Source organism: Gymnoscopelus microlampas, assembly GCF_963454915.1.
Source record: "Gymnoscopelus microlampas genome assembly, chromosome: 6".
Classification (NCBI taxonomy): domain Eukaryota; kingdom Metazoa; phylum Chordata; class Actinopteri; order Myctophiformes; family Myctophidae; genus Gymnoscopelus; species Gymnoscopelus microlampas.
This window is the reverse complement of record NC_139943.1, coordinates 35893982-36038160: the sequence shown is the minus strand read 5'-3', so window position 1 is coordinate 36038160 and position 144179 is coordinate 35893982.

The window sequence follows — 144179 nt, the reverse complement described above, 5'->3', positions numbered from 1 at the left end:
TTTCTAAAATAAGTATAACAAAAATTGTTCATAGATTTCCACACTGCTGCCCATGTTCCTTGAACACTTGTGCCCTCTTCAAACATTTAAAAAATAGGGACACCAGGGTGAGAGTGACCTGTGATCAGTATGGGTCCTCTGTACTACATTATGTACTCAGTACACACACAGTCCATTTCCCCATACTCCCGGCTCCAAATTGTGTTCACAATTGACTGAACTATTCATTCACCTGGCATGGTTAGGATATAACAGTAACCTGAAAGTCAGTCTTCCCAAATGAACTGCCACCAAAGGTTATTATACTCGTCCGTTTTCAACGCGCCTCAAGAAACAAGATAGAAATGTATCTACAAATGATCTTTTTTATGTCCAGAGCCATGCTGGTCTGTCTGCTTGTGCTACATTTTAAGTTTTGACAATATAGAAGACAACAGAATTGCTTGAAAATATTTGCTGAAGCAGGAGGCAAAAGATGTTTGACTATTCCACCCACACAGAACCGCCCACACTGAGTTCTGTTATTTGGTTCTACATAGAGTGGAAGACACTGATGAAGAATGGTGAAATACAATGTTGTGTTTCAGTGACAGCCTTTTCATCTTTTCTTTTAATTTATCATTTTAATATTCATTATTTAGATGTTATTATTTTTATTTGTGGTTCCTAATGTAACTCTAATACTGGGGACTGCAGAGCACTGCTGCTTTTCAATTTGGCCCTAGCTCACAGTCAGGGACTAATTATAGACCTGAGATACCAAGTGAATACATGAACTCTAAAACAAAACACTATACAGTTATTTAACTGTCAGTTAATCAGTGTTCATACTGTGTTTAGTTTTGAGACTAGTATATTTGTTATACTAATACTAGTATAAAGCACACAGTCTTTCTACCATCCACAATGCATGCATTTAAAAACAAAGACATGAAAACCGTCATGAGTTTTAAGTCCACATAATAATCTGTAACATTATAATGTGTAACAATACAATGTTACTGGGCGTCCAATAGCGCATTTAAGAACATCTCATTTTGATAATGTATGTTTTGCTTACTACTGTAACTGAAATACTGTTCATGTAGCAATCAATGTCAGTCATAATGTTGACTGTTGACAGTACTAGAGAGTGTGCTATAGCATGTTGTAGAACACATTTGTGTGTCTGCTGTCTTTGTCATGTAGCCCACACTAAGATTTTGAGCATGAGACACATACTGTAGTACCATACCCCATGTATTCCAAAATTGAGTTTTTAGAATGCTTCTCTATTTCTAAACTGGCCATATATAATATTACAGCATGTGGTAATTTAGGTTTGTCAAAATTCTTCTTGGGAAACCCTAAAATGTTGTAGAAATGTTCCTGATGTGCTTTATTGTCTTCAATCTGATGATTAAGATCACTGTTACTGCATAGATCAACACACTGTTGTTTGGAGTGGCACCAAGGTGGAAAGTTGTCCTTAGAGAACGTGGTGCAACTGAAGCACAAAACACGGAACAGATGGGGACATTGTGGTTCATTACTACTGCTTTGAATCAAAGCAACACACATGGAAATGGAGAAAAGAAATGGTTGTGCAAACATTATTTTTTCAGCTGCAAAGTGCACAGTGATGAGGAAAATTAAGTCTCTTAACATTTGCTCCAATTCCGCATTATGTTCAGTGAGATCTTTGTTCATCAAACACTTACTGTGTTTCATTATTGCCATCCTGCATCTCATTTGGAGTGCCACATGTCATTTATTTTTTGCTTCCATCTTGCAGTATGATTCTTTCAGTCTAATGATCTATTGAAGGCTTTTTCACAGACTGAAGACTTACAGTATGTATGTTCATGAAAGGAATTAGATGAATGGAACCAATCCTCTCAGGGGTACAAATGGATACATTATACCAGTGTTTGTTGGACAGAACTTACATGACGATGGTTAAGTAGGTAACCACGGTTATGTGAGCGATTGGATCACTCCAATATGATACATCCCTCCGCAGCAGTGGAGGGAATGATATATTATCGAGGTACTTACCATATTAACTCTTTGACTGCCAGAAATAAAACATAATTTTGCCACGCCTCTGCCAGCGATTTTCTAGTGTTTTCACTCACCTTTGAAAAATCATAGGATATTTATCTCTAGTAGGATCAATCCCCCGATCGCTTTAAATGACTTAGTTTTTTTTACAACCAAGGTTTAGGTTTTAGATTGTAATTAAAGTAAATAAAAGATGAGTGTTAAAATATTTAAATTTGCTGCTTTCTGTTGTTTTAGCAATTTTCACGATATTTTTTACAGTGGGCGGGGGCATTCTGTCCGGTGGCTAAATATGTATTTTTTTTACACAATAACCCGGCGATTTCTTTATTATTATTGACAGTAGCTTTTCTAGCCCCCAATAACTCACATCTGGCCATCAAAGACCACCGTACCTTTTTTATTGTGTAAAAAATACATATTTAGCCACCGGACAGAATGCAGTAAATGAAAAAAAATAGCGCTCATCTTTTATTTACTTTCATTAAAAGCTAAAATATAAACATTGGTTGTAAAAAAACAAAGTTGTCCTTTAAGAGACGTATCCGAGTCTCGGAAAAATGGGGGGTGGGGAGGGGGGGGGAGCGATTATTCGTTCCATAGTTGTGGCCAGTTCAATGTAGGCTGTTTTCGACAAAAAGCTACACAAACAGCGGAAAAGCCATTCTTCCAGATCAAATTACAAGGGAGAGAACGGGCTGTTTGTTTTGCGATCACGTGACCCCGCTGCTCCTCTCCTTGTCTGGGAGCTAAAGGGTGACCCATAGGCGAGCGAACAGCATCATCTTGTGGAAAACCACTGAAAACACAATATCTCGTCGTACTCGTCTCGTGTGGGCCATAGCAAAATATGACGAGAAATCAGCCAAAGAATTAATCTGTGCAAGGGGGTGTGCCATGGCTAGAGGCGTCGCCCTCTGCGATGCCTCAAATTCCTATGCGGCACCACCCTCTTCCTCGTGTCCCTCTCGAGGTTCCCAGAACACTGCTTGAGTGATCCAATCGCTCACATAACGCACAACGACGCACACATATCAGACAGGGGAACACCCCGGAGTTGTGCCCAAGAGGCAGCCATGCCCCTGGTGTAGTTTGTTCGGATTGTGCCACCACAGAGGATGGCAAAGATCTTACGGCCAACCGATCTTACGGCCAGCGTTAGTGATGACATCAACAAGCCAGTGTGAAAGTTTCCAAATGGAGCTGCCATTCCCACCCCCCCACGCCAAACCCAAGCGCCAAATGTCCTTCAGAAACATTAAAAATATCAACCAAGACTCAATAACACTGGACCTTCAACATCTCTCCGCTGCAAACTTCCCTTCAGCAAGTGAAGCAGTGGACTCTTATAAGCTTATATCAGTTTCTCAAACCGCAATCCTCCACTCACTCAGCATTCACAGAGGAACAATGCAATAACTTCATCTCCTTCTTCACTACTAAAGTGAACACCATCCGCTCCCAGCTCTCCGGACACTCCACATCTCCAGTTTCCCCTGCCCCCCCGCATGGGATCTCTCACCCTCTTCGCTGTTTCTCCACCACCACGCAGCAAGAGGTCGTGGACATCATCAAAAGGATGAAACCCTCCACCTGTGCCCTGGACCCCTTCCCCACAGCCCTAGTAAAGCTCAACATATGTGCCATAAGTCCCCTAATAACTAAAACAATAAACCTCTCACTCCAGTCTGGCCTTGTTCCCTCTGCATTGAAGACTGCCATCATCACACCCCTGCTTAAAAAACCCTCATTAGATCCTGACAACCTAGCCAATTACAGACCCATTTCCAACCTCCCCTTTCTCTCCAAAATTTTGGAGAAAGTGGTGGCAGCACAACTACAGGACCACCTCAACATAAATGGCATTGCTGAAAAATTTCAATCTGGTTTCCGTGCAGCCCACAGCACGGAAACAGCTCTCGTCAGAGTCACAAACGACTTACTGATGGCAGCGGATGCAGGCTCCCCATCACTCCTCATCCTGCTTGATTTGACTGCAGCATTTGACACTGTTCACCACGACATCCTCCTCAACCGCCTTCACTCCATTGGTCTCTCTGACTCTGCTTTAACCTGGTTTCACTCCTACCTCTCCGACAGAACCGAGTGCGTATCCCTGGGAGAAAAAAAATCCCGGACACACCGTCACCTGCGGTGTCCCCCAGGGATCCGTACTCGGCCCCACACTCTTCACTCTCTACATGCTCCCCCTCGGCCACATCATCAGTCAGCATGGCATCTCGTTCCACTGGTATGCAGACGACACTCAACTGTACCTCAAGATTGACCCACCCCTCCGCAAACCAGCCACCACCATCTCCGTCACCCCCCCTGCAGACCTGCCGGCACCATCTCCTTCATCCACACTGACCACCTGCCTGGAGGAGATAAAGGCGTGGATGAACCGCAATTTCCTTCAGTTAAACAGCTCCAAGACTGAAGCCATCTTAATCGGCACCCCCCACCAGATCAAATCATGCCCCATAACCAGCATCTCATTCTCCGGTCAAAATCTCCCCCTCTCATCCACAGTCACCAACCTGGGTGTGAAAATGGACCCGCACCTCAACTTCGAGGCACACATTAAACACCTCTGTAAAACGTCCTTTTTTCACCTCAGGAACATCTCCACACTCCGCTCCACACTCACCCTGCCAGATGCTGAGAAACTCGTCCACGCCTTTATCTCCTCCAGGCTGGATTACTGCAATGCACTACTCATCGGGATCCCTAGCAAGAGCCTCCAAAGGCTCCAATACATCCAAAACAGCGCTGCTAGGGTCCTGATGAGAGTGCGAAAATATGACCATATCACACCCATCCTCCGCTCACTTCACTGGCTCCCCATCTCCTTCAGGACCCAATACAAGATTTCCCTTCTCACCCATCAGTGCATTTACGGCAACGCCCCCCCCCCACCTCAAAGAACTCCTCACCCCAAAACCTGCCACCCGAAGCCTCCGCTCCAACAACACCAACCTTCTTGTTGTGCCTGACACCAACCTCTGCACCATGGGCGACCGGGCCTTCTGCCACACAGCCCCTTGTCTGTGGAATGCCCTCCCAGACCACCTGAGAGCGCCACAGTCCACTGATGCTTTTAAAAATGGACTGAAAACCTACCTTTTAAAAAAAGCATTTTTCTAACTTTTCACTGACTTTGATTGTTTTTCGTATGAGTTTTAAATTCTAAATGTTGGCCCTCTTAGTTTAGCCTGGTTGGGTCTTTTAAAATTGTTTTGTTGCCTATGCTGCTTTTATGCTCTGCTTTTAATCTGTAGCACTCTGAGATTCGTGAGAATGTAAAGTGCGTTATAAATAAAATGTATTATTATTATTATTATTATTTCTGTCTAGAAAACTTTCTCACCATAACAAACAAAAAAAGCTGATCAGTCTGTCTGATCGCTCGAGTCCGCGTGACATAAGGCCCAGTCTCCTTGCAGCACCGCAGGTAAGAAGGAAGGTCGCCTCCAGCCGGAGGACCTGACCTTCGGGACACAGTAGCCTGAATGCCCTAGTAAGGCGGCGGCTGACGTCAGAATTGAAGTGTCATCCTGTCAGGACCCATCCAGAAACACACCGCACTCACCAAGAGTGCATGGAGCTCACTGACCCTCTTAGTGGAGGTGACCACCAGGAACGCCACCTTTCACAAGAGGTGCCTATGGGAAATAGTGTCCAGGGGCTCAAAGGGCGGCTGAGCAAGCACAGACAGCACCAAGCCGAGGTCCCAAGTGTCGTGGGAACCAGGGGAGCTCGCACCACGGGCCTGACGCCCCTCATGTAGCAGGACAGCAATGGGTGCCTACCCATCCGTCCCTCCGGCCCGCCAGCATGACAGTATTAAGTCATCCATAGCAGGATAACCGTCGAGTCCCATGGTCTCTCACCCCGCCATAAGCGCTCATGGTCTGACTCTGACGTCCTTGGAAGGACGGAAACGCCCTCGCACCTTAGGCCAGCACTCGCGGAACACCGGAGTGAACTGAGGACAGGCGGGGACAAGCAGGTCATCAGTGGCCTGCCCCCCCCCGCTCGAGGCTCAGGGACATCGCCACCTTCTCTAAGAGGGACGTGTCAGCAGCTGGCATCGGGCCCTCCGATCCAACACTGCCAGCGTGGGAGTGGGCAAACGACCCAGACGTAGATGGTGCCGCCTGGAACACAGAGGCACTGTCGCCAAACTCCAGCTCCTCACCGCGCTGACCGCCTCACGCAGGGCAGCCGCCTGTTGTTCGAGGCGGCACAGCATTTTGGAGGGGGGGCACCCAGAGCAGCCTCGGGGCTGCACGAAGGCTGCAGGTTCCTCAAATGCCAAGCATGCATGTTCCAAACAAAGGCAACGCATACAGTGGTCATGTGGGTCTTACTGTATGTGGACATGTGGACACCTCAAGACAAGCAGGCAAAAGCCATTGTGATATAATACACACTGATTTATCAACATGGATGGCCTGCAAAGCGTGGAAAAAACAACAGTCCCGCAGCATATATAGTCACTCGCCTGCAGTTGTAGCCTGTGGCCTCAAATAAGGAAGAACACAGTGTGCTTACAACCCAAAGTGTACGCCGCTCGCTAGGTCGAGAAGGCTCAGACCCGTTCGCGTGAAACGCACAAGGTTAACACAAAGCACACTCTTGGTCGGATCACTCACCTGGAGCGCGCGAGTTTGCAATGTAACAATACGGGACAGGAGGAGAAAACATGCGAGAACGCATAACACGCAAGCACGCGTGCATGTTTCAACTCTGGGAAAAACCACCTAGGCTAACTCTACACTGCTTCCCACAAACTTGTTACAGGTTAGGCGCAGTCTCCAATCCGAGACAACCGGGAGGGTTTCAGCAAACAGGTGAAAGGAAAAGAAATCCCCCAGTGTCGAAAAATCTGTAACAAAAGCGACAAACGCCTAAACGAGATGGTAACAAGCCAAACTGAGCGGAGCGAAGCAGAAGCACTCAAAGGAGGAGCATAGCTTGGCGAGAGAAGGAAAGAGGAAGATGGTGGTGCCGCGTAGGAATTTGAGGCATCGCAGAGGGCGACGCCCCTAACCGTGGCATACCCCCGTACACAGATTAATCTGGTAAGTCTACCTCTGTGCCTCTGCTGCCGCAGAGGGATATATCGGAGTTATCCAATATAGCGCTGGTGCAAGGCACGTTATCAGATTTGTGGAATTTATTGATAGATATACAATAGCAATCCTCACTTAAACCTTATACTTAGTTGACAGAAGTCCCCCAGGAGTCTAGGCCCCCTCCAGTTTTTGCTCTATACGAAACATCTTCTCTGAATTAGCTGATCTACAAGCTCACAACGTGTCGCCTCACAGCAATCTGCTGTAAATGTACTATTTTCACTGAATGTTTGCCCCAGAATATGGATGCAAGGGTTCATTAATGATACTCTATTCAAAACTCATGTGAGAATGTGAGAGGTAATGATGGGACATTATAACGAGGACATGTATTATTCTGATTAGACTACTTTTTTTTTATTTTTTATCTCAGATGACCTGAGGGACGGGTCTACCGGTAGACATGTAATGATAAAGCAATTAAGTCTGATACAAATGAAATTGCACTTATTAAAGACTATTATTTGTGCTTTACCTCTATAGATACTATTTAATTTGACACCAGAATTATAATGGAAAATATAGCTGCAAGCAGCAATAATACGGGGCCAGTGAATGCATAAAGAAAAAAGAAAGAAGCAATGATAAGTAATGTGCACAATAAGCCATAGAAACATAGAAGACTGAACTTGAGAGAAAGAAAACCATGCAATTAACAAATGAGCACTTAAAAAAATGTAAACCCTCACTAACCTTAACTTCAGTAAAACTATGCCTACCCCTAACCTCAAGAAATACTATGCGTAAGCCTAAGAATGCCAAATCACAATCACCTCAACACATTGTCAGGGACAGGGATCGAACCAGTGACCTCTCTCATTGAGCTAGATATACAGTATGGCCCCCCTGACAGTGTCTGTTGACATCTATAAGTCTTTCTGTCCCTGATGGACCAAGCCTCTGTTTTGCTAACTATTCTATATCACTGGTTCACAAACCATTTACCAATAGAGAAATTGTATGTCTCCTCGGAACCGAAACTTCCGAAAGTAGCCGATCTACAAGCTCACAAAACGTTGCTATCTGAAAAGTTGTGAGATTGTAGATCGTCTATTTTCACAATGAAGTATGTCATACATTGAAAAAACATACTCTCAAATAAGCATTTCATGTTATCTTTATCAATTGCACATGAATTCATCGATACAGTCATATTGTTTGCATTGCACTTTTATTTCAAGGCTCCATGAAGTGAGCCTTGAACCGGCGACCTTGCGGTTGTCAGGCAGACGCTTAAGCGAGAAACCATTGGACCGACAGACCTGAACTGGTGAAAAAGCAGCTCATACAGATGATACAGTTTCACGCAATTAGCTGAAAAATCCTGGGTTTAAGTGTTTTTCAAACTGCTCAAAATTGCGGACAATCTAAGGGCGGAGCTTACTGGTCAAAGCGATAGATGTGTTCCTCATGAGTCAAGGCACAAGTGTAAGCAAGTTTCACGACTTTCGGCCAAACGAGGCATGACTTTTGCCTGTTTAAAGTTTGCATTTTCAAAAAATTGCTATAGCGCCACCCTTTGGCCAATTGGAGTGAGATTGGTTTCAGTGATATTTGGAATGACCCTCTACATTACTGCAACGTTTCAAAGAAATGTGAGTCTGCATGTGTGTGTTGGGGCAGATGAATAATTTTCATAAAACTCCAATAGTTAAAATCTATCTCCTCTTGGGATTTTTGAGTAATCTGCACACAACTCTTTACACATGAACTTTGGACCTCTGCCGACAAAACGTTTGTAGCGGATTTTCCATAAGTGAAAGAATGCAGAAGTTAAGAGCCAATGTATGTTTTTCATATCATTCAAAATGGTGGGAGATCTAAAGGTCAGAGGTCAAAAGTCAGAGTGTGAAAGTTGTTCGGCATGAGGAGACGCATATGTGTATTGAAGTTTCATGGCTGTAGGTCAAACAGGGCATGAGTTGTACCTGTTCAAAGTTTGCATTTTCAATTGAGCGCTATAGCGCCACCTTTTGACGAAAGATTGTGAGAATATTTCTTGATCGTTTTTCATGACCATCTACCATATGGCCGAGTTTCGTAAAAAGCGACAGCACGGTTCACCAGAACTGCGAAAAGTGGCAGAAGAAGCGGAATAATGCAAATCTTAAAACAGGGCATGCTGCCATGCTGGCAGCCTGGCCCCGTAAAAAATAATGCCAATCTTAAAACGGAGCCCAGCTCAGTGCCTGAGCTCTGGCCCCGTAAAGATGACAAAAGTGAAACGTTAATAATTAACATGAAAGTAGAAAGATTATCTGCTGTTGTCCACACAATTCAGTGTCACCCCAACTGTAGGGTCACAGACATCTGTGCCTATTTTAGTGCCCTGCGGGTTGTCATCCAAAATTGAAACTCTTACCTACAGTATACCCTCACTCCATAAAACTGCTCATTAAAATGTTCCCTCGCTGAGAGTGTGTGATTAGTAAGTGATTAGTAAGTAATTGCGAAGACGATCTCATCAAGGGGTACATTTTATTAGCCTGATGGATTAAGCTTATGTCACAGTTGCTTCAGTTCATAGTAAACTATGATTGAGGGATAACTGTAAAAAGCCTGTCTGACATTTGTGAGATTGAGTACGATTACATTAAGCACTTTAAACCCTATAGTCCCTATTTTGGGCATGTCATTATAGGCGAACATTTACAAATAGATGTATAGATAGATTTGCAGATCTACACAGACCTTCACGCTTGTAGATCGGTTATGCTAATGTGGTACGACAAAAGACTTGTATAGCTTGAAAGTGGTTATGTATCCCAGTTAGATACACAAGAACCTCTCTCTACCTGCACTTTTGCTGACAATTACTAGGGGAATACAGATTATAATGTCAATGGCACACAATGTGGCATAGATATACTAAGACGGATATCTGTTTTGAGACTTATTGGAGATCGCCACGTCTAGAAGGACAAAATGGAAGAGCTTGTGGAGAATTTGATTACGGATTGTTTGGTTGCGATCTTCGTCTGGAGGTCCACTAAAGTGGGCGGTAATGCAGTAAAAGCAATAAAGAACAAAATAACTAGGAGACATAGCTTGCGAGTATGACTCAAGCCCAGACCAGGGCTGTACCCTAGCGAGAAGCAGTCGTCGGACTTTGACAAAATGAAATACACAGAGAAAGCCCAGAAAAGGCCTACTTTATCATTTTTATATTGTTCCCGTGACAAGAAAGACCTTCAGCAACTCTAAAGCCATCCATAGAAGCATCATCCCTGGCTATCGTTCCCCCAGGGAGGACTTAAGCCATTAGAGGAGAGGGAATAGGAGAGAGTGACACAGAGAGTGAAGATAGAGCGAGAGGTTATGAAGTCAGAGCGGCAGACACATCTGATGAATATTTCCAATGGGAAGGTTAAGGTGGAGGTACAGACATACACCTATTACCAAAAAAAAAAAACTCTGAGGGGACGGGGAGAAAAGATAACACTGTATTCATGCATTTCTTATATTTTTACCACATGCTTGTTTATTTTTTCTTTTTAGCGGTGCCAGTTGGTCTGTCCGTCCGTCCGTCCGTTCATCCGAACATAAACAGCTGCAGCTGATTGCAACACAAAGATGCAAACAATTACACTAATTAAACACAAACAAAAAAAGAGTAAAACTACTTTAAAAGTGTTTAAAAGTAAAATAAATAGTGAAAAAGAACGTTAATGTAAATAATGAGTAAACATACATAAAAGTTATTATAAAGAGTACAAGTACAAATACCAAAAGTCAGAAAAAAATTACTGATTTAAGTATCAGTTCTTAAAAGTCACTAAGCTGAGTACAAATACTTAAAAGTAACAAAATTGAGTGTAAAGACTTTTAATTAACTATAAGGTCAGTAAAAATATAAGTAAGTAAAAAGTAACAAATGTATGTTCATAAAATCATTAAGAATTCTTCAAAGTAACTAAATAAACCCAAAATGCACACTGTATGCGGCACTACAGCAGTTTCTAACATTTCAAATGGCCATAACTCAGTGACCATCGCTCTAATCAGCGCAAATCAAGTAGTACCGCCTTAATACCAGCACCCACACATCAAATAGAGTAGTACTGCCTGAATGCCACCGCCCACACATCAAATAGATTAGTACCGCCTGAATGACAGCACACACTCATCAAACAGAGTAGGCACACTGGGTGTGCCTACTCTTGACTGACTTGCTCGCCGTTGTTGTGCTCCAAAAATAAAACAGATTTTAGGAGGTTTAGTCAGAAGTGCTTTTTTAATACTTTTCATTGGTTTAATATTTGTAAAACCCACACACAGACGTAAAGGGTGTTCAATAGCACTGATCGTCGCTGTCGGGCAGAAACCAGCCATCTCCATTTTTCAACTTGTTTTTTTTTATTTTTTACATTTTATGAAAATAAAAATAAAAAGTTGGAGATGGCTGGTTTCTGCCCGACAGCGACGATATAGGCTTCTATTTTCTCTGGTGAGGCTATACTGCCCTACAAAGCCTATATAGTGCAATAATTACGTTTTTGGTTGAAATGCAGTTACGGTATTTATTTAGATCAAATCAGCCGTCATGATTTTGAGTTGTATTCATGAAGTACTTGTTTATTGTTTAAACCATGAAGGCTAATTTGAACTTTGACCCAAATAAATTACTTGATTTCTACCAAAAATATAGTTATTGCACTTAGGCGTTATAGGACAGTATAGCCTCACCAGCTCAAATATAAACACATTATGTCATTGATGTGTATCAGTTAGTCACAATCCTTATTACAATAACCATGCCAACACACACTCTGGCAACATGTCACGTTGTTTGTGCAGCACAGTTAGCAGGGGTTCTCAAAACACAGTTTTACGTGGTTGTAGATTCACGTCGACACATTTTCCATCTTACTCTGCACTCTGCATGAAACATTTTGGACCGAGAAGTGCATCTGACATGACTTCTTCAATCCATCCGGTACTGCACGTCCTCTGAATGTATTTTTATTGTTCACGGTCATGGTTTTTATTGATTTTTTTTGGCATGGCTCTGCAGGAGGCTAGCCATCTATAAGAGTGTTGGTGTGTGTGTGTGTGTGTGTGTGTGTGTGTGTGTGTGTGTGTGTGTGTGTGTGTGTGTGTGTGTGTGTGTGTGTGTGTGTGTGTGTGTGTGTGTGTGTGTGTGTGTGTGTGTGTGTGTGTGTGTGTGTGTGTGTGTGTTTGTCAGAAGCTAATCTCACAAACCGCTGGACCGATCATTATCGTGCCCATGCCAAAAGAAGTACCCCCACTATATTATCTACTTTTTGAAATATTTAACTTTTATCTTAAAGTCCTGTGGCATACTGTAGATACATATCTTGAGATCCACATACTCCCACTTGTTAACAATAAATTAAAAAACAAAATAAACCACAAAACAGATCCGGTCAGAGTGCCCGTTGAGATTGTCTGGTGGAATTGTACAGTACTTCCTACACTGAATGATCACAAACGTTATATAAGCATATAAGCATCAAATTGCAGTGCTTATTATCTGCCTATTTTTCGCAGATGACTGCACTGATATATACTCTTTTTCTTAGTACTTATGGACCCTGGACGCTGCCAAGGCTGTTCTTTGTGTTTATCATATCTATACCATTCCCCCAACTGCACTGGACCTCCTCCAAGCTATGGGGAGCTATGGGGAAGTGGGCTACCGTTCATCAGGCCTGCCTTTGACCCTGCTGTGCACTCTCAGCAGTATCTAGCTAGTCCAAATTGCTTCTATTTGTTTCGTCATTTTCCGCCCACATCTGTAGAAAATAAACAATGCAGCATTGTAATGAGAAATGGCAAGCAGGGAGAAAGGCAAGCGATGGGACCTCAGAGACTGTACCTCCTTCATCCCTCTCTCTCTCTCTCTCTCTCTCTCTCTCTCTCTCTCTCTCTCTCTCTCTCTCTCTTTGTTGAAAGCAAGAGCAAGTGGACTGCCAAAGGGAGAGTAGTACCAAAAATTGCTTCTGTTCAATGCACTTCTACGCCTTTATTGCTTCCTGTAATTGCTTCTCTGTGAGGAAGCTGGCGTTCTGTTGTCCATTTTTTTCCTCCCTGTTGAAGGATTGTAACCTGCAAGCATTCCGTGAGTCACACCTGAGCCATGAATCCCATTTTGGGAGACAAGCAGTTGTTTTTTCTATATGCATGTAGTTGACACGTGTTGACACAGTAAAATCCCCGGTGTTCATTTATTTATTTGTAACCCTGAAAGTGTACGAATGTAACCAAATATAGCCGTACGGGTCTGATTGGTTAGATTTGTACAATATAAAGGTTATTTCAGACGGGACGCGGCCGACGCGCCTATGTAATTCATTTTCAATGAGAGGCGGGTGATTATTTGAGACGTGCGGAGAAGTAGAGGGGCGGTGAGGCCAGCGGGAGCGGTCCCGTGAAATTTTCACTCTCGTGTTCGTTTGTGCACACGCGCGTGGGCAGCAAGAGCTGGATGTGGTCAGCTTTTGTTTTCCCCGCACCGCACAGGAGAACAAAACAACAATGATCACGGCGTGATCACCGCTGATCCGAGCGGTAACGCTCGCGTGGACTGCTTCCCGTCTGTCACGTCCCTAAGAGATAAATTAACATTCTGAATTTGACTGCGTAGCCACTATTGGGAGCTTGCATTTTGTGTTGGAATCACATACGTCCAAGGCACTCATCTTCCCAGTCAGAGCTTGATTGTTACTTAACCACACCCATTTAGACCCTATTCTGATCATGTCAAAATAACATTCAGTGAAAATAGTCAAAAGTTAAAATGTGTTGCTGCAATTCGTTGCACTATTTGAGGTATAACAAAGTGTATCGTTTAAGTGGTTCATTTATAATATTAATAAATATGAGTATGCTTCACAATCGCTCACTGTTTTCATAATAATACATATCTGCACCCTCGGCTCCCCTGGTAGAACGTCTTTCATAGAGCTTTAGCATCTAGCAAAGGACAATGTGTTCAAGGATATACTGTATCAGTGTGCAGCTTTGCGGTTGGAGGACATACAGTAGGCTATAGGGGCAGATTAGCAAACACATGAGGGACCTGGGGCTCCATAAGACCCACAGAGGTCATGCAAAGATAAAAGTGAAACAAAAGAAAAAAAGATCCAAGGCACTCTTCGGGCAGAAAGCTGAGAAAGCCTTTATTAAGAAAATGTATAATACATGCGCATGTTAAATCAGAACTAGTTTACTACCCACACTTAGTGACTTTCTTCAGGGCATGAAGAAACATAAGAGCGAGTGGGAATCGGAAGGTCACCGGTTCGACCCTTGGCTCGCCCAGTTGAAGTGTCAAAGTGACACTTACCCATAACAGCTCCCTTCCCACACCACTGTGCGCTCGTCTGAGCCATCTGAGCAATCATCTGCTGGGTGAATGCAGAAGAATAATTTCCCCTCATCCACCAGTAAATACTCCCCTAATAAGTGATGCTTTGGCATTGAATACTTCCACCTAGCTGACTTTGTCTTCTGTCCACGTGCACCTCTGAACTCTGAACATGCATTTGATGATGAGTTTGTGTTTTGAAGTTATACACAGGAGTTATACACAGAGGTTACTACTGAGCAACGTTTCCTCTATGCAGACGTTGGTGTTCACAAGAAGGGGATTTTATTGAAGCAATAAAGTCTGAGAGGATGATCTTTATTGAGATTGTTATGGGTACAGTGGAGATGGAATAGTTGACAGCAGCAAAAGGACACTGTGCATGGTACTGTAAAGAATGTCTTCAAGGACATCAAAGTCATGTGCACGAGTTGACTGGTTACAACAAGAGTGACCACTAGAGTATGTGACTGATCAAGCTACGGTAGATGCATCATGACAATCACAAGCAGAGTTACAGACCCGGAAGGGTCCATTTGGACCCCCTGGTGGTCCCCGGACCCGACCTTGAGAACCTGTGATTTACACAGCCATCCTACTGTAGGGGAGGGGCCAGTTCCCACAACTCCCATAACCCAGTGGTTATTTATGCTGAAGCCTTCAAATTTTAATGCAAAGTACTCCCATTTGTGTACTACAACTCACTACATCATTCAGCCTTTTCAATATGATGTCAATTACAAAGACATCCATTGTTACAAACCACCCCACTAATGGGATAAGATAAAACATTAGCTTGGTTAAAATGTAAGGACAGGAATACATTTTATGCTGTACCTTCAGTTCTGATGTCTTATTTTGAGCAGCTCGATTGCCACAGTGCACAGTGTTTCTCTGAAAGGTTGTTTTGGATGTTTTGCATAATCTGTATCAAGTGAAAAGTATGTCATCGACCGTGGAAACATCATTTGATTATCCCTCTTATTCAAATTCAGCTTCATTTGCAGCTCCTGTCCATGTATTCCACTGTTGAGATTTTTTTTGGTGCATTCACAGACAGTATAGTGTCTTTACCCAAAGCACTTTAAATGCGCATTACATTCACACACACACACACACACACACACACACACACACACACACACACACACACACACACACACACACACACACACACACACACACACACGCACCAACTTGCACATTCAGAGCAGTTAGGGGTTTACTGTCTTGCTCAAGGACATCCACCAGGAACCTTCCATTTCCCAAGTGGCCGGTGGCCGTTCTAACTCCTGAGCCACTGCCTCCCTCATGTTTTCAATCAATCAATCGATTGATCAATCAATCAATCAATCAATCAATCTTTCATGTACTGTATAAATACATGAACCCATGAACTAAATTGAGGTTGAACACCCATCTATATACACACACAGCATCAGTCTCAGTCGACAAATACTGGACAAATATATGTTTTGCATTGAAGCTTCACATATGGTATATTAACTTTCTTGTCGTCATTGACACATAAAGTTCCCCCCAAACAAAAACGAGAAAAAAAGAAAAAGAGACTGGTGAACTGTAATTTTAAACAACACACCACATCTCAGAGATGTTACTAAATGTATACTGTATGCAGATCAAACAAATATGTAGCCAGTTGTGTGTGAGACCTAGGCGAGACAGTGATCATTGTGTAAGATGTAAATTACTTCACATAGCTGTGAAAATACATTTTGGAACAGAAACCTATCTGACACCCTTTTAATTCAGTAGTCACTCACAACTGAATTACAACTGTTGATAAAATAGCAATGTTTGCTGAGTAGTGGATCATGCACCTTTTAAGAACATGTTAGTACACAGATCATGTCCATGATCTACCACTGAATTATACATACTGAATCAAGAAATAAATCCTGGGCCCTAGCCAGACTGGCTTGCTTTTCATCAGCTTAAGAAATGCACTGCTGCTGTGAGAAAAGAAAAATCTGAATATCAATGGCACTTGTTACAAAATATCTTAAAGCGATTAATTTCATGCTGAAAGTCAATGGCGGTCAGATTGAAACAAGTGTGTGTGTGTGTGTGTGTGTGTGTGTGTGTGTGTGTGTGTGCGTGTGCGTGCGTAAATCCAGGTCAATATTGGAAGGTAGATAATTAACTGAAAAATGACAACAGCTGGTCCTTCCCTTCCAATTAGTTATGGACGTTGCTAATCATGAGATCATGAAGATTTGCTCATCTATTTAAAAATATATCCACTGATATTGTTAACCCCACAGAAAGACCCTCCTGCATAGTGTTGCACTCTGCACTTGGAGCTTAGCTGTGTCACTTCAGCTCTGATACAGTTCTTGATACAAGGCTTCCTTACTATTGACAGTAACAATAATCAACTGGTCACGTAACTTAGATCCCTATTTCCCTAAGCTATCAGTCATGTTGATTTCATATCTATATAGCTGGGGTAGAGATCCCTGATGAGATCGAGTAAAATAGCGTGGAGGAGATCTACCAAAGCCCCATTAACTCTAGTCTCTCACTGTCTCTCTCAATTAAAAGTTATCTATCGAATATCACATATAACCAGACCAACTTCTAATAGTACTTGAGGTTTCAGAGCAATCGGTCCGGCTATGTAGGGCTCAGCAGCAATTCCTTTAAAAAAAGCGAATTTTAATGGAAAGAAGTACCAACAACAAAGCTGTGGCTCAGTGATCTCACAAACACGTTGAGGGGATTCAATTACTATTAAGTGACAGAGGGCCCTATTTCTATTTGGTACCTTGAGAAGCCAGAAAGTTATACAAAATAAAATAAACACGGTTACCCTTAACTTAGTTCACCCTCCGCACCAGCCTCTACAGAATCTTGGGTTCTTTGTTCTGTTATTTATTTTTATTTTTTGTTAGTTACATATTACTGTACATGTTTTTCTATGTATAATGAAAAAAAAACTTTGACACATAGACTGGGGCCGGGAGGCAAACCGGTGACCTTCTGATTACCTCTCTACTCATTCAGCTACAGCTGCCCCCCTTAAAACCATAATTACAATATATACTATAATTCACGCACGCACGCACGCACGCACGCACGCGCACACACACACCCTCACAACTCTGCGTGCTGAGGTCTTTTCAATCTTTTCAGACATGAACTCTTCCACCATTTTAATGATATTGTGTCTGCACTGGATAACAGAAAGCACACAGTGCTGCACTTAGTGTAGATCTTTCTAAAGCCTTTGGTACAGAGGGATCACTCTTTGCTTTTAAATAGATTGCCCCAGTATTGGCTTGGATTATGTCATTTGTGGTTCCAAAATTACCTCTCTGATACACATCAAAGTGTAGTTGTATTGTGCCTGGTATCACTCTAAAAAGCTGGGTTTGGAATGGATCACTGGGACCTATCCAGCCCGATCGCCAGAGGAAACGCTGTCATAGTACATTTTGCAGAAACGTACGGACCTACAGTATCACATATACTGTAATAATCCCAGAACTGGATATCTGGCACCTACTGTATCACACATACCATAGTCCAGTGGTTCTCACACTTTTTCATGTCAAGGACTCCCATATTGATAGGTATTTGGCCGCAGACCCCCATCTGAAAGTATTTTGTGCCAGGGACCCACAGGAACCACCCCGCCTCAAGGACCCCTGGGGGTCCCCGGATCACACTTTGAGAACCACTGCCATAGTCCCCACGACTGGAACAGTGGCAACTAGCACATATGCCCCATTTCCACTGGCATGGCACCACACCACACCACACAACACGACACCACCTACTTTGCTCCAGGGTAGTTCTGAGCTATAGGCTAAACGGGGCCAAAGCAGTGACGTATGTATAACGCTGCTGCTACTGATTTGTCAGAGAATCCTCACAGTTGTGTCTGTCAACACAACAACTTGAGACAGATTTTAGTTTGCGAGTCTTAGGCTGCCATGCCTGTTTGTTTTTATATTTGTATTTTTGTATCTGTGAGGATGTGTTTAGTTGCTGATGTTAGAAATGCGGGTCGATTAGGCAGAATTTCGTTTGCCAGCCCTGCAGTTGAGATTCCACTAAAGCACCAAGAACATAATTTATAACCAACTAACACCAACAAACAAATTGATCGTCGCGAGTCCCCATAAACTACGGCCACCTGTTATTGTTTTATCCAGGTATTTTGGATCTTCTCAGTGAGATGTCTCCTGTGTGTAACTGCTGGTGTAGAATGGGTGAAAGACTCACTCCACCGTGTTTGTGTTTGCTCTGGCAGTGTGCAGATATACAGAACGAATGGACCCAGCAGTTCCTTAAAAACACACATAAATAATATAGCACAGTGCAGTAGGGGGTGAAACTCAAGTTTTGTAGGACTCAGGTTAGTGACTTTTATTGCGTTCTTTGCTCAGTAACAGGACAGCTAGGCTACATGCTTGCTCAACTAGCCTACATGCTAGCTTGCTTCCTCAGAGATAGTTTGGCTATTAGGCCTAAGTTATTATTTGGCCATGTTACCCTGACGCTAATCATCGCTATTGTTGTAAAGACCTGATGAATACCCGTGTGGCGTCTAAAAACGTCGTCCACCACTTCTATAATAAAAAATAATTAGCGTTAGCGTCTGCCGTAGTATTTACAGAGAGAGACCCAGTGTTGAAGAAATGGGGTGTCGGTTCCCCCACTGTGAGGGGATACTTTATTGTAATGGAAAGGGCAGATATTTTGATGCGGTGTGATGTGGTGTAGTGTCGTGTCATGTGGTGTGGTGCTAAAGCTGCAGTCGAAATCCAGCAACAGTCCCTGGACTGGAACAACGGCAAACTGGCTTGTTCAGTTCATGAAATCAACTCTGTTCTAGGTCAGACAGAACCAGGATTAGGATGTTTGTAGCAGGATAACAAACAACTTTGAGAACTGACCCACTGAACTCATTGAGACAATTACAGACGTTTATTTGTAATAATGGTGTAGTATTTAACTGCAACAGACATTGCAACAAAACAAACATTGTTCTTCTTGTTTTGTTATAACTCCCCAGTATCAATACGAAAGGCTCTCCTTCAGTGTGATCCCGAGTAGAGATCTGAGTAGAGATGCCCAGATCGATGGGACAAGCAATTGGGGTCGAAAGTGACATTGTTACAGGATAGACTGCTAGAATAATAAATTATCATCAGTACTACATCTCAAATACAGTATACTAACCTTTGTAACCAGGAAAGACGCCGCCATATTTAAATCTTTCAGAAAATTCTGTGACATGCATAGCCTCACCCAAATGATAAAAAATATCACGAGGGTAGGCCCCACTTCTCAGACCATCATTGACCTCATTTTGACATCAGACCAGTCGAGGATTCCTTTAAGTGGGGTCATCGAGTGCAGTCTAAGCGACCATAACATCATTTTCTGCACGCGTAAGATTCACAGATCTGTAGTTGACAGTCATAGCACGGTCAGCTGCAGGGCTATGAAAACTTACTCTTCAGAAGCTCTCACAACAGCTCTTGAGAAAATGGATTGGTCAAATGTACTCGATGGCTCCTCGGCTGAGGAGTCTTGGTCTGGTTTCAAAACTGCCTTTGTGTCTGTTATTGATAGCCTAGCGCCCAAGAAGGTGGTGAGAGTCAGAGCCCGTACACAACCCTGGATGAAGGAAGACATCCTAAATGCCATCAAACTCAGAAACAAATTGTACTCTGAGTTTAGGAAATGCAAAAATTTGCAACTACTTGAAAGATGCAGAAATCAACGAAATGTAGTAAACAAAATGGTCAAAACTGCCAAAAAGAATTTCTTAAATGAAAGCATTGAGGCAAACAAAAGCCACCCACAAAAGCTGTGGGAAGCGCTACAGAAATTGGGCTGCAACAACAAAATTCAAACCAAAACTACAAACATCTGCATTATTTCAAGTGGCGTGCTCATTACCGACAAGCAAGCGGTTGCGAACTGTTTTAACAGCTTTTTTACCACCATTGCAACCCAGTTGGTAAGCAAACTTCCTCAGCATTCAGGTTTGTACGGCTCTGACCACATCCATGCTTACTATGACAAACTAGAGGCTAAAAAAGACTCTTTCTCATTCAAACCAGTAAATGCTGATGATGTGCAGAGAAAACTTTTAGCCCTCCAGCCGAACAAGGCCACCGGCCTTGACAATATCCCCACCAGATTCCTCAGAGACGCAGCTACTGCTATTGCCCCCATAGTAGCCCAAATCACAAACCTATCCATCAGCCAGTGTCACGTCCCACAGGATTTCAAATTGGCAAGAGTAATCCCTCTACATAAAAAAGGAAGCAAATTAGAACCTGGCAACTATAGGCCTGTTTCCATCCTTTGTTCCATCTCAAAGGTTGTAGAGCGATTAATTCAAGAACAAATCAACAGCTACCTCAGCGAGCATAAACTGTTGTTTGAATTCCAATCGGGCTTCAGAACCTCCCATTCCACTGACACATGCCTGATGTATTTGACCGACTACATCAAACGTGAGGTAGACGCGGGCAAATACTGCGGCATGGTCATGTTGGACCTCCAAAAAGCGTTCGACACTGTAAACCATTCAATTTTACTTGATAAGCTGAGGGCGATTGGTTTTGACTGCACATCATTAAACTGGATGAGATCCTACTTGGAGGGTAGAGAGCAAGTGGTTGACATCAACGGAACCATGTCCTCTTCCCTCCCGGTGAGCTGTGGGGTTCCTCAGGGCAGCATTCTTGGGCCGTTACTGTTCCTTTTATACATTAACGACATGAATGCTGCCTGTAACTGCAAATTGTTCCTGTTCGCTGATGACTCGGCACTCCTGATCTCGGGAGAGGACAAGTTGCAAGTTGAGGAGGCGCTCAGCTCTGAACTCTCAAAAATCCGTACTTGGCTTACCGATAACAAACTGTCACTACACCTTGGGAAAACTGAATCCATTCTCTTTGGGACCAAACATTCCCTCAGACAGATGGAGGTAAATGATTTCAAGGTCAAAGTCGATGACACAATTATCGCTAGCAAAGAAGAGATTACCTATTTGGGTTGTATTCTCGACAAATACCTGTCGGGTGAAAGCATGGGGACAAAGGTGGTCAAAATAGTAAACCAGAGAACCAAATTTATGGGCAGAGTTTCCTCTTTTGTCAACCCACAGGCCCTCAGGACCCTCTCAGGGGCCCTGATTCAACCACATTTTGACTATGCTAGCACCTCCTGGTACTCCAACACCTCAGTGTCACTGAAGACTAAGCTTCAAACCTCCCAAAACAAACTGATTCGGCTACTCCTCGGATTGGGGCCCATGACCCACCTTTCTCCCGCCCATTTTGCCAGCCTAGGCTGGCTCAGGGTGGAAGACAGGGTTAAACAACTAAAAATGGGACTGGCCTTCAAAATTGTAAACGAAAATTTGCCCGATATGCCCCCTATTCCCGCATATCTGAGTAAATACCTCCAAAAGGTTAGTGACACCCACAGTCACAATACCAGAGGGAGCGTTAACAACAATTTGGTACCACCCACCCATAAAACAAACATGGGCAAATTCTCCTTCTACAGCACTGCCACCCAGGATTGGAATGGGCTAACCCCATCCCTCAAAAAATGCAGTTCGCTGGGCTCATTTAAAAGAGCCTTAAAAAATCACCTTTCAGGAGGCCAAAAGAGGAGGTAGTACCATTTTCCTATTAGATAGCCGACCCCCCCCCCCTGTTCTTGTACATATCTCCCCCCCCCCCTTTTTTATTTTTTTATTTTCTTTTGTTGTACATAGTATTATATGTATGTATATATGTATGTATATATATATATATATATATATATATATATATATATATGTGTATAGATATATATATAGATATATAGATATATATATATTCTTGCTGTTTTTTTTTATTTTCTTTGTGTAATGATATTCGAACTGTGATGCCACTATATATGTCTATGAATTGAATACCAAGGCCCTCATTGGAAACAAGTCCGCAAGGACTTTTATGAACGGACCTGTTAGACAAAGTATTTTAAATGTAAATGTGTTGTTTTACATTTTTTGCCTAATAAAATATTCAATCAATCAATCAACCAAACTTTGTTGGTAAACTAAAATCCACATGACAGAGAGAGTTGCTTGGAATAGATTAGAGTAGTGATCTTTAGATGAATATGTTTTCAACTCAAATGCACATATTATCCCTGAAGGCAATGCAACATTAGTAGGTTAAATATAGAAGTTAAGAGCCTGTCTGCACATTTTACCACACTCGATTTGTGCGGCCTAATCCAGTCCTATATCGTGCTGATCAGAGCATGCTCACCAAGTTATGGCCATTTGAAGTATTAAACACTTCTGTAGTGCCTCATTTCAATGTAGTTTTTTGATCTGACTATTCTCATGGCCAACCCCTGAACAGTGTTTGTGCCAAGTTTGGTGCGGATTGCAGCAATAGTGAGACTATGGCTCCTGGGGGCCCCCATGGCCCCTGGTGTGACTATTGTCATGGCAGACCCCTGAACAGTGTTTGTGCCAAGTTTTATGCAAATTGTAGCAACAGCATGCCTGTGGCCCCTAGAGAGAGAGAGAGAGAGAGAGAGAGAGAGAGAGAGAGAGAGAGAGAGAGAGAGAGAGAGAGAGAGAGAGAGAGAGAGAGAGAGAGAGAGAGAGAGAGAGAGAGAGAGAGAGAGAGAGAGAGAGAGAGAGAGAGAGAGAGAGAGAGAGAGAGAGAGAGAGAGAGAGAGAGAGAGAGAGAGAGAGAGAGAGAGAGAGAGAGAGAGAGAGAGGTGTCACGTCATGTCACTTCCGTTCACTTCTTCGGGCCAGTCCAATTGCGCCTCGGGGAGACTTGGGAGGACCCGAATAGTGACAGAGCGCTGAACCGGAGGTTCACTTCAGTGCTTTCAGTCACATCAGCCCAGCTTTAATGTTCTTAAATCACTTTATTTTAGATATTTCTTTAGTAATAGTATAAAGTAAACGACACAGAGACTTTAGTTGTCACTGTGCAATACTTTAAAACAGTTGTCATATTGTATAAATACCTAACATTGCCGATAGGCCTATTTGTGACGCTCTCATTGACTATAATGCATTTAAATCTTCCGCTTGTCACTCTCGAGAGATGCAAGGGTCACGTGACCGGCGCTGTTTCTGCCCCCTCAGTGGCAAAACTCTCTAATATACGGCTCTGGCCCAGAGATGTGTGCGGCTGCTGTCCATGGTTCTGAAGTAAGAAGTGTGTGTTGCTAGTGGGGATGGGGATAGGTTACTGTGTGTGTGTGTGTGTGTGTGTGTGTGTGTGTGTGTGTGTGTGTGTGTGTGTGTGTGTGTGTGTTCCACTCATGCTGAAACTGAAGTGACTTCTAAGTTTCTCTTTTCCCCAAAACCAAAAGGACAACTGCATTTTTCATCCCAAACCGCAGGCCTAATATATTATTGCATTTTGGATCAGTGATTGGTATCGGCTGGCCCTGCTTCGGTAATAGACCGCAAAAACCCTGATCGGGGGAACTCTAATCCTGAGTTGTAAATAAAGGTTGAATGTATAAATAAAGACTAGTCTGTTGTCTCACCGTGCAGTATGGCAAATCTAACTACTGTAGCAAAAAAGCTCCACTCAATTTTGCCTAACAAATAAAGTGAATAAAGTAACAATTGTGTTGAGGCATATACTGTACATATTAAAGGTGCTGTAAGTGAAATATGTTGGTTAAAACAAAACGTTTTTTGTTTAAAGGTAAAAGCTCTATATTCTGATAGTTAAAATTGATATAAAGGGTTTGTTCAGTAACAGCGGTATCATGTTGTGTCTCAACTTAGTTTATACCCTTCTAGTGGTTGTTTCAGGTATGTTCTCCGCCAGGCCGAAAGGCATGGCTGAGACTATGTTTTGTACCCTGTCTGTCTGTCCGTCCGTCCGTCCGTCCGTCCGTCCGTCCGTCGCCCCTTCCGTCTGCTAAACTCCGGCACCGTTGGCTTGATCGCAGCGAAACTGTGCACACACACTCCCTGAATGCCAATTCAGAACCTCTGCCCCACATTTTTCACATGGGCATGTTATAGCGCCACCAGGAGGCCGCTTTTTGCAAAACAATTTTGTTGACACTACTCCTACAGATTGTATCCAAACATCATACAAATCTGTACACAGTATCCACTACCAATTGAACATTTTCAAATCAGCCTCATGGTAGCGCTATAACAGGCCGATTCGTGTCTTTACCTATAACTGCACCGATCTGTGTAAAACTTTGTATGTGCACTCCCTAGAGGCCAAGGAAAAACCTTTGCCCTGCTTTTTTCAAATCTGCCTTTTATAGCGCCACCAGTAGGCCGACTTATGTAAAACACATTTTTTAATATTACTCCTTCAAGACGGATCTGTTAGATTTTTCATATTCCATCCTGATCGGGTAAGATTGACTTCTAAAGTTTGCAGGAGTGACTCGTTTGGAACAAAATGTTGCAAATCATGAATGCAGTGTCCGATTGCAGGGAACTTTGCACACACATTCGCACTACCTTGAGGAACAAATGCCACCCTTCTAACATTGCGCTATTATAGTGCCACCAGGAGGACGATTTTTCCAACACTTTTCTGTTTAGTGTGGTTGCCCTAACAGGGCAAGTATAGTACTCTAGCTACTTTCTTCTTCTTTATTCTAGATAAACTTTATTTTGCCATGCTACTCCTCCCACAGTTTTTTTTCCCAATTTCGTGCCATATGTCAAATTGACCGGCTTCATCGGGAATCCCAGGCTTGTACTTTGCTAAGAGATACGTTGTACAGTTTAATTGATATTGATTTATTAGTGCATTAAATTTCCCCATCCACTTTAATGGGAAAATGAAAAAACTCAAATTCAAGTATTTTTTTCTCAGAAACCGTAAGGGCTAGAGTTACAAGACTTGGAGGGGAGGTTCATAATTTAGTGCGAAATTATTAAAAAATAACTATATCATTTGGCTACACGGTGCGCTATAAAAGCCCACTTTACGTTTTGGCCTATAACGCTTGAACCGTAGAAAATAAAAATCCTTTTCCCCCTAGATTCCTTGGGTCATGATGGAACTCCCTATGTAGGCCACGCCCATTTGCGTCTGGATAGATTTTCCGCCATTTTGAATTTTCTTCAAAACAGACTTTTAGCTCCTTTTCCCACATATTTTGTCCAAATCTCACAAAAATCGGTAATTGGCTTCCAAATTTGGGGAAGGGCCTGGGAGGGGCCTGTTTTACAAAAAACGCCAAAAATCACGAACATCCCAAATTTGAATCACATGTCGAGGGTGGTTCACTCAACGAATCCCCATAAGCATTTCCACTTTGATCCGCAAAATGCGCAAAATGTAACCGCTTGATGCAAAAACATGATTTTTGGGGGGATCAATCCTCTCAAAATGAAATACAAGTGATCTCAGGAGTGACATGACGATGTCATTGGCCCGCTACATTTGTGGGAGGGGCCTGTTTCTTCAGTGGGAGGGGCCTATTTCCTCAAATCGAAACGGCACGTGTCATGAACGCGGGATCTGATCGGCACCGAATTCGAATTGCATGTCGCGCGGCCTCCGATGGTATTCCTCCAGGCGTATTCCTCGAGTCCCGGCGGCCGTGGCCGCGACCTGCGACCGGCGTCGCCGCAACCACACTTTGCAATTTCCCAGAATTGCGACGCGTCTAGTTTTATATTACTCCTACAAATTTTGTCCAAACATCATGCAAATCGGTACACATTATCTCTATAGTCAAGATGGATGGTATAGCCATCCTGATTGGCAAATTCCCAACATTCCCAACACCTGTGCTCCGAGAAGCACTTTTTCTAGTTGCAGTTATTTCCTACATATTGCCAAGCATTCATTCTTTTGGCTGCTAGTCACATGACATCTTGTCAATTCCACAGCCTTGTCAAGTAAGCCTATCTCTTGGCCATGGGGTCAGTGAAATGTTTGTTCAGCTCAACTCAGTCTTGACTTTCCCTGCTTTTATCACTTGTACATTCATTTTGTCTCATATTGTGCCGTTAATTTGGTTATAAATACAATGTTGTCAATTCATAATGTTTGTAAGACTGTTAAAAAGCTAATTTGTCCTAGTTTACTTACCTGTATTGTTTGGTAATGCTAATTCACAAATGTCTGAGTCAATTTGCATAGACGCATACATGTTTCATATTAACAGATGTACATACTTTATTCAGTACTGACCGTATTTTATTTTGAGTTATTAAGAATCGTGTTATGCTGTGTTATGCTTTGTGTGATTTCTTTTTTCTGATGTTTGTGTTTCAGTTTTACAAAAAATTATGTCTGGGGAGAAAAAACAGACAACAGTAAACAATCAACTTTACTCAAGCTTTTGCGTTTTCTGCAAGTCCTGTTCGCTGCATGTTAATTAGCACTTATCCTGCTCTCACACAATAAGTGCCAGATAAGTGGTCTCTCAATCTCTCCAGCTCTTTATAATGACAAAAAAAATGCATTTTCATGTATTCATCCAATCTGGAGAGAGAGCCCAGTCTGTTACAGTTAACATTTTGTTTGCTCATTTTATTTGATTCAGATCGCGATCTTAAAATGTATTTTCTCCTTACTAAAGAGCTGGCAAGATGAAAGACCCCTGTTATTAAACAAACACTATAGCAATTATTACTAATTATTACTATGGGAATATACAAGCTATTTAACACAATATTTAAGCTATTTTTGAGAACCAATGAAAAATCTAATCGAATCTCTCCTATATAACATGAACTTACTGGTGCACTTAAGACACTGTTAGGTTGTAAGTGCAATATGTATTAATTATTGGAAGCCCACACACTTATAACCAAGCAACCAAGACTCTGTCAAATAATTTGATGCACTGAGCACCATACTGAGTGAACTTGCACTGCTGCTAAATTTATGAAAGCAAAAAATATCCTGTTGAGCAAATAGCTTAGCTGTTGCAAGACACAGCTAGCAGTTTTGTGTTTAGTGGTGCAGTATTTCCTCAGTTTGGATTAAGAGCTACTGTAGGAGACATGCCAGCGTCAGCCAGTACCAAAAAAGCACAGCTGGCTGCCAATCAAGATGCTAGTTCCATATTGTGCTGAAAAGGAGCAGTGCGCAAAGCACAAACCATATTTTACCCTAGAAATTATGTATTAACAGCTCTGTATTTTATCTTGTCAAGTAGCCATGTTATAAGCTGGATAAAACTCTCCAAGGTATGCGCTTAAAGATAACAGACTCTGTAGAACCGTTTCTGCCTTCACATCACATTAGGGGCTTGAGCCCTTCATGTAAAGTAATGCATTATTTTTGAACAACTTTCTACTTTCGAGTAACTTGTAAACCATAAGGAATGCATAGTTCACAGTAATTCTGAAGGGTTAGACAGAACAGTATAGCCAAACCAGCCTCGCGCGGGAATCAAACCGTGAATGGTGTGATTATGTGTTGGAGTTAGAGTGGCAGCTTGTGAATCGGAAGGTTCCCAGTTCGTTTCCTGTCTACCCCTGGGTTTGTGACGAAGTGTCCTTGAGCAAGACACAAACTGCTCCCGATGAGCAGGTTAGGGCCTTGTTTCCTCAGCTGTCGGTGTGTGAATTTGTGTGTGGATCCAAACCCAGGCGCCTGGAGCAAGGCGCGTCCTCCGATTGCTTCACCAATCTATGTCCCCGCCTCCCCTCCCCCCCCCCCCCCCCCCCGGTCTGCGCACGGAGCAGGCTGACGTCACCAAATTTAGAGCGACGCCCCTCTGCACTCTGGTTGGTTAGGAGTTAACAAGGTCCTAAGACCATCGTTCCTGCACCGTTCGCCCAGACGTTTTTCTTTTGAAACAAAAAAAAAGGCTGGGATTCCGAGGCTAGTAGGTCACAGATGCCAGCAAGTCAATGGCCCCTTTACTGTGCAGATGAGATATGTTTTAGCACTAACAAGCTCAGGAGAAGGCATCAAATGTATTATAGTTTTCCTTTAGCCAATTATGAGCTGACCGTCAGAGAAGAGCAAGTCAGTCTATCTGTGTGACTTGCTGGAACAACATGTCTGATGTTAGAATGTTACAGCACTGTAAATAAATATTTCGGTTATCATATAATATTGTATCTGAGTCAAGGTTTTGCTGATCTTTTGAGAGTTTTAATTCCACTACACTTTTAGACTGGAATCCATAAATTAAGCAAGGATTTCCATGTCACTCCTCAGCAGTAAATATTTCACATTCATTTTATATTGGAAGTCAATGGGGCTCTGATCGGGCTGAAACCTTGCCCAAATTTGGAGTCATACATCGTAGTATGGCATAGATGTAACATTGGAGCCATGCCATTCCCTTGTGGATCCCAAGATTTTTTTATATTTATAAATAATATTTCTGTCCAATTTTCTTTTTTGTAAAACACCTGCATGACGCGTAATGTATGTATGGTGAGACTATACTTTATGTACCTGTAGGTTAAAGAGATCCTTTAGTGTATGATGAACACAGTAATTTCTGTGACATTGGTGTCACCTTGCTCTCCCTACAGATACCAACAGAAGCAGAACATTAAATGCACCTTCCTATAGCTTTGTCAGTTGTCAATCAACACACACGTCTGATGAAAATAGGGCAACCATCTGAACAGAAATGTAGCTTGAGAGGCACATGCTATCCATAATTCTGTTTGTTGACACCTGAAACAGTTCCCTGCTATTCAGGTGACCTACTTTTTGCCTTTAAATAGGAGAATGCAATCACATACGGTATGGCGTTTTTGTTGTTTGTTTTGTCCTTGGTTGTTTTTACCTACATCTAAAATGATAAGAGGGTGCTGCAGTTGCACACTACTATGGTATGAAATAGTGATTGAAAAGACCGCTCCCCTTCCTTGCTAGTGGGGATGGGGATAGGTTACGTGGTGTGTGTGTGTGTGTGTGTGTGTGTGTGTGTGTGTGTGTGTGTGTGTGTGTGTGTGTGTGTGTGTGTGTGTGTGTGTGTGTGTGTGTGTGTGTGTGTGTGTGTGTGTGTGTGTGTGTGTGTGTGTGTGTGTGTGTGTGTGTGTGTGTGTGTCTGTGTGAGAGAGAGTTTGTGAGAGAGTCTGAGAGTTTGTGACAGAGAACTTTGTGAGAGTATATTTGTCTGTCAGAATTCCCAGATTAAATCACAGCACTCAAACTGTTTTCAGCAGCGTGGATTTGGAGAATGAGAAGATTTTTGTCATGTCATGACTACACCCACACCCCCTTTACAGAGATCACACGTACAGGGTACGCCAGTGGTTCTCAAACTGGGGTCCGGGGACCCACAGGGGTCCTTGAGGAGTTACGAGTATACTCTGAGAGTGTAAAAATGGAACCAAATTGACACTTTTTTTTTTATAGTGTAGATTGGAGTCCCAAAAATTGAAAGTTGTATTAAATGGAGGTATTTGTCGAAATACTGTATACTGTATTTTTTCAATGTATTTTCGAATCGGCCAATGAGACCCAGCCACTCCACATTCCTCTCACATGTGCCTCATTAGCTCTCCTTGTAACCATCAAATCACATCTTTTTTTTAATTTTTACTTTTAACAAATTTTGATCCAACAATTTTGTAAACTATTTTTTTCATCCAGTGCCAATTGTCTAAGTAATCCTGGGCGCTACACTCCCTCTGCCAGCCTAGGGAGAGCCTAGAGCCTAGAGCCGAGCTCATTCCTCCTTCAATGCATGAGAGCTAGCAAGCCGCTTCTTATCACCTGACAGGGGGGAGTTTCCCCATCAAATCACTTTTAATCTTCACTCTCATAACCACCTCTCATTAAGCGTATATAGGCCTACTTTGTCATGAAATTAGAAAAAATAGCCAATCGACAAGCTCACAGTGTGTTGCGTTTGGACGCATTGTGAGCTAATTTGGGAAATGTGTTCATTTAAGACAATTAATTTGTTTTTGTTTTTAAGTTTTCACCTATGCCCAACATGCCACAACTGCAAGCTCCCATCCTTCCCTTGCACAGAATGGAAGTGAACAGATGTGACCATACTCTTTCTGTATACAGTATTTCCCTTTCAGTTCACCTCAGGCAGTGTTGTTTTCACTTACTTAGTGTGAGTATATTTCTGCTGCCGAACTCCAACGTTTTTGCTTGAAGACTTTGTACCTAAAAAATAAACACTGTGTGCCTGCACTTGTATCCTGCCTATGGAGTATGTTGTTACACAGCAACAACCTTATCCCTCTCTCATTGTACAGTAGCTGTCACTGTTGTCTGTTGACACTTGCCTGCCACTCACAGTGTTTTTAAAGCCTGTTTTGTTTTTGCTATCCAGGCATATAGCCACATTGGATTTAGCAGGAAGTGGAGCAGAAGATACAGTGTGCCCATGAATAGACCAGAACTTTATCATCATTATCATTATCATTATTATTATTACATTTATTATTATTATTATTATTATTATTATTATTATTATTATTATTTATTAACATTTTGGCGCAAACTTCAGTAGGCCTATTACAAAGGCCTATAAACATCTTGCCTTGCATATTAAAAACACTGCACAGTACAGTAATTTCCCTCCTTCTTTCTTTCTTTCTCTCTCTCATTCAGTATTCAAGGACTACATACACATTTATGTTTGCGACAAGGAGTCACTTCGCTGTCAGTAGCACAGCACTTACAGAACAGTACTGACATGTTTGTGTTTAATATTTTGTATATGATGACACAAAAAATAACCGTTCAGAACATTTAGAATTGTGATCATTAGAATGAAACAAATGTATATAAGCAGTGTTACATCCATTCGTGCATTTCTCTCTTGGGAAATGTATGCTTTGAAATCCTATAACATATAGGTTATAGCAATGGTGGCCATTTTGTGGTTCCACCGATCCAGAGCCCATTCATTTTTCCCATAGAGATTTCCCAAAAATATTTATATCAATTATTTTAAGCCTAGAATCAAGCCATCCAGGCTCCTGGTGAATCATGACCATAAAACATTTGATTCTGTGAAAAAAAATGTTTTGAATATTGAATTATATTCTATACTATATTTAATAAATACCCTTTGTTTTGCGGTTGCATTTTTCTTTCTTCTTCACATAATCAAATATCTTATGGTTATGATTCACCAGGAGCCTGGATGGCTTGATTCTAGGCTTAAAATTATTGACAATTGATAATTGATTTTTGGAAATCTCTAAGGGAAAAATGAATTGGCTCTGGATCGGTGGAATCCCAAAATGGCCGCCACTGCTATGCCCTATAGGCTATGAGTATTTTGTTTTCAATCATGAAGTGAAAAGTAAGCCACTGATATTTTGTGGTTTATTTAGCTTGTGTGACTAACACACCTAATAGAGTAGCCAGACTGCACATGCAGGGTTTGATTTGCTGGGGGACCCATGCCTCTGCTTTTGATATCCAAATTATACAAAATAGCAGAACTACAAGCTCTCAAGTAAATGAACTTGATCGTCTATTTTCACTGTCGTACAAAGAATTATATAGGGTTTAAAGGAGCACTTCACCCATTTTCAAACGTATCTTCATATAATTGGTCCTCACTAAGATGGCACCATTTCCATCTACTCACTCTGTGTCTCATTGGCAGACTGTGGAAGTTCAGAAACATCTCCCATGAATCATCGATGGGGATACCAAGCTAATAGAAACTACAGGCTTTCTCTTCCTGGAAGGTTACCATGCTGAAATAGAAGCCATTGTTCTTGCATTAATAGTTTGAAATCGTGTTGGTCTGCCTACCGATGATGTCACTGGTAGGTAGGTTTCTAAACTGTCCACAGCCCTCCTCTGAGACACGGAGTGAGTAGACGTGGTGCCATCTTATAATGAGCATTAGTGAGGACCAATTATATGAAGATGGTTTGAAAATGTGTGGTCCTTCTGACAGTCTCAGTCTTCTGACATCAACCACTTCAGGATGTTTCTTACAATAGGTTTCTTTGTTTCACAATTATCAATCACAGTCAATGTATTTGCCTGCGTGTCCCATTTTGCCTGCGTGTCCCATTTTGCTTTGTGTATAAAGGATTTTTTTTTTTTTAGAGGAACATAGAGGATAGAAAACCTGTTTATGCATCGTTTGTGGTGTTGGCAAGCTGGCGTGTGATGTGAATGAAAGGCAACATGTCTGCAAGGAGGGTGGTTGCACGTGTGTAGTATTGTCCTAAACGATAATGTGAATACAAATGTTGCCTTTAACCTGTTCATCCGCAACATTTTAGATCTTATTTAAAACAAGTATGAGAAGAGGACATTCATCATTTAAGGTAATTGTAGGATAACGTATCAGTCTTTTTAGCTGAAAACAGTGGTATCATCTCAATTTTCAACTGCCATCGAAGGGAAGGAAAGCTTTGAGCAACAATTACTGCTCAGTACTTATGCTGAAAATGTGCAAATATCACTCGCCCATGAGATGCCATGCTCCTTTCTGTATAGCAGAATGTCAAGTGCTCTACTTTCATGTTTCTTCGCTTTCAATAGTGGAGGTTATTCTTAACATAGCGGAATGCCTATCCGTGATAATGAAATATGGATGAGCTGGCTTGACTTAGTTCAATTTCTCCTTATTTCTAGTCTCTACCCTGCCCTTATCCCCTTTCTGTTGGAATGCATCAAACCCGAGCTACAATGATTCACCTTGTTTAGTCTCAATATATACTGTACACTCTGTGTCCTGCTGGATAATGTAATGTAAATGATACAGCTACATTACATTTTAGGTTAATGCCTCCATTGCAGAGTGGTTAACCGCTTAAACCTTTTCCATACTTTGTTGACTGGGGTCCCCTAGGGTTCAATACTTGGCCCTCCCCCTTCGACACCAAATCTATTCACCTACAGTATTTTCTCAGAATGTTCGCCTATTATGGCATGCCCAGAATAAGGATGCTAGGTTAAGTTAATGCATTACATATTTCAGGGACTTGATAGATTGTAATGCATTTTATTTTATGTACACTGTTCATCCCCCAGACAATTGTTGCTAACATTGCCATGTGCCTAATATTAACATTGTCTGATGCTAAAGCTTTGTAAGAATCCCCAAACATTTATATTTCCAGCTCATTACCAACCATTTTACCACCACACCACCAGTTCAACAACAAAACGTTCTCCCTAAACGCACGCACGCACGCACGCACGCACGCACGCACGCACATACATACATACATACAGGGCTATCATACACGTTAGTCCTCTCAGCTATGTGTACTGATGTGCACTAAAACATATTTGACTATGGTGTTTGATGTATGTAGTGACTGGCAGACTTGTCTGTCTCCAAGAGCTTAGAGTGGCCTAGAGACCACAGTGTCAGGTCTCCATGGTACATCTCTGCTTACAGATTGGAGACACATCACCACTAATGATTGAAGGCTTGACTTTGAACAAGCAGCAAATCTGCTCAAAAGAATAAATATCCTCCAAGCATGGTCAGATGCTTGCTAATTGGCAGAGGATAAAAGTATTTCTCTCCTGGATTCTGAGCCCTGTTTGGAGTCATTGTAATTGGTAGCCTGTCCCTTAGTCTCTGATTTATTATGTATACATTTAACTCCTTTAGGGCCCTCTGTGTGGCTTGGAGAGCTGCAATAATCCTTCAGGTGGCTTAAGAGTGGGCCCAAACATTGCACACTGTGTACAAATGAAAGGAACCAAATCTGGCTTGTGTGAAGTCAACAGTGTCATATATAACTAAGCCTCCCTGAGTTTCCTCAAGGAAAGCTCAAGTTCCTTCAATGGAGAAGCTTTGACAGTCGATGTGGGTTTAAATTGCTATTACAGAGGATTTTTTTGCATTAATAGCCCAATAAAACCGGAAAACAGGAAGGAAGTCAGAGCAGACAGAAGTGGTGACAGACTTCACCAGCCAAAAACCAGGATGTCCTGGATGAACTCGACCAGTCAAAACAAACTATAGCAAATTCATCTAAATACAAAATATTAAATTACTATACTAAGCTAAAGTACTAGAGGCGCTTGGGTGGCACAGAGGTACCTGTTCACCACTGCATTGTCGAGGGGTTCAAATCCACCGCGGTTCATCCTGCTTGACAAGTGTTAATACTAACACAAATTGGCCGTGCCCGGGGTGGGGGGGGTGGCTGTGCAGGGAGGGTTATCTTTGTCATTGCACGAGTAACTCCTATGGCTTGGAGTGGCACTTGTCAGCAGGGGGATGTTGAATGGGAGGGGTCGGACTGAGACGCTATATCCTCCCGGTGGGGGCTCCTCACTGGCAGGTGAATCAGTGGGGTACAATATTGGCAACACAGAAATGTGGGGAGGGGTGGCATAATTGGCTATAAAAACAAAATATAAAATAAAGGGAAAATACAATAAAATGTATTTGAGAGACTTTAGAATAATTTGTGGACCTCCAAAGCAGGTCATGAGTGTAGCATACAGTAATATAGCCTTATAGTGAACCAACAGAAAAAGGTAAGTACTGTATATGCTGCAACTTAACTAGGACAACAAATAGACCACACACTGACCACAAGTTTTCGATGTCTTACAATACAGACAGACATGTTAACAATGCATGGTCTCTCAGCACCAACTGCATCCTCAAGAAAGCACACCAGACAGTTTCATTCTGTGGTGTAACAAGAGATTTGGTATGAGTAGCTCTTGTGAACCTTTATCGTTGTTCTGACAGGCGGTGTTACGGTGTGGTTTGGCAACCTCACTGCTATAAAGGACTCTATAGCAGCAAAGATCACTGGCACGTAACCACAAGTTCATAACATTTATAGCCTTACACAGTGGTGTATAGTACATTTACAGGTCTACAGTACGACGCGTTATGAGCTTGTAGCTTGTACATCTGCCCCTTTTCATCCCAATTCAGTCATTATGCCAATTAATTCCACCCCACACAAATGTCTTTGTTGTCACTGCTGTTGTATCCTACTGACTCACTTGCCAGTGAGGAGCCCCCACCAGGAGGACGTAAGGCCTTCGTCCTACTCCTCCCACCAACACTCCCTGCTGACAGGTGCCGCCCCAGCCTGTAATACATGCAGTGGCAAATATCACCCTCCCCGCTCGGCTTCCCTCCCCTAGACATGCACGGGCCAATTGCGTTCGCATAGACGCCCGACAAAGCCGGACGCACCACGATGGATTATAACCCACAACCTCTGTGGTGGTGGGCAGGGACTTTACCACTGTGCCACCCGAGTGCCGAAGTTTCCTCTTCTTAAGAAGTTGCAGAACTGTCATTGCAGTTGAATATCTACTTTAGATTGTCTGGAGATGTTCACGTGTGTAAAATTAGCAGCTCATCGGTAACCTTGGCAACTGCCAGCAGATAGAAGTAGCAGCAGGCTTGAAATATCCAGTTTACGATCACTTCGATCTTTCAGCTTCTGCAATTTTCGTTTCCTAAACTCCGACATATGGCTTTTAATGTCACCCTATACCCACAACAAGGTCCCAACAACCCATCATTACCCATTTTGGCATTAGAAAACCATTCAGCAGCCAACAAATCCTGGATAAGGTCAATGTGTTTTCAAGCAAATCTACACAGTTTTCCGGTTGAGGCTATCCAGCAGGTTTTCTTTTTTTAATTGAATATTTTTATTGACATTTTTAAAAGTACACAGTGCAACAATTCTAAAACACTAAAATGAAAAACAAAAAAGAAAACCTCAAAAAAGCCAGAGGCTTGTTTCCATTGTGGTTAATTGAAAACATTCAACACTCAAACAACTAGACAAACAACAGTGCAATACACTTGATACAAAAAAAAGTATACTAGAATATACAGTTTAAAACAAATTCTGAAACATAAAAAGAAAGTTGGTGACCATGGATACAAATACGTGGAGGATGCCACTCACAAGAGACATAACAAAGCTCACCGAGGGAGTGAGCCATTTGTAACTATAGGGGCAGGCCAGCCGGGGAACAAATTTAGCTAAGACCCTTTAGGATTGAAGTGAAGCCAGGATTTTAGGTCAGCTTTAAAGATTTCAGGGCTGCTGGCAGAGCATTCCACTTTGTAGAGGGTAGAGAGGCTGTGTAATAGAATGCATTCTTAACCTTAAGCAATTTGAATGTAGGGGGGACAAAGTCAGAGGAACTCCCGTGGAGTATCTATGAGCATCCCTTACTCTGGAGAAGTAGTTTGACAGGTAGTAACTATTCCATAGAGTGTCTTGAAAACCAAACACAATGAAAGATGGGGAACTCTTTCTTCCACCTTGACCCATCCTCAACTAGAGTGAGTTGGGCTTAGGTGAGTCCAAGGGTGCAAGTTTACTAGCAATCTCACAAGTTTAAACCACTTTTTTAAAATCACTTTCAACCTGATATCCCTATTTTGAGAATGTCGTTATAAGCTAACATTTTCAAACGCATTCAAACAAATAAAATAAAAAATGGCAAAGAATGGCAAAAAAAGGCTGATCTACAAGCTCACAACATGTCATAATGTGACATGTTGTGAGCTTGTAGATCGGCTATTTTCTCGATTCGTTGTACGACATAAGTATAAATGCTCTGTTAAAAGCTAACTTTTTCACACAGGGCCCTAGATTTTTTTTTGCTTTTTACCCGTTTTCTCCTCAACTTAGTCGTTAGGCCAATTAATTCCTCCCCATACACATTTGTGTGTTGTTACAGCTGTTGTATCCCACTGACTCACCTGCCAGGCGGGAGCCCCCACCGGAAAGATGTAGAGCCTTCGTCCTACTCCTCCCGCCCAACACTCCCTGCTGACAGGTGCCACCCACCCCAGCCGGTAGGAATACATGCAGTGACAAATATTACGCCCAGCTTCCCTCCCCCGAACGCTGGCCAATCGTGTTCCTATAGATGCTTGACAAAGCTGGATGCACCACGGTGGATTCGAACCCACAACCGCTGTGGTGGTGGGCAGGTACTTCACCACTGCGCCACCCGAGTGGAACAGGGCACTTGATTTAAATGTGTTTTCAAGTTTCAAGTTTTAAGTAAACATTTATTTCTGAAGAGGAAAATTCTGGTCCCCTATGAGTGGAGGCCACCGGAGTTAATCACTGGCAAGCCCGTATATTAATCCGCTTAATGAAATGTAGTGCAATAGAAGGTAGACTTACCTGCGGATAATGAAGAGGAGAAAGAAGAGAGGAGTGACTAGAAGTGGAAAAAGGTCATCAGAAAGATTTTGTGCCATTTATTTCCGGCTGCTCTGAGATGTGGTTGCTCAGTTCGCAGACTTTCAGACCACCAAGGAGCTGGTGGAGATACTGTAGACATGCTGGCCTGGAGGAGAGAGGGCAGAGATGCTCAAAGACAGTTGCAATTGTGAAGAGAGAAGGGGAGGTTGTGGGGTTAGCTGACACAGAGAGTAAGAGAGCTGAAGGTGTAAGATGAGAGAGAGGAGGGGTTAAGAGGCCTCTAGTTCCGTTGGATGGTAACAGGATGAGGTTGGATGAGTTCAGATGAGAGAGAGTTGGAGAAGGTTTCAAAGTGGTAGTCAGAGACATGAAAGAGAGAGACATGATTACAAGGATGTTGCCATCATTACGAAAGAAAAGCCAGTAGCTGGCTAGATATATTTTGTGATACAGTTAAACAACCCTGCAATTTACAAGGATGGAATAACAGATCTGTTAAAAGATATGATATAATTTAAACCAACACCTCAGGGAGCATTTGCACTTCTACATTCCCTAAAGCCAATTTGCTTAATTGCTTAATTGAATATTAGCAAAATGGAGCAAATGCAGTACAGCATCTGCATAAAGGTTGGCTTAAAGTGGGAATTTAAGTATTTAAAAAAGTATTTTCCAGCTGCAATGATAAATGACCTGTTCTGGCTGCTGGTGGTGCTGTTGAATGATTTTTCATTGAAGGCACTTTTTTGTTTTAGTTTCATCATTAAACATAAACAAACTGATTCACAGTGCTGGTTACACCAATGCTGGTGTCCAGCAATGCTGGTATAACTAAGAGATTTAAACAAAAATATATACACAGATACAAATAAAAACGTACCCAGGGTGAAGTCTTTGACACAAATTGGAAGTAACAATTGCCAATACTTCCGGTTTGCATTTAACATAAGCAAACTGCTTCAGTGGTGCTGGTTACACCAATGCTAGTGTAAAGAGATTTGCTTAGAAATCTATACTTTCATTCAGTGGCATAGCCAGAACGCTAGCGTAGGTTGGGCCTAGGCAGGAGCGGGTGGGCACACATGCAGCGCGCATGCAGCGCGCATGCATGTGCGCCCAGACCGTACAATTTGTCATGGCGGTGTCAGTTTAAAATTCAATTGTTGCTGTTGCCTTTTATGGTATTAAATGGGGCGTGGAACAATGCAAATGTCTCCACGGAAGCGAGCTTGTGATATTACGATCAGCTGGGAGCCGTCCGGATTCATCATAACATACACCTGTGATCCGCACATATCAAGGCTCTACACCCCCTTTCGTGACTCACACTTCAGATTGTGCTTAAAGCTATACACACCCCTTTACACACTTTATTGTCTCCACCAGGCCGAAAGGCATGGCGAGAGTATGTTTTGCACCCTGTCCGTCCGTCCGTCCGTCCGTGTGTGTGTCTGTCTGTGAACAACTAATCTCCGGCACCTTTGTCCCGGCTGCTGCGAAACTGTGCACACACACTCCCTAGATGCCAAAGCCGAACCTCTGCCCCGAATCTTTCAGATTGGCCTGTTATAGCACCACCAGGAGGCCGATTTATGCAAAACCCATTTTTGTATATCACTCCTACAGATTTTGTCCAAACCTCACGCAAATCGGTACACAGTATCTCTATAGTCATGTGATCAACACAGATCTGTCCGATTTTCCATATTCCATCCTGATTGGCTAAGATTGGCTTACAAAGTTTGCAGGATTGGTTTGTTTTGAACAAAATGCCTCAAATCATCAACACAGCAAGCGATGTTCGTGAAATTTTGCGTGCACATTTCCATTAGGCCGAGGAAGAAATGCCACTTGAAAATATTCAAATCAGCCTCATGGTGGCGCCATAACAGGCTGTTTTGAATTTTTACCTATACTGCACCGATTTGCGTGAAACTTTGCACTCACACTCCCTAGAAGCCAAGGAAAAACCTTTGCCCTGCATTTTTCGCATACTGTATGCCTTTTAGAGCACCACCAGGAGGCCGATTGGTGCAAAAACTTTTGATATTACTCCTACAGATTCTGTACAAAAATCAAGCAAATCGGTACACAGTATATCTATGGTCATGTGATCAACACAGTTATAGCGCCACCAGCAGGTCTAATTTAGCTAAACACATTACAAATGTAAAAAAAAAAAAAAATGCCTCAAATCATGAATGCAGTGTCCGATTGAAAGGCCTAAGAAGGAATGCACCCTTTTCACATTGGCCGTTTATAGCACCACCAGGAGGCCACAATAACCTACCTGACTTTTTCTAGTTTACACACAATTTACAAACAGCTTAGTGAATGAGGCCCTATACTGTAACTGCGATAATAATGGATGCACATGGTCTAATATAATTGAATGAAGCATAATTAAATGATTCAGCAAACATTGGCTCCCAATATTGGTATTATCTTTGCACACATTTCTCACTACAAAAATCTTATCTTCTGTAGATCAGCTAAGTACTATTCACTTGCCATTAACTGGGGCCCTCTTTGTGTAAACAAGCTCCCTAGCACTATGCTAAACTAATTATACATCATTAAAGCATGTACTATCTAAATCATCAATCAACACAATCACTTGGAACATAAAGGATGATTTACAATTTGCTCGCACCGGCGTCGCATGCCACAAATAAACAATCTACAAGCTCACAATGTGTTGTGGGCATTATGAGTCTGTACCAAGGAAGAACTGCCACCCTATATTTGGAGGATCAGAGATACAAAAACAGATATCACATATAAATTAACCCAATAGTTTTGGAAATACACCGGATACTGTAGAAGTATGGATTTCTCACTTACATCAAGTACATCTTTGAAAATACAGTTACATTTAGTTAATATCTGACCCGATCAGCTGTCATGACCTAACAACAGTTTAAAATGATAACCCCTGTAAAATAATAGTAGACTAAACTAACTTGACTTGATTTATTTCTTCTTTTCGTATTTACATGAAGAGTTATAAGCTCTGACTTTTAGGTGAATGATAGACTATTTGAATAGTCTGAATCTGTTCACACAATTTTGACCAAAATCTAATTCCACACAGTTTAATATTCTTCTGTAAAGTGCACAGCTGCAGAATGGCCGCTATGTTTGGTGACATTTATCTGCACGCTCCACGTCCAGAGGTCAGGGGGAAGTTTGGCAGTTATGTGTGGCTGAGGTCAGGGGTCATATGCGCACACAGCATAACACTCACACTCACTTCCTCTACCAGTACATGCAGTTACATTATAAAACGTAATTGAATTTGCTCTCCTACAAAAATGTAGTGAGAGAAGAAATATTTTCTTCTTTTCCCTTTCTGTCCTCTCTCTCTCTCTCTCTCTCTCTCTCTCTCTCTCTCTCTCCCCCTTTTTGACTGGAGAGCCGCAAAGTCCTACAAACCGTTCTGAAAATATGTGAAGAATGTAGGCGTTCACTCGTTCATATATATAGGGTCAAGGCAAGGTATATGGAAGGAAGGTAAGGTCATCTACGTTTTTGCAAACCTGTGTTGCCATGTCCACTTATTATAAGCAACTTTGGGGTTATTTATCTGTGAAGTTGCTTGTAAATATTGGCGGTTGCGGGTCGCGTTTTTTTAGGCTTTTTTTGAAAGTGTAGTTGATTATTTGGAATTTTAAAATGATTTTAACTAGTGGCTCTCTATAATGTGTATGTCATGGACCCCCAAATGAATACGTTTTGGTCCCTAACCCCCATCTGAAAATGTTTTGTGTCTGGGAGCCCCGTACAGATTTGTGTTGTTAGCAGAGATGGGAAGTAACGAAGTACAAGTACTCGTTACTGTAACAAAGTTTTTTTTTGAGTATCTGTACTTTATCAGTATTAATTTTTCGGACTACTTTTTACTTGTATCCGTTACATTTTAACACAAGTACTAGTATTTTCTACTCAGTACATTTTCAAAACAGGCTCGTTACTTTTGTTTTAATGTTGCGCGCAGATCAAACGAAAAGAAGCGCAAGAGTTATTATTTATAGCTCTGTGTGTCACGTTACTACAAATGGGTATATACTTCCTGTAAGTAGACACCATAATAAAACTAAGTTAATCAATCATTACCAGTGGCTCTTATTTTCTTAGGGGAAGTTCGTTTCTGTTGATCACAAGCTGTTATGACTCGTTGGTCTGATCGCGTCTGAGACCTGTGTGTCTGTGTGTGTCACGCGATTAATCACATGATTTCTGTAGTTAATTGTGCGAGTAATCGTATAATAATCACATTTTGTTCAAACTTGAATGAACTGAAAAGCTGTGCATTGTATTGTAAACAGAGCAGGATGCATCCAAAAATGTTTATTATTTATTAGTATTACCATACTTTTATTATGTATCCAATACATTATAAAACCAACATTATTTATTTAATTATCTTAAATTAGAGTATAAATTATGTCCTCTGGTGAACATACATTATTATTTCCAGTGGTGTAAAGTAACTAAGTACATTTACTCAAGCACTGTACTTTGGTACAATTTTGAGTTATTTTTTTTACTGTCCTGGAGTATTTACAATTTTCACTACTTTTACTTCTACTCCACTACATCTCAGAGGCAAATATTGTACTTTTACTCCACTACAATTATTTGAAAACTTTATTATTGTCTCCGCCAGGCCGAAAGGCATGGCGCGAGAGTATGTTTTGCACCATGTCCATCCGTCCGTCAGTCCGTCATTCTGTCTGTGTACAGCTAATCTCCGGCACCGTTGGTTGATCGCAGCAAAACTGTGCACACACACTCCCTGGATGCCAATTCAGAACCTCTGCCCCAAATTTTTCACATGGGGCTGTTTTAGCACCACCAGGAGGCCGCTTTTTGCAAAACACATTTTTTCACAGTACTCCTACAGATTTCATCCGAACATCACGCAAATCGGTACACAGTCTCTCTATAGTCATTAAACCAAACGGGTCTTTCAGATTTTTCATATTCCATTCTGATTAGCTAAAAAGGCCCTTCCAAAGTTTGCAGGATTAGTCCGTTTAGAACACAATGCCTCAAATCATGCACACAGTCTGCAATTTACATGACATTTTGCACTCACATTCCCACTCGAGGAAGGCCGAGGAAGAAATGTCACTTGACAATGTTCAAATCAGCCTCATGGTGGCACTATAACAGGCCGCTTCATGTTTTCACCTATAACTGCAACGCTCTGTGTAAAACTTTGTATGTGCACTCCTTAGAGACCAAGGACAAACCTTTGCCCTGCATTTTTCACATCTGCCTTTTATAGTGCCACCAGGAGGCGGACTTATGTAAAACACATTTTTGGATATTACTCCTATCAAAAGTTCACGCAAATCAGTACACATGATCTCTATAGTCATTTGTCAAATCATGAACGCAGCGTCTCATTGCGGTGAAACTTTGCACACACATTCGCACTACGTTGAGGAACAAATGCCATCCTTTCACAATGCCCTATTACAACGCCATCAGGAGGCCGATTTTTGCAAAACATGTTTCTTTAAATTACTCCTACAAATGTTGTCCAAAGATCATGCAAATCGGTACATATTATCTCTTTAGTCAAGTGATTGAGACGGATCCATCCGATCCATCCAATTTTTCACATTCCAGTCTGATTGACGAATTCCCAACATTGCTGGCCCACAATAACATACAGTACCTGACCTGGCGGAGACCTGTGCTCCGAGGAGCACTTTTTCTAGTTTTTTACATTATTATTATTATTTATTAGTACAAATTAAACATACATTAATCACTTCAGCCCTATTTAAGCTTTGCCTATTTGAAAATAGACGATCTACAAGCTCACAACGCGTCACGGTGCGACACATTGTTAGCTTGTAGATCTGCTATTTTCAAAAGATTTTCATTCTTTTTAAGAACTTGAAATGGGACATTATAATGAGTACTTTCTACTTTTAAGTACATGTTGATACCAATACTTGTGTACTTTTACTCAAGTTAATTTTGAATTCCAGACTTTTACTTGTAACAGAGTATTTCTACATTGTAGTATTGATACTTTTACTTAAGTAAAATTTTTTGTACTTTCCCACCACTGATTATTTATCTCTCTCTCGCACTCTCTCGCGCGCGCACACACACACACACACACACACACACACACACACACACACACACACACACACACACACACACACACACACACACACACACACACACACACACACACACACACACACACAAAGGTGTTCTTTTTAGCTGGGGGGCTGGGGGCTTGTCAAAGTATGACACTGTAGTGTTAACATCAAAAGCCAGGTGCAGAAGTTCACTTTTAATGCCAAAATATAGTCAGTTTGGCTCTGTCCAGACTACATGACGTTCATTCCGAGGTTCCGGGGTGCCGTCCTAAAGTTGGCTGCATGGTGCCACCGAGATGTTGTTGTGACATTCCAAACTCATTCCAACGTTCCGCGGTGTTTCCTTATTCATTCAGCCCAGCTTCAAGTTCATGTTGTCAACAGTGAAGCTAAGGAAACACCTGTACTTTGGAGACAGAAGCCAACTTCTAAATGCTTGTGGCCGGGAAATGAGCTTCGCAGAGCGGATAGAGTGTCAGCTGTCTCTCGCTCCCTCTGGCTTCTGTGTGGACGGGCTGGGGAGTGGTAACAGTGAGCCAGCGAGGGGGCTGTGAACGTTCAAAACTCGATGTGATTGGTTGAAATTTCCGTATATCCCGACCCCCAATTGCTGTGATTGGTTTAGATGCACAGGGGGAGTGTTCATATCAGGAAGCCCATATGAATCTGAGACCAGATGCTTTAATGGTAAAAAAAGTGTTTTTTTTTAATGGACGATTAATGCGAGAAAAATATTAACGCGGTTAATTCGGTCATGCGTTAACGTGTCAATAACGCGCTAACTTTGACAGCACTACTTCTGTGTCTTTCCTCCAGGATCCTTCTCAGTTCATGAACAGAAGCCACATCCTAGCTCTCCAGTCACAATGACATCTATGTAATTTGTCCTTGTTTTAAGGTTTCAGCTACAAGCGGGTGAAAAATGAATGACTCATTTAATTGCAGGCACCCCCATGGATGGCTCTATAGGAATCAGCAGATGTTTGAGAGAGCAGGGAATACAGTATGGAGTGGTGGACAGGGACTGCAATAACAGCCCCAGGTAGAAAAATAGCAACCAGATCAGCTTGCAAACAGCTGTTACGAGTTCATGGGGGCATGAGGAGAAGGATTTTTGCCTTCAATGCTTATGGTCCTGCATTCTATTAACTCCTAATTCATTTATGAGTAGCAGATAGCATATACACTTTTGACTGGACCACAACAAGCTCTACAAATGCAAATGTATGTGACTGAGTGAGTGAGTGAGTGAGTGAGTGAGTGATGAAGTTACATCATTGGCCTAACCATCACAACCAATCACAGACCAATCTTGTCTCTAAACAATTTCTATTTCTCCTATGCAGTACAACAAAAACAGTTTGATTAAAATGTATGTGGAAATAGGCCACGCAGTTGCTCAATCTTTAATAAATTAATTTCTACAATGGCTAGTTTAAAAGTTTATTAACAATATTCAAAAGGTTTCCATTGAGGAAATGGTTGCTACGTGGTTGCCATCCTGTCACATTCAACAATCTGATTGGCTGCCAGTCTGTCGCCCATACTGAGTGGCTGTGTGTTGCTGCTTCCTGAATTCATCATTTCAAATCAAAACCCCATCAGCATCACTACTCCTGAATAGTCTAGGTTTTCTCTCAGCATAGAATAACAATACTAGCTCACATCGACAGTCAGGTGTCACTGTCACATTTAGCCTCGTGCTTGTGGGTGTTGCTAATCTAGTTTTGTGGAAGTGAACTGCTAAAACAACAATGGTGGCCAATTTATCATGAGCCAATCAATCCCAAATTGGAATTGCATATTGAGGGCCCTCTGCAGAGCACACCTGCAAAAGTGCTTTCTCTTCTGACTATAACGTTCAGATGTGAAAATGTGAACTTTTATGTCGTAGAGACGCTATTTCCACACACAGCTTATTCGTGCAACCCACAACTTACACAGCCCTGGCTATAGGGCCCTCGTTGCACTGACAGCACCTTTCTACTTACACTGTGTCACCACTCTATAATGCCACACATGATGTTACATTTAAGATGTGAAGATAAGCTAAAGGTGTCATAGCCTTGATATGTATTTACAATCTATGTACTTTAAGTTGGACAGCAGCTATTAATTCACTGGAATTGCAAAATGCAAGACCCTCCTTGGGTGTGGAAAAGAGGATTTCACTACTAAAGGTCACATTGCATTATGCAGCAGACCTGTTCCTACAGCACCGTGGTGAAAACAGAAATGTACTGCATCTCTGTGATGCTGAACTTGATTACTAGAAGAATCCTTGCTTTCTAGCCCTATAGGCGCATCACGGTGATGTTTTAGTAGCATATACTGTGAGATAAATGTCATAATGTATTATTATGAGGCTCAAAGTATGTCTTAAAATCAAACAAGACAACCAGAACAATAAGCATGAGTATGTCCGTAAGATCCTTTTACTTTTACTCTGCGTGTGTGTGTGTGTGTGTGTGTGTGTGTGTGCGTGTGCGTGGGTGTGCGTGTGTGTGTCTGGCTGGCTGTCTGGCTTTCTTACTCTCTCTGTCTATTAGTATCTATATTCCCGTCCCTCTCTCAGGGGAATGCAGAAATGCTTATGTGTTCATGATTAATGTCGCTTGCATGCGTTTGCCTTCCCCTTCCCCATTCAGGACTGTCAGCTGAGGTCCTTTATAATTATATTAATGGAGACTGACGCGGGTGTAACATAGCCGCGCTCGGAGATGACCCATTACTCATTGGTTTCAAATGGACTCTCTCCTCTTGCACCTCATTTTAATCCATGCCAGAGTTTAGAACTTGGTTCAGTGTATTCCTAATAAGGGGTACAACAGTTAATAGAAAATAATCAATTAATAATCAATCGTTTTTTTCCCAAAAATATTGAAAAAGTCCTTCTCGATTATTCAATGAATCAAAATAGTAACCAATAGAATAATCCCTAAGAAAATAATTGAGAGTTGCAGCCCTCTTCCTACAGTATTACAATAGTATTTATGTAGCCTAGATATCACTCACTATTCCTGTTCCATAATACTCTTCCATAGCTTGAACAAGGGCAGCCTAGAGGTGTGCATACTGCAGATGAGCTGCTTGGCTCCTGGTTGTTTGAAGATCAAATGAAAATGCCAAATTGTGATTTGGCATTATTTCATTATTTTTCATTTTACATAATCTGGTATTCATAATGCAGGTAGAAAGCGTTATGGCTTGAGACAAGCTTTCAAATTCAATCAGTCTCAACCTTTGTAGTTCAGAAGTTATACACAACAATGTTTTAATTAATAATTGATCTTCTTGACCTTGACCTTTGACCAAATTACATTATGTCAGAGTTTGTATTGAGTTAGAGATCTAACGTATTAAGTGTGGCCTTTTGTTATGATTTGATGACGATAAACATTGTATTGCGCCTGCAAACAGAGTAGGGGTGGGCTATATGGACAGGACAAGATCAAATAACGATATTGTGACTGTTTCAGAGAATATAATATCTGACATGGAATCACCTGAATCTGGCATTACTTCGGCATGACGCCATCGCTAGACATCATGATTGAATATGTATATGACTTGTAAACCACTGCATAAGATGCCAGAGACAAACGTTGACACATCTTCAAGAAAAAATATTATTTCATTCATCGCAGACACAAAACTCGATTTAGCTCATATAACTGAGTGAAATGAATACACACATACATACACTACATACTCATTGCAATAGATTCACAATGCTTCATGGCTCAGCTGATAAGTGACCTCTTCCAACTTTAGCTTATTTACCCTCCCTCCTCTGCCCGATACCACTTTACCTGATACTCACTATTTTATGCAGGTACAGGCCTGAACACTGCTACGTACGGACACGCTTCAAATCCCCTACAATCTGTTGTGGGAGGAACCCGCAGCCTTATAGTGTTGAACAGGATTAGACAGGATTGAGTAAATATATTGAGCCAAATACGTTTTCTTTAGGCCACCTAGCTCTTGTCCTCAATCAATTACACTACAATTTCTGTACAACTTTTTAGTTTTTAATGTTTTCTTTTTAAATAAGTGTTAAATAGAGAGTTTACTTTGTACAGTAACAGGGTTCTGTTTCCCAGTCTCTCCGGCTCTTTAGAAAACAGAAAAAAAAATGTTTAGGTCGGAATACCAATTTTACCCAATCCAGTGAGAGAATTCCACTAAGATAATTTGCAGAATAAGCTTCAATTTCATAGTGTTCCAGTTCCAATTGGCTGGTCTTTTGTGTTGCTTGTGTTTTTCATCACTCCCAATTTCACTTAAACAAAAAAAAATCCTGTATTACTAAAGAGGCAAAATATCACTTACACCACCTTTAATTAAAATGCTTAATTACAGAAACTAAGAAAAGTGTTTAAGGGAGTTTGCTTCCTAAATGCTTGACTAAGCAAGCTTTGGTTTCAGACTGGCTGAGATAAAACTGGCATGTCAAAACATGACACTGAGCCTTGTGAATACTAATATACTATATTCTGTGCCCCCCTGTCATCTCATAGCAAAGTGTAACCTATGTTTTTTTTTAAAGTAATGGCGTTTAAATGAGGAAAATCATTGCCACAGGCAAAGCCTAATTTAAGCTTTGCAGAGAGTGTCACTCGACTAAAGTGTCATGCCACATGAGACTTTTTTCGCCAAAGCATAAATTAGCCTAAGAGTGACATGCAAGACATCTCATGCTGAGCACGTCCTTCACAGATCAGGTTGTATTTCAAGAGCAGCCAGCTTGCACCTTGCTCTTACACTGAGCCTCGGGAGATTCACCTGAGGCAGACTGCACACAATTCCTCACCCAGAGAACAAGCACAGAGCACAGAGCCCCATGCAATAGCTTTCATTTCATCACTGTCAGGTGGAAACCTTGTATGTCCAACACCGCTACATTTCAGGAAAGAAAATAAACTCTGTTCCAATGTTGTTATTGTTTAGTCACAAGCTCTTGTTAATTATTTTCATTGGTTAAATATTTATAAAACCCAAAGACAGACTTAACCACTTAACCTGTTTTCTCGATTTTGAGCATTATAGGGGAGCATTTTCAAAACCTTTAAAAATCATCCAAAAATAGTGAAAATAGGTTATTATCAGCTATTTTTGCTACTTTTGCGTGACACTGAAAATATTTAGCCAATCAGGAAAGAGTACCCATTTATCAGCTTAATAGTGTTCCAGTTTAAATTTCACTTGTTGAATCTGTATTCTGTGCAAGTTCTCTCCTGATTGGTTAAAATACGTATCCCGACCTGAAAATGCATTTTCTGTTTATTAAAGAACAGGAGAGATGGGGAGACTCTATAGAAATTCCTAATCAGAATATAGAGCAATCTAACATTTATTTTAACAAAATAATATCACTGACCCCACATTTAATTCATGGGGGAGGGGGGGGGGAAACTAAACAAACAAACAAACATAAAAATATGAAATATGGAGATACAAGGTTTCTGCCTGACAGGTACGATTTGCATCGACATACGGCTGGGCCTTTGTTTGCCAACCTCACTCTGTGAATTGCGATAAGCTCACAGGGCTAAAAACAGCAGGATTAGATGTGCCTCTCCTCCATGCTGAGACAAGGCCTCTCACCTGCTTTCTGCTTGCTTATTTATGCCACTTTTACTGGGAGAATTTTTAAAACAAACAACAAAAGGCATAGGAAAACCCATTTTCCATTAAAATATTTCCGGAGCTATCAAAAAGCTTATGGGCCTGAGGGTAATACTATTTTTCCTTGAGAAGCACTGCATAGAACATCATCTATATATGTTTTAAGAGCAGGCAAGTTGTGTGAATTTGATCATAGGAATCCTCCCATGTGGGGAAGTTTTACCCCCAACAACTAGTGTAATTGACAGGCTACGGTATTAGTGATTAATAACAAACCTGCTTGAATCTGGATTACAGGATTAACATGCACACATAGTATGTACCAACCACACACTTCTTGGTTAAAAATATGCAGGTACAAAATATCAGCTGAAGTATACTGTATACTGTATATTGGTAGAGAGCACAGATATATTATTTGTACTATTAATCTGAAAAAAAGAAAATGTATGTATGTATTTGCTATAAAGATTACAACTTCATGCTTGTGCTTCTGTAACATTAGCCCCTCCCAGTCTCAGAATTCAAACTGGAGTGAGTTCAGCTGAGATCTTGCATACAAGACTAGACTAGCCCCTGCCTGACCCAAATCCTCTCACTAACAAACATCCTCTGATGCGGTAACATTATTTGATCATTGGCCGAGTGAATGTTCATACAAGCTTGCATGGTACCCTAGTATGCAATCCCCCCTTTTATCACATTTTGGGGAGAGGCCATCTTGGCACCCCACCCCCTTGGGGTGCCACCCTAGGTGGCTGGCTATATTGCCTACAGGAAGATCCAGCCCTGTGCCTGTTCAGTAGTGAGGGGAAATGGGTAATATTATGTTCTCCTGGTGAGACTCCTCACTGTCAGGTGAAAAGAAACGGCTGGTGACTCCATGTGTATCAGTGGAGGCACCTGTTTGGGATTTTGGAGAAACTCATAATGAAAGAAAAGTCAGACACTTTACTAGTTAGGGTTGACATGCAGTATTCCAAATAAAATGAAAGAAAAACGCAATCAAAATATAAGAATGTTTTTGGAACGGTTGATTTATATAGTGGAGTTGACAGACATCAACTGCTCTCTTTAAGAAGACAAATGTGTACAAAAATGGAGAATTGTAGCTATAGTAGGAACAGTACTGTGTGTGTGGGTGTTCTGGTTGGGTGTGAGAGAGAGAGAGAGAGAGAGAGAGAGAGAGAGAGAGAGAGAGAGAGAGAGAGAGAGAGAGAGAGAGAGAGAGAGAGAGAGAGAGAGAGAGAGAGAGAGAGAGAGAGAGAGAGAGAGAGAGAGAGAGAGAGAGAGAGAGAGAGAGAGAGAGAGAGAGAGAGAGAGAGACTTTTCCATCTTGTACAACTGTGTTTGCAATACTTTTTTAGCGGTGCCAACCGCTCTAAGCTTGACTTTGTCCGTATGTCCGTCCGTCCGTCCGTATCAGCACGGGATGATGAGCACGGGATTTTACACAGCTATAACTCCAGATTGCAGCATGCCACCAAGTCCAAATATGGTATGTGGACTTAGACCACCAATAGGGACGAGCATGACTTGCTGAAGTTAGCAAAGAGGGGTCCAGGGACCCCCCGCGTATGTTATGTCCGTCCGCCCGTTTAGGGCACGGGATTTTAAACAGCTATAACTCCAGTTTGAAGCCTGCCACCAAGTCCAAATTTGGTATGTGGACTTACACCACCAATAGGGACGAGCATGAATTGCTGAAGTTATCAAAGCGGGGTCCAGGGACCCCCCGCGTATGCTATGTCAGTCCGCCCGTTTAGGGCACGGGATTTTAAACAGCTATAACTCCAGTTTGAAGCCTGCCACCAAGTCCAAATTTGGTATGTGGACTTACACCACCAATAGGGACGAGCATGAATTGCTGAAGTTATCAAAGCGGGGTCCAGGGACCCCCCGCGTATGCTATGTCAGTCCGCCCGTTTAGGGCACGGGATTTTAAACAGCTATAACTCCAGTTTGAAGCCTGCCACCAAGTCCAAATTTGGTATGTGGACTTACACCACCAATAGGGACGAGCATGAATTGCTGAAGTTATCAAAGCGGGGTCCAGGGACCCCCCGCGTATGCTATGTCCGTCCGCCCGTTTAGGGCACGGGATTTTAAACAGCTATAACTCCAGTTTGAAGCCTGCCACCAAGTCCAAATTTGGTATGTGGACTTACACCACCAATAGCGAGGCGCATGACTTGCTGACGTTATCAAAGAGGGGTCCAGGGACCCCCAGCGCCCGTATGAGCACGGGATGAGCACAGGATTTTAAACAGCTATAACTCCAGTTTGCAGCATGCCACCAAGTCCACATTTGGTATGTGGACTTAGACCACCAATAGGGACCAGCATGAATTGCTGAAGCCCCGCCCCCTCTGTCTTCCCATTGGCTGGCCTTCAAACAGCCATAACTCAAGTTCGCAGCATGCTACGGAGTACAAATTTTGTACATGGACTAAAACCAGCAATAGGGACGAACTGTAATTACTTAAGCCCCGCCCCCTCTGTCTGCCCATTGGCTGGGCTTTAAACAGCCATCATTCCAGTTTGCAGCATGCTACCAAGTACAAATTTGGTAAGTCGACTCAGACCACCAATAGGGACGAACTGAAATGAGTTAAGCCCCGCCCCAAAGGCACCGCTTCCTTCACACAGGGTGTGATTTTTTTATAATATACAACTCTTACTATACTTGCATTCACAGTCACACGCTTTCTTATTTTCCAAACATTAATCTTCTCAAAATATAACATTTCAGTCACTCCTCCTAATGGATTAGGGCCACTCTCAAGTTCCACTGAGATCAAGCTGAAATATTGGCTTTTCACTGTATTTTTAGCCTCACTAGCAGCAGGGCTGTAAGGATGGCTCTGTCTGTCTGTCTGTCTGTCTGTCTGATTGAATTGCCATGGAATTTGCTGTGTACCTCATGCCGCCAGATAATGAACCCTATAATGATTTTGGTATTAGGCCAAATGTTTGACTTGCACACAAAATATCTCAGAATCCAATGGGCAGGTTGCCATGGAACTTGCAAAACATACTTTCTGTGTGCCGTGGATGAACGCTAACCATTTGAGTGACCCCATGTCATCTATCTCAGAATAATCTAATGGTCAGCCTGCTGGATGGATCCTACTCATTTTGGTGACACTTGCTGTGTACATTCATACTGCCCGGATGGTGAACCCTACTGATGTTAATGTTGATGACCCCATGGGTACTTTCTTCTAGCGCCACACATTTCTGAAAACGGAATGGTTAGATTGCCATGAAACTTGCTAACTGCACTTACTGTGTGCGGCTGATGAACGCTAACCATATGCAGGTTGGACCGTGCACACACTAGTGAGGTCGTGGGGCTCTAAGGATGGCAGGCGGTTCAAACCAATGTGGTTTGGTTGGTTGTAAGGAGCTCTACACTCTCTAGGGGCCTGTAGGGGGCTTTTACATTATTGGGTTCACCGAAGACCTGCAAAAGAAGCACTGGTGGTGTTTTATCCTTAATTTCTGATGGAAATGTAGAGCTTTCAGCGCCCATGACACAAAACAGGGACCTGAATTATTTTTGAAAGTCTCAGAGTTTGTCAGTGTCATTTCAGAGTTTTTCCAGCCAATAGGATTGATGCAGAGGCCAGAGAGGACCAGAGAGGGGTATCAATAGTTTATTCATTCAGCAAACATATGGAGCACCTTAATGCTTGAAACTACGTGTCATGCTAATGTCCAGTTTGGTGCTGAAAAAGAGTTGACATCGTTTTGTATAGGTTTCTGTTGAACACACAGCTATAGTCTTATTTATTCTGCAGCTCACTTAGAACTGATAGACAGCTTTGACCAATGTTGTATTTCAAGATGTTTGATGCCTTAATTCCAACAAGCTTTTCACCAACTTGTCTATAGCTTTGTGAAAAATACTCACTCACGTGAATATATCATTAACATGCAGTGGGGCCTCTGTCTGGGTAGACACTCAGACAGCAAATTCAAAATGCCAGCTCATATTTGTATTACATAATGATAATCAATAGACATAATTGCACTACACATCCCTCCTGCAATATAAGGCTCTGTCAAGCCAAATAAACATTCAACAAAGTGTACAAGGGTGGACATATAGTACCCAACGTGTAGTGAATGATTGGGCAAAAAAATAGAACACAGCGGGGAAAAAAGGATATCACAAATGTTTATCAAGTCAGACAGGAAAGAATGAAAGAGAGCTAGATTTACAGTAAAAGGTAGAGCTGTCAAGGTGTCAACACATCCTCAGCATTTGTTTTTCTTTAAATTGTTTATTAAAACCATGCAATATGCTCAGCAAAAAAAATACATCCATTAAATCTTGTACAGACAGACATACCAGCTAAAATACAGCATTCATGTGACTACAGATAGGCCTAAATTAAAACAGTAATTCATCATACAGGTATTCATCATAATATTGTCCATCCCATTATCAGAATATATATGAACTTACAGTATACTAAGTTAGTTTCATTGATCCTCCTTTTGGAACAAAATGCCTCAAATCATGAATACAGCATGCAGTTTCCGTGAAATTGTGCATGCACATTCCCACTAGGCAGAGGAAGAAATGCCACTTGAACATTTTCAAATCAGCCTTATGGTGGCGCTATAACAGGTCGATTGTGTATTTACCTACAGTACAACTGCACCGATCTGTGTAAAACTTTGTATGTGCACTCCCTAGATGCCAAGGAAAAACCTTTGCCCTGCATTCTTCACATCTGCCTTTTATAGCGCCACCAGGAGTGGCCACAAATCATGAACACAGCGTCCGATTGCGATGAAACTTTGCACACACATTCGCACTACGTTGAGGAACAACATTGCCCTATAATAGCGCCACCAGGAGGCCAATTTTTGCAAAACTATTTTCTTTATATTACTCCTACAAATGTTGTCCAAACATCACGCACATCGGTATATATTATTTCTTTAGTAAAGTGATCAAGACGCATCCGTCCGATCCGTCTGATTTTTCACATTCCAAACTTGCTGCCCTACACTAACCTACCTGAACTGGCGGAGACCTGTGCTCCGAGGAGCACTTCTTCTAGTTATTACTGCTATCGATACTATGTACTTGAAAAGCGACACACACACACACACACACACACACACACACACACACACACACACACACACACACACACACACACACACACACACACACACACACACACACACATCACTCGTGCGTGTTTAGAAGTTGTCCTGTTTCTACTCTGCAGCCATGTTCAACCTGATTGTAATGGATAGACTAGACAAACAGGTTGTACAAGGCTCAGTTGTGCTATGCCCTGCACAGCCTGGCCGTCATAGTGGAATTGAAGCTTTAAGATAAAGGCAAAGCCATTTACCCAGGACAATTTCTGAGCTGCACAAAACCACAAGATCCAACTGTATTCGGACAAGGTCAAAGTGCTTAGGATGTTTGGAACAACTTGTTCGTTTGGCGTAATGTCAAATGAGTTGGCACGGCAGCAAACTGCTTTGTGTGTCTTTGTGTCCACTAAACCGTGGAATTCAGATTCACCAAGGGACTCAACCTCGATCTTATGCTGCTGTTCTGCTTAGCGTGGTAGAGTTGTCTTCTCTCCTCACTGATTGTGTGTACCAGTCACGAATATTATCCCAAAAGGCCTGCATATGGTGAACTGTTCAGTATGTCCATAATTGTGTTTGTTGCACTTAAATGGAACATCCGTTGCACTGAGTTCTCCCTTGTACTCTTGCAGGAGAAAGGAAGGCAATGACTTTGTCAGCCGTCATTCAAATCTCTATTGATATGGTCGCCATTCACATAGGCAACCACCCTGTTGGAGTTCAAGGTGACAGCTGCCTCTGGGATCTGCACTTCTCAAAGCCAAATACTGTTCAAATTGTGCTGTGCGTTGCTATGTGAAAATTAGGAGGAGGCTGCAGGAAGGACAATACCCTTACTTGTCTGGCATGTGCTCTTACTCTGTGAGACACAGCGGTGTCCTATCTGCTGTCTGTTTTAGTTTGTGTTCCCCCCCTTCACGTAGACTACATACACTCTGTTCTTGCTCTATTCCTCACATATTTCATGATCTCATCACAGCAGCTTATTAGAATACATTACATTCTAATTAGAATGACTGGTGTGGATACATGGTTTAGCCTAATCCCCACCGTTAGGTTTCACACAGTTTTTAAACTTCATGTTAGAAAAAAGGCACGTGTGTAACTGTACTTTACTTGGATGCTTTGTTGTGTTTATTTTTCACATTATTTTAAAATTATTTTTCAAGAACAGGACTACTTTTATTCGTCTATTTCTCCATGGCATTCTGCAGTTAACAAATCTGTTAAGTGCTGCCCTGTATGTCACCATAATTGAAGAATATGGTGACACGGACTGTACATTATAAGGAAAATGTCATTTCATACCGTGTATTTCAGAGGTGCAACAATTAAATGGCTGATTTATAAATAAGTGAGATATATTTAACACGTACATTATGTGTTTTTTCTTTCTATTTCATTAGACAAATGGTTAGAAATGATATTCTCGTGAAGTATTGCTCTGACATAGATTTTGACAAAAATAATACAAACATCTTTCACCAACAAATAAAGAATAAATGATGATGGTAACTTTTTTGTTTCTTTTCATCTTCAGCAAACTGCCATTCATCGTCTCCTCATTAGCCAAATATATTGTCACGACAGACATATTTTGGGCTAGATGTCATAGCAATTGCACAGCGCTCCAAAATGTTTATTCAAATGAACTTTGCCTGTCATGCAGAATAGAATAAACAAAGTGATGTTAAAATAGGTACATTTGTTGTTAGGCAAATGTCAAACTCAGCATCTAGATCGTGCTATTGCTTGATTTAATTATATAGTTCAGTTCAGTTTATTTCCATGTGTAATATTATAAACTGACAGAAGGAGACTCGCTCACTGCATGGAGGTTAAGGAAAACTCCTTATACAAGACTTAAAGAAAAAATGTTTTTCTTTATTTTGAGATGCCCATAATGTGCTCGGTGCTCAGTGGATTATAGCACTGAAGAAGGTCCTGGGAGGACTGAAACGTTTGCTTTTTAATCCACTGAGCACCGAGGGACCCCCAGAAGCAAAGATTTGAATTATAAAAAATATGCTTTAAAAATATATATGTATATCAAAAGATTTGCAAACATTTTCAGAATGTTTCAAAAATAGCAGATCTACAAGCTCATAGCGCGGCACGAAGTGACATGCTATGAGCTTGTATAGCTGCAATTTTTGAATAGCCAAAGTATCAAATAATGGTAAAAGTGGTTAAAATCTAAAATGACACAGATGCTTTCCCGGTTTTAATGTGTTAATGCAACACAACACAGAGGACACACCATCCCAAAAACAACATAAAAAACGACTATGTTTGGCAAAGAGATTTGATGTAGATAAAGCGGTCCAATTACAGTTGCAACTCAGTATCGTTTTACTAAGAATAGAGGATTTAAGTGGTTAGTGATGTTAGTGTGCTTGTATGAACACCTTAAAATGTTTTATGAAGCTCAACAATAATAATTGTATATCTATTTAAAATTACTCAAATGTCCAGAGTATTATTTTTGTTCTTGGAATGTACATACTAAATTCTTTCCAAAAACAAGATGAAAACTTCATATGAATATCTGCAGTTTGTCATTAGTGCAGGTGGTGAATCCCCCCATCTTTGCTTCTAATCAAATGTGTAATTAAAGTTAGTTGATAACACCCCAAGGCAATCCATTTTGCAGCTATTACACCACACTTAAACTGCACTGCATTGTAGCCATGCTGTTCGGATGTAGCTGTGCTCTAGTGCTGAAAAAAATCAATGGTACATGGTCTTTAATTACTTTCTAATCTATTAACAAATCTCTTACAGCTGATTGCAGGATTGGAATATTGGCATCTAAATGTGCGACCCAATTGATCAGAGGGGTTGCAAAAAAATTGTGACATGCCTTCAATAAACAATTACATAAACAATGCCTTTTACTGGGAAAAAAAACATGGCCGCTTAGTTTGATCAATGGCGCACTCGTTATGAATTAACGGCTTAGGGAATTATAAACCTATAGCATCGATGCATGTAGGCTACCTGTTGCATGTTATGCATAATCAGTTATTTGCATAAGCTCGTGTGTGTGTGTGTGTGTGTGTGTGTGTGTGTGTGTGTGTGTGTGTGTGTGTGTCTGTGTGTGTCTGTGTGTGTGTGTGTGGGCGGGCGGGCGGGCGTGCGTGCGTTTATCTCAGTTTTCTGAAAGTCTGACACTGTCATATTTGTGATCATTACACCAGCACCGCTGATTGAGTTACGATTAAGTGACATCCTCTCCTGCTCCCGGAGCAAATGTCCGATAAAATCTAGTTAAGCCCTTTCCTGCACACCTCTGTGTTATAGCAGGCTATTCAGCCCAGGCGATATATACCCAAATTCTCACTCCAGTCAGCCCACAACTTGGGCAAAAGTTATTTTGCAGCATCCGTTGCCATATCTCCTTTAGCTCATAAAGGTTATCACACATGGACCGGGGACAGGTACACAAAGGTGACTTTGATGGGGCTATCTCAGAGGTTGGGGAGGGGGAATAAAGGCTGCAGAGAGGATGAGGTGCCGGCTGTAGATTTACACACTTTACACCGGCTCACTGCGCATCATTAAAGTCTGCGGCCAGGCAGCAGCTCTGCCTCTGGCCCCCACACGGGTTACATCAGGCTGCATGCTGCAGATTTATCTCCGCTGTCTTCCTGGACAGCCTTTCCCGCCAAAAGAGAGATGGGCGGCGATGGGCTGGGGGTGGGGTGCATTTTCACGTGTATACATGATGAGATTCATTTTGGCAACAGCATATGTCTCCTCTGGCAGTCACGGACCCTCGTTGGCCCTGATTTCTCGCCTCCAATTCTATTATGTGTCTACTGGCCTTTCATGCACGCCACCTCCACCAAAGCCCCGGTCCCACAATGAGACTCGATGATGGATGTTCACATGTGCTAAGTTTCCAGAAAATACCACAGACACAGCCGCAATAATTCTCTCAGCTCCCTGTTTTCAGAGATTGTCCAACCCATCTATTCTTAACATGACAACACATCTCTCCATCTGCGGAATGGAATCTATTTCTGTTTATTTCACTCCCCCGTCTCTCTCTCTCTCTCTCTCTCTCTCTCTCTCTCTCTCTCTCTCTCTCTCTCTCTCTCTCTCTCAGCATCAATTTGAACTTATTGATACATTTGGCATCTTGTGTGAATCTTACAACAAACATGCACTTGACCCCAGTTGGGGTCAAATCTGAAACCCAAATAGTAGAGTTATTCTGCTAACAAATATGTTCCCTCTATGAGATGATTCATTGTCTAATGGAAAATGTGTTATATTATTAAATATTCTGTGGTGATTGGATAGTTTTATGGTAGCTGCCGAAGTACAGTTAAGAAGTGGTACAGTAACACTTCCTATGATGCCCATGTCTATAATGCATTTTAAACATACTTATAATGCATTGTTATCTGTGTATAACACTGTGTAATCATAATAATAAGCACTCATGAATACTCATACTGTAATTCTTTACAACAATAATGTTATAACTCTGTATACTTACAGTTATAAACACTCATAAGCACTCAACATGATTTATACAATCATCACATTATACTCATTTTATTATGAATTAAAAGGTCAAATACCAAAATGGCCAGGATAATATTTTACTGTATATAGTTGTAATACAGTATAATAATTGTATATTGCATTATAATCACTGTTATAATTAATTATAGTATGATTTTGCAGCAATATAAGTGGCCATTGGGTATCTATCTTTAAAGTACAAGTACTTCGTTACTGTAACGAAGTACTTTTTTCGAGTATCTGTACTTTACTGAGTACTTATTTTTCTGACTACTTTTTACTTTTATCCGTTACATTTTAACACAAGTACTAGTACTTTCTACTGAGTACTTTTTCAAAATAGGCTCGAAGTACAAGTACTTTAGTTTTAATGCTAAATATTAATGTTGCGTGGCAGATCAAATTAAAAGAAGCGCTCATGCAGTCGCTCGCCGGGTAGAACGTCATAGTCAGGTTCACTATGTAAAACAATATACTTTCGTTCAAAATTTGTGGAGATTAGCAAAACTATACATTTTTTTTATCTTCAGAACATGGGGAATCCAAAAATCTATGTTTGCATTTGCACAGACACCTGCATGTCCGCCATATTGGACGTTCAAAATGGCCGCCATAAAATATATAATTTGTGCTACCTTGGCTTCTAGACGACATAGACAGTTAATTAAATATGCTAATCCTATGTTTTCTGGGCCAAGGAATCCAATAGAGACCTAAAGGATAGTGCACAGGGACTTGCAGCAGCGCCCCCTAGGGGATGGCCATGGAAATGCAGGTTGACTATGTTAGAAAATATACTTTTGTTATGAATTTTTGATTAGCAAAACTATAACACTTTTGGAATCTTCAGAGCATGGGGAATCCAAAAATCCTTGTTTGCTTTTGCACATATACCTGCATGGCCGCCATATTGCATGTTCAATATGGACCACATAAAATATATAGTCTAATTTGTGCTACGTTGGATTCTAGACAACCATCAACCTTAATTAAATATGTTTTCCAGGTCAAGGAGTCCAATACAGAACCTCAATGTAGTTCTCAGGATTATAGAAAAGCAAGAAAACAAATGTAAATGTAAAACATAGTGTTTATAGTTGTGTAGTATCAACACATCATTGACTTAACAGGTTTACAGGTGTAAAGAAATGGGTGGAAAAACCCTTTGTTTCTGTTGTTTTCAAAGAGAAGAAAAGAAAAGAAGAGGGGGGGGGTCAGGGAGAGCAAGGAGATCTAACAGTAATAGAACACATGTCAAGGATATACTGTACAAGTGGCATAAACCAACAGATACAGTATGTACATGAGGTTAGACATAAGGCGAAAGGGCCTACTCTGTGTGGAGTTTGCATGTTCTCCCGTGTCTCCTAGGGTAGTTAATACCCTCACAAAAACATGTAGTAATCCTGGTCACTATACTGCCTCCCCTGGTCAGCCGGGGCGCCTGATGGAGGGGAAGGGAACTGGTTGGAATAACGTGTTCCTTCCACACGCTACGTCCAACCAGGGAAACTCCCCCCTGTCAGGTGACAAGAAGGTCAGTTTGGCTCTCATGCATTGAAGGAGGCATGAGCTCGGCCTTGGCCTCCCTAGGCTGGTGGGGGGAGTGTAGTGCCCAGGATCACTTAGCTAATTGGCATCGGGTGAAAAAAGGGTTACAAAATCGAGCTATAAAAATTAGGCGAAAAAAAGCCACAAGGTGCAAGGTGGTGACACTTTGGTAGGTCTACATTAGCAGCAGGTGTGATATTAGACATTAAGGTGCAAAAACAGTATGAACGATTGAACTATATACATACAATATCTACTAGATCTATCATTCAGGAATATTCTTTTACAGCTCGTCATCACTGTCTGGGGTGTCATTTTCAGCATTACAGACAGTCCGTGTCGTTTTCGCAGTCACTTCCACACAAACAAAGTTCTGTGCAAGCCAAGTTGTGTCCCCTGCATGAACTTCTCTGGGTTGTCCAATGGGTTTTGCACTGACATCTGACCACTAACAGAAACTAACAGAGGAAGGCGACCTAACACAGGAGGTGAATGATGCATTGGCCAACTTTGTATGATGTACTGCCCAAGGGGCATCCATATAACAAGCATTCCTGAGTCCTGACCTAAGGAGGTATCTGTTTTGCAAACATCTGGCATAAAGCAGCAAGTTGCCTCCTACCGTTGGTGCCCTTGAGGAGAACATTGAACGTGTGCATGATCAAAGTAGGGTGTGGTGCCAAGCCACTGTGACGTGGCAGAGTCTTTTTGACCCACTCAAACATGGAGCCATGGTGAGATACTACATACTACCACAAAGGTTCCTCCTGCACCACAGGCCATTGTAGAGTTGGTCAGATGTCAGTGCAAAACCCATTGTACAACCCAGAGATGTTCATGCAGGAGACACAACTTGCACAGAACTTTGTTTGGAAGTGACTGCGAAAACGACGCAGACTGTAATGCTGAAAATGACCCTCCTAACAGTGATGAAGAGCCGTAAAAGAATGATAGATGATAGTGTATATAGTTCAATCTTATAACTTGTCAATACTGTTTTTGCAAGTTAATGTGTAATCTCATGTACATACCTGCTGCTAGTGTAGACCTACCAAAGTGTGACCACCTTGCACCTTATGTCTAATCTCATGTACATACTGTATCTGTTGGTTTATGCCATTTGTATATCCTTGACATGTTTTCTGTTACTGATAGATTGTTCTCCTTGCTCTCCCCGCCCTCTTCTTTTCTTTTCTTCTCTTTGAAAACAACAGAAACAATGGAGTTTTTTACCCATTTCTTTACATCTGTAAACCTGTGGTGTAATAAAGTCAATGATGTGTTGATATTACACAAATATAAAGACTATATTTTCCATTTCCATTTGTTTTCTTGATTTTATATAATAACTACATTGAGGTCTTTATTGGACTCCTTGACCTGGAAACATATTAACTAAGGTTGGTTGTCTAGAATCCAAGATAGCACAAATTAGGCTATATATTTTATGTCGTCCATATTGAACAATATGGTGGGCCATGCAGGTATCTGTGCAAATGCAAACAAGGATTTTTGGATTCCTCATGCTCTGAAGATTCCAAAAGTGTATATTTTTGCTAATCTAAACTTTTTAACGAAAATATATTTTTTAACATAGTAAACCTGAATTTCACTGGCCATCCCCTAGGTGGCGCTACTGCAAGTCCCTGTGCACAATCCTTTAGGTCTCTATTGGATTCCTTGACCCAGAAAACATTGGATTAGCATATTTAATTAACTTTCTATGTTGTTTAGAAGCCAAGATATCACAAATTATGTATTTTATGGTGGCCATTTTGAACGTCCAATATGGCGGACATGCAGGTGTCTGTGCAAATGCAAACATAGATTTTTGGATTCCCCATGTTCTGAAGATAAAAATAAAGTATTGTTTTGCTAATCTCCACAAATTTTGAACAAGAACACATAGTGAACCTGACTATCAGTAGGTCTGGCCAGAGTGAGTCACACACACCGATGTGTAACAGAGGCCTACTGCAAATGTCTACTTCCTGTAACTAGACTAAAAAATAAAGCTAGTGTTGACTAATCATATCACCAGATGCTCTTATTTTGAAATCGTTTTTAGAGGAAGTGTGTTGTTTTGCTGCCACCATGACGCTGATCTGTAAGACTCGGGACAAAAATGTAAACAGAACTCACGTGGATTATAAACGCAGATTTGGGCCAAACGTCATATTAACAATATGAAACCATGCTCCTGTGACTTAAACACGTTGGAAGTGCGTTCTTTTTGAACCTCCGAAGCATTATGGTGAGTGGTTATTAATGATATCATGATGCTAGCTATTAAAAGTAGTTCTACTCTGTGTGTGCAAAGACAAAAGTCCGCACAACTGTAGCTTTGGTTTAAAAAAAAAAGTCTACATGGTCTTCAGGTGCACAATTTTTCGGTCATTTCTGGCAAAAGCCATAGCTTGTTAGCTGTGTGTGTGTGTGTGTGTGTGTGTGTGTGTGTGTGTGTGTGTGTGTGTGTGTGCGCGCGCGCGCATGCCTGCGTGCGCGTGCGCGTGCGTTTACTTTGAAGTAGCCAGTATTGTATTAGCTATTTTGTTCAAACTGTAAAAAAAAAAGAAGAAAAAAAGATGGGGGGAAATGGTCTAAAGCAGGGGTCTTCAACGTTTTTCAGGCCAAGGACCCCTTAGCTGAGAGAGAGATGAAGGAGGGAGTGAGGACCCCCCTAGCTGAGAGAGAGAGATAAAGCAGGGACCCCTTAGCTGAGAAAGAGATGAAGCAGGGACCCCCCTAGCTGAGAAAGAGAGATGAAGCAGGGACCCCTTAGCTGAGAGAGATGAAGCAGGGACCCCCTAGCTGAGAAAGAGATGAAGCAGGGACCCCCTAGCTGAGAGAGAGATGAAGCAGGGACCCCTTAGCTGAGAGAGATGAAGCAGGAACCCCTTAGCTGAGAAAGAGATGAAGCAGGGACCCCCCTAGCTGAGAGAGAGATGAAGCAGGGACCCGTCTCCGACACCCCTTAGCTGAGAGAGATGAAGCAGGGACCCCTTAGCTGAGAGAGATGAAGCAGGGACCCCCACTACATATTGTGTAAAATTGTGTTCCAGATTAAACATTTTCATAGATGTCATAGATTGCTTAGGCTGTCATCAGTGTTGTGTAAATTAATGTTTTTTATTCATTTACCACTTAAAACCTTCAATAGTCTACTTATTAGTACTTGATTTGCTCCTTTTCCCCCCTACACCAAACCTCTTTGCCGAAAATAGCCGATCTACAAGCTCACTACGCCTTGCAGCGCGAGGCGTTGTGAGCTTGTAGACCCTAGACCCTAGGGGTCCCGGACCCCCTGTTGAAGACCCCTGGTCTAAAGTAAAGTCTATATGATTAGAACATGCATAAACATTCGACAATTTAGCTGAATAGGATGGGGTAGGACTACGCTACTGTATTTTAACATCAGTCATAATGGTGGTAGCCTACTTGGAGAAGCAAATATTTTCTCAGGTGGTACTCAGTGTAAAAAGGTTGAGAACCACTTATTGATTTCAAGAGTTGGGTCGACTACTTGTATGATTCGTCACATCACAGTTTGGAAACCAATCCTGGGCCAGTTTTAAGACGTGTGTTTGGTGGGGATCTTTTAATTTTAATAGCCTTGGGGTACATTTGGCTTTGCACAGAAATATCCGGTAAAAATACTTTTACTTTTACTTTTACTACTACATTTCAGAGCCTGTACTTTTTTACTTTTACTCGAGTAATTATTTGAATGAGTACTTCTACTTTTACCAAAGTAGTTTTTTACACAAGTAATTGTACTTCTGCTCGAGTGCAGAATGTCAGTACTTTTCCCATCTCTGCAATTGGATTGTTACCTCTTGCCGCTGACGCCACACCCACTCCATTCATTTGGACCTCTCGCCGCTGACGCCATACCCACTCCATTGATTTGGACTAAACACAACAACTACATATCACATGTCACCACAACACTAGCCACAACGTGCGCGATGAATTTACAGGTGGCGTAGGGTACTTCTCATTGCTCACTACACATTTGCCTCCTCGGAACATAATTAATTCTACTCACCACATTACGACCACAGCGGACGGGGAAACACTTTAGCACCGTTTACCGTGAGCACAACCGAATGCCGACGGCCACAGCTGAAGCAACACGAAGCGGCGGCCATTGAAATCTCTGCATCGCCACAACGTAGCCCCCCGAGACTCTAGTTTTAAATAAAGTGAAAATAATAGCATTACATTTATTCCACAACAACACACCAAATGTTTCTACTTACACCTCCAGGTATGTCATTATTTAAGTTTAGCCTATGTATGATGCATTATAGAAAGTGTTACCGAAATGTGAAGTTGTGCTTTATGTGTTAACCCATTAAAACCGTGTCATTTTAGATTTTCGCATTGGCTAAAAAACGGAACTTTGAAGCACTCATTTGTGCACTCAATCCTAAAATGAAATAGAAAAAAAAAGTGAAAATACCCGATCTACAAGCTCACAATGCATCAATGTATTCGACTAATTTCAGTATTTTCAAATGTTTTTAAAATCCTATGTTATAAGTGTCTAAAGAAAGGTGGGTGGGCGGACTAAGTGTTGATACGCTGGTGTGCCTTTAAAGAACTTGACTCGTTGAAACTCTTATTACAAAACTCTTATTACAAAAATAGCAGATATATAACAGATATACAAGCTTTTACATCTGCTATTTTTGAATATTTTAGAAAAAAAGTGTGAGAACAACTGGTTTATAAGGCATTTGTAGAATCAGCCTCAGGTCTTAATGGGTTAAGTGTGTTCATCTGCAACATAAAACAACACCTTTTCCCAAGTTGGATTAGTAAAAAATGGCCCTGTCCTACAGAGTGAGATAGCACGTATTGCAGGACTGCTGGTAATGACGGAACATGCTGGTCGGGAGAGTTCTGTTGCTCAGAAAAACATATGCCATGGACCTACTGCACAGTGTCAGACACAGCTGAGAGGATGAAGGATTGCACGCACGCACGCACGCACGCACGCGCGCACACACACACACACACACACACACACACACACACACACACACACACACACACACACACACACACACACACACACACACACACACACACACACACACACACACACACACACACACACACACCCACTATCATCACCAGTCATACGTTGAGCCTCCTCTAAAAATTGTATTTCCAAATCACCCCCCAGCTATTAAGTGAAGCTTCTTTACTTTTGACTGATTCATATCTTTTCGGCATTTTAGTTACTGCACTGTTCTCCGGTAATTCAGAGAGATGCTGTGCATTCTGCTGTCTTGCACAATGTGGGTGTTTTTATGGCTATCCGCTGTGCTGTCCAATATTTGTCTTATAGTGATCGCTGTGGTGTTACTGTACATCAGTGGCATGTGGCCAGACAATTTTGTTTTATGTGGGAGAATGTGCCACTTAAGAATTTTTACTTAATTTTATGCTTTCCACATCCAGTTGGCTTCAATATTCTATTATACCGTTATTTAAAGGGACTACACCATGAATTAAAAAAATAATAATAATATTTAATATCATATTGTTTATGTCCCTCAAACGTTTTTCAAAAGATTTGAGCCTAAATCAATCCTCAGATATACTCATTCTAACTTAACTTCTCTCTGGCTTATAAAGCACTTTCACCTGCAATACCACATTGTCCTGTTTGGCACGGGGCGCTATTGAGACAGTTTGTATGCATGTTATCTCCTGGCTCTGTGTGGAAAAAGTAAAGAGAAAAAAATAAAATAATAATAATATATATATATATATATATATATATATTTTTTTTTTGTTCTTATTTTTTTTGGTTGGAACTGAAAAACGGGAGGTATGTACCCTGACGTGATGTCACGTCAGGGACCAAATCAGTTTGGCCTGTTTTGAGACCAATTTACAGAAAACCCCAGGTTTGCTGTGAAAACCTGAGTGTTCAAACTGGGGTATTTTAGGGGATAGAAGAGAGGTAGGGGAGACCAAAAACACACAAAAAAGAAGAAAAAGTTAAAATTCATGGTGTAGTCCCTTTAACATCATGTTAACCAATGAGTAATTACAGTATTGTAGCACAATACCGTTTGCTTGCATTACAGCAGCACCATTTGCAACATCACATAAAGAAGACACGAAACAAAGATACACACTGTACATTTAACTTAACATTACAATCACATAGGACAGTATTCAAGGCCCTTCAACATACATTTGATCTGGGATCATGCTCCATATTTAATTTTAGGATTGAGTGCATAAATGAGTGCTTCAAAGTTCAGTCTATCTAACCCTATTAAATCATGGAACCCTGTTTCTCCGGTTTGACAGTAACAATTCATATTCACTGAATCTTTACTGAATTGTCAATGTTAATTAATGAAAATAACATGAATACCATAATAACACTATGGTGAAACGCTGCTGTTGTGCGATCTGCAACAGTGATTACACCGCCCAGATGATGACAATAATACTAATGATTATAATGACATGACTCGTAATACAGGTAGAAATCATAAACAAATGCTAACCGTTAACCACAACGTTGGAATGTTGCATAGTGAAAGTGAAGCACACTTTATTAGATTTATGAGCCATTTAAACCATTTATATTTTTGATAGCTGTTGTGTATTTTGTGTTGGAGACAGTCAAGTGGCTTGTTCAACACACCATAATCACAGAGCATTGCAACTATAAAGCATGCTTAACAGCAGGACCAGTAACGATATTACATTTGTTAATAAAGAGTTTGGCAGTCCATTTTGTTGACTGTCGACGATATGTCTCTAATTCAGCTTCAGTCAGAGCAGCATCCATTCACAATTTACCCTGGCAAATATGTTTATTTGTAATTGGACATATTTTTTACCTCAGTAATTGTTGGTACTAGTATCCATCTCAGTCTGCTTATTTGCTCTCTGAGATGAAATGACATTCAAATTAAGAGCCAGGTAGTAGGGATTGGCCAGCTGGCACTGCTTACATGGCAAGGCCTGTTGGCTCTGTTGAGACAGTTAAATGAGTCACATGTAGGTTGCAAACTGTAATGGTTCTGTCTTTTATAGTCTCATCATTAACAAGATGAGCTGAAGATTCCCCCCGTCCCCCACCAGGTGCTAGAGTAGGAACATTTGAAAAGCTTCTTGTTCTATCTCGCATATTCAAAGCCTCTGAGTGTTGCCTATATTGCATATACTGTGCGTATATGTCTCCATTTGCCATGCCTGACTTACTTTACCCAACAGAATAAATATAGAGAAAGCTTTTTAGTTGGGAAATGAGGTTTACATCACCACCACCAGCCCAATAAGATGCAAGTAATGATAATGACTCTGGGAACCATTAGACTACAGACTTTGAAATGTCAACTATAGATACGATAGAAGGGTGCATGGTTTCTATTGTTAACACTTTGGTTTTGACAAATTCCCTTTTTGTATATTCAGATACTTTCAGAAGCTTTCTTGTGTCACATGGTGCATGCTATTTGTAACTGTACAAGACAAACTATATTGTCCCTAGCGGATGGTCTAATTGCAAACATTAAACCTAAACTGAAAATAGAACCATCTCTATGACTATGACTGTATAATTTTGTTATTTTCTTCCATTTTAATGCCATAATACAGTAGTTCCAAAACGGTGCTTCTTTAAGTGGTTTGGTTCTGCTTAAAAGTTTGCATAATGTCTGTTGCGACCTCACTCAGTACCTCTCAGCACATTTAGCTCACTAATTAGGTTCCACAGCGAGTGTAAGAGACAACAGGAGGAAGGGGAGTCCTACAAGCAAGTCAGCGAATACAAACATAACTTGCACATACTGACAGCGCATCATGCCAGATGTCCTTACCTAAATATGCCTTCAACTCTGAAGGCTTACAGTACAGCAACAAATCCATTGTTCTTTGGTTTGGGTTTTCTATAGCATAAGTACTAGAGGGTTGAAATGTGTAAACAAATGTGAGAAAAACAGGAAAGTTGACACCTAAAAATGCTTCAGAGTTAAGACTGCAAGGGAATCTGTGGTAGAAGACAAAATGGTAATCTAAACTGTCAGGACTATCTAAGAGGAGAACAACTACCTCTCCGAAGTCACTAGAATTCACTAGAAGCTTTAATTGGGCTTAAATGGGTCTTGCTCAAAGGCAAGCTGATATTTTGTCAGACCAAATAATGCACATAAATAATTCGCTTTTCGTACGATGAAGTATAAGGCTGAACCATTTAAACCCTATACACTGTACTTTGTTGACCAGAGAACCCCCAGGGGTCTATAGGTCCCCCTCTGTTTTCCCTACAACAAACTCTTCACCACAAATAGTAACTCGCAACACACCACGTTGCAAGGCATTATGAGCTTGCCTTGTATATGCTATTTTTGCTACATTGTCTCCCCAGAACAGGGACGTTAGGGTTCATGTGGGTTCATGTGGTTAAGTGGTTGAATACAATAATACCCTTGATGGACTAGTGGCTGACAAATGACTCCCCCCCCCCCCCCATCTTTGTCAGTGACATTCCCTTTACATGGTGGATATCACACTGCTGTCAGGGAGGAGTCTCCCCATCAACATAGCCATATTTTCCCATCCTTCAATTCCACTTTATCAGCTCAAAGTACAAATTGGAGCTTAGCGGCTTGATGGTAAATTGAAATTCATTGAAGCATTTACATGACATTTAGCAATGGTGGCATAATGCAAGAATGATAAAACATGTCAGACTGAGACACTTCACCGTCCGCCTTGTGTTTTCTCATAGAGCCTACACAAGCTAGCGAGAAAAATGTATGTGTGAGTGAGTGGGTGCAAGTGTTGGGGGTCTGCAGAGGAGAGAAGGCGTGCATGACATCTACATGTACAATATGAGAGTGTGAAGGCAAGCTTTTGTGTGTGGGCTTGGGGGATGTTAATGTGCAGCTGTGGAAGAAGTACTCAGATACTAAAAGTTGACCACAGTACCACAGTGCAGAAATTATTTAAATAAAATATAAAAAATAAACAAATATTAGGATTAAAATATACTGAATATAAAAGTACTCTGGAAATGGAAAATGGAAATGCTGAAGTAAAGTGCAAGTACCTCAAAATTGTACTCAAGTAGGCTACAGTACTTGAGTAAATGTACTTATAGCTGTGACGTTCTACCACTGCACTCACATACACATGCATGAGGCTGCACACACATTGCCGATGCGTTCTACTGCAGTATACAGTAGGGCACCATAACGCTTATCTGCAACATCCAGTCAATTTGTATTCCACTGTGCCTTCTAAGACTACACAGCCTTAATAACAATGACGGCAGGTTGACAACTAGCGCTGGTTATCAGGTGGGGAAAAAATCTATTGACTCGTCTCAAAGGCCTGGGACGTCAATAGCCTCCACTCGCATCTTCAAACGTTCCTATTACTTCCAGTTTCCTGTGGGATGTACAACAAAAACATGAATGGGTTACATAAGGCCCAATAACCCTAATGTTTGAACTGTGTGGAACCATGTAGATTTGAATAGGTTTCTGTTGGCCTACACAGTAAAATGTTAATTTTAAGAGTACATGAACATGCAAGTTAAAGAGCAGGAGAGATGGGGAGACCCTTGTTACAGAACAAACACTATAGAAGTGATTATTATCAGAATATAGAGCTTTAACTTTAAAAAAATATATCACTTTCAACACCTTCAATGTGCTTTAATGTGTCATCTTTAGAGATAAAGTGAAGTGAAGCAAGTAGTCAATAAAGCTTACTTGAGTATTTTAGTCTCTTTTTACTAACAGATTAAATTATATAATTATCTTCATAAGTCTATGTCAGCACTGGATGCAGTCACAGAGAAAACATACACTACTTCTGAAGACAAATAAACATTGCCTAGTATTATAACTACTAGATGTTCGGCCCGCTGCGTTGCTGACTAGATGACTCTTTTCTACACCCACCCTCACTAACCTTAACCTCAGTAAAACACTGACTGTCAGCAGCACGTCAGCGAGCTGTTTGAGTATGAATCTGTGTGTCTGGAAAGTGGCCTCAGCTCATTGGCTCATTTACTCTTGACACAACCAATGAGAGTTAGCGGCTTCAGTGTTGCTGAGATACGGTTTGTGCCTCATAGACTGTAGGGTAAAACAGGGAGGGGCTACTGGCAACTTGTTGTGAAAAAAGAGCAGATGTACAAGGCAACAACGGGTCGACGTGCAAGGCGTTGTTAGCTTGTAGATCTGTTGTCCAAAAAGTTGTGACGATTTTGATGTTGCACTATCAGTGGAAGTGATTTACATAAGTATAGGGGGCATAATGCGTTAATTGTACATCGTACAAGTACAGACTGTACTTATATGTATTATGAAACCACCTTGATATGCAATACAGTATGAATGAATGCAGGTTTTACGTTTATGTCAATTATGAACAATTATAGAAATCTAGAGTTACCAGACATTAATTGTTGCTAATTCACATTTCATTTTCTTTCATTTAGGCCATTGAGACAGAAGAAAAGGAGGTTTAACGAAGCAATTGGATGTTACATTTGGATACTAGAGGATGGTGAGTGGATGCACCTGGAATGTGGAATGTTTGTCTTATGTCAAGGGAATTATAGTATGCTTAATTTATACGTCATTGCGTGACCGTGTCCCAAACTGAAAATATCTTATCTACAAGCTCACAACGCATTACAGTGTGACGCATTGTGAGCTTGTAGACCGGTGTCGTAACTGACCATAGCGAACCGGCAGAAATAAGGTCCATATCCAGGGAGGAAATAAGCCAGCGCTCAGAGACCGGAGTTTTTCTTCCTTAAACAATTCACTTTATTGTCAGAGTCCTTTAGCAATCCATATTTACATTTTAGGTCAGATCTTGTATAGAGCAATTAGTCCATAGAATCCATTTTATTCTGTTGAACGTGGCATCTGCATGTGTTCAGATCGCAGAGCCCCGTTTCTCACAAAAACAGGTCCTTATATATCAAAGCACTTATACATAAGACTACCTATTTTCTGTATCAATCAATCACAAACAAGCTCTGTCGAAACAATAGGCTTGGGCCGCCCTCTTCTCACAGGACACTGAATTAGCATCTGCATTGATTTGAAAACATGACATTATTCCCTTAAACCTTATCTATAAGACTGTACTTTTCCATACACTCACATTATAACGTTATTATACAACATTTTATTAGCTTCGAAATAAGTCTAAACAGTGATATGTCCGACGTTGTATGAATGATCTAGATAATTAAAATGACTTAAAAGAAACGCGCTCTTCTCCCCAGCTGTTGGAGCTCAGCCCCTCCCCTCTGGAGAGAGCGTCAAAATCCCTTTATCAATGATGTCGTCATTAACCTCGGACTTAGACACAGAATGATCATAGTATCCTACTGAAGGGTTTTCCCTCGGCTCTATTTTACTAAAATAGAGAAAAGTCCTATCCATCTGTGAATTTATCTGTGAATATCTCTGAACGTACCGGATACATTTTATAATGAATCCTGTTTGTTTTACTTAATTCTTGTCAGTCTGCTGGTTGAGAGAGCGGCTGTCTTAATGTCAACAGGCACTCTTGCATGATATTAGAATGGGCTCCATGGAACAAAGCGCTCGGCCGGGTGTGGTGTTTTAGATTCACACCTATGACAATAGACAGGATACTTGGAAGTGTTATCTTGACCAACTCACTGCAGCTGGCAGTCACCGCTAGAATCTCCCAAATAGCTTAGTGACTTTTTAGTCTTCTGATGTCATGATACACTTTATCAATTCCTGGGTTCATAATGTATTAATATCATAGTTTCAGTCCATATTCTTATAAGCACAGGACCCGATACACGACACTGGCTATTTTCGCAGCGTGATACCGGCAGGCAATGAAGTACAAATCAACCCTTACTCTTTTCTGTTCTGCATCCCATATGATCATTTAAATGTGGACGAAGAGCTAAATGCTACATTATAAAAAACAACAACAAATGCCAAAACAATGCATATGCCACAGCTATTTAAAATCACTTTAACAGACGTTTCACTACATGGTTGACATTTGTCACACAGATTGTACACCTCCCTTGCAAATGGCTTTCAGAGTGCATTGAAGAGTTCAGCAGTTGCACCTCATGAATTGTGAATAAGTCCAGAGTGGTTGTTAACCTGTGGGCTTAAAAAGGTGGCTTTACTCGTCTTTATAGTGTAGTATACGTATAGTATGTACACACATATGTGCAGACCGAAAATAAACTAAAGGTCAGAAGTATGATGGAAAAACTGCACTTCACTTCACTTCAAAGCAATTTCCGTAAAGGGTATAGAATGCTTTTCATTTATTTATTTATTTCCGTCTTTCTGTCTTTCTTTCTGTCTTTCTTTCTGTCTTTCTTTTTGTCTTTCTTTCTTTCTTTCTTTCTCTCTTTACATCGAAAATTACTCAGGAAGCATCATGAAAAAAGGGATGGAGGTAATTTAGAAAGACAGGTATAAAAAAAAGAGAGTGATAGAGATAAGATCTTATATTCCAGTAGTTGGATGCCAGGTATCATCAGAGAGCAGTATATAAAAGGCTCTCCAAACAGCAAGCCTGCAGACCCAGCAGGTGTTTTGGCTCTTATCTGGCAGAAGCTGCAGTACACCTTTGAAACGTGACATACCAATGCACGATAAGGAACTTTTGATGTTGAAATGCAATGCTGGCGACATAGTGAGTGAGTGAGACAGAGTCTTCACATTTGCATGTCACACGCTGGCGTCTAGGGCTTAAGGTTCGACCTTCAACCACTCGTGCTGACACTCCAATGGAAACGCTCGTTCTGGGATCGCATGTAGGAATTACATTTGTTTTGAGAAGGCTACAAGATAATAATAATAATACTTGAAACCGCTCCTGTGGAGTGTTTCTTGGGATTTTCCCAAGAATCTATATGGAAGTGTGTATAATACTTACTCTCTAATAATTGTGGGATTATAGTTGACATTGCTTTATATTAATGTTTAATGCATGCACATGATACTATTTACAAACAGCGACAAGCATACAGACCGAAACTGTATGTCACATATGATCTGTGTTTCATGGATTGTGTGTGTGTGCTTGTGTGTGTGTGTGTGTGTGTGTGTGTGTGTGTGTGTGTGTGTGTGTGTGTGTGTGTGTGTGTGTGTGTGTGTGTGTGTGTGTGTGTGTGTGTGTGTGTGTATGTGTGTGTGTGTGTGTGTGTGTGTGTGTGTGTGTGTGTGTGTGTGTGCGTGTGCGTGTGTGCGTGTGCGCGTGCCATCCCAGCAGCTGGTTCATTGCTTTATGCACATCTACACTGAAGCACTTGGAATGACCCCTTCAGCATTAATTACTTTGGCCATTAATCAGACCACTACAGATAGCTGCGTAATCCCTCTGTAATGCAGTTTTCTGGAGGGGTCCACCGGTGTTAATTGGATTTGATTGGATATTGGTATGATGCCCCTACACAGAACATCTTAAGGTAATAATTAGAAGATGGATCAATTGGTCCTGATCTTATGGGCTGTACCGCAGTTCTCAGAACCATTAGATTGTTAAGAGATGACCCCATTAACATGTTAAAGTTATAGGCCTATAATAGAATGGAACATTACATGCTTGACATGAATACATTGGTGATTGGTTTTGTGAAAAGTCTTAATTTTACAGACACTGTCATTATGAAAAAGATCAATCAATTGTGGTGGTATTATAGTTTATTCTTACATATTTAGCACTTTAATTATTGTTGTTGTGTTGAATCCTAATGAAGTTGAGTTCTTCGCTGTGTCTGCTGTCTGTATTATGTTGAAAACCATTTGGTTTTTGAGGATCAAAAAGCCTTTAATGTTTCAGACTAGAAATGTTTTTGTAAAAAAAAAGAAGGAAAAAAAGAAAGTTGCTTTGCTGTGTTCATCTGTTTTCTGTCTCACATTAGTTCCATATCTCTCATCCTTACACATTCTAATCATCCATCATCCTACTTTTAGTCAATTAGATGATCTACCAAATGAAAGTTTAAAATATTCACCTATGGTTGCTCAATTTACAAAATAATGTTTCAGCTAATTGCAATTAATAATCCCTTCATGAAAAAAATCAGTTTAAGCATTTATCACAGCTAGCACACAAAGTGTACTCTTCAAAGAAAAAATGGTCAAACCCAAAATCCAAAGCATTTAACAATTTTTTGTTAAATTACTATTTCATAAAATGTTTGTTTGGTGTCACTCTCTATTAAACACATATCTACAATGTATTAGCCTATTAGATACAGCACATTTTGGCTACTTTATCAGGTATTATGAAGGTAATACATAATGCCTTATGATGTCTTGTATCAGCAGTCATAAAACTCACTATTTTGCATGAAAGGTTAGTCTTACGAACATCAATGTGGTTATGGCAGGCCATAACATCTAAATGACAGATCATTGTCTGCTTCAAGTAAAATACTTGTGTTATCTCTACTAGGTTTTCAGTTCAAATCCAGTCCTATAGTGTGCTGATCAGAGCAATGGTCACCAAGTTATGGCCATTTGAAGTGTTAAACACTGCTGTAGCACCCCATATGTGTTCAATTTAGTTTTTAGTTTCATGGCAGACCTCTGAACAGTGTCTGTGCCAAGTTTGGTGTGGATTGGAGTTACAGTGTGCTTGTGGCCCCTGGGGCCCCTGGTGTGACCATTCTCATGGCCAACCCCTGAACAGTGTTTGTGGCACGTTTGGTGTGGTTTGGATTAACGGTGGCCTGTGGCCCCAGGCCATGTGTCATTGCAGACCCCTGAACAGTGTTTGTGCCAAGTTTGGTGTGGATTGGATCAACTGTGGGCCCTTGGCCCCCTGGGGGTCTCTTACATGGCCCCTGGGCCCTAGTGTAACAATTGCCATGGCAGACCCCTGAAATATTTTTGCCAAGTTTGACATGTATTGGAACAACAGCACAGATATGTATGCGGCTGCTGTCCATGGTTCTGAAGTAGCTTTAGTGGCTGTCCATGGTTCTGAATTAACTGTCACTGCAGCTGCTGTCCATGGTTCTGAAGTAGCTGCTGTCTATTAGAGATTCGTGGATGGGCTTTTTTCGTCACCCAAATCCGTGTGTACATGTTCATTATCCATCCACCATCCAACCGCATTGATTATATCATTCTATTTATAGGTCCGCACAAACCACACCGCAGGGATGCGCATGGAATTCTATATGGATACGTACTTGTACAAACAATGACACTCACTTCTGTCGCGATCATCTCTGTAGTGACTGTATACATCCATATCCATATGGTAAGAACAAGCCCTCCGTCACTTTCTCACATCACAACTTTTCATAACAGACATATCCAGCACTTGACACGTCGTCGTCGGCAGGGTTAAGAACTTCACTAAATCACTTCCACGCCAAATTTTTATTCCTCCCTTTTTTTCCCCTTTTTTTTATCCTTTGTTGTTGTTTGGAAGTGAAGGACCCCTTGCAAAAAGCATGTGTAATGGTGGCTAATTTGTGCCTGATGGAAAATTACGTAATATTAAAATATTACAAACACACACATATTAGGCCTATGGATAGATATCATGAATTTAATTCCTGCGCTATTTCACCTGTGGTTTATCCAATATTAATTAATAATATATTTGATTGACCCAAATCCGCCCAGACTGTGGTTATCCGCGGTAACCGTGGCTAAAACCCCGATCCGCACATCTCTACTGTCCGAAGTCCTGAAGTAACTGTCACTGCAGCTGCTGTCTAGGGGGCCTGTGGCGTCTGGGGGTACACGTGGCACCTGGTGTGACTATTCTCATGGCAGACCCCTGAACAGCGTTTGTGCCAAGTTTGTTGGGGATTGCTGCACCTGTGGGGGCCACACGTGGTCCCTGGTGTGGCTATTGGGATGGCTGTCCCCTGAACAATGTTTGTGCCAAGTTTGGTGCAGATCAGAGCAACGGTGCGCCTGTGGCACCCATGGGTCCCTTATATTACGGGTTCCCTGTGGGTCACACGTGGTCCCTTGTTTGGCTATTCTGATGCCAGTACCCTGAACAATGTTTGTGGCAAGTTTGCTGCAGATTGAAGCAAAGGTGCACCTCTCAAGTCCGGATGTTACGTTTGTGACATCCGCAGTCCGTGGTTGCCCTCTAGGCAATTTAAATATAGGATCATGTTTATGGATAGGTACAACACATTTGTATAAACATGTTTGAAATAATCCTGATGACCCTAACAGGACTCGGAGGCAAAACACTGACTGAATCAGAAGAGACTCATTCCAGTGCTGAGTCTGACATCTAAAGCATCATCAAGCGCACAGTCAGGCTTAAAGACGTCACATAGTGTGACCCTGGCATAAAGTTGCATCCTGTGATGATGTCCTTCTGGCTTCCTTCTAATAAAATGTGCACTCATCAGTGGTGGCAGAATTACTGTTTTTTTTACCTAAGTAAAAGTAGCATTACCACAATGTTAAAATACTTTGTTACAAGTCCTGTATTCCAAATGTTTTTGAGTAAAAGTACAAACGTATTGCCATCAAAATATACTCAAAGTACCAAAGTAAATGTACTCAATAAGGTTTTGTAATAATAATTAAATCAGGAAAATAACTAGTCACTAAAGCTGTCAAATAGTTGTAGTGCAGTAAAAAGTACAATATTTGCCTCTGAGTTATAGTGGAGCAAGTATAAAGTAGTGAAAATTGTAAATACTCAAGTAACGTAAAAAATACTTTCAAATTATACTTCAGTGAATGTACCTAGTTACTTTCCACCACTGGCACTCATCACATGCGTACCATTCTGTCGATTTAGCATAACACAGCTGCCTGGAGAATTAGTTAGAGCAACACCATTTAAGTGCCTGAGTATTGTTTTTCATCTCCGAACCAGTTTGCCTCATTGATTTGATCTTGTGGTGAATATAACAAGATAACAATAACAATAAGCGCTGTAGTCAATGTTACAGGCATTGTAACACATGGTCTTCACAGTGCAACAATTAAGATTATGCCTCTGGCAAATGCACATTGATTCAGCTGCTGCTAAATATCACACATCTGACAATATTTAGTGTGACTGAAAACAAGATTTCTAACTTTTTTTTAGATGAACACAAGAACAATGGCTTCGATTTCAGCCTGTTAACGTTCCAGGAAGAGAGGCTGCATTTTCCATTAGCTTGGAATCCCGACCAATGATGTCATTCATAGGAATTGGTTTCTGAACTGTACAGTACACAGCCCACCTCTGAGACGCAACATGAAACTGTGACACCTTATACATGCCTGAGGAAGGTCTCTTTGACAAAATATTGGTTCATTAAATGAATTCTCTTGTACCGAGCAAGCTGGTGGTGTGCAGGTTATTCTTCTTTTATTGTTTATGTTGCTTATTGGACTCCTGCCTATGCACCCACTTTTAAAAGTTTTAATCTAGTTGAGCGAAAGCTTTTCTACAGACACCTTAAACTTAAAATGAGCCTTAGTGAGGACTAATTACAATAATTACACAAACGTACAGTATGTGTGATGTTGTAGATATATATTTATATCTATGTTGTAGACATATACATATTTTTGGCAAAGAGAAGTATAGGGAAAAAAGGAGGGGACCAAGTATAGACCCCTGGCCTGGACGATCCCGGTCAACTGAATTATATAGGATTAACTGAGATGAATGGTGCACTAAGTGCACTAGTCTAGTGTAATTAATATTTGGGAGACAAGCGGAAGATCAAACAACATTAGAAGGGTCTCAGGTAGCTGTTGGTGGTTGATGTCACTATAACATAAGCTGGAGATTGGAGGGAGCTTGATACAATGTTTAATTTGTTATTAATTGTTGTGGAACCATTTATTTGAATTAAAGTTACTGTATTGGCATAGATAGTTAGCCATGCAATACTTAACTTCTCCTCCCTCCCTTTACTTACAAACTGTCCAAAACAGTCACAAATTCACAGCAAATTATTGATCAACTATATAGATTATTACACATGCTGCCAGTTTCTGTTTAATTGGCTCATCACCAGACATATTGAACTGTTTCTTAATGTGCTTACGTAGTGTTTAAAACGTGGAAGTTTAAGACATATTGTATACATGGAGGGGGAGAGCACCAGACTGTCCACCCCAGTGTTCTAGAAGTATCTCAGAGTGTACTGGACCCATTTTAGAGACATTTTTTGTCATGGACAGCAACACACAGACACAAAACATAACTGCTGTGCAGACCTCCGTTTCTCCTCCACAGACCCGTGGACAGACCGATACAGACATTACATTTTTTGGGGACAACTGCAGGTCTGACCGAATTGTCACTTAGCCAAACCCTCCCCGGGTCATTGGCAACACACACGCATTCACGCATGCACGCGCGCGCGCGCGCACACACACACACACACACACACACACACACACACACACACACACACACACACACACACACACACACACACACACACACACACACACACACACACACACACACACACACACACACACACACACACACGTTGTATGTCAAACGGTGCCCGAGTAATGCCCGAGACATCACCCACAGACATACACAGTTTTCTGCAATTTATAGATGACCCTTTCTTTTCTTTGACGTTTATTTATTTTGGGTAGAACATTGAGAGCAAGCTCTCTTTTTCAAGGATGCCCTGATCACAGCATGTAACACAAGTACCTGCCCTTGATGGTCTCGGCACTGGTTTGCATGTTTGTAGTTTCGTAGGAAGACAAATACAAATGAACTATGTATTTCTTATTCATGTTTCCTGTAGTGAAGTGCTCTCTCATGCCGACAATCAACATCAAAGTAAAAACATCAAAGTAAAACGTACTGTATTTGTGTATGTAGTTGCTTCCCAAATTTTCTCATGGTTACATTCAATACTGAGTTAACTTCTGTACTCATTCGGAAGTCGAGGTACAAGTGGCAAAATTCACCAACTGTATTTTGATATATATACAGTATATATATATATATATATATATATAGAGTGTATACAAAGTCTGTATACTTTGAAGACGGAAGTGACACCAAAACATCAAAAATGTGTCACGGGGGACCTTCACAGATGGTGTCCATAGAGCTATACTGTATTATATGTGAGTGCACACAAATACACGCCCAATCATTTCAATGAAAGTTGCTCACCCAGCCCATACTCCCCTAGGGACACCCACCTTTTGGGTATTCGTCACGTCACTGAGGTTATAACATATGCGATTTAGTGTCCTTTATGCGTTGACCAGCGTGATCTGATATGAGAGTGACGACACTAGCGTTGACTCCTATTGTAAGAATTGAATGCGGAAATGCTCGTTCTCTCAATGAGGAAGTTCCATTGTTTGGAACTATGCCCATAGCGGCCCGCTTTTGGTAGTGTTTTAAACACTAGCATCTAGGACCGTGGGAGAATATGATACTGTAGATCTCTGATTAGATACTGAAAAGCAGAGTAGACCACTATCCTGATGACATACCAAAATATATTAGGAGAGATGACTGGATCTGGTGTGGACGCCAACAACTCCTATCTGCACTGTATGCTTCACTGTATATTATATTGTATAATACCACGCATATATTATCTTTAGCTAGCCGATGTATATAGGGGTTAAAGTGCTTAAACTGATTTTGATGCTATATTTTACACATTTTGCTGGGGACCCCCTGAATCCTCCTCAAGGACCCCTGGGGGTCCCCAGACCCAACCTTGAGAACCACTGATCTGATGCTACAGTGGAAGGGAGATTTTCCTACATGTATTGGCAAATATTTGGTTTTCTGAGATGCCGACATATTCCACACTGTACATGTAAGAGAAGCACTCATATACTTGAGTGATGTCAGAGGAGAATGTGCACGCCTCTCTGCTTTTTGTTTACAACATTTAGGGAAAAAGCAGGGCCACACTACTTCTTAATAATCAATCAATCAATCAATCAATCAATCAATCAATCAATCAATAATGTTTTCATATACTATATATTGTGCCAAATCACAACAAAAGTTATCATGACACTTTAGTACAGTGCAGGTCTAGGCCATACAGAGACCCAACAATTCCTACATGAGCAAGCACATGGCAAGGAAAAAACTCCCCTTGAACGGGAAGAAACCTTGGTTTCCACATAAAATGCCTTGAAGATACAAAAGGGGAGATCCTTTTAAAAGATTACAGTGGATCTTTTAGGGGGTTAATGTTTCCAGGTCACCTAACTTTATCACTTAATGCAGTGCAGATATTTCTATAGAGATAAAGGTGATGGACTCTCCCAGTGTCTTTATCTGATGCTCCGAGGCCTGGGGATATAAGACAGGAAAGGACACAATCCGAAAATATCATACAATACCTTACAGACTAAGGTGCATCCACTGTGACCCTTTTTCCTCACAGTTCTAGACTGATGCTGCACTTTGCGCTGGGACTGGTGATAATGTGGGCAACAGCTGCCTGTCCACTGCTTTCACACACTGGGTTTTTTCAGAGCCCAGGGAGGAGGACAGAGCAACGTGAGAAAAGCCTTTATTCCCATTGTGACTCACAACTTGGGAGTCCACTTCCCATGTTGTCACCTTAGCACCAAAAATAAATGTGCAATAGCTACAGTGGTAGAAATGTGACATGTTAAAGGACCATATTGGCGTCAATGCAGTACATGTCATTGTCTATTCAAAGCTTTGGCCATATTGTATGTACGTTGTATATACAAATACAAAATGTTCCTGTTAATGGGTTTATTTTCAGATTTTGTGTTTACATTTCCCCCAAAGGGATTCAAACTGTTGGCCAAACATCATTGCACGGTTAATTATAAGTCATGAACATTTCAATTTCATTTCCTTTTATTTAGGGACTTCATAAATAAATCATAATAAACTATCGCTTATAAATAGTTGATAAACATGACTTATAAATGACATGTTAATACCTATAATGATAATAATGATATCATCATCATCATCATCGTAATAATATTCCTTAATTTCTAAACAGAAGTCACTAAGTACTGCACAGAAAATTACACATGAAAAGGCAAAAGAGTAAAAAAAATCATGGCTAATGATTTGCCTTATTAATAGGTCATGAACAAGCTTTTAGCAAACTACTTACTAATGACTTGTTAAATATTCAACAACTTTCAGTATCTGCTGCCAACACCTCCTACTATTGTAGCATCATCAGTACTGGAAAAGGCAACAGCAGAGCCCTCTTCTCTAGTAAGCCTCCTACTACATCCACCCAGCACCCTCCTGGCACCTACAACTGGCCTAATTTGGCCTTCCATCAGGAAACCTATCACAAATTAATACATGTTTAACAAATCATTATTTAAAGGTTAGTAAAATATATATTGTTTGCTGCTGGCAAATATTGGTCTTGGATGTGGTTTTAGATTGTGTCGCTTGTCCCCCTAGAGTTGCACCTGGCAACTATGTGCAAATGTTAAAATCAGTAGGCCTACTACCAGTAGAATGTTGTGCTTTTTTCTCTTCGTTTATTTCCCCATTATTAATCTGTATTCAGAATTTGATCTTCACCATACTTCTTTAATTGTATTTGTATTGATAACAACGTTTATATTCCACCTTTTTGTTGGTCTGATTGTACTGATCTGTACCATGAGACCATTCACTGTCTCTTTAAGAAGACCTAAAAAGTAGCTACACCACCTAGGGAATTGGGCCCTAGGAAACGGTTTGAATATAAAAATGGTTGAACCACAAGTCCACAAGTGCACAGTATGACCCACATGGTTTGAGAATGAGAAAGGTAGAGACGTGTGTCAACTACATTATTTAGTAAAATCACAATGAGAAGACTGGAGGTGTAACTCTGTAGTTAAAAGGCAATGTGGTACCTGTTGCACAATAACACCAAATTATAAACAGGTGGAACAGGACTGAGGCTTAACAGTAGGGGAAGCAGACAAGAGCATTTTCAGAGGGGAGGCACAGTAAGCAACCCTAAGCAATTGGACCCCAGCAAAGCAGCAGCGTTTTGCCAAACTCCTGCAAGCAAATAGTAGACTAAATGGGGTTACTATGTGTGTAGGCCTATAATTAGCCTCTTTAACCACGTCATCCCAAGTGGTTAAGTGGTTAATAAGACAAGAACAGAAAGACTTGCAAAACACAGAGAGCCTATTATTGCATGTCCAGGGACAGCAATGCTGAATTATGCAATCGCCAGTAGCGATGATGCAGGTGACAAAAACGACAATAAAGCCAGTTTATTTACAACAGCATGTCACAGGATACTAATGAACAGTATAAGGTACGACACATAATTGAAAATGTACCTGCAATAAGCAGGTCAAGCTCAAGCTCATGGTACATGAGTAGAGAGACTATCCGTCAATGCAGAAATAGCAGCTATCGGACATATGTTTGCCTACCCTCCAAACAGATTGACTAACGATGCCATCTCCCAGGTTCTGCATGCCACCCTCTCACACCTCAACAAGAACAAAGCCTTGACAACAACTATGTTAGGCTGCTGTGTATTGATTACAGCTCTGCCTTTAACACTATAGTCTCATAACATAACACTATAGTCATCAGGGTGGCTAGCAAGCTGACTGACTTGGGACTGAATTCTACAGTGTGTGACTGGGTCCAGCGCTGGACTTCTTGTCAACTTCTTGTCAGACCCCACATGGTCAGGGTGGGCAATCACACCTCCACCAACCGAATACGGGAGCCCAACAGGGTTTCATACTGAGTCCTATCTGTACTGTCCCTGTACACCCACGACTGTGTGGCTATAGAAACAGCTCAAACACAATTGTCAGGTTTGGTGACGACCCTGGTGGAGGGCCCAGTCTCTAACAATGACTAGGGGCCTATCTGGAGGAGGCAGGCCTGTTGCAGTGGTGCCAGGGGTAAAGCCTCTTCCTAAATGTCAGAAAGACCAAGGAGATGATCGTGGACGTCTACGCAATGGCAGAGGTCTTACACCTTTTGATCAACAGAGCTCCAATGGAGAGGACCAGCAGCTTCAAGTACCTCACGCGTATCACGCCAAGGACCTGACTTTTCACACAGAGACTGTGGCAAAGAAGGCGAGACAATATCTATACCACCTCGGGCTGGTCTCAGAGAAGGTCCTGAAGTCCTTCAACTCTGACACCACCCAGAGTATCCTGACGGGGGCCATCACTGTATGGTATGGGAATAGCTTTTCCCAGGATCTGTGAGTCCTGTGGAAGGTCGGCCCAGCGCCCCACAGGGAGCTCCCTATAGGGCAAAAAGCATTATGAAGGACAAATACCACCCCAGTAGCATTCAGAGCCAAGAGCCCAAAAAGGTAATAAATGAAACAAAAACTGCATTCAATCTAAAATAATCCTAAGTAGTTTGCTCACGCAATTTCTTGCAATATAATTTATGTATGTATGCCTTCTGCACATCCGATTCAGGGAATCGGGGACGTACAGTAGGGAAAACCCACCCTGCTATACATGGTAGGCTTTGGAAAAGGGTTGGTATATGTGTACTACCATGAGTCATAGTCAGTGAGCTACACAGGCTAAACGACTGGTATGGTTCTTCAACCTCATTCATTTTCAAGTTCTCTCTCTCTCTCTCTCTCTCTCTCTCTCTCTCTCTCTCTCTCTCTCTCTCTCTCTCTCTCTCTCTCTCTCTAGCTATCCAAACGCCTGCCTCTATTCATGCTGATGCTAATCCATAATTCAGCTGAGAGAGGGATCTCTGGAGCCCAGATCAAAGGCTCAGCAGTGCTCTACGGGGCCAGGTGTTTAGGAGACAGCACTGGGAGCTAGAACACCCATCTCTTTTACCCATTAAAAAGAGCAATTACCAAAGCCCCCTGCTGGCTTATCGTAAGCAAGGATGAAGCAGTGATTCTTGTTGTGATTAAACAAATGAATAATGGAGAGCCAGTGTTGAACAAGGGAGACAGTTTATCACGATTCTACTATATATATATGGCTCAGGGTGTTTTCTTTTTTCAGATGGGTTCTAGCTTTGTAGTAGTTGCTGTTGTTCTTCAAACATCTAGGTGAGGACATTTCAAATATGCGTTCCTCGCATTACTATTACATGCAACTAGAAGTTGCTGTAAGTTATTTTCATTTTTTTTTAATTGAGTGCGCTCCATCATTTATAGTTTTCGTGAGAAGAGAGAGGATAGAGGTAGGGTGGAGCAGGAGAGGGAAGAAGAAAAGAAAACACAGGATACAAACCGGTCAAATAATAAAATGTACTGTATACAGATAGCATGTGTAGTAGTAGGGGTCTCCCTGTCTCTCCAGCTCTTAAAGTAATACAATGCAGGTCCACAAATAACGATTTTTAGCAGCCTCTGCTGGTCATTACCGTCACTGCAGGCCGTTTGTTTATTCCTCTGTTCCCAGAATTCCATTTGTTTTCACCGGAAGACATAAGCGTTTCAATTGTTCATCAATTGTTTCTTTTAATTGTTTTATACTATCTGTGGATCGTTTCTCTTAGCCAGTGGAGCTTTAGTTACCGTGAGCTGTGTTTTCTTTTTCTGTTGTTTTTCGAGCTTCAAATCCTACAATCTCTTAAAAATAGCGTGAGATTCCTTGTTGTTATTAACGCGGTAGTTCCTGGCCAAACAGGAAACCGGTGCGGTAGTTCCTGGCCAAACAGGAAACCGGTGCATTTCCGTTTCTGTTTTCCGTCCGGATGACGTCATTTTCGCGGGAAAGGCTCACCGAGCCACCTTTTCAATAGAAATTATAATAGAAAAGGCTTTCGGGGGTGAAATTCATGGAGTGGGTGTTGTGAAACATTTGCCACTCACAAAAGATATACAATTTAACTTTAGTTTTGTTGAAAAAGTTACCTAGTATTACTTTAAGTAAACAGAAAATGCATGTTTAGGTCAGGATTGCAACTTCATCCAAGCAGGAATGAACAACTGGATAAGTGAAGTGATGAAACAAATAAAAGAGTAGACAAAATTGGAACTGGAACACAAGCTGATAAATTATCTTTGTGGAGTTCTCTATCCTGATTGGAGGACATTTGTAACGCACTTGTAGAGGGAGTTCCCTGTTACTGAATGAATACTTTATAGAAATTATTACATGTTCATAATATAGAGCTTTACATTTTTCTCAAAAACCTTTAGTTTCAACTAAAGATGTCACCGTTCATCCTTCTCCTCCTTTTGGTTTAATGTTTACTCCAAATGTAAATTGCACCAGTGTTGGGCAAGCTACTTCAACAATGTATTTAACTACACACTACAACTTACTTAGTAATTGTGGCTACATAGAAGCTGTTGGTACATAATGTGTTTTTGTGTAATGAGGGTGAGGACATCTTATGACATTGACTGATTGAATAAAACTACAAATATAGCACCACCAGGAGGCCGCTTTTTGCAAAACATTTTTTTTTGACAGTACTCCAACATATGTTGTCCAAACGTCGCGCAAATCGGTACACAGTATCTCTATAGTCATTAAACAAAACGGGTCTTTCAGATTTTTCATATTCCATCAAGAATGGCTTTCAAAGTTTGCAGGAGTGCTCCGTTTTGAACAAAATGCCTCAAATCATGAACACAGCATGCAATTTCCGTGAAATTTTGCGCGTACATTCCCACTAGGTCTAGGAAGAAATGCCCCTTCAAAATTTTCAAATCAGCCGATCATGGTGGCGCTATAACAGGCCGATTTGTGTTTTTACCTATAACTGCATGATCTGTGTAAAACTTTGTATGCGCACACCCTAGAGGCCAAAGGAAAACCTTTGCCCTGCATTTCTTACATCTGCCCTTTATAGCGCCACCAGGAGGCCGACTTATGTAAAACTTTTTTTAATATTAAGCCTTCAGATTTTATCCAAATTTCATGCAAATCGGTACACATGTTCTCTATAGTCATGTGATCAAGCCGGATCTCTTAGATTTTTCATTTTCCATCCTGATTGGCTAAGATTGACTTCTAAAGTTTGCAGGAGCCCGTCTTGAACAAAGTGCCGCAAATCATAAACGCAGCGTCCGATTGCGGTGAAACTTTGCACGCATGCATTTGCACTACGGTGAGGAACAAATGCCACCCTTTTAACATTGCCCTATGATAGCGCCACCAAGAGGACGATTTTTGCAACACTTTTCATTTTTATATTACTCCTACAAATTTTGTCCAAACACCATGCAAATCGGTACACATTATCAAGTGATCAAGATGGTTCCGTCCGATTTTTCGTATTCCATGCTGATTGGCGAATTCCGAACATTGCTGGCCCACAATAACCTACCTGACCTGGCGGAGACCTGTGCTCCGAGGAGCACTTTATCTAGTTTTATGTTGAAAATTTAGTGATGTTTGTTAAGCTACCCAACTACATGGTGCAAATGCTTCTTGAAAGCTACATGCTTCTCTGAAAGTATAGTGAAGCCACCCACAAGCTACTGGGAAATGTAGTTAAGCTAGTAGCTGTAATATTTATAGCTAACCAACACTGTAAAGTACACACCTGTGGATGCACTGCCACTAGTTCAAATGCCAATATTATAAAACTGCTCTAAATTAGCAGACTCTGCAGATAAACTGGCCACTGGTATTAATAAACAATACATTTCTGCAGATATATGGGAGGGATTTCTTCCAGGAAGGGTTAAGCTGGACAGTACAGTATGTCATTTTTTGTGACCGAGGTTGATTGTAAAAATCAATAGACAGGGTATTGTTCTGATATTACATTATGTGATGCAGCCATATCCTCAATATAACACACTCATCTGCGATATGAGATTAGGTGGTAGAATCTAAGCCCTATGGTACACTGTAGGCAATGTGTTATCCCCTAATGTCATCACAGCAGCTGTGATATTCTGTATGAAGTATTCTGTTCTCTGGGGACATGGATTAATAAGTCACACATTGGTTATCCAGCTTAATTCTCTCAGTACCATCAGGAGAGTTCAAATTGTTTTAAATGTGCCAAAGATCTACATGATCCAAGTCTTCCTTGGCTTTCAGAACTCACAAGAGTTCGGTGGCAGACTGGCAGTATGTATTGGCATCTGACAGGGCAGCCAAAAAAGGTTCAGAGGTCGGTTGGACTATTTTTGAAGTATGTAGGACCCATAACTCCCTCCATTGCACACACACATGCCGTGTGTGTGTGTGTGTGTGTGTGTGTGTGTGTGTGTGTGTGTGTGTGTGTGTGTGTGTGTGTGTGTGTGTGTGTGTGTGTGTGTGTGTGTGTGTGTGTGTGTGTGTGTGTGTGTGTGTGTGTGTGTGTGTGTGTGTGCGCGCGCGCGCGCGTGCAAGTGTATGTGTATGTGTACATATACGTTTATCTTACCTTTCATGAAAAAGGAAACTGGCAAAAATAAGAAAAGCAAAGGTAGAATATCATATTCTTGGATAGTAGCCCATATAATATTTTTGCTCTGTCAACTTACAGTATAAGGTAAATTAACTTTGTTTTGTTTTTGTTGTTCTAAGTCATTGGAGTTGACTTTCGCCATGTCCAATAGATTTTGCGACTGCTGACAGATGCAGCAAGAGGCCCTCTGCATTAGGAATGCAGCTAATATCAGATGTTTATGCTGAATATGCTTTATTGGATAAAGGCAGTTACCTTTCCCCTTCCTGACAGTTTGTGATACAATATTGTGTAATATAGTGGTTCTCAAAGTGGGGTCTGGGGGCCCCCAGGGGTCCTTAAGGGGGTTCCAGTGGGTCCCCAGTAAATGTGTTAATATAGCATCAAAATAATTGTAACTACTTTAAACCTATACTGTTCATGTGATGCGTTGTACTGTTGATGTGCTTGTATGTGGGTCCCTGGAACATATTTTTTGATGGAGGTTTGTGGCCAAATACATGTGCATATTCATTTGGGGTACTTGACATGAAAAAGTTTGAGAACCACTAATAGATCGAGGCCAATGAATGGGTCAATCCCTCATCAGGAAGATGCCTTGTTCAAAAGTCGTTTTGTAAGGATCAACAAATGAGCTATTCAGTTCCCATGACCAGATTGCTTATAAGCTCATCTGGTAGTGTGAACTTCCAACCTTCAGGTTACAAAACAATTTCTAACCTTTACAGCTGCACTAAATAGAGCATTCAACGAATATAGTTTACTTGTGTTTAACATTTGCATTTCTGTGGAGAATAGAAACTGCAAGGTTAATGTCTCAAAGGAATAACAACCTTTGCACCTTTAAACTATACAAGCTACCTTTCATATTGAATATAATCAGTACAATAACCATTGCGTTACATAATGTGTGTATGTATTGTATGTATGTGTGTCTGAGCTATTTAACTGATTATTTGAGGTCACAGGTGAGGTGGCACGTTGTGTAGATGAATAGATTATGCTGCACAAGGCAGCTTCATATTAATGACACATCATCTTTCAACATGTTGTGTGAACTACTGTATATGATTTGCACCAATACACTTGTATTCAGGTCTCAAATGTGTGCCGTTTCCCAGATACTTTGGCTGAATATCTCGTGCTTTGAAATGTCCAACTTTCAAATTTATTTAGCAATTTTAAGAGGGCATAAAACATTGCCTACAGAGTGGCAATTACCAGTAATGGGTCTGATTCATGTTATCAAAATCTCCATTATCACTCCAAAACCCTCATTTGAGCTGATTGCATACATTGATTTATGGGTGGTATCCAGGGCCACAGAAATGAATTAAGCTCTCTGAGAATATGTGACTAAATGTAAATCCCTCCCTCCACTACCTTATTATGTCCTTGTCCTTAAAGTGTTATCAATCATCTTCCCCACCTGTGCCTTTAAGAGCTCATGCACACATTCGTACAGTACATGCTTGTTAGAGGCCTCTGCCACCACTTTGCATTGGAACTTTGTAGGGATACAAAATTATCTAAATGTGAAATGTTTCTGTATGTTTGTCTGCCTCGTGTTTTCACTTTTTTCATTTGGTTTGATTTCCCATTAAACATCCCTTTGGTGGTACACACACTTGAACTCTGAATAAGGTGTAAAAAACGAACCCCTTCTGATTCGTTTTTACACTTTGTTAAACTAACACTTAAAACTGTGTGTAGATATGCCACAATCGCAGACTGTCATCAGTTTTGCATAAAAAGCAGTGGGTAGGGAAAACGTCTCAAAGTGACTAGAATGCAACCCTGTCATCTTATATCAATTGCTGTCAAATAAGAGACACTTGTCTCCTTACCAATCATTTGAATAACATACTGTATTTGATCATGACTCAATCCATTTTGTTAAGCAGTTTGAAGTGTTCATTACTGTGTGACTAGGGGTGGTTGGTGGAAGATGTTTATAATTGCTGGAAATGTTACCTGGTCTGGCTGTGGATATGACAAGCAGCTCTCTCCATTCATCCACTGTTCTGCCTTCATACAGAGCTCCTCGTTTCAACATTGTGGTCTTTCAGTGAAGCTCTATGTCGTCCTCTTTCAGGTGCTGTCTTGTGGAGTCTCTGGTTTGTGTAGTGTGGTAAGGAGATTACCCCATTCAATCCGAGAACGCATCTGTGTCACCTTAGATTTGTTTGGCTATTCAAAAATAGCAGATCTACAAGCGCATAGCAACCGTGAAAATGTGTGCAAATATTTGAATGTATACATTTTTGACTCAAATCTTTGCTTCTGCATATGGGGGTCGCTGGAACAAAATATTTTGAGGTGGGTGTCCGCGGCCAAATACATATCATTTTGGATGGTCCTTGACATGAAAAAGTGTGAGAACCACTTTTATCATAGCAACATACGTTTAAAAAAAAACCATATTATATTACGTACACATTTTCATGATTTTTCAAAAGTAAATAGCAGATCTATAGCCGCGCTATGAGCTTATAGAGCTGCTGTTTTTGAATAGCCCAAAGTATAAAGCAATGCATGGTTATACCTAAAAATGTAAAATTACACAGTACGCGTTCCTGGATTGATTGGGTTAAGGAGGGCTCTAATCATTCCCGATGGATACAGAACCTTGGTTGCATTTACACTGTAAAATCCTGAATGTTAACAGGGGAATTTCACTTTAAAACAATTTTGATATAGTTTCCCACTACGCTTTTGTAGGCACCCCAGTTGTTGCTTGATTCGATATTTAGATTGGAGTGTTCTCATACGTGTGAAAAATATAGCTGAGTCATCCTCGGGAATCCACTACAGAGACTGCAAGGGTCCAAGTGGGAAAACACACTAACCAGATTGCAATACTCAATCTTCCGTCTCTTAAGTGTCCTCCACTCGCATCCTTTCCTCGTGCATAGCAGCATTGGAATCTCTAAAATCCTGTTGAGATGCAGGTGTGTTAATATGGTGATGGCGTTCTGTGCGCGTTGTAGATCCTCTTGCAGTTGAAAATAGTTATTGTGACAGCAAGTCAGTGTAACTGCGGTTGTAAGGACCGCTGGATCTGCTATTTTCAAGAAATGAAGAAATATTTAGGGGGAAACAATTTTGAGCCACCAGGGGGAAAGTGGCTAATGCTCATCTGCCAGGGAACATGAAAGCAGTTTCATAGCAATCTGACCACTAGATGTTGAGTACACAAGTGGAAATGAAATTCTGGCTTAATGGTGGCGCTAGAGGAAAGGCAATGGATCGGCCAAAATCAGTAGGGGGCTATTCTCTGGGCAGCATGAATGTGCACAGCAAATTCCATGGAAATCCAGAAGGTTTTTGGGACATCTTGTTTGGGAGCAAAGTGTTGGACAGATGGACGGATGGAACAACATAGTCATCATTAGACTCATGCTGCTAACTGGGCTAAAAATAATATCTACTGTTCAGCTGGTTAGAATTTCATACATTACATTCGATTGAAGACAGCACTGTTGATTGCTTCCCACATGATAAACCTGAAGAAAAAAAAACTTGTCAAATGAGAAACAGGATCGTGTCAAAGGTCGTGCCCAACCTAGACACAGGATCGTGTCAAAGGTCGTGCCCAACCTAGACACAGGACTATGTCTCAATAGAAGAGCAGGGAGACCAAACACAACCATCCCAATTGTAAAAGTTATATTGTATTAACGTACTATACCATACAGATTGGACAAAATGACATTTTATTCACCAAAAGAAAGTTACATAATACAGCTTCAACATTTAGATTTACCCTGATATTTGTCTCCGCCAGGCCGAAAGGCATGGCGAGATATTTTGCCCCCTGTCCGTCCGTCCGTGTGTCCGTCCGTCCGTCCGTGTGTCCGTCCGTCCGTCCTTCTGTCTGCGAGCAGCTAATCTCCGCCACCGTTGGCCCGGTCGCTGTGAAACTGCGTACACACACTCCCTGGATGCCACAGCAGAACCTCTGCCCCACATTTTTCAGATCAGCCTGTCATAGCGCCACCATGAGGCCGACTTTTGCAAAACACATTTTTTGATATTACTCCTACAGATTTTCTCCAAAAAACACGCACATCGGTACACAGTATCTCTATAGCCATGTGATCAACATGGATCTGTCCGATATTCCATATTCCATCCTGATTGGCTAAGATTGTCTTCCAAAGTTTACAGGATTGGTTCATATTGAACAAAATGGCTCAAATCATGAATGCAGCATGCAATTTCCGTGAAATTTTCCACGTAGATTCCCACTTGGCCCAGGAAGAAATGCCACTTGGAACTTTCAAATCAGCCAATCAGCCAATCAACCCCCCCCCCCCCCCCCCAAAGGAAAGGATAGGGGAGGGGAGGCACGAGGAGGAGAGTGGGCGGGATTAATGGCCTGTGACTTCACAGATTACTTTTCAGCCTAATTATTCAGAAAACCCCAGACCACTGAATGTTCAAAGTTCATATTTTTTGGGTGTAATTGAGGTCATAAAAAAACCCAAAAAACATAAAAAAAGTGAAAATGAATGTCATAGAACCTTTAAACAATATGGATAAAAGTTAAGGAATACATTTCGTTTCACAAAATAAACCTGGGCTTATTTGTCCCAGCATGCATCTGTACCTTGACAATAAGTAATCCCCCCCACCCCCACCCCACCCAAATGACCACAGGGTTCTAGCTGGCCATGTCAGTACCACGTCATTGTATGACTCATACCTTCCATGTATAAAAGCTCAAATCATTACTGAGGTTATTTCAGGATTCAAAGTCACTGGTTTTCATTCCACATCACGGTGCAATGGGTTTGAGGCAAAGCTTGCCTCAGGCCATTTTTGCAACGGTGGTGACTGGTTTAATAAAAACATGACATCCTCGTGAAAGCAGGCAGCAGACTCATTTAAAATGCCAAGGATGAACAGTTGGTCAAACCCCAATTGTGTCAGTCAGAATTGATAGATTTGGATGTTGACCGTGATGAATCAATTGTATTTGAGAGTTTCTTGTAAATGTTAAAGTGTACCAGGATATTTTTTTAACTCCTATTTTTTGATACAAACGGTTATGATAGATCACTCAGCAGTTTGGTGTCTCGTATCAGTTTTTTCATGTTGACCATCATTGTCATTTGTTCTTCTCTATCTTATTTACTTATTTACTTATTTACTTAATACTTACTTACTTACTTATAGTCCATGAGCCAGACAAGATTTCATTATCGAAAGAGTGGGCAAAACCAAACCTATATTAAATTGTTCATAGGGTCAATTCGAGTAAATAAATATATGATAACCTCTCCACAGGAGTATAGTTTTTCATGGTTATCACACATTTTGTAATTTTCCCCATACATACATCACACGACAGGTGAAAAAAATAACATTTAAAAAAGAGTTATCATAATGAAACTTCCTGAGTTGATTACTTACACGAAGACAATGATATATCGTATTACAAGTTTTCTGAAATTGTATATTTAAATATGCAAATTAGGCATTATATAGGAAAATATGCCAGAATTTGCATAACTTGCCAGAAACAACATTCAACAACAAACAAACTCATTAGTTAATTTTGACTTGGTGTATACAAAGGTAAAAGAAACAAACAAAAAACTAGAATTTGGCCACCGAAACGTGCCTGCTTACAGTATTTTCTTATTTATGGAGTATGGACTTATTTATTTGTCCAATGTTCCAATGTTGTTTCTGGCAAGTTATGCAAATTCGGGCATATTTTCCTATATAATGCCTAATTTGCATATTTAAATATACAATTTCAGAAAACTTGTAATACGATAAATCATTGTCTTCATGTAAGTAATCAACTCAGGAAGTTTCATTATGATAACTCTTTTTTAAATTTTGCCATTTTTTCACCTGTCATGTACATATGGGGAAAATTACAAAATGTGTGATAACCATGAAAACGCTACTCCTGTGGAGAGGTTATCATATATTTATTTACTCGTATTGATCCTATGAACAATTTAATATAGGTTTGGTTTTGCCCACTCTTTCGATAATCATTACTCAATTTTGGGGCTCTGGCTCATGTACTATTACTTCATTAAAGATGGCTGACATCATAGACTGGCAACACTTCAGGAAGTCCACGATCCACAACACGGTCCAGTTGTGTTCGTTTAGACACATGGAATCTGTATCCGTGGTTGCTTTGTATTGGCATCCACTCCCTCAAATCCGAAGCGAGACAGAGCAGGATATCAACACGCCTTCTGCCAATCATTCACCACAAAACAAATGACTCCTCTTCCCTGGGGTAACATCTCACATCCACCAGCGAGAGATCAACGAGGCAAAGAGGAGGAGGAGAAAGGGAAACAGGAAATGTTTAGAATTCTAATACATGCTTTGGTTGTTTGTGGTTAATGAGTCTGCTGTCCGTTTGCTTTGCCTCTGTGTCATCACTCTGCTCGATCTGCTTCTCTGCAAACTTTTATTTTCTGCGGCAGCATTCAAGGCCTGATAAATATTGATGTAGTTAATGTGCTACAGGAAGATACGGTGCACTCAGATCCAAAGGAGTAAATGATATATGTGACAACCCCCTGCCTCGTGAAGCATCTGGACTGATTCTCCATACACACATACTCTGCAAAGCACTGAAAAAATCAGGGCAGATAAATCAGTTACTACAGTATGACCTGTCTTTGGTATTAAACCCTACATACTTTGTCGACCGCAGTGCCCAGGGGTCTAAAGTTGGTTCTCTCCTTTTTTCACTCTATACTTAATCTATTTGCTGAATGTTCTACAAGCACACAACACATTGCATTGCGATGGGTTGAGCTTTTAGAACTTTTGGATCTGCTATTTTTGCCTAATGTTTGCCTATTTTTGCTCTATTATCTATTATTTGATTTGATTTGATTGTATTAAGGAATCCCATTTGCTGGTGCCATAGCAACCAGCTAGTCGTCCTGGGGTCCACACAAAAAACATACAAAAACAATTATTTCAGTTGCAAATACAAAATTCTTAAATGTCAGTACTCAACACACAATGAAGCTAAAATTACATGTGAGCAAAGAAACAAAAAAAGACAAAAAATACTTTACAGTGTTAAATACAATTATTTTTAAAAGTTAATTTACTGTAAATGCAGCAGAGGTTGTGAGGCAGCAGGTTATTCCAAAGAGTCAATGATCTATAAATAAAAGATCTCCTTAAAGCGTTGGTTTTTGGACCAGGTAATTCAAGCTGCCCATTACCGGAACCTCCAGTGTAATGATCATGCACAGTATTACTATAAACAATCTGTTTAAGTATAAAAACAGGAGTTTTACTGCTCATGACTGACTTGAATAGCACAAGTGTATTAGAAGACAACCTATTATCAACTGTAAGCCAGGAGAGGCAGGCATGCATATGGCTCACATTAGACCTTAGTGAGCAGCCCAGTACCAACATTATGACTGACATGATGAATATGGAGGCTAGGGTTCATGTGGCCTTTTTCAGTATTTGAAATAGTCATTAACCTATCTGTGTCCTTGCATAACAGCAATAAACTATTTGGATCAGTCAGAATCTGTCTCTGTTCTTTAACTTCTTTAACTATATCTAGATGTGCTTTTTAACCTGCATGCAACAATGTGTGGCAGCCAGGGTATTGTAATGTGTCCTGTCTGTTTTTTTAGTGTGTGTAGAGGGGTTTCATGAACCTGGTGGGAATGATCAGCAGGCCAGCCCTGAATAGATTAATACATTTTGGGCAGACAATGTCAAAGGTCAAGGTCACAATCAAGGTCAAGGCCAAAAACATTTCATTAAATTAAGTGGGAATGACCAGTAGGCTGCCTTGAAGAGGTCAGTGGTCAAGGTAGACCGTTCACTAAGCCCCACCCCCACAATAGCGATTGTCCAATGCTAGCTTAGCCCCCGTTGCTATTCGCCATAGACTCAGACACGCTCCCATTCATACTATAGAAGGCAATGTAATCTAACCCACACTTACATGATAATCATCATTAATAAAATTAATATGAATACCATAATAACACTGTGGTGAAACGTTGCTGCTGAGGGACTGGCAACAATGATTCCACATACCCAGAGCGGGTTGGAGGGGAATTTTTGTTTATCCCTTTCCACAACCTCAAAACTGTACTTAATGCAGGCTCTGGCTGTGTGTTGCCACACACACACACACACACACACACACACACACACACACACACACACACACACACACACACACACAGCTTAACGTCGGGAAAATTACACTGCTCAACCGCCCAGGTGATGGATGATGATGATGACATGAATCGTGATAAAGCTACAAATCATATAAAACAAACGGAAATCTTCAGTGATGCCGATGTGTTGACATGGTTACGTTGGCATGGTGCATAGTGAACCACTCTTTAAAAGATTTATGAGCATGTTTAGGAGCACAATGTGCGGTTTAAGCCGTTTATATTTTTGATAGCTGTTGTGCAATTTCGTGATGTACTGTAGTCAGTCAGCGCCTTCCAAAAGGAGACACAAAAGGGTCTGGTTTGATCACGGAGCTAGTACTGCAGTACAACTAGTACTAATTTCTCAATCCAACCTGCTCAGTAGATTTTTGTATAGTTTTATTTGTGTATGAAATACCTTTTATTAAACTTTTAACCTCACCTTTTAATAAGAGTCAACTTTTACATGCTACTTTGTTCCCTGGCCAGGACAGTTTGTATTTGAAAACATGAGCAAATCAAATCAAAGCATTATATGAGTTACAGGCATGAGGACTTAACTAAAACTAAAACGTAAACCTTGGTTGTAAAAAAACAAAGTTGTCCTTTAAATACATGATGAGAAGCAAACATTAACTCAACCGTGGCTGTTCTTGCATTATTGGAAGACGTCAACTGTGTGTTTCAAAGATAACTAGAAAAAGTGCTCCTCGGAGCACAAGTCTCCGCCAGGTCAGGTAGGTTATTATGGGCTCCTGGTGACGCTATAATAGGCCAATGTGAAAAGGGTTCCATTTCTTCTTAGGCTTTTCACAGCAATCGGACACTGCATTCATGATTTTGTTCCAAAAATGTGGTTTGCAAAATTAGACCTGCTGGTGGCGCTATAACAGGCCAATGTGAAAAGGGGGGCATTTCTTCCTCGGCCTAGTGGGAATGTGCGTACAAAATTTCACGGAAATCGCACACTGCGTTCATGATTTGAGGAATTTTGTTCAAAACGGACCTATCCTGCAAACTTTGTAAGCCAATGTTAGGCAAGTAGGATCGAATATGGAATATCGGACACATCCATCTTGATCACATGACTATAGAGTTACTGTGTACCGATTTGCGTGTTTTTTGGACAGAATCTGAAGGAGTAAGAAGAAAACATTTGTTTTACAAAAGTCAGCCTCCTGGTGGCGCTCTAAAAGGCAGATGTGAAAAATGCAGGGCAAAGGTTTTTCCTTGGCCTCTACGGAGTGTGCGTGCAAAGTTTCACGCAGATCGGTGCAGTTATAGGTAAAAACGTGAATCGGCCTGTTGCGCCACCATGTGGCTGATGTGAACGTTTTCTTCTGATGTGGCATTTCTTCCTAGGCCAAGTGGGAATCTACGTGGACAATTTCACGTAAATCACATGATGCTGCGTTCATGATTTGAGGCATTTTGTTAAAAACGAACCAATCCTGCAAACTTTGGAAGCCAATCTTAGCCAATCAGGATGGAATATGGAAAATTGGACAGATTTGTGTTGATCACATGACTATAGAGATACTGTGTACCGATTTGCGTGTTGTTTGGACCAAATCTGTAGGAGTAATATCCAAAAATGTGTTTTGCAAAAGTCGGCCTCATGGTGGCGCTATGACAGGCTGATCTGAAAAATGTGAGGCAGAGGTTCTGCTGTGGCATCCAGGGAGTGTGTGTGCACAGTTTCACAGCGACCGGGCCAACGGTGGCAGAGATTAGCTGCTCGCAGACAGAAGGACGGACACACGGACGGACGGACGGACGGACGGACGGACGGGGGGCAAAACATACTCTCGCGCCATGCCTTTCGGCCTGGCGGAGACAACAACTTTTCAGTGACAGGAAAGGGGAAACGCCTTGTAGTTGTACAGTTTGTGGTTAGCTTAGAATTTACTTTTTATTTCCCAAGAAAGTTTTGTGTGTCGATTTGGCCCCTGTTTTGGAGAGGAGGGTGTGCTCTAACCATGCCATATCTGTACCTGTCCAAGTACTCTCCACTCTGGGATTCCTCGCTACGGGGACTTTCCTGAGGGAAGTCAGTGACAGGTCTGATATATCCCAGCATCCTTCCCACTGTGATCAGGGTTATTGTATCTTGACAGCTAGTATTATTGTAGATTCAATTTCTGTTTACAGCAGCTGATGAACAAATGCACATAAATTTGGTCTTGTGCGTGTACTTTTCATGGGGTTGTACTTTTTTCCCCCCATGGTTCAATCTGAATAAACACTTTTGTGGTACATACAACCATGTTCATGTCTGCACAAATCTAAAATCACTAAATATAAGTGAAATGCAAGTGTCAAACAGTGTAAACTTAGTGTAAACGTTTGCTCTATCATACTTTGTTTAATTGAATGGCAAAATGGTACAAAAACAGGCAGTATGTCCTCAAAGCCCTTTCAGGAAAATGATCTCTTTCTTGATCGATAATGTAATTTATTTTGGCATTTTTAAAGATGCTACATGAAAAACAAACAGATATTGCTGTAGTGCTGACTTAAATCTAAAGTAGAAAATGTACAAACTCTAGCTGTTAAAAACATAATTTATTATTCATGTATGATTGATTTATTTGTGCTTCAAATCCCCCTCAAATATTTTTGCATCACATTCTGTTACTTCAAACATGTTAACTAGGTATCATATCCGACATGAAACACCTTAACACATTAACACCAATGCAAATTAGACCATATAGGGGAATTAACATTTTACTCAAGAAAACAGACCTCTAAAATGTATCAGGAATTGTTTTTAATTTAGTATGCAGATTGGCAAAATCATGTTGCTCTTTCAAGTTACACACCTGGGACGAGCCCAAGGAGGAATGTGATATGGTTAGACCGGTAGTTCTCAAAGTGGGGTCCAGGGGAAACCCGGGAGGAAATTAACCCTATACATCAGATGTTTTAAAATAGTTATATTGTGAAAATGGCACAACATCTTTTCCAGTGGTGGAAAAAGTACTTGAATTCTTTACTTAAGTAAAAGTACCAATACTGCAATATAGAAATACTATACAAGTAAAAGTCCAAAACAGAATCATCAGGTATTATACTAGTAGGAAGATTTTTTTCAAAAAGGTGTACAGAAAGTGTTAAAATTATGTTTTTATGTGGACACGCCTCCAGTTCATTAAGTATACCTGGTTCTCACCTTAGCACCTCCTCCACCACCTTAGCACCACCCACCTGTCCTAGTCTCTCCTCCTCCTCATGCCCACACCTGTTGTGTTATGATAATGAGGGGGAGGGTATGTTTTTACTATGTCACTAAAGCACTGTTTTTCTATTGGCATGTTTGACCCTCAAGGTTTCAGCCTCCAGGTAGAAACTCAAAATAGTCAGAGAAGACATAAAACACCATAAAAACACCACCAGGGGGCTTAATGAAGTTCTATCAACCTCATAGACACATGAAAATCAGAAAAAGTGCAAAACCATGGCACCACCTCTTTAAGTAAATGTACTTAGTTACTTTCCACCACTGGTCTTTTCAGATGTCGGTCCGTGGCCAAATACAATCTGGGGGGTCTTGACATGAAAATGTTTAAGAACCACTGGATTAGACTAGTACTGAAATCAACTGCGTTTCAGTGGCCAGAGGTCACACACTTGTGCATTTACTGTAATTGTAATAATAGTTAAGTGGTCAGTAGGGAGCAGGAAGGACGCCACACAGGCCAAGGCTCTTACACACAAGGAGTAATTATCCATGAAACACTACTGGATACATTATTCCTGGACTGGGTTCAGAGCCCGTCATTATGCATTCCCCCAGGTGTCTAGAAACACAATACACTGCTTAGATTTTTCTGGTGCCAAATTAGTGGATTTTGTTTCCAAACGTAATTAACCTTGGTAGTAAGTCACCAACTGCATTGTGTATTCCATAGGTTTTTATGTCATGGCTTAATCAGGGTCTATAGCTGTCAAGAAGAGCATCTGTGAGTAAAATGTCTTGTGCGCATCACCGATAGGCCAAGGAAGAAACGGCCCTTTTGTTCACTTTGTGTACCAAATTCTTTATATAATATATTTATAACTTTTTAGAATTTAATTTTATATTGGAAGTTTGTAGGACACAAATATGGAGATGGCTGCAAGACGGCCGAGATCCATTATATAAAGTAACTTTATAAAGAAATACATCACCATACTGTCCCTTGATGTACAGTTTACGGGTCTGGGGATCGGGTGTCATTTGGGGTCCCAGGGGATGGCAATTGCCAACCCCTAGCATTAGCATTTAACCTCATATTAAGTTATTTTCTGCACGTGACATGTGGCACACACATCACATTATAGACACGTATGTTTTCATGTCTGCAACCATACATTCATTAATGTCCCTATTGTGGGCATGTCATGCTTTCCCCGCTTTATTCATTTAAAAAAATTGCAGATCTACAAGCTCACAGTGTGCCACATTGTGTGAGCATTTTTTTATGCCCCTTTTTCTCCCCAAGTTACTGACTCACCTGCCAGTGAGGAGCCCTCAGTCACCAGGGGTACGTTATTAGCCTTCGTCGCAGCTACTCCTCCCGCCCTACAATCCCTGCTGGCAAGTGCCGCCCCAGCCCGGAAGACTCCAAACAAAGCCGGATGCACCACGGTGGATTCGAACCCACAACCTCCATGATGGTGGGCAGGGACTTTACCACTGCGCCATCCAAGCGTCTTTTTGCTATTTTTCAAAAAGGGCTTAAGTTGTTACTTTTTTGCCACACTAATTTCTTTTCCTGAAATGACGCCTACGCCTGTCAGTTTCGACCACTTTTCCATTCCCTGTAGTGCGCAAGCCTTTGTTGTAAACCCAAGGGTCCTTGGTAAATCACATGAGTTCCACACGGGTCAGCATAAGCCTTTGGCCAGGCTGGGATTCAAAGACCCCCTGCTGTGCAGGGCTGGATCACGCTGTGAGCAGCTACCAGTGCATCCCATTACAGCTGGCAAATGTGTAATATCACAGGAGTAATGGAACCCTAGACAGGCCTGTTGTTCTCCATCGCTAAATGTGACAGAAATTGGCCATGGCAGCCACATTAGCACAAAATGCTATCATTTCGTCGAATCAGAACTGCCACATGTATACAAACCACCATGGTGCGTGTTGCTGCTTGACGGAGGAAAAAGTGCAGCACAAACACATTTGTATATGTCTGTGACACCAAGCGATTACATCTGTGCAGACGGTGGAATTGGGGCACTTTTCTTCTTTTTTTTGTTTTTTCTTTTTGCATTGCTGTGCCATATCTATTTAAATTAAACTTGTCACGCTCCAAATAAGGCTCCTGTCAAAACACCACAGTGAACCAGCAATGATTTGACAAGGAATTAAATTAATAATAACTAAGCAGGATGTGGTCAGCAAAAGCTCCCTGTCGCCAAAATAAATAAATAAACAAATAAATAAATAAATGAATCTCATTACTTGTATAGAATCAGCAGAGCCAGGCTTGAATTCCTGGATTATAGGCTGTGAGAAATATTTTACTTTTTTTTCTTTTTCATGGAAAGCCAAGCAGTTGTGTATTTGGCTGGGGACCCCATCTGAAAATATTGTGTGCCAAGAACCCCCATACAAATATATATTTTTTTGATATATTTTGATATTTTGAACCAGCTATCAACGTTTTGCATCACGACGCTTTGTAAGTTTGTAAATCGTCTATTTTCAAATAGCCGATGCATATAGGGTTTTGATGCCATATTAACTAATTTAGCTGGGGACCCCCTGGAAACCCCTCAAGGACCCCACTTTGAGAACCCTGCAGTATAGTACCCACAGAACCTGAGTAATTTTAAGGGAGTAAGTATTGGATGCTTAGCGATTAAAGCGGAGGTAGCTGATCCCTTGGGGACACCCTCCCTATCTATACCGGTGCCTACTGTAGGTATCTGCTGGATTATTCCTCCTCTCTACCGGCTGAGCTGAGCTGGCAGAGTTCCGTTCAAGGTTGTCACACTGTAAAATCCTGAGTATTAATTTAACTCAGAGTGTGTAAATTGTAGTAAGCAACACTATTGCTTACATAACCACTTTCAAGCCGGCATCCTGTTTTGGGCGTGTTTAGGTGGAAAAAACTAGGCCGGTGGACAGGGGACCGCACAGGAATGGATGTAAATTGGGAACGATGCAAGTTGGGAATGCATGTGCCGCACCTGGTTATGCAATACCTGTTGTAGGCTGAACTCGCTGTACCCATATACCCAGTGCAGCACCCATTACCACAGCACTAATAACATTGATTTCATTTTACAATCAACCGGCTATTTATCGGGCACTGGCCAGTGGCCACTCAGGAATGATGCAAGTCGGCAACGATGGAAGTTGGGAATGCCTGCCCTAACCGTTTATGCAATACCCATTGTACTTGTTGTTCTTGTTGTCAGAGATCGACATGGAGATACGGGGATCCCTGATATCATCAAAAACTTCTGACGCCATGTTACTGTATTCGTTGTATGATAACGTATACTGTATAGGCTGCAGGGTTGTGTTTAATCTGACTATACAGACCCAAATATTTAAACATCTCACTGTGTTAGCTGTTTTGTTTCACCTTTTTATCCCTGCACCCAGCATTTACTGTTTCCACTGATATTGTATTTATTCATGTAGCCTTGGACATTATGATTGGGGTATTAAAATGCATGTCAACACCTTGACCAAGAACATCCTTAAAGAGGATATGACGGCATACTCCAATACAGTATGTTAGTACATTCATTCATCAAAGATTTATTACACAAAACCATAGGCTGTTATACAATAATTTTCTTCTCACTGACCTTGGTTGGGTTGTACATCATTGCTAAAATCACTTTGGCTAACTTCTAAAGCTTTATACAAAATTGAATGTCTCATTGGCATCTGTTGGGTTTTCTTGACTTTGAATATAAATTCAGCATATTTTCCCACACGGGCTGAACTCTGCTCCTTACCTCAGCTGCAAGATGCAAGTATTAAATATAACTTTACAATTCATGTACCTTCCCCTCCTGCTTGTCACAGGATCTACTGATTGAGTCGTCTTGGCAAGCGAGAGCCATTTCATCAAATTACTTGAGGATAAAACTTTCCCATTAAAACCTTTTTTTCAAAATTCTTCCTTGAGCTATCCATGGAGGGTACGACTCTAAAAGGCATGGACAAAAAGTTCACAAACCCCAAAAGTGTACATCAAAGCCATCAGGGTATGCAATCAGGGCAGAAGCTGCATGGCTGCTCACCTAAACAAGTTTTTGTCTACTCTAGGCCATTCATATCAGGAATACATGCCCCACCCGTTGTGCAATACCCTGTTATTTGATGTACTCGTTGTACCCGTTGTCAGCTCCACGCGCATCATGCTTTGCTTCGTGCCACCACTTTCTCTTTCTTCACCTTTGACTAACAGCTCTCTTAATTTTGTTTCTTTCTAGGTTTTATGGTGGTAGGCATTTACCACCCCCTTATGTTTATCTGAGTGCCCCTACTTACAATATCTCACAAAATTAAATCTAAAATTATACTTCTCCCTTTGTTATCCTCTGTTGCACTAAATATGTTAATAAAAGTCACCTCTTCAACTGATACCTCCCTTAGCTCATCCACTATTTGGTAGCAGCTACAGTTCATATAGCATATTCCAGCTCTTCATCTCCCATCTCCCTCAGCTCATCCACCATGCTATCAATCTCTTTCCCTTTGGTAGCGACTACAGTTCATAACAGCATATTCAACAGACTCCTCCTCCTGGCAAAGATCACATAAACCTGTAGAGTGTTTGCCCATCAAATGCAATGTTTTGTTTAATGCACTCTTGCATGTTTCCCACTCTTAACCTTGTTATGATGAGCTCCTCTCTCTTACTTCATACTGTACCTTCTTTTCTCACCCACCTTGAATTTGATAATGATGCTGTCCTTCTGCTCCATCCCAACTTCACTGCCAATGCTTCTATCACATTCTTCCATATTATGGAGTTTTGCCTACTTTCTTCTCCATTGCACATGTTGACATTTTTGCAAAACTCAGCCAATCAAGGACTTATATTGGCTAAGTGGCAAAAACGTGACGGGGCACTCTGTTGTGTGTTACAACCTTATTTTGTTACCAAACAACTCCATGTGTTCTGTTCCATTCATTCCATGCATGCATTCATTTTTAAACTAGAGAGCATAAGGGGACTATAGTTGAGCAATTTTGTCTATTAACACTAAGGCGGATGCACCATCAGTGATCATTATGTGGCTCAGGGGGTGTCAGTGCTGGACCACAGTAGGGCTCCAATCTTCTCCTGTGGTGTATCGAGTAAATTAATGGATTTTGTACCTATACATGAATCAGTGGCTTAATGCAATATACTGTAGCTTTGCAATCTGTTGAGGCACTTCCTCTTTCCCTGATCTTTTCACTGATGATTTTCTCAGAAAAAGACCTGGCAATGAGACTCGCTTCATGTCCTGGCTCCAATACCTGTTGTTCTGCCCCCCTGTCTCCCTATTGCTATGTAAATTATTTACAATACAGTGGGGGCTGCTGCAGAGATAAAAAAACAATCATCTTCACCTCCACAGTTGGTCCAGAGATGGTCCTACGGGGATGTTCTCCCGTGGCCAGCACCAAGCTGTCTGGGCCTGGGCCAGAGCTGCTCACTTGCAGGCTTTCCCCCTGAGTGAGCCTGGGCTTTGTGGCTGTGTTGCTGAGGCTGCTCGGTGAGGCAGAGGATGATTCAGACCCCACAAGGCCACTGTCCCCTTGGCAGGCCCTGGGGCATGAAGCCACATCACTCCTCTCCAGACAATGGGATTGGGAACGCACAGGGACTAGGGGGCATACTGGCTGCTGGAGGGGAGGGAGGACAGATGACTTTATTTACTTTGTAAGCTCTCCAGACACATACTTCAATTATTATATTTTTTTACTGAATGGGTTGCCAGATTGTTTACTTTGCAAACCTGAGAGTCCTAAATCTTTTTTTTTTTGTAGAACACTTCCTTTACTCACAGCTGTGTCTTTATTCTATGTCATGGTGATGTTCTTAACCACTTTAAGCCCTATTTTATTTATACTTCGCCGTATGATGGCGTTGCACGGTGGAAACAGCTGATCTACAAGCTCTGAGGCATTGTGAGCTTGTAGATTTACCATTGCAATTTTTGGAAAATATGCCCAAAATTGGGATGCCTGCTGTTTAACGTGATTGAGTACGGTGTAGATTTGAGTGTGAGATATTAGCCGGGAAGCATGCAGTGTGGGTATGGTCTTTTGGTTTCCCTCTGAGGCTCAGGGCTCATGGGAGCATGGATACCTGACCAACCAAGCAAACACCTTCAACTCATGACTCCCCCTCTGTTGGAACCAGAGAGGATAGTACAGAACTAACCTTGGTAGTGGGGTGTTATTGATTGACAAGGGAGACCGATAAAAGGAAGTGGAGCAGAAACGCTCCAGTGATCCAATGAGTGGAGATCATGCTCAGAAAATAAATATTCTAGGTCAACAACACTGAGAGTTTTGACCAGACCAGAAATGCCAAAATTAGATCAATGAAAAAAGTTTGAGGAGCTGGAGCATCAACTATCTTATATATAAAGTTGTCTGTGGCGGTGTGTGTGTGTGTGTGTGTGTGTTTGTCTGTGTGTCCGGACAGACAGACAGACAGCTAATTCACCCACACAACCTGGTCAATGCTGGGCACTGAAAGTTGAACATGCTGATTATGTTAGCGGCGTGTTGTCAGTGCAATAACCAAACTTCGGGAAAGATGATAACGCACCGACTTTTCTGCTTGCACCCAATAAAGTGTGATATAAATGGATGGATTGATGGATGGATGGATGAACTGCTGTCAAATGGAGCAGGTTAAATGTGCTAGAAGGGCTACTAAGAATTTGAATGAGACAGTGATAGGCGCTGACAGTCTATACTGACAGTCCGCGTATGGGCAATGCCATTTAGCTGCCATAGCGTTAAGTAGACGAAAGGCCAACACATCCTCAATGGTTGAGAAGAATCTAAAACACACATATAGTACTACTGTGCCCCCATGCACTGGAATGTGCACACGCACGCACGTGTGCATGCATGCACAAACACTGTACTAAAAGGGTAATGCTAAGGGCACTTTTGAATATAATCAAATCAGAGGCCCAACATCTGTATTTGTGCGGGCAGTATTCCTGTTCATTGATTTCCTCTGCTGTAAAAGGTGAAAGTAGCATGAGAGTGATTACTGATGAGACCAACTCAAATGTGGAGCGCTCTGCTCCCGGGAGGCTGTCAGTTCCTCTTCTCTCCTCCATCTTTTCACTGTTGCCTGTCGACCAGCAGACCGGACAGAAGGTCAGAGGGCTGATCCGTGCCAAAACTCAGAGGATTTTGCCCCCACCCCACCCCCCTTTCGCTCCATTCCCGTCTCAGATATGCAGATTCTGGACCTCCTAATGAGAGCATGTTACCCCCAGATACCATCTGCTCGGTTTGCACACTGTGCGGGAGAAAATAAAGAACATATGACAGCTTTCCAATGAGGCTGATTAATCAAAGTCATGGGGTAGTTGCCCTTTGAAGACAGATTATTTTCACAGCGTTCGTTCAACAAGTTCCCTGTGTTCTTCTGTATGAAGACTATATGCATAGTACAATCATCGGTGTTCATGTAACTCTGAGAGTAATGTACAAATGTAACGTGAGAGGGAACATCCTTCCCTCTGTATACCTTCTGTTTCCCTCAAATCCTCCTATAATTTGACTAACCTCTGTCATGGTGAAGCTGCCCGGTTCTCCTCAGTGGCTGGAGCAATTGCTCTGATTTTGCACACAGCCATTGACCATTACCATCTGAACTTAACTGCGAAGTCCGTTTTTCAATTTCATCAAATCTCAGCTTCTTATTAGCGTTTATGTGTCAAACAATGGGAGATAACGTTGCCAGGTTTCGTGCCAGAAACAAGCAGCAACAGGACCCGCGGGGGGAGGAGGGGGGGCACGACGGGACGCGCGTGGGGGAGAAACCGCGCGACAGGATGTGCAATAACCCCACGTTTGCAACTACTTTCGTCTGCGCCCTTCACCGGGTATGGTCTAGTGGATATAATTGTAATAATAATGTTTGAGTAATTCGAGGGTGTAGCCTGTCATTTGACACCTAACTTGTCTATAATTTGCTCACTGTACTGTATGTGTATATATATGTGTATATGTATATATATATATATATACATATACACACACATGCATGCATGTGGTTCTGTGTTGGCTTGCTCATGTGTGATTGTGTCCATGTGTTTGGTTATGTGTGGTTCGAAGTGTATGCTTGTGAAGGTGTTTTGTGTATTGTTGAGTATTGTTTTGTTTTTGTATCGTCTTGTTTACATTTACTTTATCATGCTACTGTAACACATTCATTTCATTTCCGTCTGTCTGTCTGTCTGTCTGTCTATCTACAGTTGTGCTGCAGCCACCTTCTTTAAATACCACCAGAAAGTTTCTAAGGGGTTAAAGTCAGAAGACTCTTACAGCCAATCCAGAACCTTTCTGGACTTCCTCTGAAACCAAGCCTTAGTGGACTTTTAGGAATGCTTGGGATTATTGTCCTGTTGGGAGATCCAATGACACCCAGGCTTCAGCTTCCTCACAGACGACATGATGTTTCTTTCTTTCTTGTCTTTCTTTCCAGTACCAGAGGATGCAAAGCAGCCCCAGAGCATCACTGTGTCACCCCCATGCTTCACTGTAGACAAGGTGTTCTTTTCAGTATAATGCTTCATTGTTCCTCCTCCAAACATACCACTAATACTTAGGCCCGGAACGTTGCAGTTTTGTTTCATCACGCCAGAGAATGGAGTTCCAAAAATGCTGTGACTTATTTATAAACTTTTGAGCATTTTGGAGCGGACCTTTTTGTGATTTTGGATCAGTAGTGGTGTACGTGTTGGAGTTGGCATGGAGGTCTCCAATGTACCCCGTAGAAAATCTCAATGGAATTTAAGGAAGGAATATTACTGAGCTGGTGGCCACTAACACATGATGAATGGGCTAAAATGCCACAGGAATGCTGCAAGAAGCTGGTTCCTGGCAATGCATCACGGTTGCAGAAGGTCAAAAGGGTGCTCTACGAATTATTAAAGACACTTATCATGATGGGTTTGAATAATTCTGACACTGCAATGGTCATTAAAAGTGGCATTTTGTGATGAATTTGGAGAAACCACTCATAATATTAGTTGTGTTGAGCTATTTACATAGAACTTGTATGATTTGTTTATTTCATACAGTTGACAGTGAATTTTGCCCCTCAAAAAAACAGATTTACAGATCCAACCATCCATCCATCCATCCATCCATCCATTCATCCTACGACTTGAGTGAATTTTGGACTCTGATTTACCCACCCTAAATAAATAAAACAAACAAACAAACAAACAATCAAAACAAAACCGTACATTGACACAAACTCTCGACAACAATTCACTGGTCCCCTAATGAGTTAGACATTTTGTGGGTGCTTGGTGCTCAGCAATGTTATTCCAATCAAATCATCTCCTGTCTGAAGGCATCAACGTTCGCTCACACACAATGAGAAGTGACAACTGGGAGTGCTGCTCTGCTCGGCCAATCGGAGAACAGCACCACAATATTTCATGCTGATTACAAGGAGGGTGCTACCGGGACGGAACCAGACCAGAGGCTTCACAAAGAGAACTGCAAAATGAAATAGAAAAAAGTAATACAATTTACACAACAGGTAAAAAACATTAAAGGTAGCTAGAACTGTGAAAAATGTAGGTCCACTCTCGAGTTATATGACCCCATGTGCCCTTTTTTATTGAAAACCTTAATCAATCTCTCAGTTTCTCCAACAACAACTAAAAAGAAAACGCTAAAGACATAGGGCTTGCTTTGTTCTGCCAACTCTCTTTCATAAAGACATCCAACATCTGAAGGACATTTGCAGACGCTGCTCTTTTTGAAGGGCAAAGACACACACCCACACACACATACAGTAGATAGTGTTTGTGGTTAAGCTTCTGGAGCCTCTTGTTCTCCGCCCCCTCTGGCCTGCAGGGTCTCAGACTTTGGCAGACACCTGACCCAGAGTTCTACAATTGTCTGGTATGAGGCCAATTGTGAATCATATCTCTAAGCCTAAACTCGAACTACCCCGTGGGGTAGTTTTTAGTTACAGGGACGGTTAATCTGCCGGCTATACAGCTTTGGTGTTGTGCAGCTTGTAACCAAATAAAAAGGAAGGCACACAACAGGACAGCAAAACACCCTGTTGTATCCTTGTTATTCTTGTTTAGGTTGTCATGCTAAAATAAGGCTGAGTTGGTGGAATTCTATGCTTCGTTTATCCAATAGCTATTCACAGGTTTGAACCCTGATCATGCTGGTGTGCAATGGGACTGCACATTTACATTGGTGTATGTTCTATATCTTAAACCTTTACGTCAGTGGTTAATGCTGCTTTCTAGGTCAGGTCTCTGCTGTAAAATACATATTATGTTAATTATACTGCTTAAATAAAGGTTAAAAGAAATTCCCTAACTTCATGTATTCCCTCATGCTGTAATTGTACCAAGAAGTGCTGAGTCCTGAGAACATACAGTAGTTTGCCGATCGTGAGTCCCTCAGATAGGCTGACGTTGTACAGCGCAGACTGACTCAGTAAATAATTCACCTGGTATGAATATATCTCCCACTCCCATCTTTAAAAAAGAAAAAAGAAAAAAAGATATCAGCAGTATGTATGTCATGAATCATCCCTTGCTGCTTTACAATTCTCACCCCTCCCACTACTTTGCAGTATATCAAGAGACTGGCTGTTTTAACCCTCTTACCACGCTTTGCCCAGCTCTATCATACTAAAGTGGTATTGATCACACACTCCGGAAAATGGTCCTTTAAACAAGGCCAAGAATCAGACTTAGTTTGGTGGAAAAATGTACACCCTAAAAAGAAGCTTGGGGTGTTTGGTTAAATCACGATTCCCTTGCTGCCTACTTTGCTGCATCAATCACCACACTGTATGCTGGAGGATGACTGCACACTTCTTATATAAGCAGTAAAACAGTTCAACAGGTAGCGTGGGCAGTTCCTTGATCCTAAACCCAGCAGACCCTACAATTTGCGTCAGAATTCAGAAAAGATACCTCCCCCAATCTATCTTTTACATTTATCTGAGATGCTGTATAAAGTTGGCCTTTTTTTTTGGGAGCAATCAACAAACACTTTTTTTTCAATAGGGCATAGAGTCAGTTTTTCTTGGGATACCCATCCCACCTATACAAATAAATGAATACATAAATAAATAAAAACGCAATTGGAAATCTACCAGAGCTACATTTACAGATGAACATTGTGAATCCTCAGGACCTCAGGGACAACATCAGAATCCACAGAGTAAACCCATCGGTGTTCTCTGTGCCCTTATTTTATGTTTGTAAGACAGTATTTTGTTGTCAGACAGAAATCAGGGTCAGTGATGTGAAAGAGAAAGAGAGAATAATCCATGCACAGCTGGAAACCTGGTTGTCACATGAAACGCATTTACTTTAAGGGCTTTATTATAATGGGAAATGAAAGTGTGATGAATAAATCTGAATAGCTCACAAATTCATATGCTTTCTGTTTTGGTTTATTAAGACAATGTTTTCAATAAGAATGAATGGCCCTATAGCACTAATATCAAAATATTCTAATCATATATTGCAGTTTTCTATATTGCTTGTATTCTATAAGAAAGCATTTGGATTTGCCAAACCATCCATATGTAAATGGAAGATTAATCACAACTCATTACACACCAATAGTTTCAAGGCTAACATTGTTGCCTAGCTAGTATGTATTGTTTCTCAAATATTGTATGTGTAACTGAAACACACGCACGCACGCGTGCGCACACACGCACATGCGCACACACACACACTTGATTTGCATGGAAGGTTGATAGGAGCATGAGATGAGAGTTACCAATAAGAGATGTAGAACATCATGAAAGTGAGATGCTGTTTTAAAGCCTACAACAGCCTAAAGATGACAAATTGGAAATTAATAATATTGGGATTACAACCCCACCAAACCATAATCACATAAACAGATATCACTCCCTGCACATTGTTGGCAGACAATGAGCTATATAAAAAAAGGTGCGCTCAAAAATAAAACACACATACGGTTTGATTATTGACTCCTCCAGGCTGCGAGTCGAAGTGTCCTTGAGCAAGACCCTGAAACCCTAACTGCTCCCGACGAGCAGATTGGTGCCTTCATGGTGAGAGAATGTGCATGTAATGCACATTGTAAAGCGCTTTAAAGGTGCTGTATATAAATGCACCGTTTACCAGTTAAAAGTGCTAAGCAGCCAGCTACGACCACATTTTGAGAAGCAAAGAAAACGGACATATAAAAACGTAATTTCCCAGTCTATGAGAGAAAATGACGAGCGCATGCTGTCCGGCAGGAACCAGCTAACTCCAAAATGTTTCAGGAAAAGAAAAAAACAAAACAAAAATGGAGTTAGGAGGTTTTGTTCATCATTGATAAGAACCGCTGAATGGACCTCCAAGTTCACAATGAGGTTGGAGGTCAAAAGGGGGTGGAGCCTGGAGTCAGCAAAACCAGCTAACTCCACCCCCCTTTGCTGGAGTTAGCTGGTTTAGCAGACAGTTAGAGGATCCAATGGAGTTAGCTGGTTTTGTCAGAAGCACTTTTTATTACTTTTCATTGGTTCAATATTTTTTTTACCAACACACAGACATAAAGGGTGTTCAATAGCACTGATTTATGCAAACGCGGGAAAATTGATCTGTTTTGATGCCAGTGTCAAATTCAATAGTAGCATGGTATGAAACTCGTGTTAATGCCAGGTGTAAATGGGCCAGAGGATCATGTTACCATGGTGATCTTTGAAGATAAAGAGCTTCCTTGTAGTGTCAAAGGCCTCATGCTGGCTTGTATGCACGCTATGTATTGACTGGAATATGGACAACAAGAAACTCATCACAATCATGAAAGAGAAGAGCAATTTTCCCTCTATATGCCTCTACCTCTGTGTGTCCGTCCGCCCGTTTCATCCGTCCGTCCGTCTGTCCGTCCGTCGATCCATCTATAAACGCTTCCGCTCAACCATGCAGCATTCATGCATCTGTATATTTTGTCATAAATAGTGATAATAGCCATTCTACAAGCTCACAACACATCGCATTGCAAGAAAAAGAAAGAAAATGGTGAAAGTGGCAGAGAATGAGTCAAGCAGAAAGAGAGAGCTATAGATGAGTCTTTCCATGTTCATACCCTCAGACGGAGAAGTTTTAAGTGGGGTTCAATTAAAGGAAGCCAGGGCCACATATAAATCTGTAACATGTTCTCTAGCATCTTTTTAAAAGGTACTGTAGAACAGGGAATCTTCTCTGAGAGAGAAATGAGGCAAACACAGCAACAGAGAGACAGAGGAACAGAGACAGGCAGAAAGAGATGAAGACAGAGGAAGATGTGAAAAAATCTGAAAGACTTAATCATCATGACATCATGCCAGAGAAAACGGTGGCACTGTATGTTTCTGCAAATCACAAGATATGTGTAATGTGGATGGATGTGTTTTAACCCAAACAAACATTGCAGATGTGGACCATGTTTTCTCAATCCTAGATTGTTGAATTTTGAAGTAACTGAGAACTGATTGTTTAAGATTCTCTTCCGATCGGTATGCAACTTGAATAGCGCTGAGTTGGCAGCGGCGGGCTTTGCACCACTCGGTGCAGCCACTCACTCTCACTAGGGCACACCTCTCAGAGCTCAAGCCTGCTGCTGTCAGCGCACCAGCCTTGAAACGTACAATGCAAAAAATGATAATAATAATAATTAGGTTACATTATGGAACCCCACACGGTATATGTTTCCAGTTATTTTTTAGGCTTTACAAAAAAAAAGAAATGCATGCTTATTGGTTTAATTGGACAGTACAGTGGAGGGGAGAAAGTAAAGCGAGAGCAGAGTAATCCTCAGCTGGGAGTTAAACCAGGGACACTTTTTTTCTTAAGACTGTAATCAACTGGGTAGTTCTCTGTACTGCAGAATTCCACATAGGGGGATCAGGCAATTACACTGACTTGTCAAGGGCCACCTTTGCTAAGTTATGTGGTTACTTTGTATTATATTCATTTTATCTCACTTATTAAACCAGCATATTCATTCCAATTATGCTATTGCCAATAGGGTCAAAAAAGGCAAAGAAAAAACTGAATAGATCATAAAATAAGGACATTTGTTAAAACAGGGAATTGGCGGCTTCTCTCCATTAAAGACATGTATAGGAAAGGTATTTCAAATTCATGTGTGTATGTTGTGCATATGTCATGGATATTTGTTTGTCATATTTCTAAAGGTGATCTTCTTTCTTATTTTTTTAAGGTTATACAAAAATATAATTGTGCTCCTTGTTTCAGTTATTACTAATAAAAAGTTGCTCACAGCAATTTATTGATGTGTCTGCGCTCAGCTAGTGCTCACTAGATACTGTAGCCACACAAAAGATGTAAGGGGAGAGGCAGCTCAGATGGGCTCTGAGGGGCTCCTTCAGATGCATACTTGAGTCCTAATCCAATTTCTAGATCAATCTGCACAGGACTATACGGGAAGTGAGAATAAGTTTTGCGAGTCGAGAGGGAGGAGAATGGTGAAACACTGCAAGAATCAGATAAAAAACCCAACACTTTCCTTCCCTACGTTTCCCTCTAATTATATGAGATCTGCTGGCTGGCATTTGGACTTATCGATTTTGAATGCTTGCCACACACGCACGCACACACTGGCAAGCACAAACGTAGACAGACACACACACACACACACACACACACACACACACACACACACACACACACACACACACACACACACACACACACACACACACACACACACATTGGTATTACCATATTTGAGAGAAGATAAACATTATTAAATCTAACCTTAAAACAATTATTAGCAGTTGCACACTGGTGTCGCACAGCCCAGGTATGTGCATGATTAGACACACGGTAAAAACAAAACAAAACATAGGGCAGAAACTTCACAGGTAAAAACGAAATCCACATGGAAAGTCCACAGGGAAATTACAGTCCGCTCAAAGAAAGGGAACATATTCCCATGAAGGGAGGAAAAACTGTTTCAACCGTTTCAAGTAAAGTGTTCCAGTTGACTGGCCACCCTGGTGATCAGGCCTTGTTCAGCAGTTTGATGGTAGCCGGGTGGAAGCTGCTCAGACATCTGGTGGTCTTGTCCTTGATACTACGGTAGGCCTCCTTGCCTGGTCGTAGTAGGGGTGTGAACAGTTTGTGGCTGGGGTGGTGCATGTCCTTGATGATACGGTGAGCTTTGATTAGAAACTTAAGCTTCTCATACAGCAGAGGAAGGTAAAATCCCCTCCCATTATGCACTCTTCCGACCACACCTTCCTTCTGTTCGCAGGCGGTGCAGTTTCCATACCAGGCAGTGACACAGCCTGACGGAATGCTTTCAATGGAGTGCTAGTACAGCCTGAGGATGTGGGGGCCCACTCTGAACTTCTTCAGGCGACAAAACAGTATAGTTGCTGCAGAGATTTCTTTCCTCACATGTGTGGTGTGTGTGTGTGTGTGTGTGCCCGACTTGAGCTCCTCCTCGATGTGTAGTCCAAGGAACTTGAACTCATTGACCCTTCCCACTACAACGTCATTGATGAAGATGAGCGCATGCTCTCTCCTCGGTTGCCTGAAGTCCACGATCAGCTCCTTGGTCTTGTTGACGTTGAGGGCAAAGTTTTTCTCCTTGCACCAGAGTGCCAGTGATCTGACCTCATCTCTGCAGGCACACTCATCATTGTTGGCGATCTGGCCTATCACTGTCGTGTCGTAGGCACATAGGAGCTGTACGTGGCTATGCAGTCATGAGTGTACAGGGAATAAAGGAGAGGGCTCAGCACGCATCCCTGGGGGCATGTGCTGAGGGTCAGGGGGTCAGATGTGATGTTGTCCTTGTTCTAACCACCAGGCAGTGGTTCATGAGTAACTAATAGCCTAACAGTTGTTCAAGACATCAGTAAGCATGTACAGTATTTGAGTGAAACATTGTCTGTCATGTATTGTTAAAGCGGTTACATGTAGATGTATGAGTTTTCATGCATATGTGCGTGCTTGCACTGCAGCTCTCTGAAAAACTGTCACTTGCTGCCAGTCTACTACTAGCTGCCGTGAATTCAAATAGCTAGTGACATTTACAAGGAATAAGTCGACCTATAACCACATGAACCCCAACGTCCCTATACTGGGGTGAACATTCGACAAATATAGCAGATCTAAAAGCTCGGGACACCTCACAACATGACGCGTTGTATGTATGTATGTATGTATGTTTGTATGTTTGTATGTTTGTATGTTTGTATGTATGTATGTATGTATGTATGTATGTATGTATGTATGTATGCATGTATGCATGCATGGATGTACTGAATGAATGTATGTATGTATCTATGCATGTATGCATGTACAGTATTAGAGTTAGGGTTAAAATATGTGTTAAATAGCTCTATATTCCGAAAGCAATCATTAAATGATTGCTTTCGGAATATAGAGCTATTTAACACTCTATAAAACTTTTATAGAGTGTTTGTTCAATAACAGGGTTCTCCCCGTCTCTACAAGAATAAACACATTTTGAGGGTGGAATAACAATTTTATCCAATCAGGAGAGAGAACTCAAACAGGATACACAATAAATAAATGAAATAGGAGCAGACAAACCTGGAACTGGAACACAATCAAATTTAAGCTGATACGTGATCTTTGTGGGGTTCGGATTGGATGGTATTCCGACCTGAAAATTCAATTTCTGTTTACTAAAGTGCTGAGCGAGGTAGCCTGATAAACCCCCCTCCCTCCGGAAATCACATTTGCATGTCGCAAGCTTCTTCCATTTGACAGAGTCAGGTTAGGAGCGAGGGGGAGACACCTGAACAGACACTCTATAGCAATGATTACTATCATAATATAGAACTATTACTTTAAAAAAAATCACTTAACCAAAAAGTACATTTCGGACAGTCTGTGTGTGTGTGTGTGTGTGTGTGTGTGTGTGTGTGTGTGTGTGTGTGTGTGTGTGTGTGTGTGTGTGTGTGTGTGTGTGTTTGCGTGAGTGTGCATGTGTTTGCGTGAGTGTGCATGTGTGTGCACATGAGTGCGCGCGTGTGCGTGTGTCTCTGTGTATGAAAGAGTGAGAAGTAGAGACAGAACGAGAGGGAGAAAAGAAATGAAGAACATGTTCAGTAATTCAGTGTGTTGGTTCAGAGAGCTGGAGAGATACAGTATGTGAATTATGCATGCATGCCCCAGGCTCTGAAACGCAGCCACAACCTCTGGTCACCAAGACTGTATGCACTTCTTCTTATCTAAGTTTTCTTCTTATTGTCTCCGCCAGGCCGAAAGGCATGGCGACAGAGTATGCTTTGCCCCCTGTCCGTCCGTCTGTGTGTCCGTGTGTCCGTCCGTCCGTCCTGTCTGTGTGTTACCAGCTAATCTCCGGCACCGTTGGCCCGGTCGCTGCGAAACTGTGCACACACACTCCCTGGATGCCAATTCAGAATCTGCCCCAAATTTTTCACATTGGCCTGTCATAGCGCCACCAGGAGGCCGATTTGTGCAAAACCCATTTTTGGATATTACTCCTACAGATTTTATCCAAACATCACGCAAATCCCTGGTGAGCAGGCGAGCAGCTAAGTTTTAAACATATTGGAGTTTATTGAGGGCTTTTGAGGTGATGCCATGGAGGACGCTGTTGCAGTAGTCTAACCGGGATGTACTGTAAGGTAGGCGTGGATGAGTGTTTTGTCTGCAGAGGATTTCAGGGAGGGCCGGAGATGTTCCTAAGGTTGAAGAACGCTGTTTTGGTGATGTGGTTCATGTGGGGGAGGAATGAAAGGGTAGGGTCGAAAATGACACCTATGTTGCGGACGTGGGTGTAGTTTGTTAAGGGAGCCGTCGAATGTGCCATTTATGTGTTTATATTGTTTTTTTTAAAGATTTTTACAAATGCTTCAAAATGAGCAGATCTACAGTACTGTACAAGCTCAAAGTGGCTAAACTGATTTTGATGCTATATAAACACATTTTTATTGTGACCTCCTACAACCACCACCACTAGGTTAAATATCTGTGCCTCAGAAACAGCTACAGTTCCCAAACTTGGCTGATACAGTAGGATGATAAGAATTGGCCAAATGCCAAATGGCACATTAATAACAGACGTCACATTTTGTCCTAAGGTGTTTGAACTGTAAATCTCACAAACTTCTTTTCCTGGATTCTGTGGGTCCAGACGAATCTACAAGACACATTTTTACACCTAGAGTAGCGAACCTCAGCCAGGCAATATAGTGAAGCATACTGATATTTCCATAAACCTTTTTATTTATGTGCAGCCTTAGATCTCGTTTTTAACACAATTAGCTTTAGCTTGAATACTTTTCTTTGTGAAAACATTGTAAGAGCTGCAGTACCTACAGATAAAAAGAACAAAACAACTTACAAAAACATAATGATGTCATACAAACATAAAACACAAAATTAACTATTTTATTTACATTAACATTTCAAGGATAAAACAAAATAAACTGAGGACTTATTGCCATTGTGGTCCTCCACGTAAAAATATAGCAAATACACTGAGGTACATTAAATAAACCAATTTTCACAACAAACGACATCACATATATAATAAAAAAAAAAAACTTAACTCACAAATAAAATCTATCAAACTTTGACGTTTTTGTTTTCAGAGTAGCCAAACAAATGGTGCCCTGTTTTAATTATTTATTATGGTATGTATTGGTGGTGCAAACAAAAGGCTTAGATGAGAAAATAAAAGCTTTGTCATCAAGAGTGAACAATGGATAGTTTCCATAATCCACTTCATAAAGCAGTATTGAGAGTAAACATCTGAGCATATTCAGTATTCAGTGTTTTTGCATAAACAATCATTGTTTTCTCAGAAGACAAAATATCAATGCACTGAGATATGACTGGATCTATCAAAGCAGTCGACCTTTTCGCCTTGTTGTTTATTCACACCAATGACAAAAGCCTGACATGTGCTACGACTGCGAATAGGGAGCTTCACACGTGCAAGCATGCACCTACGCACGTATGCACGAGCACACACACACACACACACACACACACACACACACACACACACACACACACACACACACACACACACACACACACACCCACACCCACACCCACACACACACATAAAGTCACGTCACACACAGAAAGCAGTTGTGTTAGTGTGCTGCACACGTCCAGTTGGACCTAACTACATGAAGTGGAAACATCATCATTAATAATTAGCATCAATCACTCCAGAGGCTTTCAGTGTCGCACTAATCATCCTGTTGTAAGTATGACTCATGTAATTTCCCCTAAAAGTTAATTGTCTTTGTCTGTGCTACAGATAAAAGGCAAATGAAAAAATACTGGCTGAAGTAGAGTCACTCCATAAACAAGCACACTACGCTGACCTATGTTTTGCTTTTTTATACTGACCTAACAAAGGAAATCTATTCTATTCTAACATATTTATCGCTTGGAGTCCCTATTTCATTATTTCATTATAGATAGATAGATAGAAACAATTACAGAAAAAAAAGGTTCTCAATGATCAATTCCCCAAACGTGCGTGCTTACATGTGTGCATGTAAACTCTGCTGTGTCGGTGACAAGTGTCACGCAGCTATATGAATGATTAAAGCGAAGCAATTCTGATCATGCTGGCAGACTGCAGAGGAACCATAGCATCAAGCTGTGACATTCTGTACAGGGCCACAGACCTGGGCACTGGGCTGGGCATGTTCAAACCAGGAAGTCAACAAACACTGCTTGTCATCCGGGAAGTGCTTTTCCCTAATGCACTGACTGCTGGTTATGTGCTGTAACTCAGTGGTCCTTAAACAGCTTCATGTCATGGACCCCCAAATTGATATTTATTTGGCCAAGGAATCCCATTTCAAAAGATGTTTTGAAAGGGGCCGCATGAGATAATCGTAACGTTCAGCACGGCGACTCGCCACTCCTATTTTAAAGCCTGCGTATGCGGGATTCTCGTATCCGCGTGCCTGGTGTAGCCGGTATCATTGATATCAATTGGATCTAAACAAACGCGCTGCGCATACCGCTCTTTGAAAAGTCTGGTGTAGATCAGCCGTGAGAGTGAGAATGTGTTGGGTCTCTGGCCCCACTTTGAGAACCAGTGCTGTACTACAATCTTTGTTTGTTTAGTTGGTTGGTTCAGTCTCGCATGCCAGACAATTGGAGATCTAGACTCCACCTAAAGGTATTTGTATGGTGGCACCCATAAATTCAATGTAGATGCTAGAACAGCGGCGAGATCCTCCACTAACAAACCTGCACGGACTGATTTGGAAACCAATCCTGATGTCTTTGTTGCATTGGTTGCGCAGTTGTTTTTTTTTTTACATCTCCCAATTGTTTCAACACAGTTTTAGCTACAACATTGAATTTAGATGTCACCAGAAGACTTGTGTAACTTACACAATGGTGGAAAGTAACTAAGTAAATGTAATCAAGTGCTGTACAATTATTAGGTACTTTTACTTTACTTGAGTATTTCAATTTTTCAATACTTTCTACTCTACTACATACAAGAGGCAGATTTTAGTACAATTTACTTTGCAGCTTTAGATTATTATTACAAACTATACATTAACCATTTGACGCTTAAAAATCTTTCCCCCAAAAAAGTTCTGCACTATGCACTGGAAAGATATGTGGATGACATGTGTATTTCTACTTTGTGCGTTGTGGTATTGCTACTTAAAAGGGGGGAAAAAAAGAGCAATCATAAATAGGACAAATACGATATTGCAGGTGCTATTCTATACTTTTCGATTCCACGGTAGAGTGTACATAACTGAGGCTTGCTCAGTAGCTACACATCTGGACTCAAGGCACAGTGGTAGCTGTTGTTTTTCATGATTCATTTCTCCCGTGACTCGCCATAGCTTCAGCACACCATCAATCTGAGCAACACAAAGAAAGACATATCACAAGTGATGTGTTTTGACACACAGTCAAAAGGGCATTTTCAACAGAAATTGCAAACTTCTCTTTTCAGGGTGAATTCATTTCAGATCCTCAGATCTCATCATGGCTGGCTTAACTGGAAATAGAACCCGAACTGAAATAATTATAGATAAATGTTGTCTTTACAGCTGCCACCTCTCAAGTAAGAGAAGCACAATTGTGTATAGGTTTTTCTTTCACACGCACGCACGCACGCACGCACGCACGCACGCACGCACGCACGCACGCACGCACGCACGCACGCACACACACACACACACACACACACACACACACACACACACACACACACACACACACACACACACACACACACACACAGTACAGAGAGAGAGAGAGAGATAGAGAGAGAGAGTTAAAAACTAAAATGTGAAAGACTTCACATGCAAAATGCTGACACAAGAAAATAAGGACATAACACATTCCATGTTCATTAGTTCATAATCTAAAATTAATTATATGGAATTGGCAGCATGATTAAAATCCAAAATGTTCCACTCTTTGCAAAAGGTAAAACACAACTTTAAGAATTAAATATTATGTCAGGTCTTGTATCAGGGGGAAATGTATCAGGGGAAGCATGCATGAACTCTCCCATTACTGACCTTTCTAAATGTTAATGAAACACTAATTGTACTAAAACCAGTGGGTAGGGAGAGACATGTTGGAGGCAAACATCCTGTTTTGACCAGCAGAGAACTTAATCCCCAGGCCCATGTCATTTCATGGGCATATGAAACTCACAGCCATTAAAGAATAAACAAATCATTGATGACTGACTTACAATTAAGCAACCCACAAGACTGTGACACTCTCAGCCAGAAGAGAATAGAACACAACAACAACAACAACTCATGTTCAGTGGTATTAAAAACTAACATTTTCCTTCCAAAAGTGTTACTTTGTTGAAAATGAAGGGCATACTACTACAGCTTGTAGCTTTAGTGTAGAACTGCAGAACATACTGTAAGAGTCACCATGATGTCTATTACAGTGCTACATTTCTGGATGGTCTGCACTCACTCATAAGATTTTTTTTGGCATGATCGGTTCTGTTTACTCGACCTACTTTTTTCCCTCTTCCAAAGACAAGTGCAATATTTTAATATAATCTTTTTTATTTATACTGAAAGCGGGCAGAGATCAAGGGTCTGTTTGCCAGCAGCTTTCTCTGGTGCTGCAGAATGGCTGTTAAACTGAAGCTAACAGAAAGCAATCTTCACATTTCATACTGAGAACTGGACAAAGTTCGCACTATATTTCTGGCCATAGTCATACGTTTAAGCTCCAAAATATTTTTTCATGTAGACTGTTCATTAGCAAGTTATGTTTGCGTGTTTGTCTGTTTGTCTGTTAGGTTTCGTGTTTGTCAGTCGCATGTTAGGTTTCGCTTTCGGTTTGCATGCTGCAGTTAGGTTTCGCTATTGTTTTACCACGGTTTTCCGTTTACTACTCACTATGGGATATCAGCGCCCCCAGGCGATGTACAGAGCAACACACACGCTCCCGATGCCAATTCACTGATTGGCTTAGGGTATGTCACGAGTCCGGAAGACCCGGGAGTACAAAAGCTCCACGTGACATAGGCTCTCCCTCTTTTCACCACTCTGCATGCGAATGCGCAGACAGCTATCACACACAACAGTTAAGTATAAAGATTTTTTCAACGTAACCCAAAGCGGGAATAAGGAGTATTCCCCACGGGAAAAATCTTGCTACTTATAAGTCATCTCCCGAGACTTATATAAAAATGTTCCTGAATTATCTTCTAAGTGTTTTCATTCATTCTTGGTCTGTTTTGAAAAAACGCCGGTTAGCGGCTATGTAAGCTAACCGAGTTGCTAGGCTAACGCTAGGAGCTAGGCTACTAGCTAGGCCTTTAGCCTGTTGTTTTCCCAGACCGAGGACCAAGATGGAACCACCGAGGAGTGGCGGGTTCGCGGAAAGCGACCTCCTCGTCGCCGCAGACGACCCCCACTGCGTCTGCATCCACTGCTGGGGGGTCGATCACGCGTTCTGCGCCGGGACCCACCCGGGCGAGCCAGATGCGTGCCCGAACTGCGCGATGTTCACCGTTCCTCAACTCAACGCTCGGCTTGTCAGGGCTAGGACCCTGGTCGGCTGGACTAGACGAGACAACGGTGAGGCCTCAACCGAGGAAGAGATCCTCGATCCTGTGGCGGCTGGTTTCAACGAATGGCTAGCCTCACTAAGCAACAGGTTGTTAGCAGCGCTGTTCTAGCTTAGCTTGCTCGCTAGGACAACACCAGCTCGTTAGCCTCCTCTGGCCGGCGTCTGTACCACGAAGGACGAGACTATACGCCGACATCCAGCGTGGGAGCTCCTGGATGAAGAGCAACCGCGAAAAGATTCATCGGGTGCTTTGAGACACATAAAACGTTTTCATAAGAGTATGTTGAACTGTTTATGCTGTTTCCACTGTCTCTGTGCTTTATTTTGTTCCATTAAAAATTCCCAAAATACACAAGCACAATATCCAGCCCCGGTCAGGAGGTCACGACGCTAGGGGTCCCAGGGGGTCCCCGGGCGTTGATGGCCTCCTCTAATAAGCCCATTGTGCCTGTCAGGCCTGACTTGACAGCATGATAGACACTAATGGGATACTTCTCTGCCTGTTTTCAACAACTGTCGGGGGGCATCGACTCATTGGGATCACTAGGTGGTCCCCGTGTTGATAACCCCCCCTTATAAGCCCAAAGCGCTTGGACTGTCCCTTGGCGACTTTCCAAACGCTGCTGGGATACATTGTAGACATGCTTGAATAAAATGCAGGTAATGTAAACCTTACTAGCTGGTCAGCTGAAAGCTAAGTGCTACCTGTAGCTAGAATAAGCTAAGCTAGGCTAAGCTAAAGGCTAAGCTAGGCTAAGCTAAAGCTAAACTAGGTAGCCCGGCCACGCCGGTTTGTACCCTCTGTCCACTAGGGGGCGCCAGAGCGTCACTGTGGGACGGAGGGTTCACAAATGGCCGCCGGGTCAAGGGTCGGACCCATTGACCCGCTGTGTTTACAATCTGTTGAGTACCGTGTCACGCCAGCCTCTGGGGGGCGACAGAGCGCTTCCTTCAGGGAAGGCGGCTCCGTCGCCTCCTCCAGCCAGGCCAAGGGGCCTAGATAAGATGGCGACGGACTTTGTAAACACCAAGGGAGCAGCGTGGGATGCTTCCGTACTCAGTCACGTGACCCCCACGCGCTTACCGTCAGGACCAGCGCTACTTCCCTTCACTGTCCCTAACGGTGGATTAGGTGTCGACGTCACCTGTTTCCATGGAAACGGATGTCAACGTCTCCTCATTCCTGGTGAGTTAGCCGTCACCAGCTATGGTACCTGCTAGGTTAGCATAGCCTCCAGTCTGGCTGCTGTTGTTTCACGTAGCGGCTAACTAGCCTCACTAACATCGACACAGTTAAAGAGCAGTGTTGTTTTGGTGCAGCGCTTAGCCAGCCCCCCCCTAAAAACAACGTTGCGGTGGCCATAGCTCTTGGTTAGCCAAACAGCTTCAGGTAGCAGCTAAAGGCTTAAAGCGACCTGTAGCTAGGCTAGACTAGGCTAGGCTGAGCTTACAAGCTAAGCTAGTTAGCCCTTTGTCTGCACTACCACGATGGAGGCTCCGGTTCATCGGGTGCTTTGAGACACACATAAATTGTTTTCATAAGAGTATGTAAAATTGTTTATGTTGATTACACTGTCTCTGTGCTTTATTTTGTTTCATTAAAAATGTCCTAAAATACACAAGCATATTATCCAGCCCCGGTCAGGAGGTCACAACGCTGGTGGTCCCAGGGCGTCCCCGGGTCGATGGCCTCCTATGAGCACTTTGTGCTTTGAGACACACATAAATTGTTTTCCATAAGAGTATGTTAAAACTGTTTATGCTGTTTATACTGTCTCTGTGCTTTATTTTGTTCCATTAACAATGTCCTAAAATACACAAGCACATTATCCTGCCCCGGTCAGGAGGTCACGACGCTAGGGGTCCCAGGGGGTCCCCGGGTCGATGACCTCCTATGAGCCCATTGGGCTTTGAGACACACATAAAGGGTTTTTCATAAGAGTATGTTAAAACTGTTTATGTTGCTTTCACTGTCTATGTGCTTTATTTTGGTCCATTAAAAATGTCCTAAAATACACAAGCACATTATCCGGCCCCGGCCAGGAGGTCACGACGCTAGGGGTCCCAGCAGGTCCCCGGGTCGATGACCTCCTATGAGCACATTGTGCTTTGAGACACACATAAAGGGTTTTTCATAAGAGTATGTTGAAACTGTTTATGTTGTTTATACTGTCTCTGTGCTTTATTTTGTTCCATTAACAATGTCCTAAAATACACAAGCACATTATCCAGTCCCGGTCAGGAGGTCACGACGCTAGGGGTCCCAGGGGGTCCCCGGGTCGATGACCTCGTATGAGCCGTTGTGCCTGTCAGGCCTGTTTCACAGCATGGTAGACACTAGCGGACGCCACAGTACGAGTCCACTGGACCGCGTGGCGACGTCATCGGTCCCAGTGGAAACGGGCACGTTGTCCACGGGACTGATAACAGCGGCGCCCCTCCCGACTCGCTCGCTCGGTGAGCAGCTTTTGGGAGGGTTGCAATCCGAATCTGTTTACTTTCCCAGTACATCAGCGTTGCACTGTGTTTTTTACTGGTTAAGCTCAGTACAGCAGTAACACACTGTGGTTGTACTGATCAGCTCCCCTGAACAACAACAACAACACATTGTGGTTGCACTGGTGTGTTTTCCATATGCCTTGTGTTACTTCCTATGTCTGACGAGTGTTTCTCTCTCATGCGGAAGATAGAAGCAGCCTTGACTCTGAGAGAGGAGGCCTCTCTCCTGAGCAAGGGCGTCATCAGAGAAATATCTACGAATCAGAACCAACTGGGGTTTTCTGTTCAAAACTTTTTTCTGATGAGAAGAAGAGGGGGGGGGGGCGTACGGCCCTCTCTGAATCTGAAGGGCCTCAACAAGTGCCTAATGGGTTCCTTTTCAATGTTGACGACCGTGAAGCCGTTGCGAACGGTACGTCAGGGGCACTGGTGGACGGGCATCGACCTCTAGGTTGCTTGCCTCCACGTTCCAATCTGGCCTCCACACAGAAATTTCCTGCACTTCGGCTACAAAGGGGAAGTGTACGAGTACATGGTTCTCCCTTTTGGTATGTCGTTGAGCCCGCGGGTGTTCGTAAAGTGTACCAATGCGGACATTGCTCCACTACGGAGACAGGGAATCCGTCTGTCGACCTACATCGACGTCTGGTTAATAGCCGCGGGCTCGGAGGGGGAGTTGGCGCGGCACACGACCGTGGCCATCTCCCACCTGACGTCACTGGGTTTCACAATCAACGCCCAGATGAGCGTTCTGGTTCCGTCCCAGCGGGCCACCTTCTTGGGGATCTCGCTGGACTCGAACACGCTCAGGGCACGCCTATCCAAGGAGAGGATAGACAGCGTTTTGGCTTTGTGAGGTCTTTCCACCAGGGGCTTCAAGTTACTTACAAACAAGGGGGACCGCTCCATGGGCATGGACGCCTTGGCATACAGTTGGCCGAGCGAACTGCTTTATGCCTTCCCGCCAATGGAGTTGATCCTTCCTACGTTGGAGAGGATCAGACTCCTGGGTTTGTCGGTGTTGCTGGTGGTCCCAGCGTGGGGCACGTGGAGATCGGAGATAACTCCGCTCCTTTAAGACGTGCCTCTGGCCCTCCCTGTCCTCGTGGACCTGCTGCGGCAGGGAGGGGACGAGGTGTCCCACGGACGCCCTCAGGACCTAGACCTGTGGGTTGGCCCGTGAAGAGGGCAATTTTGAGCTTGTGTGGCCCCCCCGCTGACGTGGTGGCTACCATTCAGGGCGCGAGGGCCGTGTCCACGAGGAATGCTTATGATGTTAGATGGAATATGTTCGCATCTTGGTGTCTGGAGCAGTCACCGGTGGTGATGGCTTTCCAGGCCTCGGTGTGTAGCATTCTCACTTTCTACAAAAAAGGTTAGCCCGGGATTTATCCTTCTCAGCAGTAAAGGTGTATTTAGCGGCCATTTCGGCTTGCCACGAGGCGTTCGAGGGCAAGACGGTGGGCCAGCATCCCTTAGTGCGCCGGTTGCGGCACCAGGAGAGCTAGACCGGTTAACAGGCCACTGTTCCCAGTCTGGGATCTGACGGTGGTGCTGGATGCACTGTGCCGTCCCCCGTTCGAGCCTTTTGAGTCTGCTGATTTGAGGATCGTCAGTCTCAAAACGGTCCTCTTGGTGGCCCTGTCTACGGCTAAACGGGTCAGCGACATGCACGCGCTCTCGGTGAGTCCGGAGTGCATGAAGTTCCTGAACAACGACAGAAGGGTTTTGCTTAAACCCAACCTGACGTTCGTTACAAAGACCGGGGTGGTGGCCCCAGACCCGGTTGAGTTGGTGGCTTTTCATCCGCCTCCCTTCGTTTCGGCGGAGGATAAGCGGTTGCATTGTCTCTGTCCAGTGAGAGCCCTGAAGCTCTATTGTCAGAGGACAGCGGCCAATCGTTCATCGACGCAACTATTTGTCTCTTTTGGCGTGGGGGTTCAGAGGAAGGCGGTCACTAAGACGACGCTTTCTAGATGGATCCGAGATGCCATTAAGCTAGCTTATGTCAGCAGTGGGGCCCCAGTCCCGGGGGGTCTGAGGGCCCACTCTACTAGAGGCATGGCTACGTCCTGGGCTCTCTACAAGGGAGCTTCGATCCAGGAGATCTGTGCAGCGGCAAATTGGTCGTCTCCTTCGACTTTTGCGGCCTTTTACAGCCTGGACGTGGCGGCGGCGTCCTTGGCGCGCGCGGTCCTAGGCGTAGCAGATGCCTCCGGGCCAGTGAAGGGAAGGGAGTAGGCTTGGGGCTTTTCTCCCTATCTCTCGACTTCCTCTGGGGTTTCCATGAGACCAGCTGGGCTGGCTCCCAGGAGATGGGGCCCTGTTCCTCATATTGAGTTATGAGGCAGGCCTGTGTCTGCCTGTTAGTAAATAGGCGGACTCTGGAGCCTGTCAGGGCCTAGTCTTTATTATCTATCCCGCGCCCCAGCCCGGTGGGTTGGGGGCGCCCGTGGGGCCGTAGGTCACGTCCGTGTGGGCGGGACCTAGGGGCTGAGGGGCGTGCGGGCCTGTCAGGGTTGTGTGGCTCATTACCTCAAGGGGGGTTTATGAATCCCATAGTGAGTAGTAAACGGAAAACCGTGGTAAAACTAGAGGTTACGAATGTAACCCCGGTTTTAGTAGGTTTGGAGTTTACTACTCACCAGACACCCCTTTCTGTGCGCATTTGGCATGCAGAGAGGTGAATGTTAAGAGGAAGAGCCTATGTCACGTGGAGCTTTTGTACTCCCGGGTCTTCCGGACTCGTGACATACCCTAAGCCAATCAGTGAATTGGCATCGGGAGCGTGTGTGTTGCTCTGTACATCGCCTGGGGGCGCTGATATCCCATAGTGAGTAGTAAACTCCAAACCTACTAAAACCGGGGTTACATTCGTAACCTCTAGTTTTGCACGTTGCCAAATTATGTGCGAGAAACAAGCACCGGTGTTGCAAGGAACGTCTATACGTTCTTCTCTCTGTCTCGCTGTCTCTGTCTCCGATGTGCGGGCCAGGCTACTAGGCCCGACCCTCTAGTGATAAACAAACCAATCACAAATATACAGTAGCGCATCTGTACATCCATGCAGAGTAGGATTATACACATACACATATTTATTATGTTTTGGTCATAAAACACAAAGAGCAAGATGTGAAATTAGAGACATGGCAGTATCGTAACAGAGCTGCCTGTGCAATCAGTTAAAGCAGGCAGACATGTATGGAACAGTGATTGTTGGCATAATGGTGAGTGGCTTGTTTCTCTGAATCATGCATCAATAGCATTTCCTTCAGTTTTTCATGCAGCCTCCATGACTGATACTGTACATGGAGTGTAATAAACACGCACGCACGCACGCACGCACATATTTTAACAATTTATTGTCTCCGCCAGGCCGAAAGGCATGCAGTTTCCGTGAAATTTTGCACGCTTATTTCCACTATGCCGAGGAAGAAATTCCACTTGAACATTTTCAAATCAGCCTCATGGTGGCGCTATAACAGGCAGATTCATTTTTTTAACTATAACTGCACCGATCTGTGTAAAACTTTGTATGCGCACTCCCTAGAGGTCAAGGAAAAACCTTTGCCCTGCATTTTTTACATTTGCCTTTTATAGCGCCACCAGGAGGCTGACTTATGTAAAACACATTTTTTTATATTACTCCTTCCGATTTTATCAAATTTCACGCAAATCGGTACACAAGATCTCCATAGTCATGTGATCAAGACGGATGTGTTTGATTTTTCATATTCCATCCTCATTGGCTAAGATTGACATCTAAAGTTTGCAGTAGTTGCTTATTTTTAACAAAATTCTGCAAATCGTGAACGCACCGTCCGATTGTGGTCAAACTTTGCACGCACATTCACACTATGTTGAGGAACAAATGCCACCCTTTTAACATTGGTTATAGCCACCAACAGGTCTAATTTAGCAAAACATTTTGTTTTGCACAAAATGCCTCAAACCATGAATGCAGTGTCCGATTGCCGTGCAAGGCCTAAGAACAAATGGCACCCTTTAAACATTGGCCTATTATAGCGCCACCAGGAGGCCACAATAACCTACCTAACCTGGCGGAGACCTGTGCTCCGAGGAGCACTTTTTCTAGTTTTTTAAATAATTTTTATCCCTCGATTTTGCAACCCTTTTTGGTAACACTTTCTATGAAGGTCGCCTCTATGATGCTTTATAAGCTCATTTATAATGCATTATAATGCCCTTGTAAGGCATTATAATGCTCGTTATAAATGTTTATAATCATGTATAACGACTTATAACCACATTTATACCGTATTATAACTGCTGGTCATAATGCATTATTATGCTCAGTGGAACAGCACATTATAACTACCCTAACTTAGTCAGTTGTAAAGGCTCATAGAGAAGTGCTTTAATGTGTCATAACGCATTATAATCAACATGTTTATTAAATGGAATAATGTCTTATAAACACCAATAATATGCTATAACATGACTTTGAGACCTTTAAGTAAAGTGGCCACATATTCATGCGTTATTAGACATTGTATCACACTGTAATACTGTATTGCATGACGTAGTGACCTTAAGTAAAGTGGAAACATTCTTTAATGGTCATTAGCACTTGTATCGTACTATAATACCCTATAGCTTGACGTAGAGAGAAGGAATGAGTCCATATCAGTGTGGTTTGAGTTTGTTCATTTTACTGGACATTATGGAACTGCAACAAGACAGTTAAACACATAAACAATTCATTTCTGTCCAGTCTTCATCACATTACACAACAGGATGTATTGGCTTCCTTTTTGATTGATAGACGTATTGTAACTGGACATAAACAGAATAATACATAACAGAAATAACATTACATTTAAACAAAAATCGTTTTACAAAAATATAACAAATACGTGACACCAAATAGTTCTGTTGTTTCCAAAATAGTATTACTATTACAGTGGGGTAGAATGAATTAATTAATCACAACACAGTCACACAGTAGCTAATCTCTCAAGAACAGATTCCGACCTGCGGTGGAATCTGTCGGAGCGGTTCGTCCTAACCAGTGCGCATTGGCTAAAAGTGGGCGTGCCTTCAGATCAGGAAGTGGGCCGCGCTTTACCCAATCAAATGTAGTGGGCGGGATTCACGTGTCCATCCACCATGATCCACCCTCCCCCCCTCGAAACTAGCCGAAACTAATTTAACAATAGCGTCCTCGGAGCGGACAAAACCACGGAAAGATATTCACATTTTAAATTACTCTTTCATCATAGAAACAAGTGGGCTTATAACCAAAACCATCCATGTTCTCTGGGAGAAGTGGTGTTAGTGTTCCGTGTAGAAATATTGTTAGTGGGAATGAAAACATGGTCGCACCAAACGGAAGTGATGCGCTATAGGCAGACATGAAACCGGTGTTTCCCTGCGCTCTAGTCTAACATTATACTCCTGCCAGACTCCACAGAATATCAGAAAAGCAGAGGTCGCTGTTTTTCATTTTCTGTGGGGTCTGGCTACGCGAGACTACACAGTAGCAGCTTGGGGCCTCTGCAGTCACTACTTCAGTGCAAGTTAGCTTTAGCTGCTAAGCTAAGATGCTAAGCTAAGCTGCTCAGCATGGAGGACAATTGTTATAGTACAAAACAAATATTGTGGAGACAAACGGCCAACTTTCCCACCATCAAAATACGCCCTCGTCATATGCCACTTTATGTGTCTAAGTTTAGTTTACCCACTTATGATATATCACCTGCCACAAGGCAGTTAAACACAAACAATGAATTAAGGCACGTTTCTGTCCAGTCTTCATCACATTGCATAGTTATGTTATTGTCCTTTGACTGACATAATCCTGTAGCACTCACTGGAGTGTAATGCCCCCTTGTGGCGCGATGGAGCTATTGCTCAGTATGTGTTGTTGCTATTCAAGTTCATAGTAGATGTCATGGTATTACAAGTTAAATAGTTACAAAGAGAGAGTTCACGCATAAGTGTATTTCTTTTCTGTCATATTGTAGTAATGTTAGTCTTTACTTAATAGTCACTGTGTTCCATTCCTGCAAAAGACAACACATGATGAGCAATAGCTCCACCGCGCCACAGGGGGGCATTACACTCAAGTGAGCGCTACAGGATTCTGTCAGTCAAAGTGGAAGCCTTGTGCCAGCACACCCTGCAAGTGTAAACAGGTTGTTAGTATTTTGAAAAGTAAACTACACATTAAAGGAAACATGTTTACTGTTTATTTGTAAGTTGTATCTCTTATCTAAGGTAATATAACTATTTGTCATAACAGAATTTTATCTAAGCACATTATTTAAAATTTCATTTGTAACCATCAAGTCACTAATGAACTCAATTGTTTGCTCGCATTGCATACCCGTCTACAAACCGAATCAAATTAATCATCAGCTATGCTACTGACTGACTGAGTAAATAGTATACACACACGTGAAAAACAGAAAGGTCACACTTGTCAGTAATAATTTCTGCTGTAGATGCTGAGAGGTCTGCTGCAAAATACAAGATCAAATTTAAAAAAAAATAACTTACAGGTATAGCCTATGGATCTACTCCATAAAAGTGTCACATTGTACTTCACTTCTCAGTAGGGGTGTAACAGCTAATCGAACAAATCGATTTAATATTAATGTGGTTAATTGATTCATTGATAGATTTATTTTAATATAAAAAAACACGTTTCTCGATTATTAGATTAATCATAAACATGTATGATAAAATAACCGCTTCGAAAATAATTGATAGCTGTACTGTAGCTCTACTTCTCAGTGTGAAGTGAAATAGCTTTACAGCCTCTCTCTTTGTAATGGCATGTCTGCAAAGACCTTTGAAGAGCATCAATTATTGAAAAGTGAAAATATATTAGGATTATGTTTATAGAGCTCTCACTGCATGGCAAAGGCCATCAAACTGAGTACAAGTACTAACACGTGTCAGTACAAGTAGCCTACTGACACTTTCTGAGATAATGTGCATGAACTGTGTCATGATGTCAAACTACACAGGTGCACATTCACTGGTTAACCAATTCCCTGGTAGGAAATAGAGCTGGGAACCATAATTTCAAAGTGTTGATGTTAACTATGTTAATCCTATAGCGTCAGAAGACTTATGTTATCTCTTGCTCCTGTCAGTTTTTCTCTTAATTTACTTAATTACACATTTCAACAATAAAACTATTAACAATTTAATATTTTTTGTTTACCGAAATCAGAACTCTGTATATCACACGTTAAAGACAAATCAATGGATACTTACTATACAGGAGATGTTTTTGGTGAATTACATTCAAATACAGCATTGTATTGCTATTACACAGCTGTACTGTAGATATAAGGCAAATACGAATATTTTTCTCAATATTTACATTTTGGTGATATACATAAAATGTATCTATCACATTGGTTAATTTAATATAACTAGACCATACCCGGTCGACGCATGCGTGGGGGGATATGCGCACATGATCTGGCAACCCGGGAGGCAGTTCGTCCCATAGCTGGGCAGCCCCGTAACCATGGCGACAGTGTTTGACACAAAAACGCTAATAAGAAGCTGAGATTTGATGAAATTGAAAAACGGGCTTCACAGTTGTGTTCAGATGGTAATGGTCAATGGCTGTGAGCAAAATCAGAGCAATTGGTCCAGCCAGTGAGGAGAACCGGGTGTCTTCACCACCACTACAAACGCACAGAGGTTACTAGAATTATAGTAGGATGTACGGTCACTGCAGGAGCTATCAAATTAAATCTAAATATGTTGAACCAGTTTGATTGGTAATAGAAATTATAATCATGCATTGACCATAATGACTACAGTACGGACAGGAGTCATAAATTACCTTTCCATTAATTTTGTGTGTTTAATGGCTACTGTATGTCATGTCATGACACATGTGCCCCATATTCTATTCTTCATCCTACAACTAATCTCTCTGGAGTAGTGTTGCCTCGGCCATTAGACATCACCACAAGCAGCTCTAGTTATGAATGTCGTCATTGACTCTTCATCATCAGTAGTTAACCAGACTGTAAAATGACCTTTGTGGGGGGAGATCATTAATGTAATCAGCTTTAAGCCTCTTTGGTGTTCCATTACTTCCACCCTTCCAATATTCCACACGATACCTCAGTGTCACCCAGATATTCTTTATGTCTCCTGAAGGTTCCTGATATGCCTGTCCAAGATAATGACTGTACACTGCATTAAATATATCAGCCATTCCTCTTACTTTACAGCATGACATAGCTTATAAAGATCTGATACAGATGGTTGGTTCTCAATGTGTGGTCTGGGGACCCACAAGGATCCTTGAGGGGGTTCCAGGGGGTCCCCAGCAAAATTAGGAACATTTTAAACACTTGAAAGGGATGTTTCACTTTCAAACATGTTTGGGGTCATTTTAACGTCTACGCTGGCTTTTGTGAACACCCCAGACAGTTTTTAAGTTGCTTGATTCAGTATTTATATATTTGATATTAATTTTATCAGACACGCCCCGTCGCCCCCTTACGAAGCCCCTAAAGCCCTTCCTATACAAACCCATTGTAAATTCAAACTCCATTTTAACCATGTTAGATTAATTGAAAACACATGTCCTTGGTTCTCGTGGCTGATATTGGCCTTCTAGTGATTTGAAAAAAAGTGTTTTTTAATCACTTTTTTTTGGAAAATGAAAAAAATTACAAAAAATAAAAATGAATGAAAAAATAAGTTACAAGGTTTATATAGGAGGATCTGATGAACAACAATCTAAATACTGAATCAAGCAACTTAAAACTGTTTGGGGTGCTCACAAAAGCCAGAGTAGTCCTATTTAATTTTCCCGCTATTCGGAAATACCTTGATATGCTTTTTTCAAAAACAACAGCACAAATGTTGACAAATCCTCTCTCATGGTGATCCCTGGCACAACATATTTTCAAATAGTGATAAACAACCAAATATATACGTGTGTGTGTGTGTGTGTGTGTGTGTGTGTGTGTGTGTGTGTGTGTGTGTGTGTGTGTGTGTGTGTGTGTGTGTGTGTGTGTGTGTGTGTGTGTGTGTGTGTGTGTGTGTGTGTGTGTGTGTGTGTTTGTGTGTGCCGTGTATACTCGGCTTGTTTTCATAGACCTGGTTCCTGATTTGTCTCGAAGAATTTGGCAACACTGCTTGTGGCCTAGTGGCTCCCCATTGGCTTAGACCTGTTGGTTATTTCTCTCGCAGAATCTGGCAACACTGCTAGGCCATAGCTTGGGAGGACGAGACTGTTCAGAGTATGGCAAAGTATCCCCATTGGCTTAAAGGACAGCCAATGATCGATAATCAATGATTGTTGACTAGTGGTCAGTCTCTTCTTAGACCAGTTCGCAAGCTGGTAAAAACTGTAGCTGTGTGGGTAAAGTGGCCGTCTGGTAATCAGAAGGTGGCTGGTTCAAACCTCGTCTCGACCATCTACCGGTCAAAGTGTCCCTGAGCAAGACACCTCTAACAGCTTCCCACTGAGTAGGCTACTCATCAAAGAAAAGCCACCTTTGCAAGCCATTTGCTTTCGAAAAGTAATTTTACGAAGTAATCATGACGATACCCTAACCCTTTCTTACAGTACAAAGCTCTTCATAATAGTGGAAGTGCAGCCATTGCAGCTAATTATACACGCCACCCTCTCCATAACTCATCATGGACTCAACCCCTCATCCGCCCACAAATGTAACAGTTTCTGTGATGCCAGCCAGAGGAGACAAGTATTATGTGAGAATTAATCAAGGGCTGGTACAGCATCACCACACAACCATCTCACCAAACTCAAAAGTGCATTTCAGTTGTTGTTGGGTTTTTTGTTAGTTGTTGCTCTTTATTTTTCTTTTTTTTGGGGGGGTGGGTGTCATTGGCATCCGTCAGTCTCGAGAGACTATGGAGTCGCGCCCCAGACAGTGGCTCCACTGCTCCTGGTGCAGTGTTGGGTGTGGCTGAACAGACCTATGCGGGATTTACATTCCCTTCCACACTTCAGACAGGGGAAGACTGATGCTGGTCTGTCTGTCTGGCTTTGGGCCTCATTTTTTCGCCTCAGTCTCTTCGCTACGGACTGCTGGGCAAGCATCTCTTCAAACTTGAAGAGACCATCCTGAATGATCCGTTTCCAAGCCGTTCGATCTAATGCTGCAGCTTCCCAGGTGTCCAGGTCGATGTTCAGGGCCTTCAGGTCTCTCTTGCTATTTTTGGTGTTTAGCACCATAGTTGCACAGATTAACAACGAAATTATGTTTTATATTCATTGATGCAGCCATTTACTCTGTTAAAGTCCCTTTCTCAATTATCTGCCCTGTGGCAGGCTTGGTGAGAATAGAGAGCTGCCCACTCGGTTGCCTAGATGTTTCTGAGCAGAGACACAACCACAAGGTGGATTAGAAAGGGAGAGCGGATCGGCCGTCACATCCAGATGCCAAGTCTGCTCTCTGCCTCTCATGTGAATAGGTACGCCATTGTCTGAAGCACTGCTTGTTTTGCATGCGCAGAGACACAGCCAAGGAGAAAAACAAGCTACATCTGAGGTTACACCGTGTCTAAATCTGCTATGATTACAGGATTACAAGCTTTATATCGCACTCTATCCCCTGATTGTCACTCAAGATTTTCTCTGTGGCAAACTCAGTAAGACTCTAAGTGTTGTGCATTAATAAAGAGTGCATACATTTATTTATTTATTTTATTATTGCACTTTTCTTAAATTTTATAATAAAAGATGTATTTGTCTTTCTTGATAGGGTACTGTAGATATATGTTTTAATGAAATACAGAAATTGTAGAAAGAAAATAATACATCCACAGAGAAAATCCATTTTTATGATCCATCCACGGATCATAATCCGCCCAGAACCGCAAAAAAAAACTCGCACGCGCGCGAGGTTCCAACGCACACGCAAGGAATCTCGCCTAGAGCGGCGATCAGCCCTCCACCGGCCCTATGTTTATGTCTGTGAGTTGTAAGCTGGTGGCAGCAGCCGTTACCCATCTGTTTACTTTGGGTACGGTACTTTTTACCCTAAATATATTCTTGTAAGGCAGCCATCACATTAGATTATTGCAGAGTACAACTAGATCTAAAATCAAAAATGGTACAGATGCTTTCCCAGTTTTAATGGGTTAACATGAATAAATAGAATTTCCGATTACTTGTTGTTACGTTCCAAAATATCCTCTGGCGCTATAGGACCCAGCAGCATTCTTTTATGTAGATAAACGTTCTAAAGGCCGGGAGGTCACCAGAGGCATCGCATTGCCAAAAAGACTTCTTAAAATGAGTGTAACACAGTATGACTTTAAAGGTAGGGTAAGTGATATTTTTGGGTTAAAACAAAAAGTATTTTGTTAAAAGGTTAAAATACTAGTGTTTTTCAGTAACAGGAGTCTCCATGTCTCTCCAGCTCTTTAATAAACAGAAAATACATTTTTCGGTAGGTGTCAAAATCTCAGCCAATCAGGAGAAAGTACCCATTTTTAAGCTTAATTTGTATAGTGTTCCAGTTCCAATTTTGTGTGCTCATTTCTTAGTGTCATCACTTCCAATTTCACTTGTTTAATCTGTATCCTGATTGAGTTCTCTGTCCTGGTTGGATAAAATTGGAAATGAAACTGAAACGAAAATGCATTTTCTGTTTAATAAAGAGGTGGAGAGACAAGGAGACTCCTGTTACTGAACAAACACTCTATAGCAATGAGTACTATCAGATAGAGCTATTTAACACTTATTTTAACCAATGCAAATCACTTACCCTACACTGTACCTTTAAATACACGTTTTAAGTATGGGTCTGTTTTTACACTCTCACAGTTAAACAAACACTCATTCATACTGGTGGCAACCTTGGTAGTTTGTTCTCAGCTGTGTGGTGCTCATCTAGATTTTTCATTTGGACATGTTTGTACATTGTTATTGCATAGTAAAAGAGTTAGAAAAATCAACAGCGTACTCTGCATATGAACCAGTGTATCGGATTCCCCACATCAGCCTCATGAAAAGTGATTAGGTACCATTGGTGATTTGTCACGCATGGCTTAATTCCAAGGGCTTTTGTTCACCAGCAGAGGAGATCACAGTCATGCTTGAGTTCAAACATCTGAGCCCACTGTGATTAAGCATTTCCTCAGAGGACAGGATGCTGTCGACAGTGTTTAGTTTTTTCTGTCTCTTTGCTTTTTGATAAGACATAAATATCCCCAAAACTCGCTTGCTTGAAATGAACAAACAAACTTGTTGTCAATTATTTATGCATACAATAATGTGTGGCTATGCTATTCCAGGATGCAGAGGATAGATGGAAGCCCGGCTGAAAAAGTTACATGAAAACACGTATATAAAATAATTCTATGATAAATTAATAACTGGAGGAATCTGCTAATGGCAACATGTTTCCAGCAAATTTTCAGACATAAATACATCTGGGATAGTACCAGCATTTGCAAATTAATCTCTCCATATACTCAATAAATACTGTTTTCATCCAAAGTCTAGTTGATTATGTAGGATTATGTGGATTTATGCAGCACATATTATTCATTAAGGCAGCTACAGTATAATGATACTTTATAGACATGGTATACATCTATCTATAAACAACCAGTACAATGGGTATTGCTTAACCGGAGGGGCATCCATTTCCAATGGGCAGTGTTTCCAACGGGCACCATTCCTAACTGGCATCAGCCAAGTATGAATTAAATAGCTGTAGGTTTGTTTCAAACTGAAACAGTTTGTATTTGTCAGTCACACTGATTTTAGTATTAGAAAAAGATGATTTTCAAACAATGAGAGAAAAGGATTAGAAGAGTCATTTACACTAGAAAGAGAAAGATAACTGTTGCATACTAGGCTACTTTGCATAATACTTCTTCAGGACATACAGTCAAATTAAGGACTCTATGAAAATGATTATGCACAATATATTATTTTGCCTGGGATTTCAGTTAGCTCAATATACACCATTCCATTGAATGTCCATATCCACAAACACTTTGAGGTTATGACCCATTCCCATTTCCTTCTGTCAGGAATACCCAGCCTTTTTATTTTGTCTTGTGATGTAGAACAAAGTAAACTAAAGCCTTATTCAGTGATATATGATGGAAATAGCAGATCTACAAGCTACAAGAAGTACTAAATTAAGCATAGGCAATAAGCATATACACTGGTCCTACATGATTCACTGATTCATACATCCTGTTGAGACCCGATATGCACGATGATTTGGGGTTTTTCTTTTGTTATTTTGTCTTATTCTTCTCCCATTTTCACTAATTGCTGTGATTTCTGGTGAGCCAAAGCCTCGTTGCTAATTAAAATGCAGCTTATAATGTCACTGTCACAGCAGGGGAGAGCTCTCAGTGCAAATGTGCACCTTTCCTCATTGGAACTATGCCTGGATGCACATGCCAGATAGCCTTTGAAAAGAAAAAATTCAATTGCCCACGGCAAAATTACTGCTGTGTTATTCCTGAGAAGTTTATTATTCATCTGTGATGAAAAATTCTGGTTACATTTGCACACTCTCAGAGTTACATGGATAAATTAACACTGATAATTGGACTGTGTATAGGCATGTCAGTGTCATCTAGCCACTTAAAAGTATGCCAAGAATTTAATCTATTAGACTTGAGTGGTAGCCATACAATTAGAAAATATAACCTTTTGTGTTCAGGTTTGATGATTGCATGTGTTACCAAGGGTAGATCTGCAATTATATGCTAAAGGACATCACTGAATGATTATGCTCCGTGGTATAAGTATGTCCTCCTGATTATGTGTGTGACTCTCTTCATATTGCTTTGGCGGCAGCCAACATCCAAATAAGACCCAGGTTTATCCCCCCCAGGCATGTACAGTACAGTCATCTGTTTTGCCATTCTATTGTGAAATTGAAGTAAGCCAGAGAATATTAGGGTAAAGCATCTGCTCTGAATTATCTGAAGTGAGAGAATCACAACATGCTGTTCGATCACAAGCCCTTTGGGCCGAAGAAGGAATCCTTGGATAGCAAGTACAGTTGGCGATTAGTATGGATCAAAGTAGAGATTAAATAGGATGGCAAAACATTGATGGACCTAATTGTCAAATCCATGAAATTAGATGAATTGCTTTGAGTCTCAGAAACGTTGCTGCTGATGTGTTGTCGTGGAAATCTGTGGCACAACCTCAGGAACAAAGACTCGAAACAAGGATACACGAAACATTGTCTTAAAACATGAATGATTTGTATTGTTGCAACAAGAGAAAGACTTACATGTACAATTCAATACATTGCAATGGAACATCCTGTCTTTCCTAGTGTGTGTCAGTTCTGACCACGTCTTATATACTGAGCCCACCAAAGGCTTCTCACATATGTTTAACTAATTTCAACACCTTCTGTTTCTGACAACAATACATGCAGTCACATGACACTGATAGCAGGAAACACTAACAGCAGGAACTCTTAGGTGCTAAATATCAACATTCAACAGCTGTTTGGAGGAGTCCATAGTTGGAGGAGAGAGGACTATTTATTATATGATTAGTACAATTTGGAGTTCTCTCAAATGAATAACACTACTGTACATACCTCAAATCACCTCGACAGTGTCGATTCCATACAGTAGGTGTGACACTACTGTCTGACTATACAGTACTACTGAAGTGGAATCAAGACGATGGCTGCAATTATCAATTACTGTATCTTCTTAGCGATTATTCAGTTGAATATTATTTCAATTAATAAAATAATCACAAGCAAATTTTTTGAATATTTATTTTTCAAAGATCCAGCCAACTCAAAAGATTTTTCAGAATTTTTCAAAAATAGCCAATCTACGAGTTCACAGCTCGTCGCAAACTCTTAGATCTGCTATTTTCGAATATACAAAGTACAGTATAACATAGGGTTAATGTGGTTTTGCTGAGGACCCCCTGGAACGCCCTCAAGGACCCCTGGGGTTCCCGTGCCCCACTTTGAGAACCACTGCTCTACTGTACTGTCAAAACATGACTGTTAATTTAATTCTGAGTGTGTGAAAATGTAACTAAATGGGTAACATTGAATGTCCAATTGGTTACGATACACTAAATTACATTGGTTACATTGATTATACTCTCTGAGTTGCACATTTCACTGTGCACCCAGGAAACCTAGTATAGTAAGTTACAGGTAGGCCTACTATTTTTTTACACTGGATTTTCCTGCCCATTCCATTGCTTCTGTTGTGGTGTCCCATGCCCTGCAAAACATCATCATCATCAATAATAAATACCAAATCTTCAGTGGTTCCATCATTCAGGTGATAGCATTCAGTTCTTTGCCTTGAACAACAATCACACACTGTTCCACATTTGAATGCACCTTACATTCTACACAGTAAAATCCATAGTTTCAATTTAAATATGTATAAATGGATCCGGATCCATGTGTGCATTCGCTGAGTTAAATTATCACTGAGGACTTTACTGTGTATCAACTGAACTACTTTCTTGGAGAATGTGAAATACAGGAAGTAAAGTAAAGGTATTAGTGGGTGTATCTGTATGTAGTGGTGTGTATGAAAAGGTGTAGAAAATAGCAAGACCCAATTTTGAGAAAAAGTTTTACCCCCAAGAATGTCCAACAGAGTTTGACAAATGCAGTATTATTACACTAATCCATACCATACCAGCATAGCCTTTCCACCCACCATCCATCCAGGCCATGGGACTGCATGTGACCAGGACTTCAGATCTCGAAATCTGCAGTTACCGTGACTACAGATCCCAAAGTCTGGGTTAAAAAAAATGCTAATAAACAACTTAAATTTGGGAACAGTGAAGAATTGGCTTCCTCACTCTCCTCATATACCAATGGTTAATGCCCATGTGCGAGATCATTTCGATTGGTTAACCTACTGAGAAAGATGAGGATAGTCTCTCAAGCCAGACAACTAATCCAAAATCTTTGAATGCTATAGTCTTTAACTACGGCACCTGAATGCAGTACAAAGGAAGTTGTCATTTGTCGTCATTTCCGTTCACTATTTCAAAATATCTTAAAAATATATTTGAAAATGTCTATCTCTGCTGTAAGCATCTGACAACTGTGTGAGCCAGCAGTCTATCTCGAGAGACTATGGACAGACTTACAGAGTTTTTGTTCATTTAATAGTTGGATGAATTGTAGGATAATAGCAGGATTACAAAGAGTGACTAGATTTACCAAAATTACCTCATCACCTCTTCCTCACGTTCAGTGACATCTAATATGCAGAAGTATGCTCCACAATGCATGTCACCAATTGAAAAAAAAAATCATTTTAGGGAGCATGGATTCATGTCCTTTAATCTTTCTCTTTGGAAATACATGAGTACATTTTATTTTACCCACGTAAAAGTAAATATTGGCAGAGTAAATAGCAATGACGGAGGGGCTAGTCCTGAGTGCCGTGTATTTATTTTGATTGTGGGCGATAAGACCTACGTGGCATATCCAACAAGATTATTAAATTATCTAATTGCTTCCCAACACATGTATTATTCAGTCTCTGGCAACGTTATTACTCCCGGGGAAAGGAAATTATCTATGTGCCTTAATCCGTCTGAATGCCACTTTATTACGTTACCGTCTGTTTCTGTCAAAAAACATCTTCTCTACACAGTAAAATCATTGGTGTTATAATTTCAAGCTGCAATCCATAACTTTTATGTCCTAACCTTCAAAGAGGCAGTCATTGTTGGCTGGAGGAGATATTGCTCTTATGAGCTTTGGGCAGTATACTTGTCTACCAGTTGGTGTCCTACCGGACAACAGGGCCTAATTTTCTCAATGGAAGAGCAGGAAGACCCCCTCCAACCACTGCAGATGTACTATTAATTATATTGTAATAAGATACATACATAAAAACATTTTGTTCATTACAATAAATTACACAGTGCAGATTTAACTCCAAACGGTGTACAAATGGAACCAAATGAACCCTTATGGCTTTCATTTGCTCTCTCTTCAGAGTTATACTAACACAGGGATTTTATTGTGTAGGTGGTCTTTCCGAGTGGACAACAGAGAGCCTAGAGTGCTGAAAAATGAACATTTTCGGCCTACACTGCCGGTCTAATCCACTTGTGTGTCAGTGACTCACATAGTCAACATCAAGATAATCCTCTTCCTGAGTAAGGTGCAGGCAGCATAGCCAATATTCAACACTGTAAAAACATTCCCCACACCCAAGGGACTGTCAATAATGTATTTTGCCCGTGCCACTTCAGCAATAACCAGTCCCATGGGTTTGTGTCTCACCCTTTTAGAGGACAAGGACATATTGTTTACTACAGTGGCCCTAGACCTGTTTAACCTGCTCCAAGGGCAGCGTGATCTTGACTAGAATGTTCAAAAGGTATACAGGACTCCTGTTGACCAGGAGTTAAATGTCACCATGATCATCTTAAGGAGAAACAATGATTTACATATATACTTTATTTGCCTAAGGGCTGATAACAGTTATCTGCCCAAGGGCTGATATGACAGCTGATCAATTAGTGCAAGCTAAAATGCCACCACGTGCTAGACTGTCCCCGTAAGCGACCTCACTGCAGAAGGAACTCAATATGTCAAACATAGTACAGAATTGGCCGTCAAATACAGTTATGTAGATGGGGTGGAACTATTCATGGCTGAGAGGACACTGGACTTTATCTGGGTGCAAAGGAACCAAAACACAGAGCGGTAAAGAACAACGTTTAATGGCTTACAGAATGGACGCGTACCAACGAGGGCGAGACCAGCAGCATTCTCAGCCTACCCCTCCTCATCCCCCAATTAATCCCAGTGGGAATACCTTTTTGTTTTCCTCCTTTTTCCTTGTTGACAGCATTGTTAATCTTTTCATTAAATTCACCACTTTCGCCACTCACCACCGTCATACAACAAAGTATGAATCAGGCTTAAGTGATACAATAAATAAGACTATGGGCATTGGATACACAAATCATCACCTGGCAATCATCGCTGCCCTTGTTATCCAACTCACGCCGGCCATCGGACAGATAAGCTGGGGCAACAACGAATGCCTGGGTGATCATTCTGATGAGCGTATACTTCCCCTTCCTTTGAGTAGCAGCTGTTTCAAAGATTAAGTTGTCCCAAAAGCTACAGTACATGAATCAAGATGAGATGTATGGTCTTCTGTGATAGCTCCCACAGTGCAAATAAGCACTTAAGTAGTTAGGAGTGGTCGCCAGAGATTCCCACTTGGTGTTAAAATGAAAGCCTTAAATCCCAACCATTAGGCAAGGCTGCTTTGCAGCAACATGGTCCCCATTATGTCACAGTAACCAATGGAACTGGACTGAAAATTACACTTGAATGGCACGGATTTACTGGAGCACAAAAACGGAAAGTTGCTCTGCCATCTTTGTGAGCAGTGTGGTCTCTCGCACGCTAATGGGTTTCATTCATTTGCATAGTCAGAGCCTGGGAAACTGGGAGGGAGAAAGAATGAGAGAGCTCGAGAGAAGAAGGTAATGATGTCTCCTTCAGTAGAAAAGCAAGAGGGTGGGTGCGCTTTAAAGCCTGATGTGTGCTTTGTCGTACGGTATTGACGTGTGCCAGAAATAGCCGATCTACAAGCTCACAAAGCGGCATGAATTTGACGTGTTGTGAGCTTGTCGATCTGATATTTTTTGGTGCATGTCGGCATATGACGGAGCATAAATTAGGCGTATACCCTCTGAATGCCAGACACACACACACACACACACACACACACACACACACAGGCAGGACAGGTCGACAGTTATGAAGACGGATGAATGATGCAACGCCTTCAGAAGACAGGGAAATTAGATCCAATGTTGACAGCTAGATGCTCAGGTCCCTGGTCTGGAATTTGAATGTTTTCTCACACCTTCTAGTACGTGACCTATAACAATAGAAAATCTCTCCAACTAAGAGATCTTGTCACTCAGAAAGCACTAGAAGCATTTGTTATCTCCAACGGGCAATGTATGCATTCTAGTTTGATGTTTAGCATACTGTGTATGTAGTGCAGTGATATTATACACTTCACAGGCAGTAATCTCGTTGGAGACCTGAAGCATGCAGTGTTCAGCTCCCATGCCGCAAATTCTGCTCAGTGTATTTTTCATAATGCATAACACAGAGCCAGCATTTATAAACGGGTCAAAAGTGCTGAACCCTGAAAGCATCTGAAAAGACATTGAGCTTAGGCTATCAATGAAGGTGCAACTGTGGGCTAAAATTGTCTCCTAACACGGTATGTTTTCCCCATTGTCATGAGCAGGGG